Raw genomic sequence first — 144,179 nt, 5'->3', positions numbered from 1 at the left:
GACACAAATACCGATCTTTTACTCAGGCTACTTATTTCTTTGGACCCTTACATCACCAGCTTAAAGAAATTAAGAAGAGAAAATCAACGTCGATTTTAATAGTAGTGCTGCAGTTGTCTCCAAGCCTCCATTACTCAGTGCTGCCGAAGGAGAGACTGCAGCAAGGATACAGATTCTGATGGGGATACATCTGATGTCTGAACGAATAAGAAATGTAGCAATATTCCTTCGTCTTACGCTTTCAATTTTAAACGCATTCCATATTATGAATATTAATTTATTTTTTCACTCAAATCGAATTTTTTTTACAATATTACTAATTTTATTTTCAGTAAAAATAGTTGCTATTTTCATTTTCATTATTAAAAACTTATCCACTTCAATAATTGAAGGTACATACCAAATTTTATGAAAATTGAACGATTAGTTTTCGAGAAATGATTTTTGGCGGCTAGACTCGCTAAATTACACACTATGCGCCCGCTTGCTGCAACTGATATTTTCTGTCCTTATCTGTTGTCTCTGTCTTCCATGTCTCATGCACCATGCACCCTTGTGACAATGTCATATTGCTGCTAGCACTCAATTGGCTTAGGCCATATGCCTTCTTATTCTGAAACTGCTATAAATTATTATGTTTGTGCTATTCAAACAACAGAAAAAGATGACAGCCCACTTGAGTGCACGGTCATCAAAAAAGTAAGATCTAATTACAAGCTACTCTGAACAAATTTTCAACAAATAATTCTGCAGGAAATGAGAAAGCTGACCAGTTATCTATTAAATATATATATATATGCTCTGCTGGCATCCAAACAAAACAGACACAGCACACCCAACGAAAAATTGAATAGGTATCATTCAAGTTAATACAGAACAGAAATATTGGGATACTCTCAACAAAGAAATACAAAACAAAAGCTACTTCAACATAGGAAAACAAAGGAATACAATAAAATATAAAAAAGGAAGAAATGGCTCACTTTAAACTAGCTACAAGACATGACTAATTGGGGGAACATCTGCAAAGATTCGGATTTATAGAAGACAATTTATGCAAATTCTGTTCCACTAGCAGAGTACAGTATTAAATGGCCAATATGTGGAATGCTTGGAGCTGAACAAGTGTGTTCCTGAGAAGATGCATAACCTATTATTGGCTGGCTAGAGAAAAATTTATGTAATCAAAATCCCTCACATTAGATCAACAACAATTACATTTCAGCACTAACAAAATTAATTGCACTGGACCTAAACAGTAAAGACTTCCAAATGTAAAGGTGTGGAAAAAATTTGGGAGATTCAATTGTTAATATTGTCTGTACATAAAAAAATAATGTAGTATGCACCAAAAATGTTAAGTCAATTACTTTATTTCACATAGTTCTAGTCTGTATTTATGTACAGTGATTAATAGTGCACCCTGAAATATTTTCAAACACTAATATCTACAGCAATTAATTGAATACTGATACACACCGAATATATACAAATGAATCATGTACAAACAAATATTACAATTATGTGCACATTAAATACTTAAGCTAAAATCGTCCATTTATATGTGTAAGGTATAATTAAAATTTCTCTTATAAAACATATGAGCACAATTCTTAGCATGAATTGTTCACTCTGGTCTTGGCATTTAAATTTCTGTGAGCTTGGGTGTTGTTCTTTTAGCAATATTAAAATTAAAGAGGTAGACATATACGTTGAGGATGTTAGAACCACAGTGATGTAACAAATTTACGTTCGTGAAGTACACTAGTGTGTACCTAAATGTTGTATCTACAGAGTGATATACTATACATGAGCTCCATCACTTACTTGCATTATGTTGGACAAAAAGTTTACTACATGAACTGAAGGTATGCTATCTCCTAACTTTCGAAGTTACATATCTCAGAACATCTCCTATGCTACTGTCCATCCAATGGTTATGTTGCAGCGCCATCGAAATGTGGGAATTCACGTGACAATTACTTAGTTAATGGAATTCTTTTCTTTAAATTGTTTTAAACAGTTGTATAATATTACATAGACTTCCAATTCTGTGCAGCAAATGTTTTCAAGAAAAGATTAAAAGCCCAACCACTAGCCTTTACAGAGGGGCCAGCAGAAATGGATGGGAAAAACCGAGATGTGACACAACCACTCGGACAGTATTTAAATCACTAGGGTTCTGATGGCCACAATGTATTCTTTCCAAGCAGCCTTGAACCTGTTACCTATACTGTTACATTCATAAACACAGGAATTACAGGATTCTTCACATTAATTTCGAGCTGATGCTACAAACATTCAACCACAGTAAGAAATATTGAAATGAAGTACAATAGAATAGAGTGAACTTAGTACATATATAAACACCTGTTTGTATAGCCTACAATATTTACTTCTAAATGTATTATTGGTATTAACCATATATATCTCTATATGCAACACGTTTTGCCCACAACTCCCAAATTTTACAAAAGGTAAAACTAAGTGGCAGGATAATCTGACACTACTACAGAAACATAATTTAAGAAGGAATATTACGAAACTAAAGATCCGTATCACATCTATTTCGTCCACAGGTATGTATGCTTAATACTGTCTATGACATTTAACATCTGGACATTGGAAAATTAACACAAATAAAACATAATATAATGATAAAATTAACCAAATTAGTATTAATAAACACAACATAAAATAATTCAATGGTAAATACAGCATTTTTATTGTCTTTAAATCCATCTGGTAAATGTTCGTTCACTCTCTTCATGTGCAGAAATACTTGAAATATGACGTATAAAGATGTGCACTTCGAAATCATTACATATAATGCCAATAAAAAGTAAGCAATAAAATGACATAACACATTCCATATACTTATATTTGGAAGTCTTGTGCATATTTCTTTTTTATTATAAGACTGCGTGCTTTCAGTGAAAAAAGTAGTTACTTAAAAAAAAAAACAAACAAACAAATTTCACAGTCTAACAATGAAGCTATTTAAATGATGCACAACTATGTTTACAGAGGACCTTCTTTTTGTTAAAATCAAAAATGAAGATCGTACAGTTGTGCTACTATTTGGTGAACTTAAAATTTGGAAGCTATGATCAGAGTGCAACTCGTCCTTGCTATGGAATGTCACACCAGACTAATGTTTAACATTAAATTACGCAGGAACAAGTTCATAGAGTTCACCTATTGAAATCTAGACCATAACCACCTCTGAATAAACTAAAGAAATATGTTAGTAAAGTCCGATTTTCTTCTCATACCTCTCAATATCTTAGACATGTACAACTATGAAAGTACACCACTGTTTAACATGAAAGCAGATTAATTGTCCTTCTTCATACGTGTACTTGTCATACGATAGATGATTGAATCCCGTCCTGGATCCATATCAGCAATAAACACTAAAACAAACAAAATATCAAGTCTCACTATCATAAAACTTAACTTTCATTAACAAAATATAATTTCCACAGTGAAATCAAAATAATATTTTTCTACACAGTTCAATAATTGATTAATTATTATCATTACTCTGTAATGCACATATTGACTTTCACTACTATCTTGCATTGAAAATGGCACATAAAGTATTATGTCTGATTCCATCCTCATATGCAATTATCAATTTGAATCTCTCTACAGTTTAGAATATTCTATATTATTATATGTGAACACTGATTAGAAACAGTGAGCTGATATACTTACGTGAAATTGCAAGAAGAGAAAACACAAATGCAATTCCGAACCAGAGAATAATATTGAAGATGACGGGATAGTCTGGACTGTATTCTGGGGCCAGGTTCAAGTCAGGTTGCCCATCCTGGAAATATATTAATTTATTTGTAAAAGGCAAAAATTGTGCAAAACAATTATTACATCTTTCTCAATAACTCAACTGAAAATAACCTTCGGGAGTATGCATATTCAAGTAATAGATGTGGTTATAGCAGTAGGATGTGTGTATCTTTGCTGGCAAAAAGTAGGTTTTCAACGTTACATCAAAAAATTCTCTACATACGAAATTAATCAATTTTTACTCCCTTACATCATTGAAGATCATTTCAACAGGGTATTATAGATTGTCAGAAGCCTAACAAAACAATGCTTCCTTTGGACAGAAAGAAAAGAAAACTTTTGCTAATACATTTTTCATACAACTTAGTTTGTGGAGGTCGCAGCTTCTTAGCCACCCAGAACAACATAAGCCATTCGTGCTTAAGTAGTCTTACCTAATTGTAATGTTAAGACTCAGTCACTGTTAGTTATGGTACATTAAATATTACATGCACCAGACAAAATATTGTAGCCATGAAGAAGACGAGACATATGAACTAAGTTGCATGTAAAGCATTAAAATAATTGTTATAGATGTGAAAATTACACTTGTAGAGATGAACTATAACTATATTCATACTTGAGAATTTTAAAGATACTGAAAGTTATTTTTCATTTCAGATATCATACTTTACAATACTTTGAATTGTAACAATTATTTACCATGAATGACATCGTTGGAGTGGTGGTTATTATAAAATAATTTGGATACTTGAATCCAATGTCTCAAAAGTACAAATATATATATATATATATATATATATATATATATATATCTGTGTGTGTGTGTGTGTGTATGTGTGTGTACTGACAATCAATCTCAGGTATGGAATGCATTTCCTCCAAATACAAAACTTGAAATTTTGTTTTTGTTGTTGCACAACAGTAAAAAGGCCTGTCATATGCCAATTTCTTACTTCCCAGGAGGCCTATAATACAGAATTTCAGTTTGTGGATGTTTCTTTGTATCCAGTTCTTGTAAGATGTTAGGAGATATACTTCGTTGAATGTTCATATTTGCTGCATATTATAAATCTTCAGTTCTCTAGCATCCCATTCTGTTGAGATAAAGTGTTAAACATGATCTGTTTATAATTGAAAATTTTTGTATAAATTTTGCCTTCAGTAGTTGTTGAAATTTCAATTTTTAACTAAACATTTTCTTATTACGGTACATAAAAAAATGATAGAATACAGAAGTAAACAGAAAGAACATTTACATAAACAGCCCGAGACAGTAATAATGCTGGAAAAAGCATTGTAATATTTAGCAAAGGGACGGGGAAGCCTGGAATACTCAAAATCAAAATGTTGCAACAATCCTATGAAGCCAAAGCATGCACAAGTGTAAAATTTCTTTAAGAAGACGATTTATTCTTAATTTTTTTTATCCTCTTAGATTGCTAATATGCTATCATCAATACGTGTTATGTCATTCAGACTACTTTACAAATGCTCGATATTTTTAACAAGCTGCTATTAAACTTATGTTTTCTGCCCCATATAGACTGAGTACATACTGCCTCTGCCATCAAACTGCGTGTCCTCCTTGTATGGCTAACATCACTGCACACTGCTGCTACAATAACCTGCACAAGAAAACACACCCAATTAGTTATGCTCATCAACTCCAATTGCATCCATGGAAATCATATACAACTTCACTCCACTTACCCGACCTTTGTAGGCTTGAATGAAGGCCTTCTTTTGTGCGTGTATCACATTTTGAAGGATTTTATTTGCCTCTTTAGCAGCCTCGGAGTCACGACCATGCAGATCCATAACAGCGTGCAGTGAGCGCACAACTATCCAGTAGACATCAGGCACACCATCACAGGACACCAAGCCAGAATCCACCTGTCAAGTATCATATTACATTCATCTCATCACAATGAAATTCCAGTATAAAAAAATAGTAATTGTTTGCCAAGAATTTTCGTTAAACTGAAATGCAAAGTTGTTGCAATGGTTAGGCCATACAGAAAAAGAATAAGATGGCGTCCAAAAACAGTACAGTTCAGAAGTGAAGAAACGGATTGGTGAAATATTTTACAATAACACGAGTGATAAATTAGAGCAGAGGAAATCTAATTTGACCCGAAGTCCTTAAGGACTGTGAAGCAGTAGTAGAAACAAAGTTGCATAAGAAATGTGTTTCGAGAGTATAATATATATTGTAGTTGTAACTTTAGGTACTTGTAAAACAGAGATGATGTGAGACACCACATATTATTCTACGCCAACTACCAAAAGTACCCAATACAACAAATTTCTAAAAAGAAAATTCTTGTCGCACTACCAAACAGAATAAAAATGAATAGTTACACAGCATGAAAAATAAAAATAATTATTAAATGTAAATATTTATACCAATTTTGCTATTGTCCGAAGTACTGCCATTTCATCAAGGAACTGCTTATCCTCGGCAACACTTGGGTTCAAGTATTTGACAGTCCAATTGGTGGGAGTGTCCTCATAGTCACCAAAGAAATGACTGTAAGGTTTATCCTGCAACAAAACAAAGAAACGTACTTTTAAATTTAATTGGCTCACAACAGTAACTTGTAAAGAATGCAAATGTGAAAAATCAGAGAGAAATTCCTTTCGAGCAACAGAAACCATGAAACGAAAAGAAAATGTGTAAAAGGCAAAATAGTAAAGATCACATACATAATTCATTTTACAAAATGATGCTGATATTGAACTATGCCAGTTGCCATTTACATTCAATAACAGGATTAAATTATTGCAATCTGAACGAACATGAGATTTTCAGATTTTTCTTCTCTATAACTTTAAAAACAGCTAGAATTCACTCACTTCCTAAAGAAACAATTTCTTTCCTGGACAAAAGTATGATGCTAAACACTTACCTCCACTTTGGACAGTTTTAAAGATAATATGAAAATAATATCTTTCTGTTCCTAATGTCATCATGTAGACATGGAAGAATTGGTGAAAAGTAACACTCTGCTAACAAAATCTGAGACAAGTTGAGTGCTTTCGTGCAGATTCTAAAAGTATTAAACAAACGTACTGTATCAGCCTCTTCTGTAAGATCCATGCGCAACAGAGTGGCATTCTGTCCTGGATAGCGTATATCCACATTATTGTGCAGTGCCTGATAAGTGTAAAACTCATCCTCGTCAGTGTTCAAAGGGTAACTGTGCCCCTCCTTTAAGTCCAGACTAGCAATTCCATCCACCATAACTACGACGACTGCTTCGGGAAAGTTGAATGGATGTGACACAGAGAGTCCTGACCAATCACTCCCCTGAAATAGAAATGCTCATTGTCTTGGATCATGCATTACATCAGAGATGACAAGTTCGATCATAGGTGAATTCAATCACTTTGACTGGAACTTATATTTAAGAATAAAATTACTGGAAAACTAATACTCAAAAATAACTACTTATAGGTATACTAATCTAATTTAATACATACAAACTCCAAAAAGTAACAAATACATGGTGCTGCTGAACGGTCATGGCCAGTTAGCATTCGAAATTTTGCTACCCTGTCATGTCAAGGAGAATCAGATATATAAACTTTTTCAGTAAGCAATACTGACCAAGATTTATTATTAACTTAAGTTACTGTTTTCTTGAAATTTCTTTAGAATTTTTATTTGAAATTGTGTTTGTATAAACAATATGGCACTGTGATAAGATATCATTTTTATGGGTACTTGTAATATTTTAGTTCCTTTCTTTGTCAAACAATCTGCAATCTTATTGCTCATAATACCACAATGGACAGGAATCTATTGGAAATTATTATTATGTTCATTAACCTCCCTTTCTAAATGCTGTGAAACGAAAAAAAAATATGCAAATCTAGTCTTTCAGGTAAAGCTCCCTGTAAAGCAGATTTGAATAATTTCAAGGGAAAAATTGTTCCGGGGCCAGGTATCGATCCCGGGACCTCTGGGTGAACCCGGGTAACTCAGTTGGTAGAGCGCTGGTACGTTCACCCAGAGGTCCCGGGATCGATACCCGGCCCCGGAACAATTTTTCCCTTGAAATTATTCGAAAAAAAATAACTCAGTTGCCTGGATTAGCCTCGCATAGTGAGGCCAACAGAGTAGGCAACCCCTCTGATCTTATCTATCTGCCGTAATGATAGAACTTTTATGTAGTTCCGAAACATTGGAAATATCAAGTTTCAAGACAATGGAATACCCAAAAGCCTAATTCTGATCACAGTCACAGTGAAAGCCTAAAAGCGCAATGTCACAAGCACTGTCTGCTCGAACCCATCCAGACATCTGATTGCTGCCTTATATTGCCTGCTCATTCAATGGTCAAACATGTAACATGACCTATATGATATGTCTATATCCAGAAGCGACTTCACTGACCATTAGGAGCTGTCATCTAGTGACAATTCTTTTCTATTCAATGAGTTGAGCAGTTAACAAAAGCTGCTATGAGACAGGATTAAAGACAGTTTTCAAGTTAAAAATGCAAAGTAACTACTAGTAGGACATTTATTTTTGTTCTTAAAAAACGAAGACCGTAGTATATTTGGTGCTGCCACCTACCATTGCTGCGAAAGCATTATTAGGATGGTCTTATGAGCAGTCATCACAAGAAACAACGACATCATAGTGCAGTCAGGGATCCATAAAGTCCGATACTGTATCAACATGCAAGAAGAATTAAAAAAAAAAGCAGGCAGATAAGCAGCCATCGAGTGTGTTCAAGCAGGCAATGGCCACAAGTCATCTAGATTCTATAGTTTTATGGAAATGGCAAACCTGTGACCCAAAGCTAACATGGTAACCGTTAAATTACTGCGGACGACTTCATTTCTAGTGTATTTCCAGTTCTGTATGTAAAAGTGTCGAATTTCAAGAAATATGACAAATAGAGAAGTGAAAGAAAGAGGTGGGAAAGAAAAGTAAAGAGAGAGAGACAAATGAAAAAGTGTGAATGTTAACTATCTTCCTCGTGGCTAATTAGCCACGTATCTTCCTGAATAGCGACAGTTCGGCCAATGCACAGGTCAATAACGAAATGTATCAAATGCAGTAGCCTATCTTTTTGTGAATTACATATTTGATTCAACTCTCCATAAACTCACATAGGCCTACTACTAATGCTAATGATGGGGAGAAGCTCGGAAATTAAAAAGGCACTACCGGTACGCTCACCTTTTTTATTGTGAATCCTAGACATGCTGCAAAAATCTCCTTCAACAAGCTTTCATCCACTTGTTCACGGCCAGTGAATTTTGGTGAACCTGATGAGTGGAGAATTGTTAACTCTCCAGCACCATATACTGCAAAGCAAAATGCAAGGTTATCGAGTTCAACTAGCAGTGAAAGAAAATAGTTACAAACACGGCACTTGCAGGTAAGTTGTGTAAACTGAATCACAATACGGTACCTATTCTTAAACTCTGAAAATTAATTTTAAAAAATAGTGGCCTACTTTAAGAACAATAAAATATTGATTATTCGTGGGTATCGTTGGAAGTCTGAAAATACACAAAATAAAAAAACCGTTCACAAGTTAACTTCATACCACAATTTATAATAAAACGAGCAAATTATGAAAATAACTTCAAGAAGCTGAGAAATGTTCATTTGTCCAACAATTCACAGAATTACTAACAAATTGAATTTTGTGTAGTCTAATAAAAATGTCAGTAGAATTTGATATTCAACTCACCTGTCACAATCACGGCTGTTAAAAAAATAATAATTTTCAACATATTTTACTAAAATTCTGCACCAACAAACAAGAACCTATCTTCTGCACTCTTCACCGAATGATCATATGATCCACAGCAACTCGATTAAAGAATATTCGATAGCATTAATCGATAACATTATGTTTCATTTTCTCTTGCTGGTCGCTAGATTGCGCTAGTACGAACCAGTGATACTTGCGTCTAGAGCGTTGCTTACGGTCTAGAGCCTAACCTATCAAAAGCTTCCACTTGAGTAAGTAGTTAGAATTTCATTCGCCAGGTGACGCGACATAGTTGCCTAGCAACAAACAAACAAACAAACATGGCATATGAAGAGTCAGACCTGGAGTCCTTTCACAACATGTTTGAAGATAACAGTGATGCTGACAAAGATTATCAACCCAATTATGGTGATCTGACTTCATCAAGTAAGTTATTTTTGTAATAAGTATATTTTAATGAATGATTTCTTATTTTTAATTGTATTTTTTGCAAAGTTTATATAATGTGACGCTTTGGCAAGTTTGTCTCTTACATTTTTTCAAAACCCATAAGAAATGCAGAGGGTTAGGCACTATTTTTGATGGATATTTTCGTTTATATTTTCAATTAATGTTTAATAATGTAAGTAAGTTTAGTTCTATTTGCATGCGCATGAAACATAATTAAAGGTAGTATTTTACGAAATCAAACCTATTAAAATCCCTTGATGAGGTTGGTTAGGCAAGTTTAGTGCTAAGTACGAATAATTGTTGTTGTTTGGCTAAAATTCACAGCTTATGTCACCACATGTACCATTTTATTTTGTCATCTTTGATGATTATGGAGTTCGGAATGGCATGCCTTCTCAATCATATCAACAATTTCCTCCCACAGACAACCAAAGTTCTTACACTCTATAGTGACAGCTGTGGAGGGCAGAATCGTAATATTAAAACAGCTCTCTTCTTATCTTACGCATTGTAAAACCATCCAACCCTTGAAGTGATCAATAAAAAATGTTTCATTCCTGGCCACAGTTTTGATATCTGTGACATAGACTTTGGAGTCATCGAGAGGTCTAAACACTATCACGAAGAAGTATATGTTCCTGAAAAGTTGGGAAAGAGTAATAGCTGATGTGAAGAAAAGAAATCCAAAATTTCAGGTCCATCGTATGACTAGTGAACTATTCTATAGTTGAGATACTTTAGAAAATGAAATAACAAACAGAACAGAAAATAAACAAAAAGTGGAATGGCTCAAGATTCGATGGTTACAGTTTCGGAAAGATGAACCCAAGAAACTTTTCTACAAAACATACAGTGTGTCTGACTGCATAGATTTTGATGTGGTCGATTTAGCACGGAAAGGGATCTGAGGGCGCCCATCGCTATCACACTTATTTGGGTTTCAAATTTTTTTTATGAGGGCCAAACTTGCCTATCATTCGTTTTACAGTTAACACATTTCTGGGTTAATGATATTTTTCAACTTACTTTTTTACATGGACTAGATTCATACTAGATTACAGTAAAAGAGAAATAATTTTCTTTTGACATGTGATTATTTAAAAAAATGACGTCCAAATTTAGACTTGAATACCGGTAACTCTTTCAGTGTAATTGTGGTTTAGGCAAGTCTGGCACTGAGCCACTCAATTATTGTTAAATTTAACTTGTGTTAGGTGATTAGCATAAGTATTAAATGTTGTCTATCTGTATGATATATTGTATCGTTATATTACAGAACAACTATTTTAATTACTTGTTAACATATTTATTATGAGGCTTATAATTTATTGTGTCAATTTCTCCGAGAATTTTTGAGACAAACATAAATAACAAAAAATATGAAGACTCACCTAGTTAATACTGCTTCATCCATGATTTTAAACATGTGAATGCATTCACATGCTCCGAATTAAGTGCCGCTCTATGTTTAGTAACAATGTTTCCTGCATCACTAAACACGAAAAAACTTTTTTCTGTCAAGCACTTCTCCACGATCGTTTACTTTAAATTCTAACATTTCACCAAGTTTACCTCTCAAATTCTCATATGACATAATGGAGTTTACACTTTTCACAAACCACAGAAAACTGATTTTTTTTTTTTTCTTTATCAAACTAAACACACAACCTTCATATACCAACTCAGTACAGAAACTGCAACTGCAAAAGTACAGCGGTCGAAACAGAAGACTGGCCCCTGTTGTAATGTTGTAATCGAATTACTGGATTTTAAAAAGAGAAGAAGGTAGTTATGCTCTCACTTGCACACAGTGTAGACATGGCTATTTTGAAATGGATGAGGGAGACGAAGCCCAGAAAAGTATGTATTTCATATGCTAGGAAGATGAGCTGACAACAAGTTGGAAGTTTTCTTGGAAAACCATAAAACTTAATAAGGGTTTCACATTGTGTTTCAACTTTCAATAGAGGTAGACTAGGTCACTGTCCTCATATTTCCATCTCTTTCTGAAGTGTTTGTGCAAAGATTTTCCCTACGCTACCTGCTTTGCAATAAAAAAATGACAGTACCATTGTGCTTTTTAAGTAAGCAATTTCTGAGAGAGAAATATCGATTAAATATTTTTGATCGATTAATCTTACAACAGAAATTTATCAATTAATCGATTAGATTAATCGATTAAATCCCACAACACTAATTTTATACCCATATAAGTAGTGACCAAACAATGAACAAATGCATTTGCTGACTAAATTCGGAACATGTGGACCAGTCATTTGGTTTGCTTTGTATGTGATCCATTGCTTGTCAGTACATCAAAGGAAATTGGTATTCGCTGTGGATGGGATTTGTCACTTTTTCGTAGTTTGTTGTAGCAGCAGACCACAGTGGTTAATATACCTAATTTCACCAACCAGTACTAGTATATCAAAACTGGAATGGATTGAAGATGATGTCATCAACAAAGGGCCGTATTTGCGCATGGATCAACATGAGCCATGGCTCTGGATGGCAAATTTTTGGGATTAGTACCATACTCAAGCTGTGAAAATTTGAGAAATTTTATACACATGTGCATTTATGACAAAAATTTTACATTAATTTTTATATATCCGAACAATAGGTAGTTTTATACTATATGCGAACAGGATGTAATTAATTAACTAATTAATAAAAGGTAGTAAGGTTATCTGATTATAGTATACCAGTCAAGGCTTTATTTCACATGTGCGTCACATAATTAAAGCTTGTAAGTCACTTAATTTTACATGGCAGCTCATAACATCTCAAAGCAAAATAATGCCTGCTCTATGCAAAAATTGGTAACTTATTGGTTAAATACCTGAAATTTTATTATTATTATTATTATTATTATTATTATCATTATTATTATCAGTTGAAATGAACTTGTACACAAGTTATATGTTTAAAATGACTGTCTGCAGTTGTTAAATTATGAAGTTTTAAGTTATTAGTATTATTAAGTTCGGATATGAAAAGAATTGAGGCTGAATATAGAAAACAGTGAAAACTTAAAACAATTAGAAAAGAAACAAAAAGTGCTTATGTAGTAAGACACACAAAATCGAGTTGTTCAAAATGAAACTGAGGTATTCTTTCAAAAACTGATGTGAGTACATCGTCACTGTTATGTGATACATCTTCTAAACTAACAATATGTACGATAATGAAAGTGAAATGAATGGCAGTATTGATCAGCACCCATGTAATTAAAATAATGACTGATGAGTATGGAAATGAAATAAGTAAAATTAGATCCAGCATTCTGAGCAATAAATGAAGTAACTAGAGACTATTTCACTAGTCAAGGAGTGAAACAATAGGCCCATCTAGAAGATTTCAGATCCAACAAAAAGCAGGGTGGCGATCACTGAATGTACTGTAATACATTACTGACATTTAAAGTTATATTCAATTTTATTTCTTTTGTATTATTTTCCCTTTTTTACTAATTAATTTCATTTGAATATTGATTATTCGATTCTCTGTCTTCATTTTGACTAATTCTCATATATTGTTACCGGTATTTATGTAGAGGGGGCAACATTTCTTTAGTTGCCTGAGGTGGCAAAAATTATAAATACAGTCCCACATCAACCTTATTGAATTATATCGTGACCAGGAAATTTTTGGAAAAATCATGGAACTCGGCTGTTTGGAAACTTCGAATAAATACATAAAACTTGTATACAAATCCTCTGTTGTCAGATATTGAAGTGTTAGTGCTAATCTTTCATGAGCAGGTATTGCTTCTCACTAGTCTGTCTTTCTTGCTTGCAAAAGTGTTAGCCCATTTTGCATAGTAACATTTCAAAGTCTGTTGCTGAAATTCGACAGAAGTTTTAAAACTATCCCACTGAATTTAACGTAAGTAATTAAACAAGTCAATGCTTCTATTCTATACCAATTGCGACTTTTGTATAGTGGAATCTGTCACAATCACCCTTTATTTTTCAACTTTATTTTTGTTAGACAGCCCATAATAACTGCTGCACTTACTATAATAAATCGTCTACCATTATTGCAAATAACCAGCAAACACGAATGGTCCCTGACCATTTGCTGATTATTTGTATCTTGCTCCAAACAGTGAAAGTTCGCTTCATCACTTGTTCATTGTTCGTTCCCTATGTGTGTACGCACCTTTATTGATGTCACTAATGAGGTTCAGACCTGTCTTCTGACAGTTGATAAACAAACAAATGTAAAGTAAAATATTGATGTTTGCGTTAAGGAATGCACTCGGGACAATTCTAAAGAGGCAGAAAGCTTCCATGAACAGTTCAATACTCGCAGTGCAGAATATGTGGAAGAAATCTTGTCACCTCACTTTGGTGGCGTATTGCAGTTTGTGAAGGAAGGTGAAGTGCTGGTTGACAAGGGACAAGCAGATGAACTGAAAAATCATGAAAGTGAGTATCTTTTTTGCATATCATTTAATTTTGTTACTGACACTATAGATATTAGATACTTCCAACATCTTGTTATGGCTGGTTCTACCGGTCATCAGTTTTGTTATGATTAGTTCTGACACCAAAATTATTGTGGCTCTACTTGGATAATCAGAAAAGTAATGGTTGAGCTATTATCTTAGATTATTACTGCGTTTACAAGACAGGATCTTATAATGTACCTGACAATGGCACTATCGTCAACTCTCTTGAAACTCATTCTCGGAAGTCTTATTGAATAACATGCAAAATTATGATAAACAATCATGCAGGTCATAAAAACGCTTCATAAATTGATCTGGAGCTGTCGAGATTTCCTAGCACGAATCTGTTGACCACTGATGACGGGTCCTTCAACAAATTCCAACTTTTCTTCCTTTCGATGGATAAAATTGCTAGATTACAAAGCCTTGCGCTTGACATGGCTGTCCTGGTGTAAGTTTTTATTCGTCATGATGCAGAAAAATTCCTTTCTGCGGATGCAGTCGTGATGGGACAGATCAGTAGGCATATAATTTGTAAAACTTGGAGTAGTTCCTGGAATGCCAAACCTATGCTTATGTTCTGTAGTTTAGAATATAGGTCACACACATGTTTTGATTTAATATTCACAGGGAACACTGTTTCTCTAGAAGGTCCTTGTTTATGTTCATGGTCTAAATAAACCAAATAAAATAAGGTGTCAATGAACGCATTTTTGATTTCTTATCTTAATTATTGCTCTGGATCCATGGTTTATTTTTGATGTTGAGTGTTTTCCATAAAAAAAAAAACTAAAAATTCACAAATTTTTTTGGGCCCAGGCCCATTTGTTGGCTGCGCCACTGACGACAATTTCATTACTTTTCCACTGTTGAGTAAGAATGCAATGATTATTTTTTGCACTAAAGTAAACAAGGTCTTATTTGCAGCTTGTTTCATGGACATTCTTTCAGGCTTGTTAAATAAGTATATAATAAATTTTCAATCTTAAGACATATCAACTTGCAAATGTTTATTTGCTATTTAATAAGATATATGAACGTTTTCGCCGTTTGGGGCATCATCAGATATAACGAAAACATATAATCTGAACCTATAATAATAAATTATGCAAATAACAAGAATAAAGAACAATGTATGTATGCAATGCATGAGATTCATGAGCTTTATGTAAAATGTGAAATGATACAGGAATAATTGTTGATATAATCTTTAGATTTGAAATTGAATTGGACGGTTGTTTTATACATATAGCTCATGTTACAAATAAAATATACAATTATGATTAAAATTTGTCAATAATGTTAAAATTTATGATGATGATTGATAAAATAGATATTTTAAGAATAATCATTAGTTGAGGATTGTCGTAGGGTATACGATAATTTGCGTAGCTGATGTTCATGTGTTATGTATGTATTTCATTGAAAAACGTTCGCTAATGAACTAAATGTTATTTTATGTCGGAGATTACTGTTTCAATTTATTATCTGACTTGTTGACATCTTATTGATTATAAATGATTGTTACGTGTAATCAGATTTGTTGAGATATTATTTGAAATGAATGCTCGTTGGTTATGGATGTCATAGAGTATACGATGATTTTCGTAGTAGATAAATCGTAAGTTAAGTATGAATTTCAATCATTCAAGAGATCGTTCGCTTATGAAATGTTGTTTGACGTTGGTGATTACTCTGATTTGATGACATCCTATTGATTATAGCTGTTGGTGTTGATGACGCGCAACAGCTATAATCAATAGGATGTCATCAAATCAGAGTAATCACCAACGTCAAACAACTTTTCATATGCGAACAATCTCTTGAATGATTGAAATTCATACTTAACTTACGATTTATCTACTACGAAAATCATTGTATACTCTACGACATCCATAACCAACGAGCATTCATTTCAAATAATATCTCAACAAATCTGATTACACGTAACAGTCATTTATAATCAATAAGATGTCAACAAGTCAGATAATAAATTGAAACAGTAATCTGCGACATAAAATAACATTTAGTTCATTAGCGAACGTTTTTCAATGAAATACATACATAACACATGAACATCAGCTACGCAAATTATCGTATACCCTACGACAATCCTCAACTAATGATTATTCTTAAAATATCTATTTTATCAATCATCATCATAAATTGTAACATTATTGACAAATTTTAATCATAATTGTATATTTTATTTGTAACATGAGCTATATGTATAAAACATCCGTCCAATTCAATTTCAAATCTAAAGATTATATCAACAATTATCCTGTATTATTTCACATTTTACATAAAGCTCATGAATCTCATGCATTGCATACATACATTGTTCTTTATTCTTGTTATTTGCATAATTTATTATTATAGGTTCAGATTATATGTTTTCGTTATATTTGATGATGCCCCAAACGGTGAAAACGTTCATATATCTTATTAAATAGCAAATAAACATTTGCAAGTTGATATGTCTTAAGATTGAAAATTTATTATATACTTATTTAATAATTCACTAGGCATATTGAAATATAAAAATGAATTGTAAATTTCAGGCTTGTGTTAGTTGTTCCAGATGTTGTCTTAAAATTAAGTCATAAGTGAAATGGAGATATCAGAAATAACAGAGAATATAGTTATGCAGAATGCTAGTACAAAGAAAATAAAATTTTTTGATGTACTTCTAACTCATTGAAAAGAATACAGATCATGAGTCAAATAAATTACAGAAGACGCTTGTTTAAGTGTTGAGGATTGAGATGTTCTCAGAATATTTTACTTATAGAAAGGAGTAGATTAATGAGTGAATGAAATCTAATGGCTACCTGTGCTACATAGAATGCTCACCTGACAGGACTTATCATTGTAAATACTATGAGGTCCTACAAGAAATATTAATTGATTTTTATGAATTAGTACAGCATAAGTTTTGGGTATTTCAGAAGTGACGCATATATGTGCGATAAATTTAGAACCAATATATCTCAACTTGAATTAGAAATAAACAATGATAAAGATGCAACTCAGATACACAATTTGAATAGGCAAAAACCACAGCGACTCAAAATGAACTACATAAGAGGAAAAGAGATACTTTGTATGAGGTAAAGTGTTCTGAATGTTTGGAAACCTTTCAAATCCAGAAAGTCTATGATTAAGGAAGCGTTCAATTGCGTTGATCACAACTTAATTTTATCAAAATTAGAATTTTATGGTATTCGAGGGAATACACTAAATATTTGTAGAACCTATCTTCATGGCAGAAGGCAATTAGTCTCAATAGGCGAAAATTGGTCAAGTCTCTCCAATATACATTATGATGTTCCACAAGGCTCAATAATTGGTCCACTGCTATTCTTGGTAGCAATAAATGATCTTCCTAAATTCATTAAAGCTATAATAATTATGTATGCTGATGACACTACATTCTTATGTTCTAGCTCTACTCTGAATGAATTACATGCTCTAACCAATGATATTCTATCACAGATGGCTTTATGGTTTGAATCTAATGGTTTTTTGCTTAATCAAGAAAATACTATCAACATAACTTTTACCCTAAATCATGTAATAAAAAAGGACAACATACAAAACTATACCAAATTTCTAGGACTTTTTATAGACTCCAGTTTAACATGGGAAAAACATATCGAATATATATGCACAAAATTATCAAGAGTTATATATTTATTAAAGAAATTAGTGACTTATGTTTCTCAAAATTATTTAAAATGTGCCTACTTTTTGTTCTTTCAGTCGATAATTAGGTATGCCTTAATTTTCTGGGGAAATGGTAGCAAAATTGGGAGTGTCTTGATTTTGCAAAAGAAAGCCATTAGAATTCTATGTCAGTCAAACTATCTTGAACATTGTTGACCTCTTTTCAAACAATCACAGATATTAACTGTCATAAATTTATATATATATATATACGACCTAGTCCTTTACATTCGACAAAATTTAGACAATTACTCATTAATAGCCAATATACATGATCATGAAATTAGAAATAGTGAACAAATTAATATTCCATACTGTAGATTACATAAAACTAGTACAAATTTTTCTGTCATGGGGATGAAATTATATAATAAGCTTCCCAGTCAATATTAAAGTTACCAACCAATAGTTTCAAAGCTAGATTTTATAATTGGCTTTTAATTAATCCGGGGTTTTCCCTCAACCCAATACAAGCAAATGCTGGGCCCTGGACTCATTTCACCGGCATTATCACCTTCATTTCATTCAGACACTACATAACCTGAGATGTTGATACAGCATCGTAAAATAACTCGAAAAAAAAAAAAGAAGTATTTTATGGATGGGGAGAATTTCTGAATAGCTACTGCAAAAAGAAAGCCCTTTCGCCTAGAGGTCCATTGCAATCTACAATGTAAAATAAGATACTGTACTAAAAATATGATCCTGATTATCATCAAGCGGACGATATGAAAGCTATATAGGGAGTTTCTATTTTATTTGTCAAATTTATTTTATCTTTAATTTTATTTATCGCATTTTAATTTCAAATGCTATTAAACATCCAAATTAGTCTATAATAGTCATTTTCTAACATTATTTTAATTATATTTCAAGCCACTGAAAAGAAATCAGAAGAAGAACAATGCGAAAGAGTTGAAAATCTTCAACCGCTTTATATGATGACATTATATTTCAAGTCCCGTGCTGTGACGTCGTGGTCTCAGACGTCTTGCCTAAGACTCGCGCTACGGAATGCGTGCTGGTTCGAGTCCTCATGGGGGAAGAAATTTTCTCATGAAATTTCAGCCAGTGTATGGGACCTACCCAGCATCGTGATGCACTCAGGGAGCTACAATAGGTAGCGAAATCCAGTTGTGAAAGCCAGCTAGATGGTGCTAACCACACAGTACCTCCATTCTGGTTGGTTGATCGTCCACCTCTACTTCGACATGTGGACGTGAGGCCAGCAGCCGGCTGGTCGGTCTGGGCCCTTCATGGGCTGTAGCGCCAAGGATTATTATATTTCAAAACGCAACATTCAATTACTTTCAAATAAAGAAGCAGTTCTGCAGTCCTGGAGTACAAGACCAATGAAAGGAAAACGAGAATTATATTTTGGAATTATATATAAAATGGTCAAAAGCAAATTAAATATCTGAGGTAGAAGTGATGTTTCACTATAATGCACGCTGTATCCCATGTATCTCGAAGTTTTCTGTTTGGACCTTGATCGTTCTTATTTTGGAAGTTTACACATTGTTTATATTGCATTTTCAGTTGTTGCCAAGCAAATTTAGAACAAAATGGCATTGTATAATTAATAAGAAATTATCGTTTTTTACATTCCACTACGTCAATTTCTATTAAATACACACATAACTAAGTACTAAGTGCTTAAACTTTAAAATTCGTTTTTCTCGAAACATTCTAAAATGGACCTTGATCGTTATTCCTGTGTACCCTTCAAATGTTAACAGAAAATGAGAGAATTTAAATTCTGATGATAAGATTTGGTGACAGAAAGCATAGACCTATACAACAAGAGGTATGCCACCTATTTCTGAATTCTCTCATTTTTCCTGATGAGTGATGACTGGAACTTGAGAGCTCAAAATTTAGTAAACATAGCCAGTCCTAATGACTGTATATTTTGCAAAATGTTCTAAAAGGTTAAAAGTTTATACCTTCTTTCCAGAAAAAGCATTGTCACTTGTTCAGTCTTTCTCTGCGGGATGGAAACGATCTTTGGAGGAGTTGAATCGAGAGATCCTGTCTTCATTTCCCAATTTGGTGACTGGTTCCTCACTTCTGCAGTTGGCTCTCACCCAGTTGGTACAGTACTATCACCTTTTCCAAAAATTATTAACACCAAATGCTCGTGCGCAGCTGACGAATATTCATCACATCAAGGTGGAGCTAAAGAAATACAAGACAAATTTCTAAAGATATATTGTGGGCTGCTGTGATAGGTAAATAAGGGAATAGTTTGATGAAGAGCTTAATATATTTAAGTTAGGAATATTTGACTTTTTTAAATTAATATATTTAAATATTTGTTAGATCTGAATGGTAGGAGAATTGTGTATATATAGTCACTGTTTAATTAATCATATAGAACAATTAATGTGTTGATATAATTTTTGTTTTAGTGTTTAAATGCTAGATACTCATTCGCAGTAATGTGGTTCGGGTGTTATTTATGAATTATTTACAAAAATGTGAACAAGATTTAAAATTGGAATCATATCATAGTTGAGCATTGTTCTCAAATCACGTGCGACAATCATACTGCTTTTGTGGTGCTTCAGTTTGTGGAAGTTGTACCAGTTAGTGTCTGCAATGTTTGAACATAAGAGAGACAATAAGACATTAAAAATTTCGCCTTATTTCATATGAAAAACTAATCACAAGATCTGTGCTAAAATGCGTAAGCTGTTAAAACATGAATGGGTGGAATGGGAGAACAGAGAATATTTTTTTAACAAGATGGAACAAACACGACAGCCTCCTCCTGCAGAGCAAACATTGGCAAATATCGAACTTCGTTGTAATTGACAAACTTGAACCAAACATAGCGCCTGTAATGCACAATGCTAATACCAACTGTATTAAATGAATGTAATGTAGCAAGTTTATAACAACATATACAGGATGTAAAAAAAAAGTTACAAACCTCGGTGGTAGGTAGATGAGTACCATGTGATCATATTTTGTTAAATAAACCCATGTCCAGAAACACTTTGTTTACATGCTAACATCTCTGAAATGTGGAGGAAGACATAGGCAGTACAGATGACAAAAACTAGGAAAGAAGTTGAAAAGACAATTGAAATACTGTAAGTAAACATTATTTACAGTGCTCCAAATGGCTGCCACCAACTTCGATACATTTTGTGCATCGCCTGGTTATGTCATGTCGAACTCTTGGAAATATTCTTAGCATATCTCGGATGACTCCAGCTGCTACCTGAATTCGTGCCACAAGATCTTGTTTTGTCTCCATGGGAGTCTTGTACACCAGGGTTTTCATGTACAAAGAAATCCAATGGTGTCAGGTCAGGTGAGCGAGGGGGCCAGACTATTGGGCATGGGTCTCTGGACATGGGTGCAATTTCAGTTTCAATTGTCTTTTTTACTGTACTTCTTTCCTAGTTTTTGTGATCCGTACTGCCTATATTCTCTTCCACATTTCAGAGACGCTAGCATGTAAACAAAGTGTTTCCAGACATGAATTTATTAACAAAATATGATCACGTAGTACCCCCTACCTACCACCGAGCCTTGTAGCATATATTTTTTTACACCCAGTATAGTGGATGGGTATATGTTCATATATCCTAGTCCGTAAAATTTTAAATGAAGGAATAGCATGACTACTGAGCATGTACAGCTTATGAGTGAGAGGTGTTTTGTCTAAATCTGTGGCAGAGAGCCTGTGTGAAGTCGCCATTTCAAGATGTAAGACGTAACAGACACTTATCTCTTTTTTTCTCTGTAACTTGTCTCAGGTCGGTTCTACAACAATTGTCCTAATAAACTTTTTTGTTCCTAATAAGATAAAGAATAAAAAAGAGTAAGGGTATATTTTTTATACCTTTCATAATTTCTGCGATATTGCTGAATGTGTGGAAACTAATTTAATTATAATCATCCTCGTCATTCAGGGATTAAGCCTTGCAAGGCCAGTTCCAAATTTCATCTCTTCTTCAGTCTGCCAACATATCTTATGTCCTTATAATTTAATGTTAATTTTATAATGCGGTGTTCCTGTATCTGACCTCCATATTCCTTCCGGCATTTCTGTATTGGTGTATATATATATATTTTTTTTTTGTTGATTTGCAGATATTGAGTTCTCTCCTGATATTCTTGTTCCTGTTCTTGTCTAGTAGAGTATATCCAGCAACATTTCTTAAAAATCTAATTTCTTCGCCCTCAGTTTTTCTTTCCTTATTCTTGCTTAATTCCATAATGCTGAACTTCACTTTGACTGCCATTAGTTCATACAGTTTTAGTTTAGTTTCCTTTCCAGTATACTTAAGTTATCTTTTTATTGTGCCGCACACATAATTAAATGTAATTTCTCGAATAACCCACACACTTTTCTTTCCGAAATATACAAGTAAAAAATACGGGTACATGGCTTATTCTAAGTAAAGTTGGCAACATTGCCCAATTTTCCTCTGCGCAACTCCTAAGGTGATAGTACATACCACTAACTTTCCACGTGAGTATGTCAATATTGTTAAAATTGTTAATTGGCATTTGAATTAGCAGTACATGTGTCAGAATCAAGTTCAAGTGTGATAAATGTATAATTTGTGCGTCTTATATTTTCATTTCTCAAAATCAGTACCATCTTAACCAAACTCTTCAATCAGATCATAGAGGGTAATACTATTCCACAAAAATGGACCTTATCATATATAAGTACAATATACAAAGAGGAACCCAATGAATTATCGAGGTATCAATGTCTTGGCATCAGTGAGTAGGATACTCAGTAAAATAATCAAGATACGATTGGAGTCTTTAATACAAAATAAGATATCCGAAGAGCAAGCTGGATTTACTTAGTTACTGGCTTTTAAGGAACCCGGAGGTTCATTGCCGCCCTCACATAAGCCCGCCATTGGTCCCTATCCTGAGCAAGATTAATCCATTCTCTATCATCATATCCCACCTCCCTCAAATCCATTCTAATATTATCTTCCCATCTACTTCTCGGCCTCCCCAAAGGTCTTTTTCCCTCCGACCTCCCAACTAACACTCTATATGCATTTCTCGATTCGCTGGATTTACAACAGACAAATCCTGTGTAGACCATATATTTACAATTAGACAGATGATGGAAAGAATGTTAACGAAAGCAAAAGAGATACATTTTATCTTCAATGATCTAGAAAAGGCATATGACACAGTACCAGTTAATCGACTTTGGACTGCCCTACAAAAAACTGGAGTCCCAAATCCTCTCATAGACCTCATAAGGAGAATGTATAAGTGTATAGCATGTGTCAAAATGGAGGAAAATCTATCAGCAGAATTTTGTACTACAAAAGGCTTGAGGCAAAGGCGTGGAATGTTACCAACTTTATTTAAAAATCTTCCTAGAGAATGCCTCAAAGAAATGGAATGACTCATGCAGAGGTATGGGCATAAAATTAATAACCATATGTTGCATACCTTGCTATTTGCTGACGACCAGGTAATAGTAGGATAAGATCAGTAAGATATTGAGTATATGTTCCGCAAGCTTGTAAGTGAGTATAGACTACACGGATTGAAAGTGAGTTTTATGAAGACAGAATATATGGTTGTTGGAGGGAAAGGAGAGGACTTGGTTGTAAATGGTGTAACAATTAAGAATGTCAGCCAGTTTAAATATTCAGGATCAATTATAGATAGTTCTGGTACTTGTGAAAAGGACAATAACTAGAAAAGAGAAAAATAACTAGATCCTTGAATGGTATCCTTTGGAACAGAGAAATGACAAAAGCAACTAAAAAATGTATCTTGAAAACAGCGGTAGAGAGTGTCCTTATATATGGGTCAGAGTGTTGGACTTGGAATGACAGATGGAGGAAAAAGTTAGAGATCACTGAGATGGATGGGTTACGTCGAAGTATGAGAGTGTCTCGGTTGCAGCATGTAAGAAATGATTTTATTAGAGCAGAGATGGAAGCAGAAGAAATTGTAGTAAACAGGAATGAAAAATGGATACTGCAGTGGTATGGACATGTACAAAGAATGGAGGAGGAGAGATGGCCCAGATGGATAATTCATTGGTCCCCCACAAGGACAGAAGGAAAAGAGGAAGGACTCGTTTAATTTGGTGTGGTAGTGTGGAAAAAGTTATGATTAAATTCGACTTAGAAGATGGACAGTGGAATGATAGATCCTTATGGTGGACAGGAATTAGAAGCAACTGCTGAAAAGTGGATAGCTGAATTAAGAAGAAAATCAGTACCACTAAAGTATGAGATTGTGATCCTTTACTTACAGCAAAAATCTTAAAATGATCAAAAATGCGGAGGAACATGGAAATCGTAATGCATGCTAATAATGTTTTAGGATATCATGTAAAAGGTCAATTAAGACGACAGCTGACATGTGTACAGTGTGTGTGCATAAGATGGGTTTGAAATGCGTCTTATTCCAGTATAAAATGTACTTATTTATTTATTAACTGAACTGTATTTGTGTTTTAATTTGTCGTGAATACATTTTTTCCGAAGTTTCATTTTTGTAATTTTGTTTGTTTTATTTATATTTTTTGCCTTTCAAAAGTGGGGTGTGCAGCTTATGCGAGGACTTGAAGTATTCGAGAAAATACGATAAATGTATTTATAATGTCTTCCTTGTATGGTTCTTATGGTGGTGAAAATGACACCTTTATCTTACAGTACAATTATTTAGTCCTGACAGTCACCAGCAGTGTGTGCCTGGGTCAGGCGAGTCCATTTAGTTATGCCAAGGGGTGTTTGGGTTAGTCACTTGCGGTATAGTTGTATGTTTCTACTACAGTTAAGCTGTACTGCATTCCTTTACTGACCGCTTACTCTTATCTCTACTCCAGAGCTCTCCCCACTACTCATATTACTTCCCCTCTTTCCTGTCGTCGAGCTGTCAGGACTAAATAATCGGTCTGTACATATTTTCTTCTTTCTCACTCTTTTCAATCTGTCGTCAATTAAATTTTTACAAATTTATTATTATTATTATTATTATTATTATTATTATTATTATTATTATTATTATTATTATCACTACTATTAAATGTTGCGTTATACCATTTTGTTTTATTATAATCCATATTGTGGTTTTATTAAAATTATCAAAAGCTTTTTTAAAATTCATAAAAACCGTACATGTTATGTTAAACTCTGATTTTAATTACTTGATTGTGAATATGCATTCTGCATAAACTCTGCATTTTCAGAATTCGTCTTGAACTTCTAAAGTGGTATATTAATATCTATTATTATTTCGAACTAGTTTATTTTATTATTGTCACATATGTTTTATAATACAACATATTATATACAAAATGCTGATTCCTCTGTAGTTGTTACATTTATTTCTGTGCCTTTTTTTCAGTTAGGTATATGACCGAATTTTAAGATATATTTAATAGATTTAACGTGCGGTAGGCCTACTTTAATTAATTGCAAGCATATTTAATTAGATCATTATTAATATTATCGGCACCAGAGAAGTCTTATAAAGTATAAACTATTTGACGGATTTTGTTCATATTCAGTATTCACAAATCAGTTTATCTTAGAATGATGCACGTGAATTACAATCATTTTAGCAAAGAAATTAATAGATATTTAATTGAAATAAGTAATGGAAACAAAAGGCAGTCAACACGAATTGACTCCATTTTTATTTTCTTCTTGAATGAGATGAAATAAATTAAATAGTTGCCATATTTGCCCCCAGACATTTTTTAAATGAAATATTGGCTTTGAATAGACTAGTTTTACACACAACAGCACTCATGGGCATTCTCATTGACAGCAGTAGGAGATGACTTGCATTATCAAAGGAAAGGGATCTATACCCCATTTCTAGTAGTCAACAAGTCACAGGTATTGATATGCATTTCAAAATTATGCACTTCTCAGAGGTTACAATCAAAGTTCAATGATGTGGTGTCCACTTCAGTTATGGAGTCCATGTAGTTTCCTATAACATGGTCGAAATTCTCCTATCTGAGGAGATTGTAACCCTCCAAGTCTGTGAAGATGCCTGATAATGAGCGAAAAAGGTGTTGGTACTTCTACAATTGTCTGAGCAGACTTCTGGACATATCTTTTAGTTTGCTGTTCTCCTACAGTACAGTCTCAGCTGTGTTTCCAGTTGCTCACCTTGTATCCGCAAATCATGACGATTCTTCCCAGTTCTTTTTATTTTTGTTGAAGTTATTGCATCCTTAGCTTTGGCCTTCACTTTCACGCCTTCTGTCGAAAATTATTAGTCATTTTTAAGACCAGTAAAATATATTTAGTAACAATTTGTATCTCCATGGTAGATGCCCTTGATTTGGGACAATGCTCAGCTATTATCTGTGTGTGTGTGTGTGTGTGTGTGCGTGCGTGCGTGCGTATCAAAATTTTAACAGAGCTGTTGCTGTTTCAACAAAGCTAAAATGCAGTACTTAAGGAGTTAGGTACAGCTTACAGGAGTAAAAATGTTTGGAAATATTAATTTTTTTTCCTCCATTACTGTATCTTGTACAATAATGAAAATTGGTATATGTAAAACACTGTCCTTCTGCTATATGAAAAAAATATATATATTTTTACGATTTAAAAAAATTATTATTTTTTTTTTTTCAAAATTCAAAATGGTGGCAGTTCACTGTACAGTGATGAAGCATTTTCCTCATAACTCATAAACTTGTTAACTTTTTCATGTTCTCTCCCTTTTATTTTATTGCTGAAACTCATGTTTACAATATCATCCTCTTTCAACTACATTCCTTAATAAATAATATTTTTTTTATTTTGTGTTAGAAGAAAATACTGATATTTGATCATATTTTAAATGAATTTATTTTTTATCACACAATCTATCAAAGGTAGAGAAGTGATTCTGCATCATATTGTAGATATGACATGCATAAATACATACAAAACATTTCATCACAGAATGTTGGATAGTTTTTGAGTTATGAGGGAAACGCTTCATCATTGCACATTTTGAATTTTGAAGAAAAAAAAAGTAAATATTTTTTTTTAATTGTAAAAGTATTTTTTTCATATAGCAGAAGGACAGTGCTTTACATATACTAATTTTCATTATTGTACAAGATACAGTAATGGAGGAAAAACATGTTAAATATTTCCGAAATTTTATTGCTGTAAGCTGTACCTAACCCCTTAACCAAAGAAGTGAGCTGGAAGTATCCCTCAGTGCACAGATGCATAATATTAATAAAGAATGATTGGTAGAATGCTAGTGTAATTAGGTAAACATTCCAGTTTAAATAATTTTACATGCAGTGTAAAAATGAAATATGAACATGAACAAACAAATAAAGAAACCTCAATAAAAAGTACTTTACATTTTCTTCTAAGTTTTCATGTAAAATTTCACCCTCAGGTCTAGGAGAGATGGTGGTGCGTAATTTCTAATCACTAAATTGTGCACCAATATACCTGAGTTAAATCCCAAATCTCTCCGCAGTGCATATGTCACTATTGATAGTAATTCGTCCGTAGGATGGGGATGTTAAGACTGGCAGTCCCCTTGATGCTATTCGATAGGAGTGGGGTATGTGCTGGCACCGGGTTTCCCCTTCTCCTTTCCTCACCATCATCGTCATCATCATCATCACCCATACCATACACTACACTTACACATACGCTCACCCTAGTACACAACATATCTCTTCACAGATACACATCATGCACAACATGGCCCGCCTAAGTGGTGTTCAATTTGAAAATGGGTCACAGTCCTGCCATCTATCCGCAATATGCGGAACGCGAATCACGCAAGTGAAGTGGGTAGGCATTAGATACACATACATTTTCTGAAAATGTTGTATACATTGTGTATACGTGTGTGTCTAATGCCTACCCTATTCACTTAACGTGATTTGGGTTCCAGATACTGCGGATAGATGGCAGGACTGTGACCCATTTTTTTTCAAGTTGCACACCACTTCAGCAGACCATGTTATGCATGATGTGTATCTGTGAAAAGTTATGTCGTGTTTTTAGGTGAGTGTGTGTGTAAGTGTTCGTGTAAGTGTGTTGTAGAGAATGGGTGAGGAAGGGAGAAGGGGAAACCTTGTGCTGGCTTGTAGCCTACTTCTGTCGAATAAGACCAAGGGAGCTGCCAGGCTTAACGTCCCAATCCAATGGATGAATCACTATCAACAGTGACATATGCCATCTCTTCATATGCATTGTAGAGAGATTTGGGATTTAACCCAGGCATATTGGTGCTCAATGTAGTGATTAGTACACAGTATATTTTATTGTAACAAAGGGTTGGTTTTGTGTAGAATAAAAAATCATTTCAGTGCGGAAAAACGAATATAATGTCTAGTAGTTCAGTTGGGAATGGCTACAGACTCAATTGGGTCGTGAGTGGTGATGGGATTTTGCTCGTTGCCAAAACTTTCAGAATGGCCCCAAAGTGTACTCTACCTCCTATCAAACTGAGTAACAGATCCTTCCTGGGGATAAAAGGCGGTTGGAGCATGGTGCCAACCACACAACTTCGTTATAGTGCCGAGGTCATAAAGGCATGGAGCTTTAGCTCTATGCCCCCTCTAAGCTATTATCTTTTATATAAAGAAATGAATTGTTTATTTGAATATTCTGGTACACTAACTATTCACATGGAAGTAATAACTTGGACAAATTTTAATTGATTTTATCCATTACTCATATCTAACCTGGTCTTTATTTCACCGTCCTTAGCAACCTAAACAATTACTTCATTCACAGCAGTGAATTAAAAGTTTTTAAATCACTCTGTCCTTGACAACATTAGCACAGCAATAAAATCCATACATTCATGCATTTATAGACATCTCTGTAATTTTAAAATGGAGCTTTAACAAATTTTCAAGTTGGTACGTTCACAGATTCTCCCTACAACAAATAAATGCACTACAAGTGATAAACAAGTGCTAGGACGTTAATATCAGTTGTGTGCAGACTCGCAGGATGTGGATAAATAAACTGGAGTGAAGTTAACTTCTTCACAAACAACACATTACAAAGAAAAGGGCTACAATTTAAAATTAAACTTAGACACTAGTAATGGATAAAACCTGTGGTCTTCAGGTAAAGGGGAATATGTCAAAATTTGGCCAAAATGAGTTATATATACTGTTATAATCCTGAAAGTGCGTTCTTTAGTTGGGTAAAGGGAAACAAGAGATATCTCTATTAGAAATTGTTAAATCCACGTATGTAAAAGGACACAGAACTTTAGTGTAATAATTTGATTTGGGTAAAAGGAAATATGTAAACTTATATCACAGCACTCTGTTCTATGCGTCTTGCCAATTCTTCATCAAGAGGTAAGTGATAGTATACCTATTGTAAGCAATATTGAACTGAAATAAATGAAAAAATATAGATTTTAAAATCAGGTCAAGCTCGGACAGAAAAAAGGAAGAAAATAAGTGAAATGTCCATCAATCATCCACATGATTGGATGCAACTTGTCAGAGGAACAGGGAGAAAGAAACCAATTAAAGTGATAAAAATGAAGCAAATTTTTACCAGTGTTCTGATTTCTTCAAAGATGCCTTGCAAATGAAGAAGAAGGAGAATGGTAACAGCGAAAAGTTTATGTGGAAAAATGTGAAATGGCTTCGATTTATTCCAGAAAATGGGATTATGATGTATAGAGAGTCTATGAACGCAGCAGCACCTTTCAAAATCATGACTCTTGGACAAAGAGGGCAGGCAAGAAATTTATTTACTTCAATTGTATTCAGAACCATTAGCTGTTTTTTGCAGCTAGAATGACAAGTTGTTTCAAAGCCAATTATCAGAGAAGATGATAGGGAATCCCAACCTGAGGCACTGTAAGATAAGCTGTCTAAGCACTCTAGTGCTGCTTCGCCGTGAGAAGCTGCATGTATGCACACGTATTTCCACTGAGTGTTAATGTACGTTGTACGAATCTATTTGGCTAAAGTAAAGACACATTAACATTACATCATCGCATGATCAAGTCTTGTCCTTTCAAAGTGTCCATTTGCACACTATTGTCAGAAAGATTTCTGAGACCTTTTATTAGAGCAAGACTGGCTTAACGTCATCTTTGCTGGTTTCGTAACACTGTCATCAATTTGTGTGTGTTCGTTCACAGCTAAGTGTTGCGTCACCCCGAGTTAGGTAGTCAGTCAGTAGTTGAACCATTGCTAGCAAGACATCATGAAGTCGACAAGAAGGCTTTATCCTTCTGCGAGGAAGAAATTTAGACTTTGTGTCTGATGTCACCACTGCATCAGAAGAGGAAGACCCATCACCAATACGTAGAGGCAACAAGCCAACAATATTGTATCTGTTTGTATCCTTTAAAGTTCTTCCAACTTACAGTCTTAATAAACCTTGTTTTGTTGTGAACTAGACTTCAGTTACTAGAAGTGCAAATTTCTAATAATTTAATTTAACCACAAGTTATTTCCAAGTAGGAATCCTGTATGAAGTTCCTTCTAGTCCTACTGTTCTACAATAGTGGTGTGAGAATGCTGATATTGTAACATAGTAGAATAATAAGGAGGTGAAGAACGTAAATAATTCTCAACTCGAACCCATCTGCCATCCTTGTGGAATAATAGACAAGGAGAGCACGACAAATTTGGTTTTCAGAAGTGGAATATAACCTGCTTTTTTCTTGGAGATAAATACATGATTTTTCCGAGGTCCTCACAAGCACAAGAGTTATTCGTAAGTTATAAAGATTCTATACATTTAAAGTAAGGTAATGAAAATATTTTTAATTTAATAAGGAATAGGAAGAGTTGGATGTCTCTCAACGAAAAGTTTAGTTTTCTAGACATGTGGGGTTTCTCAATATTTCGGTTCAATTTATCCATGCTAGTATACTATATCACGCATTTGGTTTAAACTCAGACAAACGATAGATCTTAACGTACATGTTGGAGCAACAATAAATTATAAAAGAAGCAGTGATGCTATATCAGAGAGAATTGAACCATGTCATTGAGGTCTTTGCCACATCAAAAATTTTAATTGTTAAAAGTACCACATTCCCCCATAAGGATATACATAAATATACTTGGACTTCTCCAGATGGATTGACACATAACCAGATAGATCACATCTTGATAGATAAAAGAAGACATACTAGTATAGTAGACATTCGAACCTTCAGGGGGGGGGGGGGGGCCGACTGTAATTCTGACCATTATTTGGTAATTGGAGAACTAAAAGAAAGAGTATCAGTAGCCAAGCAAGTAGAGCAACAAGTTAATATTAAAAGATTCAATATTCCGAAATTAAAGGACGAGGAAACTAAGCAACATTATCAGGTCGAAATTTCAAATAGGTTTGCTGTATTAGCAAGTTCCGACGAAGTTGAGGAAGAGTTAGATGTTAATAGCATGTGGGAAAATATCCGAGATAATATCAAAATTGCAGCTGAACAGAGCATAGGTTATTATGAAACTAAGAAAAAGAAACTATGGTTTGATGAAGATTGTTGCATGGTAGTAGAAAGAAGGAAACAGGCAAAATTGAAATTCTTACAGGATTCAGTTGAGGTGAATAGAGATAATTATTTCAATAAAAGAGGGGAAGCAAATCGTATGTTTGGGAATAAAAAGAGAGATTACTTGAAGGAAAAACTGAATAAGGTAGAAACAAATAGTAAAAATAAAAACATTAGAGATTTATATAAGGGCATAAAGGAATTCAAGAATGGATATCAGGCAAGGGTAAACGTGATCAAGAATGAGAATAGTGACTTGCTTGCAGACGCTCATTCAATCCTGAACAGATGGAAAAACTATTTTGGACAACTACTAAATATACATAGGCCAAATAGCAATGATCGGGACGAAATTGAAATACAAACTGCTGAGTCATTTATACCCGAACCCACACTTTCTGAAGTCGAAATTGCGATAGAAAATCTGAAAAATTATAAGTATCCAGGTATCGATCAAATTCCAGCAGAATTAATACAAGAGGGTGGAAGAGCATTATCTAACGAAATTTATAAACTTGTACTTGCTATTTGGGAAAAGGAAATTGTACCAGAACAATGGAAGGAGTCCATAATCGTACCTATCTTTAAGAAGGGGGACAAGACTAACTGTAGTAACTTTCAAGGAATATCACTTTTGTTGATGTACAAAATTTTGTCCAATATTCTTTTGAGAAGATTAACTCCATATGTAGATGAAATTATTGGGGATCATCAGTGTGGTTTTAGGCATAATAGATCAACTATTGACCAGATATTTTTTATTCGACAGATAATGGAGAAAAAATGGGAGTATAAGGGTACAGTGCATCAGTTATTCATAGATTTCAAAAATACATATGACTCGGTTAAGAGAGAAGTTTTATATGATATTCTTATTGAATTTGGCATTCCCAAGAAACTAGTTCGATTAATTAAAATGTGTCTCAGTGAAATGTACAGCAGAGTTCGTATAGGTCAGTTTCTGTCAGATGCGATTCCAATTCACTGTGGGCTAAAGCAAGGAGATGCACTATCACCTTTACTTTTTAACTTTGCTCTAGAGTGTGCCATTAGGAAAGTCCAGGATAACAGAGAGGGTTTGGAATTGAACAGGTTACATCAGCTGCTTGTCTATGCGGATGACGTGAATATGTTAGGAGAAAATCCACAAATGATTATGAAAAACACGGAAATTTTACTGGAAGCAACTAAAGAGATAGGTTTGGGAGTAAATCCCGAAAAGACAAGTATATGATTATGTCTCGTGACGAGAATATTGTACGAAATGGAAATATAAAAATTGGAAATTTATCTTTTGAAGAGGTGGAGAAGTTCAAATATCTGGGAGCAACAGGAGGAAATTAAACACAGAATAAATATGGGAAATGCCTGTTATTATTCGGTTGAGAAACTTTTATCATCCAGTCTGCTGTCGAAAAATCTGAAAGTTAGAATTTATGAAACAGTTATATTACCAGTTGTTCTGTATGGTTGTGAAACTTGGACTCTCACTTTGAGAGAGGAACAGAGATTAAGGGTGTTTGAGAATAAGGTGCTTAGGAAAATATTTGGGGCTAAGAGGGATGAAGTTACAGGAGAATGGAGAATGTTACACAACACAGAACTGCACTCATTGTATCTTCACCTGACATAATTAGGAACATTAAATCCAGACATTTAAGATGGGCAGGGCATGTAGCACGTATGGGCGAATCCAGAAATGCATATACGAGTAGAGTGTTATCTGGGAGGCCGGAGGGAAAAAGCCCTTTAGGGAGGCCGAGATGTAGATGGGAAGATATTAAAATGGATTTGAGGGAGGTGGGATATGATGATAAAGAATAGATTAATCTTGCTCAGGATATGGACCAATGGCGGGCTAATGTGAAGGCGGCAATGAATCTCCGGGTTCCTTAAAAGGCAGTAAGTAAGTATTGTCATTGAGGTGTGCATACTGGAGTAATGATAAAAGCAAAGATAGGATGATAAAAGCGACGAAAAAGAAAAATTCCATTTTCTTCGCTCTTATCATTCATAATAGGATCTCTGACGCGCGCGCGCACACACACACACACACACACACACACACACACACACTCACTCACACATACCGAGATTCTATATATAAACAAGCAAACTTCCGGAAGTTGGAGAGGGTACAAAGGCTTATAATTAATATAAAGATGGCTAAGGCCTATAGAACTATCTCTTTGAAGCCTCCTGTTTGATGGTCGGTGTGCCACTGATAGGAGTGAATGGTAATAGAAGAAAAAGTGCAGCTCTACAAAGAAAAACACCACATAGAGAGAAGATCTGATTATGATCTCCCACTACCTGTTGACTGGCCACACCCAGCACAACGGACGAAAATATATGAAATAAATGGCTCAACATCATACCAGGTAGATATCTTCAGGGACAGCAGCAAAATTGAAGACAAAGTTGTGCAGAAGTAACAATATGTGTAAATAGAACTCTGACAAAGAAATTTAAGTACAGACTATATCAAAATTGCTCAAACAATCAAGCCGAGGCTATAGCCATTTTGAAGTCCCTGGAACAACTACAATCTCTCCTCAACTGTACTAACAACAAAAGAGCAGCCATTCATACTGATAGCAAAGTGACGCTTGCCTCACTGAAAAACATTGTTGTACATAGCCCAATAATAGAAGTAATTCGAAAAAAGATTCGCCAACTTAAGGATCTCAACTGGACAATTCACTTTGGATGGGTAAAGGCACATATTGGTATAGAAGGCAATGAATTGGCAGACAGACTTGCCAAAGAAGCAGCCAAAAATAGTGAACTAGTGAATTTCTATAACAGGAAACCTGTAACATCAGTTGTCAATGAGCTGGGGAAAGAATGTCTTGAAAAGTGGCAGAGTCAATGGAAAAACACACAATAGAACAACGATTAACTCAAAATCTCCATATCACCAGAGTTCACAGCACTTGTTACAGAGCACGGGAAAACAAGCTTACCTTCATAGGTTTAAACTAGATTAGAAGTTTTGTAAAAACCATAATTGATTTTTATCGTCTATTTATTATGGAAATTTAAAGTTACATTATATATATGGTGTGACTGTTAAACATTTGATGGTACCACTGATAGCAGATTCAGATTTTTAAATACTGTTCAGTTTGTACCTCCGTGTATTTCTAAAAACAAAATTCAAAGTGGAGTTGTTTGCTCTAGCCTGCCCTCACAATTATACATAACTACAGATGTGGACAAATTATTAGACTAAATATAATTATTTGCACACTTTGGTCTATTTATTTTTAAAATGGAATACATAATTCATGATCTGTGATAAAAAAATATTAATATTTTATATGGATTTCTGTTGCCTTTGTGAGAATTTCAAGTCTCTTTCGAATAGTGTGTATAATATTTCTGCAAGACTTCTGAATGTATCTCAGTGGCAAATGGGTACCATATTATTATTCTATGAGCCCAACTTGAGTGGTAATATTGAATTTCTTTAATCTCTTCTTGACACAAGTTGGACATTATCTAGTGAGATTACTGTTGATGAAAATCAAGTAGCCTAACAGTAATGTAATACATAACTGCTTCATAAAATGTATGTTATATCAATTTCTTCAGAAAAATTAAAATTACGTTTTAAATATAAAATATGAAAACGACAATATTTAAATTTCCTTGCGGTCGGTTGACTACATTTTAAAATAAGATTGAAAGTTCTCAACCAAAGTACTATCAATTTTCTTATCTACAGTGACTGTGCTACAGCACAATCTGGTATAGCTTCGTGACTGTATATACTAGACTGTGGCTACAGCTTCTACTCACTAACGCTTGATCCATTTTTTTCATTCTCTATGGAATTCGCATTCATTGCTCAACACATAACAATGCAGTCTTCAACAATGCAGATGACTAATTGAACCGCCATCATGATTTTTTATTTCAATTAAAGCAAGCAAAGATAGCGTTTTATGGAGAGTATGTATATTGAGGAGCTTGGTTCGATACCCATGGGACAACCAGGATGAACTTCTTCCCACTGAGGTGAGCTTTTTAAGTTATTTTATGATTCTTGCTTGAAAACTGCAACAATAAGTAGGGAATAAAAAAAATTTACGTTTTGTAGCATCAATGGCGATTCTAGGGATAAATGTGTATATTGAGGGCTGATAATTACACCTCGATTGGACAGGCACATTTAAAAACACTACCGAATGTGCAAAGCAATTAAAAAATTACTGTGGACAATGAAGTTTTGTGGTTTTGATACATTACATTTTTTATGACCATCCTTCCTTACCAATAAATACAACAGAAATAGTATAATGCAGCGCTTCTGAAAGTTTGGAATTCTGTGAATCATAAATTGTATTTAAATGGTATTTTAAATTTGGAGAATACTGAAAAATGTGTACAAAGTCACGAAACTACGAATCAATAAAAATATGAAACATCGCCAATAATAATTAGTATGATATAATCGTAATATTGCAAAATAGATATCAATTATTATATGTCATTATTATTAATACTATTAAAGATCTAAAAAGAAATATAACATTTGAGGCACTCAGAAGCAAAGTGATACAGTGACATTGAGTAAGTTTTGAGATAAGTTACTTTGAAGTTGAAACGGAAATTAAAAAATCTGTTACAGGACTATGTTGCTGTAAATTTACAGTTGTATATGTTGGTACCTATATTTTTTAACTTCTAAATAGAAATTATCTATCTTAAAACAATTTAGGTAAAATAGGGTCCTAAAGTCACTTGTATTATTTTGCCACGAAAAAATTTTTGTGGAAAAGTAATATAAGTGCAAGGTTTTTCAGTATTTTTATATTATTTAAAACAAGAACAAGGACATTGCTTACAACATTGAACCATTTCTATCTTAACAGCACTTGAGCTTTCTTATTATCATATTATAACAAAAAATGTGTCTGTATAACCGAAAGAATCAGTCAATCTCCTTAATTTATGCAGTTGTTTGCAGACAACATAAAGTCAACTGTACTATTTTCAGTTCTTCTTTTTCATAGTAAATTAGGGGTATTTTGATCGGTGTTCATTATAGATGCCTGTTGCTAGTAGCCAGAGTTGGGGTGTAGTCAATATATACTGCAGAGATGTGTCTTCTGCAACTGGTACTGATGATTTTAATTTACTTCTTTTGTGGTTTATGGATGGACAGTATAGAAGAATTTGTTCCAGATCTTCATCATGATTATTACATCACATACAAGTAGGATTATTAGAAAGGTGAAATCGGTGTAGGTACAATTATGTGACAATGTGATCTGTTCTGGCTCATGTTAAAAATGTTTGAACATGTCTGGGCAAGTTTTTGTAAATTTCCAGGTCATTCGGTTTCTTTTTAACGGACTGTAAAATTTTTCCTTTGTCAGAAGAGAGCCAATTGTTGATCCATAAGTTTATAAAATGAAACTTTACTGAAGTAAAAGCATTGGATAGAGATATCACTTGAAGAGGTCTTGGTTGCAAATATGTTGCCTGTTTCGCAACGTTATCGACTTTCTCGTTTCCAGATAGACCACAATGACTAGGTATCCATTGAAATTTTATTTTCTTTTGGAGTTTTTAGTTCACTTAGTTGTTTCTGAATTGGAATAATTCTTTGTGCGTATAGGTGTGGTACATATTTGATTATATTAAATATAGCCCCCTTGGAGTCAGTAAGTATGCAAATAGATTTTTCAGAAATTTGAATAACACACTAAAGAGCAGCATCAATAGCTAGCAGTTCAGTGTCAAGACTGGAGGAGGCTGAACATGGTATGAAGTAATTTTCTTGATATTTTGGAATATAATACCCTGCTCCTGATGTTCCATCATCAGGGTTTAGAGATTCATCTGTATTAGTTCCATGGCATCCAACTTAAGAATGTATGGAGGATCATTTTTAAAATGATTTCGTGGAATTTGTAGGCTATGTTCTGGAGTTATCCATTTTCATGGAGGAATTTCATTTACAACTGGAGTTTTAGCAATGAGTGTGTCTGTGATATAGACTGGTATTTATTTTTTGTTTATTTTGTAGAAATTACATGGGATATTATCTGATAGTTTGAAGAACATCTGAGATCTGGATGAGGCTTGCAATTTTAAATATATTTTTAGATCCTTTTTTAATACATAGTGTCTGAATGGTTGAATATTATTTTCAATTTCTAGGGCAACAGTTGATGTGGTTTTTGGTACTCCGAAAGAAGAGGGCTAAGAAAATTTCAAATTTTAAATGAAATTCAGCCTTAGTCGCTATTCATTACGTCACTAGCCTCATCTAATGAAGTCACATCTCTCTCTGCTGAAACATCTATGTTTCTGTCAAGAAGGGCATCTGTAGTGTTCCTACTGCGAATATTCCTTCAACTTCCTCTTCCACGCACTTTTCCGCGTCCTACAGTCCTTATTATAGGCCCATCCTAATGCTTCAGGTCATCAAGGAAAGAGTGGGATGAATTTCATTGGCTATTGCAAGTTGCTCCACTTAGCAAAAGTTATCCTTATTGGATCACTGTATAGTTGGTCCAGCTCAATGTGTGCAGGCCTTCCACGAAGATGTTTCGAATATGTAATCTATTACCTATCTCCATTATGGCAAATCAATTAGTCATACACAGAAGAAACGCAACAACAATATGTAAACAACGCACTTGTATTAGTTTGCCTCTCAGTCAAAACTCTGTATGCATTGTAGTACAAGTGTAAGGCCAACATGGAGCAGCACTGACTGGAACTGCACTTATATTACTTTTTCTCTGAACAGAAGTGACGTTAAAGATTTAGAATATATACTGGTACTTATCTCACTTTAAAAAAAAAATGTCACTTATATTACTTTGCTTCTGAATGCCTCATTTATCAGTTTCATATCTGGATTCTGTGCGTATTTATCTATGAAAACAAATTACATTATTACTACTACTGCTGCTACACATTTATTGAAGTGGGTTTAACTGTAGAATTGAAACTATGTTAATAATGCATATATATTGTCAAAAACTTGCATTTTCAATTTTGTGTATGTGTATATCTTAATATTTACATAAAATACATAAAATAATAATTCTAACAATAATGAAACTTGAAAATCCTCTCATACCACACATGAGACTCTTATCAGATTTGCGTTGCATTAATTCATGATCAAATGAAAGTGAGAAATGTATTAATATTACAAATGAATAGCAGACTTTAGAAAGGAACTAAGTCAAAATTTGCTAGTTTTCAGGAGAGCAAAGAAACTTATTCTCATGAATAGGCTAAATACGAGTGTACCAGTCCTGTACTATAGGCCTAAATATCAACTCGATGTTAGAGATACAGAGAAAGGTTCTAAGTTCCTTTCTTTGCAAATCAATATTTGGACCATGCTAGAACAAACTTTATAAAATAATTACATAATAAAAATATGATCATTTGGTCCAGGCAGCATCCGTTTTTGCACAAGAATAAATCCTTCAACATGTTTTGTGAATTGAACTTGTATCTAAATAATAAAATACGATAATTTTAGTCAATGGAGCATATTCCTTTAACATGTTTCTAAATCAAACTTGGATACTATCCTTAATAAATCACTCCAAACCAATTTCAGTAGCGTGGATTGTGTAACCTATTAAGATAATTTTTTGTGTTGAACCAATTATGCATAATAATAATAATAATAATAATAATAATAATAATAATAATAATAATAATAATAATAATAATAATAATAATAACAATAATAATAATAAAGTAGACCTGGGTAGTGCAGTCTGTATAGCGCTGGCCTTCTGTGCTCGAGGTTGCGAATTCGATCCCGGTCCAGGTCGATGGCATTTAAGTGTGCTTAAATGCGATATGCTCATGTCCAGGGAAAGGATTTATATGTAAATACATATTTACTTATAAAGCTAATATAATTTATATTTTGCATTATCTTTATGTTTCACAATGTGTAGGGTTGAAAAATCCTACTTTTATTTTCCATATTTTTCCATATTTTAGAGTTTAGTACATATTTTCGTTAATTTCCATATATTTTCCATATTTCATATAAAACAGTCCATATTATATTAGGTTTAACAATAAAACAAAACAAAATTCCATTAACTTTTAAAAATACATTTCAACAATAGAGATTTAAACACATGTTCAGTAATCCCTTTAACATCAGAGTTATTTGAAAATTAGCAGTCCTATCAACAATGGGAAAGTAAGTTACAAAACTGTATTAATTTAATTTAAAATTTTTAACAGACTTCAGTTGTGCAGCTCAACAGTTAAATGCCAGTCAGAGTACACATAGGTTCAGTTTTGTAAATCATACTATAAAGACGGTAAATATGCCAAAAGTACGTCATTCAGTCAATTTAAAATCAAAACTAACAAGTTACATTTCAGAATTTAAAGAAGATGGTTTATCAACTGACAATAAAATATTATTTTGTAATTTGTGTCAGTGTGCAGTATCATCTACACAAAAGTTCCTGGTGCAACAACACATTACAACTAGTAAACATCAGGCCAACAAACAACTAAATTCCAAGCAGAGACAATTGTTTTTAACACAACCAACAACATCGAATGTAAGATCTGAGTTTAAGATCGACCTGTGCCGTTCTCTCATCTCTGCTGATATTCCTCTCTACAAACTAAAGAATAAGGTCTTCAGGGAATTCCTTGAAAAATATACTCAACATACAATCCCGGATGAGTCAACACTTAGGAAGACGTATGCTCCATCCATCTACGATGAGACAATACAGAAGATAAGAGATGAAATTAAAGATAGTTCAATTTGGGTTTCCATTGATGAGACTCCCGACAAAGAAGGTAGACTTGTTGGTAATGTAGTTATCGGTTTGTTAAGTGAACAATATTCTGAACGAATTCTTTTACATTGTGATGTTCTAGAAAAGTGCAATAACAAAACTATAGTTAAACTGTTCAACGAAGCTATGGGTATCCTGTGGCCAAAGGGTATTATGTACGATAATGTGTTATTCTTTATTAGCGATGCTGCCCCTTATATGGTCAAAGCTGGACAAGCATTATCTGTTGTATATCCTAAATTGACTCATTTTACTTGTGTGGCGCATGCATTTCATCGTGTGGCAGAAGTGGTCAGAGACAATTTCCCTAAAGTAGATTTGTTGATTTCATCAGTGAAAAAAGTATTTCTCAAAGCTCCCAGTAGAGTTAACGTGTTGAAAGAAATGTACCCTGAAATTCCATTGCCACCAAAGCCAATTTTAACTAGATGGGGTACATGGCTAGAAGCAGTTGAATATTATGCCGAACATATAGACTCTATTAACAATGTTCTCCTTGCATTGGACTCTGAAGATGCAGTCTCAATTGATACTGCGAAAACAGTTACCTGTGACATAAGTGTGAAGAATGACTTAGCTCACATTCAGCATACATTTTCATGCATCATAAAAACGCTCAAAAGTCTCCAAAATAGGCACCTTTCACTATCTGAAAGTTTTGGAATTATAAATAGTACTGTGGAACAACTGAATCGTGGTAGAGGTAAAGTTGCAGATGCAGTAAGAGCTAAGGTGGACACTGTACTTTCAAAAAACCCTGGATATGAAGAACTACAAAAGGTTGTTGCTGTGATGAGTGGTGAATCAACAGTGAAGATTAACTTGGACTTATCCCCAGCAGACATTGTGAAATTGAATTATGTACCAGTTACTTCTTGTGACGTCGAACGCTCTTTTAGTCAGTATAAATCTATCCTCAGAGACAATAGAAGAAGATTCACTTTTCAGCACTTGAAAGAAATGTTTGTAACCTATTGTTATGGTAACAGACAATAAAAATTGTGTTTTGTTGAAACTACATTGGAAGATAAGGTACGTCCATTATATTTTTTGTTTAGTTTGATTAAAATGTACCAATATTTAACGTACATAGTCATTTTTTTATAATTTTAAGTCCATATTTAATTCCATATTTTGGTAAAAATCCATATTTAATTCCATATTTTGGTAAAAATAACTACATATATATTTACATATTTCATATATTTTTAGTCCATATAAATCCGTTCCCTGCTCATGTCAGTAGATTTACTGGCATGTAAAAGAACTCCTGCGGGACAAAATTCCGGCACACCAGCGACGCTGATATAACCTCAGCATTTGCGAGTGTCGTTAAATAAACCATAATTTAATAATAATAATAATAATAATAATAATAATAATAATAATAATAATAATAATAATATAATAATAATAATAATAATATAATAATAATAATAATAATAATAATAATAATAATAATAATAATAATAATAATAATAATAATAATAATACTAGTAATAAAAAGCAAAATAAAAAGGACTAAGTCTTAAGAATTCCAAGTTTGTAGAACTGTAATGGAAAAAGTTTGAGAAACACTAGCATAATGTATTACATTAGGTTTATAGTTATTATTAAGGCACTCCGGTACACTATATAACGTCATTGCTCCGGACAGCTGAAAATGGTGAAATTTATAATTTTTTTTTTTTATTTTATGGATTCATGTTCTTTAAACTCCTCTTTTGAATGATATATGCTGTATGTGTGTTTTCCCATTTTAAATAGTTTTAATAATCGTTTAAACAAAACGTTACATGGATGTGCCTGTCTGGGTTTTGACATTTCACAGATTTGAACTGTTACATATTTGAATAGCCCGCTTATGCAGGGATTTCTTTAGAATATTTATAGTAATAACGAGAAATGCGCACAAATGTGCAGATTGTATAGTTATTTTGCGGTTATTCTTTGCTGTAGTCTTTCAGAGACCTTGTACTGTTGGGACATACAGTGAAATGGTAGCGGTTACAATGTTTCTCGCACAGACTGCACACACACTGTTCTGTTGGCTCTTGGAAACCTGGCTTTGTGCATAGCTTGTGGTGGAATCCATGGACTGCTAGTCTTATCAGGACACTGCGCAGCTCGCAGTTTGGTCCTGTCCAATTTCTATCTATCATGGCATCCTTGCGAAGAACTCCTGCGAGATCTCTTCTCTTTTCTTTCTTCGTTCGAATAGGAGCAGGCAGGAGCAGTTGTGTTCGAACATCCATGATGAAGAAGGTTTCCTGGGCAAGGTCGTAAGCTAGTTGTGATGGTGTATATATTGATATTTCCAGAGCTGTCTTTAGAAATCTGGCTTTAACTGCTTCCAAGTTTTCCAGAGAATTTTTGGATGAATATGGCCAAATTAGATTTATGCTGTATTGAGAATCGGGGATATTTTTGCTCTGAAAAGAGTCATTGCAGTATCCAGCGACAGTTTCTGTAGCTGTCGTATCTCGTAAAAAGCTTTCGTTACTGTTGTTGCCCTTTCCTTTGGATGTATGTTGAAGCATGTTCCGCTTGTCTGGAAAGTTACCCCAAAGTATTTGAAGGTGTTCACAAACTGCAATTATTTCCCATTGAGTATAATAGATTCACTTCCTGCTATTTGCCCCCTTTTCTGAACACCATCTGCATGGTCTTTGTTTCGTTGACTTCCAGGCTGTTGATGTGTGCCCATTCACTCAGGGTGTCCAGTTCCGCTTGTAGTTCGTTTTTATCTCTTGATCCTAGTATCATGTTGTCGGTGTAGGTACATGTACAGTGAGGCTGGCGTGTCTTGCAGTGCTTTGGCGATATCAGATGTGAGTATGTTGAACAGGAGAGGGCTGAGGGGTCCCCTTGTAGAACACTGTTCATCTGAGTTATTTCTCTTGATGTTGTTATAGAATCACTTATATGAACTTTGTTTTCTGTCAGAATATTTCTGATTAGGATCATACTGGGTTCGTCATTTCCTGTGAATTTTTCGAGTTTCCTTACAAGGATTTTCCTGTCGACAAAATCGAATGCCTTCTTGTAAGCTATGAATACAGCGTATAGTTTTCGTTTTGGTCTCCTTATGGCACTTGTTATGTCGTCTATAAGGTTCCCGATTGCGTGTAAAGTTGACCTGCCTTTGTGGAAGCCGAGTTGCTGGTCTGGAATTTGATGGTCGATTTGTTCGGTCAGTCTTTCCGTTAGAATCTTTGTGAAGACCTTGAAGATGGTGTTCTCTAGGGCGATGCCTTGATATGAGTCGACACTATCGGTGGGTCCTTTTCCCTTGTACAACAACTTTATTTGCGAGATCTTCCACTGGTCGGGGATGTCTCCCATTTCTAGGTTGAAGATTTTTGACCATAGTTCGTCATTAACATGCTGGTGTCCTGTATGTGCTCATTGAATAATTTGTCAAGGCTGGCAGCCTTGCATTTCTTTAAGGCTGTTATCGTTTTTGTTACTTCCTCTTCTGAGATTCTATTATACTCTTTGCTCGACTTTTAAGGCTCTTGTTAAGGGTGGAATTCGTCCAGTTTTGTTGATGCTTTCAAAGTGCTCTTCCCATTTCTCCATTGGTATCGTATTCAGTTTCTTTTCTTTTGTTTCAATGGGGTCCACCTTTGCCTCCTCGGCTTCTTTTCTTCCTTCTCTTTCTAAGTATTCATTTTTTCTCGGCTTGATCATATTCTTGTATTCCTTTCGAACCTTGGAATATTCTTTCATGTGTTCAGATGTTTGACTTGTCTTCATGGCGTGGAGAAATTCTAGTACTCTCTTGCGCTTCTGGTAGCAGTTGTAGTCGAACCACATCTTCCCCTGTTTGATGTGTGCTGGCACAATTACTTCTTTGTTGACGTTTATTAATATTTCTACTGCCTCGTTTATGTTACCATCTTGTATTAGAGTTTCGGCTGTTTCCATCCTTTCGGTAGTAAGCTTCTGCGGGTCTATTTTTCTCGAGTTGGTGGTCTTTTGCTCGTCTTTCCTGTTTTATCCCCTGTCTTCATTGAAGGGGAATTCCGTGGTAATGGGTAGATGTTTTGTGAGTGGGGTTGTTCCAGATTTCCACTTCCCTGTCTGCTTTCCATGACTGATGTTTCCTTGGTAGAAAACGAGGTCGATTGTGCTACATCCACTTGGTGCAAAGTAGATTTTCGTTTTTGCCTCGTTTATAAGTATTAAACCTTCTTCTTCTAGGCATTTCAAGACTTCTTTTGTTTTGAGTTTCGGTTGGTCAAGTCTGCAGTTTAAATCACCCACTATCAGCGCAGGCTTGTCATGGCACATTTTTTGATATTGCGCTTAGTAATTTTGCTGTGATGTCTGCTGGGTCTTCTTGGGGCCTGCAGTACATTCCTGCTATGTATAAACTCGTTGTCTCTAGGAAGATCAGGTTTTTTTGTGTATGTAACTTATGTGTGTATTTACTATTCTACCAATGATTAGTTTATAATAACGTGATACATCACCTGAGGATCTTCCTGTTTCTTGTGTAGCCAAGGCATGTATACTATAGTAACCTGGTATTTCGGCAGGTTCTGTGGTGAAGGTTTCTGTGAGTATGTTTATGTCAGAGTGCTGCATTGGAGTTAAATCGCTCACTTGCACTCGGTCGAATGTCGCACCCTCGAGTGAGATAAGATCGGTCGTGATATGCTCGTAATACATAGAAGCACAGTACAAGGTCATCTCACCGACATGTCTTATCTTGTATGGAAGGCGACATATAAGATATGCATATGTTTTGCTCACACGGTAAAAATAAGGCTTTATTTTCTGCGTTTATGACAAACGTTTAATGGAATGGTCTAATGGAACGTACCAAAACAGTAACACAAAGTTATAAATAAAATAGTATGAAAAACTTTGATATACAGTTATTATTGCTAATTAAGAATTATTCACTATATGATTTACCACATATATAATATGATAGGTCCATACATAGTGTTCCGCCTATATACTGCGACAATGTAGAAACGTTTTACAAAATATTATTGATATAGCAGTAGATTAATAACAATATTAGTACAGAGATAACGTCACAGAAAATATAATAAAACGAATAATCATGCTGCACAACTGTTACAGACGCAAAGATTGATACACTAATTATTAGAGATTATTATTATTACTAGAAAACTTGATACAGTTCTTGCATTATCGTGATTGTGTTCTCCGTTTATAATAATTACATTTACATTCAATAACATCTATCTGATGTGACAAAAGTAAAATCACTCCTGTGTAGAAAAAAGAAAAAAACGTTTACCTACAACATTTATATTACATTTTAAAGCAAGTTTTGTAGTTGTACTATGGAGAGGTCAGTGAAACACTGCAAAGTTTTGAAATGATAACATCACAGTCTAGTATATACAGTCGCGAAGCTCAATACATAGCAAATATGCAAACATTAGATAGTTGCTTACCACTAGGATCGCTAATATCGCCTCATTACAGGCAATGCAAAATAGTACCATCACAGTCTATTGTTTCTAGCACCCTCAAAACCCAAGCTTCGTGACTGTATATAGTAGACTGTGATAACATCATAACATCTATGATGTTACTACACAGTTCATCACTGTAACAAGAACGAATGTCTAATGCTCGGCTTATACCGTTCGAGGATTTATCGCTCGCGACAATTTTACCCATCATGCATGTGCACTACCTATCGGATTATGCTATGAACTACTTGGCGCTCGAGCAAAACATCCGATGCAGTCCTCTGGTTTATGTCGTGTGTCTCCAGCAGGTTATCCAGTTCAGTATGCTTTTTAACCCTTCCACATTTCATAAGAGCATAGTCCAGAAGTCCTTTCCTGTTGTTTCTGTGAGGGTCTGTCCGATCGTTTTCTTTCTTTCTTTCTTTCTTTCTTCTTCTTCTTCTTCTTCTTCTTCCAGTTTCATGACTGCTGATGCAGTCTTCCAGAAACCAAATGCCATCCTCCCTATCCATCCACTGATCTGGAAATCGCACTGCTCTATCGAAATCGAAATGGTTTCACCATGCAGAAGGATCGAATATAGTGTGTCTCTCTTCGAGGTGTACGCCCACTTTGAATGCTTTACTGGTGCCTCTTGTCTCAAATACAAAATTACTATGGTTTTGGCTATAAGGCAGAACACCCATAGTGTTGAGGCAATGAAAACTGCAGTGTGGTGTATTTTATTTCACATGTCTTCGAGTGACAAAAGTCCAAATCATGAACTATGCCCTAAAGGTGGTGACTCTTGGTGTAAATACCAAAAAGCCAAAGAATCTGGCCAACCTTTCAGTTACAAAAACAGTTTACCTTGTGCAATAGTAGAAGAAATCAAGTCAATATCCTGTGAAGTGCCACCCCACCGAAAGGTGTATTGCTTGAAGACAAATATGTACATACATATACATTGAGCCGTGCCCACGACCACGGCCGTTCACCTAGTACGTCACTTCATCCGTCAGAGCGCTCTCAGACGTCACAGTATAGATAGCGCTATCAATTCCTTCATTTGTTCTTTCCAAATAACCCTATTGGCCGGTTCATTAAGTCTCACGAGTATAGAGGGGGACAGAGTTTACCTGTTTTAAGGGAGATACACGGAACGTCACTCGGGTTCCAGTACGCAGCAGATACACTTAACAAGACTTAAGCTCTCGTACGTGGGAGATACACGGAAACAGTTGGCTCAGATTCAAGCTCTCGTACGCGGCAGAAACATTTAACAAGACTTAGCATTTTGGTACGCGGCAGATATAGACAACGTGACTCGGGCTTTGTACGTGTTGGAGATAGATCAGTGGAGCAGTTAAATTGCGTCGTGTGTGTTTGGGATTTTAGTGGATCGTAGTTTGAATCATCGCTTGCTAGTGATACATCTTGGGGGCAAGTTTTAGTATTTGCATCGAGTAACATATTTGTGAGATATATATATGTGTTTGAGGTAAATTGTATTGGGAATTATGTTATGAGATTTGATTTGAAACGTGAGTTCATGTTCCGAGACGGTTAGAGTGATAGAGCAGCGGTTACGGTCTCACATATTGTTTTAGTGTAATCCCTGCTCCATTTGATTATTGGTTTCCTTCGCCGCTGTTTTGTTATCATATCCGTCGAGTTTGTTGCTATTTAAATGATTGTTGAGATTGGAATTATCGTCCGTTTACTTATTACGTGTATCTGTCTCCATCCTTCTCTCTCTCCGTTGGGTGTTCATTTTGTAAAGTGCAGAGATTTGTGTTAGTGCAATTTGCACAGTTTATGTCAGCAATATGTGCAATGGGTAATGTATAGTGATCAGTCATGTAATGCCTTATGCTGGGTAGAGTTTCTGTCTTATTGAGTGTACGTGTATTTATAGTTTGGTTAGTCAGACTGAGTGGTATCTATGGTCGAATGGATTATGTATTAAGTTAATGTGCTGGCTGGGTGTTGTGTTCAGATTCATACTCAGATAGTTAATATATATATATATATATATATATATATATATATATATATATTTAAAGAGTGGTTCATGAGCATATGGTTAATAGGTTAGTCACTGATTGTCGAGAGACGGCCATATTAGATGGTTTAATCACTTATAAGTGTGTTGGCCTGAGCCTTGTGATACATGATTTACATATCCTGGGGATATCATTTCAGATTAGTTTGTCCTATTTTCACTCACCTATTTCATATTTATTGTTATTTCATTTTCCATTTATGTACATTGTTATTTATTATTGTTAATTATATTTGTTTTACAAATTCACACTATTCATTTCTAAAAGTCTTCCACTGCACAGATCCAATCCTTCCAATGTGCCGTCCACCTGGCGAATATAAGAAAGATAAAGAGGAGGAGTGGATGATCGTACCACCACCGCCCTCAACAACATACATATACAAGTCAATATTCAAAGATCTTACAAATACTGAGCTTTTGAAAAAATGCCTCCACGATCAGATACAGAATCCAAATGAGTGCGTCAACACTATCATATGGGCACAACTACCAAAGAGACAGTGTTTGTTTCAATCAGTGCACTTCACTTTCGAGTGTATGATACTGTGATTACATTCAATGATGGCAACATGTGTAGATGTAAAGTATTACAGAGCTTGTTGAAAACCATCGGACTCTGTACAGTGAAAGCCATGTACTAGATGGACAAAGAAAGACTTGGAGCTGGTGATTAGTATGCAAGGGACATTGAAATGAAGACTAGACAGCACAGAAGATCTGCATAAAGAAAACTAGTGGATGATTTGGAAGAGGAAGCTGACAATCCATCATATGGACCAGGAATGTATTGAGAAACTTCAGTGGTCATTTCCCGTAAGTTGTGTTTTTTTTTTCTATAAATTGTACTTTTTTCAGGTTGTACTGGTAAAAATTATTTCAGATTTTGAGGGCTTATTAATCATGAACACATCAGTAATTTAACACGAGCTTTTTGTGATTTTCAATTTTTTTATATGAATTATAAATAAAAAATATGATGAAAAATGTTGTTGACAAGATGCCTGAAGAGAGAAAATAATTAATCATTATACTACAGGGTGATTCGTTTGGGTGTGGTTAAAATAAAACAACCGTAAAACATTTACTACTGAACTTTATTTGTTGAAACTTTGTGCACACAACACTGAAAGATGGGAGATTCCTCAGAGCTCAACATGACCCCCATTGCGCACCCTGCACAACTCATAACGGTGATGTAATTCAGCCCATGTCCGTTGTAACATAAGAGGGGTGATTTGTTGAAAAGCTTGAGTAATTTTCACTCTCAGATCATCAATGTTCCTGGGTTTCTGTGAATAGACAATGTCTTTAACAAAATCCCATACGAAGAAGTCAAGTGGGGTTAGATCTCGGGAGTTTGGAGACCAAGCCAAGAGATAGCTGGTTCTCTTATTGGGTTTCGCCTGCGATCTCTTGCATGTTTTTTAACACAATCTCTTTTTACAAATATTCAATACAACAACATTATGGAATCATATTTAGGTACATTATGCACACCATACTCACGTCGAAATTCCCTTTGACCTCTTTTAACACACTCAAATTTAGCATACCAAAGAACACATTGTGTCCCCTGTTGATTCTTAGTAGCCATTTTAATCATCTACGATTTTTCATTTGTCCTTTCAGATTATGCATTGTTGATTGTCATATATGGAAACTCTCATCTTTTAATCATAATATAACCACCAAGAAATTTTTCCTACCATCATAATATTTTTATAATGATAAATTAATATTATTCATATCCAAATGGATCAGACTGTATATGACATAATTTGAAAAGCCCATGTTAAATTGCTCACAAGTGTCTCAAGAACAAGTTCACAAAATTTCATAGTTCTACTCCAAGCAAATCCTGAGAAAACATACACTTCAAATCAGTAATTTAACATTGGTAGGTAAATAGGGCGTGCCAGAGTGCCTTAAATCTAATTCAAATTCAAGTAACTGTTACGAAAATCTTGATATATCTGTAATTTAACAGGAATATATTGTACGAATGAAAAATTGCTTCGAAATGTTTGTAATTTTTCAGTCACTTTACGAACTCACAATATCAGAGGTCTTACAGGTAGCCACGAACTGATGACAGGTTCCTCGAATAACGGCCAAATTAACATGAACTCATCTTTCTTTTTTGCTGCTCCTATTATCGAAGCGGTCTCAGTGTTGACAGAAATTGAAATATATTGAATCCCATAATTGCTTGTATCTGACTTGATCTGATCACTTGTTTGGGTCCCGTAGCTCATCATCGATTAATTTTGCCTTAATATCATCTCCAGTTCGCCATTTCATTTGACGCTGAGTGATCTCATTAAATAACAGACTTACAAGTTGCCAGAAAGGAAAAAAAAGTGCATACATTTTATCTTTCCACGTTCGAATGTGGAAAGCTGCAATATGTGTACTGCATTGTCGACATTGTCTCCAAGAGCATGGAGAGAAAAGATACATCACATATAATGTATCAACTTGAGTGTAATCAAACTCACATTTCCAGCACACGAGTCCCTTTCCCTACTCCATCTACACTGTTTATCACTAAGGAGGAGATTCCTATGTAGCCTAATTATTATTATTTTTTTTTTTGCATGTGATAAAACACAATTAACAAAGTTAAAAATCCCGAATGTGAAGTTTCAAGTTTAAAACCCGAATTTTATTTCACATAAAAACACATATTTTCACAAAAAAAATTATGTAAATACATATTTTCAGGAAATCTATTATAAACACATTAATCTTGGAGTTTTTTTTTACTTAAATAATTTTTTTACAAGAACTTTCAAATATTTTAAAACTAAATCAATTATATCGCTCAAAAGTACGTTATCTTTTTAAGAATTCTTGGTTCTTCTTAAGAATTCTTGCTTCGAGTTTCTATACTCTGTGTGGCATATCCTTGATTCATTTTTGTAATACTATTGCCTCAAGTTTTAGAACTGCTAGGCAGCATATCAATATTATTATTATTAGAGAATAAATTAACATGGACAAGAAGGAGAGATCTTGCAACATATAATTAGGAATGTTTATTGTTGCTGAAGATGACTTCATTCCCCGCTTTGTTTGTGAAACACAAACACAACAGATAAGAGCTGGCATTGTGAAACACAAACAGATAAAAGCTCGGATATCAACATTATTTTATTTAAACAAATCTCTCGCCTGTCACCCATGCCTATCAAGTGAGGCAATACATCTTGTTGTGATTCCCTTTTATTGGACCATAAGCATAAGCTGTGTAGTGTAGGTGTAGTGGCTTCACTATAGGAAGCTTTTCTCCGACATTGTCAGTCAGTAGCTAGAAACATTTACGTTAAGACATGTGTCTATTAGTCCCTTAAGATGGCTAAAATCAAATCGAGTTTAAGATCGCGTCTTCAGCAATACGTAAATGAATTTAAAAACATTTTTACTACTGACAGAAAAGTGTTATTTTGCCAACCATATGATAAATCAGCAAGTGAAGGTCAGCGTTCTCAGGTAACCCAACATTTGCCTGGAAACAAGCACATTGCCGCTGCTTCACGTGTGCATTCACGACAAGTGCTAATAGGTGGACCAGCTTCTTCCAACGTAGGACCTTCAGAGTGTTCCCAATATTATTTAGGTTTATGCTGAGCATTTGTCGCAGCCGATATTCCACTCCATAAATTAAATAATGTGGAACTTAAAAATATCCTGACTAAATACATCAACATCGAACCTTCTGAGGAATCGACATTAAGGGAACATTAACTCCCAAAATGTTACAAGGAAACTTCACAGAAAATTTGGTCAGTGTGTGAAAGTGAAAAACTGGGGGTGAGCATTGACGAAACAACCAATTCAAGTGGTAGAAAAGTAGGAAACGTTGTTGTTGTTGTTGTTGTTGTTGTTGTTGTGTTAAAGAATGACAAAACTGCTTGTGAACATTCGTTTTTGTTAGCGTGTAAAGAAATGCCTACAGCAAACCATGTCACAGTAGCTAGATTATTTAACGAAGCTATGCATTTACTATGCCCAAATGGGGTGAAGTGTATGACAATGTGTTACTCCTACTTACAGATGGTCCAGCATATATGAAAAAAACAGCTGAAGGCTTTATAGTGAGCTTTCCAAAAATGATAAATGTAACGTGTGTGGTCCATGCTCTACACTACATGAAACTATGTGTCTCTGTACCCCAAAGTAGATAAGTTAGTGTCATATGGAAAAAAAGGTATTTGTTAAATCAACCTTAAAAATTGATGTGTTCAAACAGAAATATCCAGATCTTACACTTCTTCCTTTGCCTGTGTCACATGCTGGGGTACATGGCTAAATGCCGTTGTATATTATGCAAACAATTTGAAAGTTTTGCATCTGTTGTGATTGGGCTGGACAAAAACGATGCTTCGTCAATTGATATCCTTCAAGATTTACTGAAAAATGGTTGTTTAAAAAACTATTTGACTTTCCTAACAGCAAATTTAAGCTTTTTGTGTGACACCATAAAAAACTTGAAACATCCATGGATTAAACTAGACTCGCTACCAGGTTCAGAAGTACAAGTAAGCCTACTAAGTGACAAATTCCAGAATGTGTTTGGGAAAAAACAGTGGATATAAAAAAATGTGTGAAGTTACTCAAGTATTGGAGGGTGTGCCTGTAGGTGAAATTGATAGTGTACTGTATGTGTTTGTGACATTCCTCCCTTTAAATATTCATGTCTGACATCCTGTGTTGTGGAAAGATCGTTTTCACAGTATAAGTCGTTGTTCAGAGATAATCAGCATGCATTTATGATGGAGAATTTGGAGATGACCTTTGTTGTCCACTGCAATTCTCGGCCAGCTACTAGCAACTGATACTCAAGTGTGATTGGTGAGTACCTAGTAACAATTTTTTCAAGCTAAGTAAGATATTTTTGTCATATTAAAAGAAATATATTTTTTTAGCAAATATTTTCGTATTTTTTTTTGCACATAACAAATAAATATATTAAAAATGTTTAGCAGATAAAAATGTGCTCCCTACTTATCACTAGCTGTGTTAAGAAATTTTAGGCGGTTTTTACAAGTCTTTCAGAACTTTCAAAACAATTCCAGGAATCTACATGTAATTCACTGATTCGATTATCGAAGTTTCTTGCAGTATTGTAGGTTTATAGAGAAATCTACCTGCGACAGAGAAAATTAAAAAAAAAAAGTGAATTCTAAATGTTTCATAGAATCCACTCATTCAGGAATAACACTAATTTAATTGCGTCGATCTACATCATGGGACGCCCACTTTATTTTTGTTCTATAGTGAGCATTGTGGACCTTAAAACTTCATCATTGTCGATTAAAATTTTAACATTTATTATTCCACATTTCTGAATTTTTTCTAAAAATAAAGGAGCCCATGCAGTGGGAAAGGCATCAATGCCGAGAATGACATGGAGCCCATGGAGTGGGACCCTTTAACTAACCCAGTCAAACATCTGGCTACATCAGGATACCAGATAATGAAGTGGATACCCAATAGAATTAATGATGGTGGACTAAACGTTTCGCCAACAAGGTAAGACATTGCAGCTTTCATCTTCTTTATTAGGTCAAATAATAATTATTGAATTAGCATGGACTAATACTCTAGCAATAGTCCAGGTCTGCAGGAAACTAAGGGATTAAGATTATTTACCTCTAGAAATATAAGGCTTTTGCTTTGAGAAATATTCACGGTTAAATTATTGCATTTTCATAATATCTTGAATGGGCAATTCTCCGTAATTCTTTAAATTAGTTTGTAGAGATTTTTTGATAGCTTGCATGTTTGAATGTGTGGAAATATGTAGCTTTTAACGACGACAAAATAGTATGTTCTTCCATATAGAGTTTTCTGTCTTTTGGGGTTTAGGCAACACCAGCTGTTACAAACCACGTACAAAAGTATCAACTACAGATCTACGAGTATGTACACTCTTAAAGGTAAAGGTATCCCCGTAACTTGCCATGAAGGTGCTTGGGGGGCATGGAGGTAGAGCCCCATGCTTTCCATGACCTCGGCACTAGAATGAGGTGGTGTGGTCGGCACCATGCTCTGACCGCCTTTTACCCCCGGGAAAGACCCGGTACTCAATTTTATAGGAGGTTGAGTGAACCTCGGGGCCGTTCTGAAAGTTTGGCAACGAGAAAAAATCCTGTCACCACCTGGGATCGAACCCCGGACCTTCCAGTCCGTAGCCAGCTGCTCTACCAACTGAGCTACCTGGCCGCAGACAAAAAAAAATGACCGGACTATTGAAGCGTAAATTTGTCTAAGTTCCGTTCGGCTGTGCGCCTGATACACAAGACTAAAATCAGAGTAGCAAAGACGAAACCAGCGAGATCCAAGAACATACTCTTATATCGGCAAACAACGGTAAATCTATATATATATATATATATATATATATATATATATTTCTTTCGTTTTATTTTTTCTCTAGCTAGAAACAAATGATACATTTATTAACGTGCACAGGAGTTAGGGATTAGTTGAAAAATTAAACAAAAACATTCAGTAATATTTGAGACTTCTTCCTAATTACCCTTGAATTAAAATAAATGCTCAGTTCTTGGATCTTCTCTCTTCTCCATAAGGAGTATTGTTCAGTTACTAAAATTAGTATTAGTAGTAATAGTAGAAACAATAATAATAATAATAATAATAATAATAATAATAATAATAATAATAATAATAATAATAATAATAATCATATTAATAGTATTGCAAAAACGAGATGAATAATGTTAAAGACAAAACCAATGCGTTCCAGATATTGGCTATACTCATAAATAGTGCCGTTACATATCTGCTTTGTAATAGCTCCGTGGTAACAGCCTTACTTCTTGAGTAGGCGATTCAAGGTCCTGTACTCCGTAAGGACGTTAGATGTTTATTTCTATATTGATGTGTAATTTATTCAGAGACATCTGGAACTTCTGAAAACATAGTTCTGCGCACATGTAACTGCGCATATTAAACGTGAAACAACCATTCTCTCTTGTCATTATCAGGGGTAACATGGCTGACAGAAGACAGAGGCCAGATATATGTAGGCAAGCTCTTCTTTCTCTTGGGAGGGAGGCCGGATTTTCAGCTACTGAGGCAGGTAGGCGACTAGGAGTGCACGATTCCACAGCTAGAAGATGGGTGAGATTATCCAGAGAAGGAATTTAACATCGTCAACCAGGTTCTGGTAGAAGGCGTGTTTCAACTCGTCCACAGGATGCTGCTTTAGTTGCAGAAGTAGAAGCGAACCCGCATCAATCTGCTTCTTCAATTAAAGTAAATGTCCATTTCCCTTGATCTTCTCGCACTGTCATAAGACGTCTACAGGACGTAGGACGTTATCCAAGAGTGGCAGCAACGAAAGGTGCATTACTGATGATCACAGAATATTCCGCCTTGCATTTGCAGAGGTAAATGTTAATTTCGATTGGAATAAGGTGATATTTTCAGACGAAGTTACTTTTTCCTCTGACAATTACAGGCGGCAAATAGTCTACCGTTCACGGGGATCCCGATACGATCCTACGCATGTGGCAACTCGCTTTCGCAGTGGCCATGTATTTGTTCCATGGTGGGGCTGGATGTCCAATGATGTTCTGGGTGTTCTATGGCGGCTCGATGGAAATCTTAATGCCCAACAATACAAGGTCTTAATGGAAAATGTTATGCTTCCCTCTGTACGGATGATATATCCTGATGATGATGAGATCATATTTCAACAGTATAATCATCGTGTTCACACATGTGCCGAGGTCATGAGATGGTTTCAGAGAGGCCATATATCAGACTGATAGAATGGCCTCCCTGTTCACCAGATCTGAATGTCCTAGAAAATGTTTGGTCAGAGGTGAAGAAAACTGTGAACGCGATGATAATACAATGCCATGTCGGCCGACCACAAAAGATGCACTCTGGAACATTATCGAGGACGCTTGGGTTCGTGTATCTTCACGTCGACAGTACCTGAGACACCTGATCGCATCCATACCTCGTAGGATGCAGGCAGTTATAGATGCGGAGGGATTACATACCCGGTATTGAATTTTTTGTCTATTTTGATTTTTGTTTATTGGTCTCCGAGATGTATTTCTTTATTTTGTTTAATACAAAGAAAAGGATTATGTGTGTTTATTCCTATCCGAGAAGGATTTCTTTTACTTAAGGTTTATTTTTGTTTATTTCTATCCGAGAAGATTTCGTTTGGTCTCTTTAAATACAAGATACAAGGGAAAGGATTCCTATTATGTATCTAACTTGCCCTTTGTAAATATTTAACTTTCTGTTAAATATTTCACAATACTGGTTATTATCAGAATACAAGAAGTAAAAAATGAGAATGAAAAAAACAAAGTATAGACTGAGATTCGAACTCCAAACCTTTCGAATACAAGACCACAATGCTACCGACTACGCTATGCGAGAGAGACGGTAACTCTCTTCTTTAAGAAGCTTGTTATAAAATCATCATATAGTGGGGGCAGTGTAGTGTTGGAAACAGAAGAAATTCGTCCATGTGTATATCATGCTCTGACGAATGCACCCGAAGTTTTCCGAATCGGACATAGAATCTGGAGCCCGGTCATTTTTTTTTGTCTAAGAGTGTACAGATACGGAAAAAAATTTGGAGCTCCCTTATTGTATGTTTCACTTACAACACATTGCACATGTGCAGTAAATAAGAGTCCCTGTATATATGCTACTTGTAGACAGTCGTGCGAAATTGTTGCCTACATACAGGTAGATTCCCATCAAGACTCGCTCCATGAAAGAATTTCGATAAGAGTAAGTACTCGGTGCATATGAGAATGCATAACATTTCTTTTTTTATTACGATTTTGTTGATATGAGCTCTTTGCTCTTTGTAGTGCATTTTCGTGTAACTTTAATGGATCAGTCCTGGAAATGAAAACTGCTGTAACTTTAACTACGCTTTTTCTTGTGTGTACAACAAATACAAAAAGGCGAGAGTAAGATTTTTCCAACATTCTGTTAAATAGTGTAAGATACACTAATTTACAATATTAATAATAATGAATACTAACACTGGGCAATTCTGCAAACCATAGCCTGTGGAAAGTGTTGTTTGAGCAGTAGTTGTGTGCTGTGCTGACCATCATGCAGACTTGCAATATGTAGGCCTACTTGTCTTTAGTATCAGTCCAAAGATAAGTGCATAGCGCATGAAATCTTCACACGCAATTTTTCGTTCAAGTCAAATGTGAAATCTGGTAGACATATTTTCACTCAGAGACACCAAGACTCAAGGTGCTTTAGTAGCACAATGAAAATTACCTCATGCATACCTGTGTGCCCTCCACTCCACAAAAATATAAAGATTGAAGTTAAAACTTTTTTTTTTTTTTTTTTTTTTTTTCCCAGAATTCTATCAATCATACAATTATTACTTTTATAAATTTTATTCAGTTCACGATTTTTCCTTTGTATTTGTTTTACAACTTCTCTTATCACTGCATAAATTAATAATATTGAAGTGTTAGTTTGTTTAATCTTCATAGAAGTTTAACTTCATCTTGTTCCTGTTTTGCATCTAGATATTGCACAAACTAAAAATTAATGATCAGTATTTGTGAATTTAAAAATGATATCGTTCTAATAATCTTATTATTAATGTAGACAGAACTTCATGTTTATTTCTTAGTAATAATGTTAATTTTACATATCTATATTTCAATGATATAACTTTAATTTTAAATCATCCTGGAAGATCAACTTTCTTGGTGTCATGTTCGATAAGTATCTTAGTTATCTTTTCACATTGACAACCTTTGTAATGCTTTAGACTCAATAAGGGGGGCAAAGACTAATTGGGATTTCCCAGTCTCTGGTTGGGTCAAAAACCCTGATGGAACTGATATTTAACCCTTGTGGTAAATTTCGGTGAAGTCCGGAGGGCCTAATTAGTCAAATCCACTCTCCTCACCTCCACGCTGGGGCCCCCTGGGATCTTTCAAGATGCGAAAGAGAGAGTGGTGTGCGGATAGCAATGGGAAGCTACCGCATTTATATATCCCAATAATTTGCATTCATATCATGATGAGTTCGTCCCTGGTAAAAAATTCCGGACGTAAACTATCTCCCCAATCGGATGTCCGGGTGGGGGATACTGGGGAAGGGCACATCATGAGGCAATACAATGAAGAGAAGAAAAGAGATTGAAGAGTACAGCGCAGGATGTGAAGACTCCACAGTTACCAGGTAAGTTAGAAAACATGAAGGAAGCAATGAGAAGAAACAGAGTGGATGTGATGGGAATGTCAGAAGTGAGGTGGGAAAAAGTGATGAGTTGATGAAATATCATATTTTTTCTTATACATCAGAGATAGTGCAGGATACAATATAAACTCTTTACACTTCAATGTGAACCAATACAATCTACTTTTATTTTACATTTATTTGCATTATTTGGTCTTTTACTGTTTTTAGGAAATGTTCTACTTTTTGTTGCATTATTGCCCTATTCTTTTGAATGGACCTTTTTTACAGTGTAATCATAGTCTACATTTCAGAACCTACTGCAGATTGCGTCATGCAGAAATTTGCCTTATGGTTGCAACAACCTTAACTTCTGATCATGTGTGTGACGTGATTGTCCCCCATTCAATGCAACAGAACAAATACTGCAGCCTCAGTGCTCGCAGCTAGCATATTGTATTGTACAAGTAAAGACAGTATTGATAGAGAAAGTGCTGCTTCTATAGCAGTTTCTGAAGGCTTGCTGTCTGATCCTCAAATTAAGGGATGTCAATGTTGAGGTTTTCTCCACTGTTTTCCCTCAACCCATATAGAGCAAATGTTGTGTCTTTATTGTGCTTGTTCTTGCACTTATTTATTTTATTCAGATGCCAGATAATAATAGCATTTGATAAAGAGTAGTAAATTAATGCATGAGAAAAGATTACTAGCATACGGGTTCAAAAAAGTAAAAAAATTACTTCATTATTATTGATTTACTGCATTTGTTAGAAGATTTCAGTATTCTATTAGCGTATAAAATGGACAGTTTCTAATAACATTGTAGGAGGAAGATGACTGTTTGTACAACAAAGATGCACTTATAATACATCACATAAGTATTTTGGCGTTATATTTAATGTGTTTGAAATTTGTTCCAATAAACATAACAAGCATCTTTCGAATACTTCCTCCAATAAAGCATTATAATTAAGTAAACATACAAACGTGGCCAACATGCTGTCAGTGTTAACACTAAACATCATTACACCGTAATAATTATTATAATTTACATACTTCAGAAGAATGCTCTCCAATTGAGACCACATTTCTAATTTCATGTGTGCACTTACCAACTCTGTGATGCAATGAATATCATTTTGATTATTTACACACAATTGCACTGATAAATTTTCATATATTTTAATACATCAATATATTTGTGACACACCCTCCAAATTAACCAACAAAAAGTACAGAAACACTGCATTGAGATTAATGAGCCACCTGCTATCTTTTTTTAAAGTATCTGTGTTACACAGTTCATCAAACGAATTAATTTTGTCCATTTGCAACCACTTAATTTGTTGCTGCTCAAATCTCTGAATGTACTTCTGCCACTTGTTAGCAGGGTCATTCTTGTTGAGGATTAAGATTATCTAATTGTTCCCATAAACCTGAAAATAGTTATAAGAGACATCTGTTTTAGGACTATTCTTGCACATTTCCTTCTCTGTCTCTAGAAACATGTACTAGATACAAATCGTTTACTTCAAAGTGTTTAATACACACAACTGAATGCTTTGTTGGCGTGAAAATATTTTATAGTTTATGAGTAGCTTCCAGCCATATAACTTATCTTTTCAGTTGGAAATTTGAGAACTGTAATGTAACACACTCACTTAAAGCACTCTAGTAATTGTCAGTACTCACAGAAACATAACATTTAGGAGCCATCTGTAAATAAGAGAATATGGATGATTTAATTTCATTTTTTAATAAAAGTCTAAACTTCTTTATTTCAGTTCTCTGAATTTATTTTTCTTAGAGATTATGCCTATATTAGAAGTAGCCATTACTACGTGCTTCATCTTTTGATTCCTTTTCAGATTTTACTTTTATGATTCACTTATTGTTAATAGTTTAATTTGGTGACGTACATGTTGTCATGCTACTGTCCATCCAAGTGGTTATGTCACACGGTCGTCAAAACAGGGGAAATCATATGACAGTTACTTACTTAACGGGGCCCTTTTCTTTAAATTATTTTAAACAGTTGTATAATATTACGTAAACTTCCAATTCCGTACAGCAAATATTTGCAGAGAAGAACTTAACAGCTCAGCCACTAGCCCTTACAGAGAGGACAGGAGAAACGAGTGGGACAAACAGGGATGAAACATAACCATTCAGCTGGACAGTACCTATTTATTCTCTTCATAGTTAGCAATCAGTGTATTACGAAGACTTCAGTTCAGAATTACACTGCCTTTTAGGTCGACATGATACAACTGGCAAGCTGGCAAAGCCAATGATGCTAGACGCTGCCACCCAGATCTCGAGCAGCGACCACTTCAAGGAATCCAGCAGACGGTATGCCGAGTGGGAGGAGGAAGTCAGGCTGGAGGAGCTGCGGCACCTGCAGAGAGTGGCGATTCGTCTTTTCGATTTCTCTTTGTACTTAGGTACAGTAACTGTTTACATCCTGAAGTAGATGCTCTTTCGGCTATGCACAAGAAGAATCCTAGAGTAGTGCAATCAACTAGTTGGCCACTATTGTTATTCCATTTCAACATGCTTGGGATAGGAACATTTAAAGTAAACTCAATTTAGGCCATGGCCCTTAAAATTAAAAATATTTGATTCTGATTTGGGCTACATTCATTCCCTTTACAAATGTGTATTGCAAATAGCAAGCGCTATAATAAAAATGGCTGATTTGTCGGCATTTCCAGCGCAAAGGATTGCGGTACTCTGGATATTCACATACTCTGTGAACAAGTTCAGGAGACTTGGATTCTTACTGGTAGGGAATAGGGCATTTATCCAGTGGATTCACTTGTTCAATTTGCCTTAGTTCATAGAACCTGTTCTTAAATGTTTGTAGTTAAAACAAATTAGGTTCTTGACATAAAAGGAAGAATATTAATTTAACATTTTAACACGAAATTATCTAGTTTTTTAATTTGACATTAAATATAATCATATCATATTATTAAATTATTGTTTCTTATCCAAGTGTGCAGGCAGTCAAAACAGAAATACAAAATCGAGGCCCAGCTTGAAAGGGAAACAACTCAAAATTCAAAGTTTAAAGAAACCTGCATTTTGAAGCTTTATGTTGCTGTGAAGAATCAAAAGATCGTTTAACTTAAAATTCAATTAATCATGTTTTATGTATGGTTGAAGCTTTAACCTTCATTTTTCTCACAACTTTAAATTTTTAGTTGTTTCTCTTTAGAACTGGCCTGTCGATATTACTATGTTTGCAGGCTTGAAAATGATCTGCAATTACTTTGGCAGTCGTGTACCAATATCCCTTTCTCTTTGAGTGCTAATATCACATACACAATTATGAACCATAATTCATTATTCAAAAACATAATTTAAATAAATAAATAGATTTTCAACTACAAAATACATTATTAAGCACATTAATAAGATAGGGTAAAGGTTGGTAATATCGTGATATGAGTAATATCGTGATAGTTGGTATGAGAATTTATTACAATTTTACTTATCGAGACAAAAATCTGTTTTTTGTGACAATGTATTAAGGACAAGTTCATGGACAAGTTTCTGCATAAAATCGGTCCTTCTCTCGCTCTGTAAAACTGTGATAAGGTATCAAACACAGTATCACGTTATTACTCTTATCACAATATTAACAAGATTTACCCTACTTCGTTTTCCTCTCTCCTACAATTTGTTATTCCATTTGAATGAAATATATTATTTTCTTCTTTTAAAGTATTGACAATTCATAGGGAATGGAATATTTCTCGAATTTTGGAAAAAAATATTTCTCAACATCTAATTACAGTAAATATACATTTTTCAATTCATTTATGCCTGATTTGAACTTGTGAAACATCGCGAAATCCGTATCAAGTCGGGAATGCGATTTTTTAAGCAATTAGTGAATTATGTGTGCGAATTTTCAATATTTTATTTTTTTTACTACAATCGATAATCGATAGCTGTCGCAAAGATAAGGTCGATATTTATGGTCGCTAGTATTGCACATTCGATACTGAATCTGTTTTAGTCAATGGTCAACGAGCTAGAAGGTTTTAATTCAAATACCTGGTCTAAACACACTCCTGACATCATATCTGATATATGTAGCGATGTGCGAGAATCGTATTGTAAGCATGGTAAGCGTTGTGAGCCTGCTGAATGCATCTTTAGTTCATATTATTTTGGAGAGTGTTGAGTGTGTTTGTTTTATTTGTTTATAGTGTCACACATAGGCGAAATAACATTATTGTGTTCCCGTGCAAGTGAGGCTACAAGAATGCTTAATAATAAAATAGCTCCAAGGGTCAGAGCTTTCCAGTACAGAAGGCATGGGTTTTATTGCACAGACAAAAGTACAGTCATGTGTAAATTTTGTAATTGTGAGGTCTCGTGGGAAAGAAGAGATACTGTTGAGAAAGATTTGAAGTCGGTAAAACATGCATCGGCAATTAATTTTCGCAAGGAAGACGAACAATCTCTTGTGCTGACTTCTATTGCCATTTGTTTTTGCAGTGTGCAAAACAAAAAGAAAACTTGCGAATATCTGGGAAAAAGTGTTGTAAAGACTTTATAAAAACGAATATACCAATTTCCAAGCTCGAAAACGAACAATGTGAAAATACTGAAAAATTCAATTGAAAGCACCGATTTTCCCATTTGAAAATCCCACATTTTGCACTTTGAACTCAACAAAAAATTCCAGTCTCTAACGATTCAGAATGCTTTATGGTTGCTGGGTCGTTAGTAGTCAATATCATTTAAGCTGTGCTCATGTTTGAATCTAAATCCACACAGCAATCAAGTCTTCAAAAGGCTTGTTTTTTAAGATCCGATGCATGCGAGGTGAGAGATCACACTACACGAGCAATAGTGAGTGGTTTGTAAAGCTAAGAGGTGCGCGGTCAGAAGTGCATTCCACCTTGATTGTCTCAAATTCGGCAATCCTGAGTATGAGGCTTTTACATGAGGTGGGTCCTTCATCTTTCCATGCAAGAAATGTTTATCATCAGAAAGATTGTCAAGGGGTGACAGTACAAAAGTTCATGTCAGTTCACATCATGTTTCAACCAAGCTATCACTGGTAAGAGAACAACAGGATGGAGTCTGCAATAGATCGCCTACCAAGAAAATTTTATCTTCTGAGAGAACACTAAGTCTGCCATGATACCGAATCTCTTACAGTCCAACTAGAAACAGTAGGATTAAACATGCAAAATACATTCGATAACCTCAGTCAAGTACTTAGTTATGTCAATATTCTAGAATCTGACATAAGAGATCTAAAAGAGAACTCTTCACTTAAAAATTACATGTGTTTGCTAGTAGCTAACAGAAATTCCTCCAGTGCCTTGACTTCGTAGTGTGGTCCAAAAAACCGAACTTTCAAAAATTCAAATTCCCACAAGGCTAATATCATGCATTAATGTGTAAAACAAGCACAACAAATTTCATTAAAATATTACCATTTACGAGTCGCTCCAGAGCTGAGAAGTTTATAATGTATAACATAGTAAAAGAAAAAAAGTCAGAGCAGCTTTTGAAGGAGTAGAAAACTCTTATCGGTGTTTGGATAAAAGTTATAGAAGAAACTGTTTCAATTCATCTTCGTCAATGTCTCATTCTACTTTTGGAACAGGTTGATAGTGGGTTCTGTCGTGTCATTTACTACTTTCGTCTAAGAGGAGCAATCACGAAGTTCCTTGAAAACCACTCTCTAGGAAGTCTGTGCAGGAAAGATTGAGATTTGACTCTTCCTATTTCAATCTTCAAATAAATAACTGGTTCTTAATGTTACAGGATTCTCCAATTTCAGGTTTTCCAATTTAGCCATGGTCTGTAGTCATTGAGGAGTATCAGGTTTCTGTGGAGGCTGCAAGTTTGTCACTATATTTTCCTTTTTTGCTGGTTAAACGAATTGAGTCCGCAACAGACCACATTATTTAAAGCCTGTTTAGTAAATGATGATGATGATTTTGATGATTTTTCTTTTTCTCTGTGGTCACTTGGTCATCAAAAAAGCAACCAGATGCACAGAGAGAAACCAAAGATGTTGGCAAAGTGCCATAATAGCCTATAATTGTGCTTTCTTATCTACAGTTTGGTTGGGATATTTCTTATGGAGAGTAAGAAGCTTGATATCATTATATGGACTTTGAATACCAATAGATGCTTTGTTCCACTCTTTAATGTTTTCTAGTGTCTCAGCAATGGCTCCAGCTACAAATACTGGTGCACAATCTGGAAGATTGACTCTATCCAAGACACTGACTACTTTAGGTAACTCGAATATGTTTTTAGGGACACTAGGTGGTGAGCAGGGAACAACTGAAGCAGGTAATAATGTTGAAAATGAAGATAATGATTCAGACAGTCGATATTCATTCTCGCTATCAGATTCACTAGGTGATTAACATGATGAAGAGGTAGAAGGAAGGTCGGTTGCTGTACCTTTCTTGGATATAAATGCACTTCTTCATGTCCACCGAGTTAGCTCTGTGGTAGTGCCTCCAGACTAGCTGGCGATTCCCGACAGGGTCAGAAATTTTCATGTAAAATTTCTACCTCGGGACTAGGAGAGACGGCGGTGCACAACTTCTAATCACTAAATTGTGCACCACTATACCTGAGTTAAATCCCAATCTCTCCAAAGTGCATATGAAAAGAAGGTATATGTCACTGTTGATAGTGATTTGTCTGTCGGATGGGGACGTTAAGCCTGGCAATCCCCTTGGTGCTATTCAACAGGAGTAGGCTACGTGCTGGCACCGGGTTTCCCCCTTCTTTCTTCCTCACCTTCATCATCGTCCTCATCATTTCCTACACTACACTTACACGGCCACTTACACATATACTCACCCTAAACACTTACACATACACTCACTCTAATACACGACATAACTCTTCACAGATACACATCATACATAACGTGGCCCGCTGAAGTGGTGTGCAACTTGAAAATGGGTCACAGTCCTGCCATCTATCTGCAGTATGCAGAACCCAAATCACGCAAGTGAAGTGGATAGGTATTAGACATACACACAATTCACTTCTTCGTACCGAGATCTCTTCATTCATTCTTGGTTTCTTTTGCAACTGTTTTTAGATCAGCACCTTCCATGCTACTTCAAAATACATCTTCTCTTTGCATTTCAAGAAATATCTGGTCCTCCTCATTTCTAATCTCTTTCATTGCATGTGTCATAGCAGTATCAAACAACTAGTCCAGATCTCTTTAATGTGTTTTGTTTTATTATATCACTTCCTCGGTGTCTAGCTCTTTTTTTTTTTTAGATCCAGGTATTTATCATATAGTTTGGGAAGTTTCTTAACATACACATCTATTCGGAGGCCAATCTGTAACTGTATAGGAGGGGCTTGTCTTTGTCCAAGAGATGAAACTGTACACATTGGAGCATGTCTAATCCACGTGGTAATCTTGCTGTCGACAATCTAGAGATTGGCTTCCCAAGGAACCAGTTTATAGAGGAAGATCTCAAACTATTAGAAATAGTCATTTACTCATACCTGATAAAATTAACATAAATTATTAGAGTGGAACGACCTCTAGATAGCACTTCATTAACTTAAAATTTAAAACAGCAGTGTGACTGTCAAGAGACAAAAACAAAGCATGTAGAGCTAAGATCAGAACAACTTTAGTTTTGCCATAGTATCATGGACCACTCCAGTCCATGCTTATTTTCTTCTTTCATATTGTTGGACAGGGAACCGTAAATGTCGTAAATGTGTAGAAAATAGTGTAAAAAACTCATTTGTAACTTTTTTTAGAATCACTGTACCTATTTTTGTCTCAGGCTGCCAAAAATTAATTATGTGGGAGGATTTTTTAAAGTTTTATATCAATAGTGATGTAAGTTGATAATTATGCGGATCCAAGGAACAAATCTGTGATAAAAATGAATAATAAGATAGGAAAATAAACCAATTAGATACTTGGAGTATTGACAGTCTACTGAAGATATCACTCTCTTCTCCACCAAAGTGTGCAGGATAATTTCCTCTTCATCCTTAACTTCCTTTCCCAAACAGGCAAAGAGATTCATTGAACACAACATGCGTTCAGCAACTGATCTACTAAATCCTCAGTGTGAGGAACCACAAGCCTCGCACATCATTGCAAAGATGGTACAAAGTGCCAGCTTGCACCTCACATGCATCGATTCTTAAAACCAAGCCTGTATTAGTGGTGGTAGAGGTATATGTGAGAAAAGTAAAATTGGTTCCATTGACTTATGTTTTGAAAGTAGTAAATGCTTAGTACATCACTCCTACTTCTTAGGAAAGCCATACTATATTTTTGGTCCACGAAAAGTACTCGTCATTTATGGAAAGACTCAATCCTGCCACTTTCTGCAATGACATATTGTATTTTCCCTGAACCAAAGATGCAATATGGCGTTGCTAGAAGTGGCAGTGATATGCTGAACATGTTAAATTAACTTGATGTAACAGATAGGTATACATTATTTTAATGTACCGAAATACATATGATATTTCCATGCAGATATTCTGCGTCATCATACGATGAAAGAGTAATGGAACGGAGAAAAATTCTGTCCGGTGCCGGGATTTGAACCCGGGTTTTCAGCTCTATGTGCTGATGGATAAGCAATAAAAAAAAAACCGAGCGACTTGACACAAATGGTAGTGTTTGAGCCTCGTATTTGGAAGATCCTGGGTTCAAACCCCTTGGTCAGACAATCTGATTGAGATTTTTTTCTGGTTTCCCTCAGTCACGAAGGCACATGCCGGATTGGAAATTTACATACCATGATTCATGATCTCCTTAATCACCAATATCATAAACATTAAAACAAAATCTAAATCAGTTACATGAACATAAGCCATCTATAACACACGACAATAAAAACAGATTCAGAACAAAAGTACACGACCTACTGATATAGCCAAAGATTCTACACATGTGATATGACCACAGATGTTAAAGTGCGTATAAATAAACTTCACAAAAAAAAAAAAATTGCCAACTGTGAATAAGTAAAACAGAGAAAAGGTGGTTACGGGATTTTTAGGTCAGGCTGGACAAATTTAATTTCAGTTAAAACTAATCACTAGTCAACAAAATTTAAACTTTTGTCTGCTAAAACAATGGGTGATTCTAAGTGATTTTTTAATGCTGATTTCGAATCTTTTTACAGACCTTTTCCATCACCCAGGGTTTTAGAGTAATCACATGAAAAACATTTTTCGTATCTATACATTATAGCAGACGGGTAGAAGAGAAAGTGACGTTACTTCCTCTAGTTCAGTGGTTGGTCGCCGAGTGGTGCTAGCTCTGTTTTCTGTTACCAGTTTCAGGATCGCTATTTGAGCGAATGCAAAAGGTTTTTAAAAATAACCCATTAGGTAAGAATGTATTGTAGAATACTTTGTTACAATATTTTACTGTTTAAAAATGTAATATTACTACATTAATAAATTGTGAGTTATATAACACAACCCTGAATAGTAAATATAATAATTAACCGAAAAATGGAATATTGTGCTGGCTTCAGCCAGAAATACGCAAAAAAAGTACAGCTTCGCAAAACTGAACATTTTTGTGGCATTATAAAGTACGCATTGACATGAAATTATAGTTATTTTATACATAAGAAAGATTGTAATAAAATAAAGGAGACACTTTATTTTAACCAAAAGTTTTTATCTACTATTTAGTCATTAGTTGCAGTTGTATCTGGTTTATACATAATTCAGAGAAACAAGAAATATTACGTGCAATTTAGACTCATAAATTAAGCTTCGATATTATATCTATACTAATGTAAGCTTTGATCTTTTGAAATACCTAGGTTATTTTGTGTTTTGTAAAATTAAAACAATTTAGTAGCACTATATTAACTAGTTGTATGCTACTTATTGGAGAATATTAAATTAATGACTTTTCCATGAGATCTGTTACTTTCTCATATGCTCGATTAGAAACCTTTTATGATATGGAAACCTAATAAACAAATGTAATAAAATTGTAAACCAGATTATGTTCTGTTCATAGCAATGTAGTAATTTTGTATCATACTGGTTGAGTGGAAGAGAAGGCCGAATGGCCTTAACCCTGCCAGTTAAAATAAGCCATTATTATTATTATTATTATTATTATTATTATTATTATTATTATTATTATTATTTTTTTTTTTTTTTTTTAGCCTAGATGCAAAGTAGAATAATTATACTGTACTTTTGTTACCGAAATAACTTTTACGCTAATTATGACTAAAGTGCTATTATTAAAAATAAAATAATTAATAATTAAACATGTATATTTAATGAAGTAGAAGCTAGGTGCTTGAATTCAATTAGGTGTTCATAATTAGCACTTGAATACAGCACATTTTTTAACCGGCACATAGATTGAAAAATGTTCAGATGTAGAAAGTCTATGGTGAACATCACAAGATAATCATTTTCTAATTCCAAAATGTCGCTCAAGAGAATCCTTGTTAAATTTTTTCTGTCAATATATTTAAATCTGCAATCCCACAAGTGCTCTGAATTGTCACTCTAAATAATTCAAGGGTTCTTTCTTAGGCAAACGTGTTCTTTGTATTGACAATTACATGTAATATATTTTCTAAAATCGTGTAATGCTAGGAACCTTTGTACAGGGCAGAAGGGGGAGTCCTTGAGTTCAGCGTAACTGCAAGGTCGTTCATTCACCTTCTGAATTCTTTTGTATTTTCACTTCCCTCGAAACCATCACAGTTTATGACTCTAAAAAAGTATCGATTTTGAAAAACTCACACTAAACAGCTGAAATGCTGGTCTGGGGTTCATTTGCTGGAAGGAATTACGGTCAATGTACCTAGACATAATTTTGGGCATTCAGGTATGGAGTAATGGCACATAAATGCACACAAGCACAAGATTAGCTAAAGTGTTCTTCTGATTTTCGAGTGTCACATCCAATTACTTTTTTACTCGGATATTTAACGATGTTGTGTCAACTACTGGATTATTTAGCGTCAATGGAATTGGTCATAGCCAAATGGTATTTGGTAAGGGTACATTGTTATGAGAAAGAATTGATGTCCTCTTTGTTGGATATTTTCTCTTCTTTTCTTTTTTTAAGATATCGAGACAAGTTTGGGAAAATATGTGTTATGGCATACAGGGGCGGTTATTCAGGTGAAGTAGGTGAAGTGCAAATTCACCTATTTACGTGTAAAACACAATTTTATCTCGTACTAATAATTAATTCTAGTTATTACCGGTACCATATTTCTAAAATAAAAAAAGTTTTATTTTCAGTCGTTATGAATAGTGTTTAGTTGTATAAATAGTACCTGTAACCGTCCACTGAATAGAATAATGTCAACTGTTACTAGTGCCGAGCGGTGTCTATTGGAACTTACAATACTGTAAAGGTGAAATTATTTGGGCTCCCATTCTCATACAGCACTTGGTTTCCATGGTAACGTGACATCACGCACTAAAGAAAGATTATATGAGTGAAGAGCATTTCTGAGGCTTTCAGTTACGAAGAACTGTCAAGACTTGTTGTAGGTGTAGTAACCAGTTTGCAGATCTAATGTAGAGAAGGGTTGCAGCTGGTCTCCAAGGCCGGGGGCTATTGTTTAAGGGCTGCGAAATTTTAGAGTATGTACTACCTGACTCGAGAATACTATCCTCATTCCTTGTGTCGAAGCAGCCACCCCTGCTGTGGTAAATTAGCTAGCTCTATGTTATCAGAAATACACCCAACATACATTCGCAAAGTTTAAAAGTTGTTTTCCGCAGCGTGTATTATTTCTTACCATGAGCTTGCCAGTTTTGTTCCAGCTCTTGTATTTGAAAGTTTAATGCGTACGTAAATGTACACATGTAGTTTAATACTGTGTACATATATATTAACTTATTATTTAATGTATTTAGAGTATATTAGTGATAAGTGTATATAGTCTATTAATCCTACATCATAGTGCATATTATATGTTTAATCACTATAGTGCTATTATACAAATACTTAGATAACAGTACATAGAAAATATTGATAAATGAGTGCGAAATATGTATCCCGAAAATGACACGTTTTATTAGTTATTAGAAATGCCGTTTTGTAGACTTAAATATGAGGATAAGAAAGATGTTTTAAATTCTGGACGACCTACAGTTCCATTTGTTCTTTGTTTTAAAAAGTGCTAAGAAAATAGAGAAGTTGTATAAAATAACTTTAAAAAAATTTTTCGATGAAAGAATATTTTCTGTTTGAAGAGATTAAAAATTTCACTCAGAATGCTACATCACAGGAGAGATTTTCCTCATTAGCCCCATAGCTTTGCATAGAGATATACTGTCCACCCTCAGTTAAAGTCAGGCATTTTATGTAGACATCATCGACAGTTTGCTGCTTTAAAAGATAGGAGGATTGACTTGGTATGCAAGAAATTGAATGAGTCCTGAAATAAATTAATTTTCCTGTTTGCATGTGTTCTAGACCTATTAAAATTGCGCAGTTTACGAATAGTAGGCCTACTCATTATATTGGTAAAACTGTTTATGCATTTATGTATGTGAACAGCACTTCACCTATTTTTTTTACGGCGAGCCGCTACTGTTGGCATATGGTTTTGGTTGCCAGTTCTTGCATGAAAGTTCTACCTCTTTACCGGCAATAATAAATTTATTGGCTCTTACAATCAAAACCGCAGAAAAATGGGTATCACAGATATAAAAACGAGCATACAGTTTTCTGTCTTCGTGGAATTGCTCTACACCACTTCTGAAAAATAGTCTAGTCTTTGGATGGATAAAGGATTCATCTCTTCCTTACAGATTAATAATCGGATTTACATGGAGAACAAAACAATTAGGCTTATTACTACTTGCTCACATAAACGGCACAATTAAAATCACCCAAACACCACAAGAAATATCTCCTTAATTCCATAGCAGAACGAGTTCTACCTGCTCTGTCCACAGTACTAAGAAGAAAACTGCAATCTTAGAATGATCGCCACGCCAATGTTTCGCTCAGTTGCCGTGGCGACACTAGGGGGTTTAAAAGTCCCATTAGACCATTGTCGAGCTACCACACTTTCTATTCTAAATGCTCTGATTATAGTATTATGATATCTTAGCTGAATTTACATTTATTTGCTGACCTAAAATGTATGTGAAGTAGATTTTCGGCTGTACTTCGGTTGAGGAACATCTCTCTTCAGTGTCCAACTGTAGTCTGCCAACATATTTGGACACCATTTACCCTGGTAGCACCTTTCCATTTCTGCGATGTCCTGGTGGAAACGCTCCCCGTGTTCGTTGCTCACAGCCCCTAGGTTTTCAGGGAAGAAATCGAGATGGGAGTGGAGAAAGTGTATTTTTAAAGACATATTACATCCCATGATCTTGTAGTTCTCATTGATCTCACTGACAAGTTCTCTGTAGTTCTCAGACCTGAAGTTTCCTAGAAAGTTTGTGACAACTTTTTTGAAAGACACCCATGCACTGCTTCTTGTATATTTAACTGGTTTTCAAATTGCGTATCTTTCATCATTTCCCTTATTTGAGGGCCAACAAATATTCCTTCTTTTAATTTAGCTTCACTGATTCTTGGGAACTTATTTTTCAGAAAGATAAATGCACTGCCATCACAAGCCATTGCTTTCACAAAATTCTTAATTAAGTCTAGTTTGATATGCAGTGGAGACAATAAGATTTTTTCAGAACTTACAAGTGGTTGGTGAAGAACATTTTCTTGTTCTTGATAAAGTGACTCCCTGTTTGGACAGTTCTTTTTTATGTAATGATTATTTTTATCTCTGCTATTCCACTTGCACAAAAAGCAACAAAATTTAGTATAGCCAAGCTGTAACCCAAATAAGATAGCTATTACTTTCAAATCCCCAGATATCTGCCAAGAAAAATGGTCATACTTGATAGTAGACTGTAAGAGCTTCATATTCTCATCTATTTTGCTTCATACCAACTACATGGGCTAAAGGAATGGATGGATATTTGTTTCCATTATGTAGTAATACTCCTTTAAAACTTGCTTTCGAGGAGTTTATGAACAAATGTCAATCCTCAGGTTTATGCTCAACACCCAGTGACTCGAACAAATTCTCAACATCAATGCAGAAAACTAGGTCCTCTCTTTAGGAAACAAATGCTCAAATTCCTTTTGGCATTGGTGGAATAAATTTACTTTGGTGTCACCTTGCAGCAGCTTCCAACCTTTCAATCTTGAGGTGAGTAATTCTGCCTTGCTTTTACTTAAATCAAGATCCCGAACCAAATCATTTAAATCCTTCTGTGTTAAAAAGAGAGGTTCATATAGTATCATCTTCCACAAAATCTGGATCTTTCTGTAATTCATTCTGAACATCAGGAACACTTTGAATTACTTCAGTCAATGTTATGTCATCTGTTGGAGTTAGTATGGGAAGTCCTGGCCCATGAAACACTAGTCGAATTGCTGAATCTAAAGATGGATATTTAACAGTGTGCCTGGACTTAGAATTTATTCCAGATATTTTTGTCAAGCAGAAGTAGCAGTCTGTCAAATGATCCTTAGGTTCGCGCCATATCATAGGGACTGCAAAAGGCATATGACGGCCAGTTAATAGTGTTACACATTTGACACAGCAGATTTCCGGGGCCCATGTCTTGTTCTGGTCTATTTTGTTGTTAAAATAACAGTCATAAGCTCTTCTAACTAAAGGAGTAAAATTTCACCTCTCCGCTTTTAAAATGAGCTCACCACACATGTAACAGAAATTGTTTCTATCATTAAGACATTTTCGAGACATGTTTCTTATACACTAAACACTTTATAATGCACTATTAGGTACGATATATACATTTCTATCACAATTCAATTGACAACGGAAGACAGCACAGGATTAACTTCTTTCTTTAAAGAAAGCGTCTATTCATCTGGGAACTTTACCTTATAATCACAGCTTTCTGAGGGAAATGCCATTGTTGTTATTCGTGAATTCACAGACAACAATCACCAACAATAAGTCAATTGTTGACACAATGGAATGAAATATAAATGTAAAATACTCCTTCTAATCAGCATGTCATATACCACAAATGCTAATAAATGGGAAAAAAATTATTTTCAAAATTTAAAAAAAATGGTGGGTGATGGAAAATTTCTGACTTCATTTTTGGAATCAGCAGATGGCAATATATAAGAAACACCCGAAATTTTTATTTAACAAAATCATTGACCAGTGGACCTCAGAATGGCTCGAAATTAACACAGGAGTAAAATGGGATTGCAGTCTCTCCCTCCTTCTGTTTATAATGCACATGAACGAAATAATCTTCAGGAATTGAGACAAATGCGACATGATCAGTTCCAGATAAACAATTTTAAAAATAGGTTCATTGATATTTACAGATAACCTACTTTTAATATCATCTGCAGAAAATTATTTACAATACTTTGTACATCATTTAAACATCATTGCAAAAAATATAACATGGAAATAAATACAGGAAAAAAAAAAACAAAGTTATGCCCTTCTGGTGAAAATACCCTGTCCCTAGTAAAATATGTTTGGATGGCAAAATTTTAGAATTAGTTAATGATTTTATATTATCTTGTCTACAAATTAATATTTGATAATGTTTTGGATAGTCTATAATAAGCAAAATTGTAAAATACACCAAAACTATGGAAATAATAAACAGGATAATGAAACCTTCCCTGATACAGAAAAGCACTAGAATACGTCTTTAACAAACCTTGTACTCTGTTATGGTAGTGAGGCATGGACATTAAGGTGGATGGATGAAAGCATGAGATTTATGTGAAGAAGAGCATAATATACAAAATGTGACCATAAACGCAAATACGACGTAATGGAAGAACTCGGTCTGGAATCATTCTATTTCATATAGAAATATCAACTGGATGAGCCATTTGCAATGTACGAGATCCCATATAATTCCAAAAGCTATGCTTCACTATCAACCCCAGGGGAAAAGATCTCTGGGACGTCCGAAAAAGAGTTGGGGAGAAAATTTCTCTTTATTATGAGATTGTAATAGTCCACATGGCCTAATACTTGTATAGATGATGATGATGAAGATGAAGATGAAGATGAAGTCAGGTAGGTAGAGGTGTTTAGGAATGCTTCTTGTTGAGCAGTAGCAAAATGGAACAAAAGTATGGTGTGGTTGTTTTGGTTTTCCCACACCCATACTGCATATGAAAGGAATTTCCCGCCATCGAGTACAGTTAAGGGAAAATTATTATGTGCTGACAAACAATAAATCCTGAATATTATTGTCTTTACAAAATATGCTAATTTGGGGCTTTATGCCACAAAATACTGAAAATATGCTACATTACATGCTAAGTAGTCCATTATATACGAGAAAGCCTGAAATATGCGAAAATATGTACAATTAATTTTGAATATTCGTTATTACATCCATTCAAAACATGTATAAAACAATTTTCTATAACTTGCAAATAGACAGTAAAAATATGCAGTTCCATACGAATCCTCGCCCTATTAATATGCCATTCACTGAAAGCCAGTGAATGCAATGACGCATGCTTGACCACCAAGTTTATTTTCTTTCTTGCAGATGAGATCCCACTTTGCATGCTAGCGCCAGATTTCCAGCTACAGCCCATGCCAGCTGCCATAGAAGCCAGGAACCAAAATCTCATGCCAGATTTCATGTTAGATCCTATGCCAGCTGCCATAGAAGCTGGCAGGCATGATCTCATGCCAGATCCCATCTTAGATCCTATGCTAGCTGCCATGGTAGCTGCCATAGAGGCTGGCAAGCAAAACCTCATGCCAGATCCCATGTTACAACCTATGCCAGCTGCCATAGAAACTGGCAAGCAAGATCTCATACCAGATCCCATGTTAGATCCTATGCCAGGTGCCATAGAAGCTGGCAAGCAAAATCTCATGCCAGCCCCCATGTTAAATGCCATGCCAGATCCCATGCTAGCTGCCATGCCAGTTCCCATGTTAGATGCCATGCCAGATCCCGTCCCTGCTGCCATGTCAGCTCCCATGTTAGCAGCCATGCCTGATCTCATGCGAGCCCCCATGGTAGGTCCCATGCTGGTACCTTCCTTGGAACATCTACCAGCAGAAGAAGATGAGAAAAGAAGAACGAAGGGTTGCTGTTGGCCCTTTATAAGATATGTATCTTGTAGGCTTCGTCGTCTAGCTGCCATAGAAGCTGGCAAGCAAGATCTCATGACAGATCTTACGTTAGATCCTATGCCAATTGCCATACTAGCTGCCATAAAAGCTGGCAAGCAAGATCTCATGCCAGATCGCATGTTATATCCTATGCCAGCTGCCATGATAGCTGCCATTGAAGCTGGTAAGCATAATCTCATGCCAGATCCCATGTTAGATCCTATGCCAGCTACCATGCTAGCTTTCATAGAAGCTGGCAAGCAAATTCTCATGGCAGATCCCATGTTAGATCCAATGCCATCTGGCATGCTAGCTACCATGGCAGATCCCGTCCCTGCTGCAATGCCAGATCCCGTACCAGCTGCCATGCTAGATCCCGTACCAGCTACCATGCTAACTGCCATGCCACCACCCATGTTATATCCCATGCTAGCTGCCATGCCGGCCCCATGTTAAATGCCATGCCAGGCCCCATGCTAGATGCCATGCGAGATCCCGTCCCTGCTGCCATGTCAGCTACCATGTTAGCAGCCATGCCAGATCTCATGCGAGCCCCCATGGTAGATCCCATGCCAGCACCTTCATTGGAACATCTACCAGCAGAAGAAGATGAGGAAAGAAGAACGAAGGGTTGCTGCTGGCCCTTTGTAAGATATGTATCTTGTAGGCTTCGTCGTCTAGCTGCCATAGAAGCTGGCAAGCAAGATGTCATGCCAGATCCCATGTTAGATCCTATGCCAGCTGCCATACTAACTGCCATAAAAGCTGGCAAGCAAGATCTCATGCCAGATCGCATGTTATATCCTATGCCAGCTGCCAATGAAGCTGGCAAGCAAGATCTCATCCCAGATCCCATGTTAGATCCTATGCCAGCTACAATGCTAGCTTTCATAGAAGCTGGCAAGCAAAATCTCATGCCAGATCCCATGTTAGATCCTATGCCAGCTGCCATCCTAGCTGCCGTGCCAGTTCCCATGCTAGGTACCATGGCAGATCCCGTCCCTGCTGCCATGCCAGATCCCGTACCAGCTGCCATGCTAGATCCTGTACCAGCTACCATGCTAGCTGCCATGCCACCACCCATGTTAGATCCCATGCCAGCTGCCATGCCAGCCCCCATGTTAAATGCCATGCCAGACCCCATGCTAGCTGCCATGCCAGTTCCCATGTTAGATGGCATGCCAGATCCCGTCCCTGCTGCCATATCAGTTCCCATGTTAGCAGCCATGCCTGATCTCATGCGAGCCCCCATGGTAGGTCCCATGCTGGTACCTTCCTTAGAACATCTACCAGCAGAAGAAGATGAGGAAAGAAGAACGAAGGGTTGCTGTTGGCCCTTTATAAGATATGTATCTTGTAGGCTTCGTCGTCTAGCTGTCATAGAAGCTGGCAAGCAAGATCTCATGACAGATCTTATGTTAGATCCTATGCCAGCTGCCATACTAGCTGCCATAAAAGCTGGCAAGCAAGATCTCATGCCAGATCGCATGTTATATCCTATGCCAGCTGCCATGCTAGCTGCCATTGAAGCTGGCAAGCATAATCTCATGCCAGATCCCATGTTAGATCCTATGCCAGCTGCCATGCTAGCTTTCATAGGAGCTGGTAAGCAAAATCTCATGGCAGATCCCATGTTAGATCCTATGCCAGCTGCCATGTCAGTTCCCATGCTAGCTACTATGGCAGATCCCGTCCCTGCTGCCATGCCAGATTCCGTACCAGCTACCATGCTAGCTGCCATGCCACCACCCATGTTAGATGCCTTGCAAGCTGCCATGCCAGCCCCCATGTTAAATGCCATGCCAGACCCCATGTTAAATGCCATGCCAGTTCCCATGTTAGATGCCATGCCAGATCCCGTCCCTGGTGCCATGTCAGCTCCCATGTTAGCAGCCATGCCAGATGTCATGCGAGCCCCAATGGTAGATCCCATGCCAGCACCTTCATTGGAACATCTACCAGCAGAAGAAGATGAGAAAAGAAGAACGAAGGGTTGCTGCTGGCCCTTTATAAGATATGTATTTTGTGGGCTTCGTCGTTTTTTCAGGGGTAAGTAGTTATAAATTTTATGTCTAAGAGCGATTTCCAGATAGATCACCCTTAGCATGTTCCTATGTTTCCCTGGCCACTTGTTCATAGTCAAGCAATCTGTTAGAATAATTTTAGATTATGTGCACTCCTTAATGTTACCAACTATAAAAATTTTCATTTTGTTTGGGGTCCTTTTTCTTTATGTGCTAAAAATATGTTTGATATCATGCTCCATCCCTTGCTTCCACCCAATGAACAGTGAAAAATAATATATTAACAATATATCAGGTCTATTTGCTTACCTTAGGACAGTGTTTCTCAACTGATGGCTTGTGTTCTCCTGGGTAGCCTATACTTGAACAGTGAAGTGGTAGGTCCAGTTTTCTTTGTCCATAATAAAGGCGCTTAATTTAACACTTTACATATTACTAATATTCATTGAGTTAATCTGTGCATTACGTGTTAGAAACATTGTATGATTATGTTCATGACTGTTTCGTAGTAACTTTTTAATGGTTATCACATGTTAAAGTAACTTCACTGTTTATTATATTTATTATGGGGACACTTAATAAATAATAAAATCTAAGTGAGCACATACACAATACAGTCTTAGAATGTACTTCTGCCACCTATTAGCAGGATCCATTCAGTTGAGGAATAGGATTATCTAATCATTTGCGTAAACCTGGAAATAGTTTTAAGAGACATCTATTGTGGGGCTATTCTCGCACATTTCCTTCTCTGTCTCTAGAAAAATGCACTAGATACAAATCGTTTACTTCAAAGTAAACACACAACTGAATGCCTTATTGGCGTGAAAATATTTCATCCTATATGAGTAGCTTCTAGCCAAATAACTCATCCTTTTCAGTTGGAAATTTAAGAACTGTAATGTAACACACTCACTTAAAGCACTCTAGTAATTGTCGGTACACACAGAAACATAACATTTAGGAGCCATCTGTAAATAAAATAATATGGATGAATTAATTTCATTTTTTAATAAAAGTCTAAACTTTATTTCAGTTCTCTGCATTTATTTTTTTTAAAGGTTATGCCTACATTAGAAGTAGCTGTTACTACGTGCTTCATCTTTTGATTCCTTTTCAGATTTCACTTCTATGATTCATTTATTATTAATAGTTTAATTTGGTGACGTACATGTTGTCATGCTACTGTCCATCCAAGTGGTTATGTCACACGGTCGTCAAAACAGGGGAAATCATATGACAGTTACTTACTTAACGGGGTCCTTTTCTTTAAATTATTTTAAACAGTTGTATAATATTACGTAAACTTCCAATTCCGTACAGCAAATATTTGCAGAGAAGAACTTAACAGCTCAGCCACTAGCCCTTACAAAGAGGACAGGAGAAACGAGTGGGACAAACAGGGAAGAGACATAACCATTCGGCTGGACAGTACCTATTTATTCTCTTCATAGTTAGCAATCAGTGTATTACGAAGACTTCAGTTCAGAATTACACTGCCTTTTAGGTCGACATGATACAACTGGCAAGCCGGCAAAGCCGATGATGCCAGATGCTGCCACCCAGACCTCGAGCACCAACCACTTCGAGGAATCCATCAGAAGGTACACCGAGTGGGAGGAGGAAGTCAAGCAGGAGGAGCTGCAGCATCTTGTCGAATCCTCTATGTTCATAGGTACAGTAACTGTTTACTCTTTCGGCTATGCACAAGCAGAATCCCAGAGTAGCGCAATCAACTAGTCGGCCACTGTTGTTATTCCATTTCAACATGCTTGGGATAGGAACATTTAAAGTATAACTCAATTTAAGCCGTGGCCCTTAAAATTAAAAATATTTGATTCTGATTTGGGCTACATTCATTCCCTTTACAAATATATATGGCAAATAGCAAGCGCTGTAATAAAAATGGCTGATTTGTCAGCATTTCCAGTGCAAAGGATTGCGGTACTCTGGATATCTACGGACTCGGTGAACAAGTTCAGGAGACTTGAACTCTTACTGGTAGCAAATAGGGCATTTATCCAGTGGATTCACTTGTTGAATTTGTCGCATTTCATAGAACCTGTTCTTAAATAATTGAAGCTAAATCAAATTAGATTCTTGACGGAAAGGAAGTACATTAATTTAACATTTTAACCCGAAATTCTCTAGTTTTTTAATATGACAGTAAACATAATCATATCATATTATTAAATTATTGTTTCTTATCCAAGTGTGCAGGCAGTCGAAACAAGAATACAAAATCGATGGCCCAGCTTGAAAGGGAAACAACTCAAAATTTAAAGTTTAGAGAAACCTGCATTTTGAAACTTTATGTTGCTGTGAAGAATCAAAGGATAATTTGTTGTTGTTGTTGTTTTCTAATGCCAGGCATTTGACAATAAAGTCATTTGACCTCTTGCACTCCAATATTTTTCAAAGATATTGTCATGGTTAGCCACTGACGCACAGATTTTCAGATGTTCTGAATCCATTTCTTGATTTGAGTTGCACAATGGACAGTTACGAGACTGATATATGCAGATGCTTGGCCAAACAGTCATGGCCTGTTGCCAATCTAAATGCAGCTACAGACGATTTGCGTGGTAAATCGGGAATCAACTGTGGATTATGATGCAGGGAGTTCCATTTTTTCCATTGATAATTTAACTTAATCCAAATTCAATTAATCTTGTTTTATATAATTATGCTTGAAGCTTTAAACTTCAGTTTTCCCAAAACTTCAAATTTTGAGTTGTTTTCCTTTTGATCTGGCCCATCGATATCACTATGTTTGCAGGCTTGAAACTGATCTGCAATTACTTTGGCAGTCGTCTACCAATATCCCTTTCCCTTTGAGTGCTAATACCGCATACACAATTATGAACCATAGTTTATTATTCAAAATCGTAATTTAAATAAATAAATAGATTTTCAACTAAAAAATACATTATTAAGCACATTAATAAGATAGGGTAAAGGTTGGTAATATCGTGATATGAGTAATATCGTGATATGAGTAATATCGTGATAGTTGGTATGAGAATTTATTACAATTTTACTTATCGAGACAAAAATCGGTTTTTTGTGACAACGTATTAAGGACAAGTTCGTGGACAAGTTGCTGCATAAAATTGGTCCTTCTCTCACTCTGTAAAACTGTGATAATCTATCAAACACAGTATCACGATATTACTCTTATCACAATATTAACAACCTTTACCCTATTTCGTTTTCCTCTTTTAAAATGCCTCCTACAATTTGTTATTCCATTTGAATGAAATATATTATTTTTTTTTTCATTGAAAGTATTAACAGTTCACAGGGAATGGAATATTTTGCAACCACGAATTTCACGAATTTTGGAAAAAAAATTTCTCAACATCTAATTACAGTAAATATATATCCTTCAATTCATTTACGCCTGATTTGAACTCATGAAACATCGCGAAATCCTTATCAAGTCGCTAATGCGATTTTTTAAGCAATTAGCGAATTATGTGTGCGAATTTTTAATTTTAAATTTTCTTTTACTACAATCGATAATCAATAACTGTAGCATAGATAAGGTCGATGTTTATGGTCGCTAGTATTGCACATTCGGTAGTACTGAATCAGTTTTAGTTCAAATACCTGGTCTAAACACACTCGTGACGTCATATCTGACATATGTAGCGCAGTGGCATAGCATGGAATTTTAAACAGGGGACGCTAACTCAAGTTGTCTTTCATGTCTGAGGAAATGTATTGCAAAAATATAGTCTTAAAATAAATAGTAGTCAATGTCAAGTCAGCAGTCCAAAGATTGGTTGGAACCTCATAAGTAACACCAATAAGGCATCACCTCAAATGGTATTGTAATGCCATGTTTAGTAGCTACTTCCGAGAGCAGAGAAGTGGGGCTAGGGGAAGCTAACTTCGCGACTTATGCTTGCGATATGACGACCTGAGATAACATTCTGTATCATCCGTTCAAAAACATTACCGTTCCATAGTCTGTATAGATCTTTTATTAAATCTCTGCCTCTGTGCAATGTCACAGTTTGTATTTAGAGGGAAGAGAAATAGCAAAATGTTGTAATGTTTTTTAATATTATGCTAAAAAGCATGAGGTTTCTATGGAAGATATTACAGGATCGAAGACTCATTCGAGAACGACCGAACATTATAGATTGGCGTTACAGGAATATCATAAAAGTTAAATGCTTTAGAGCAGAACAGAGACAAATTATCTCTATGAGACTTCGATAGACACTGATTTGACTTTCCAAAATTGGTAGCAGAAAAGAAAAGATGTTAGAAGGAAACAAGTCCAAAGGCTTCTAATAGTAGATGTAGGTTTCGAAACTAAATTTATTGATGGTGGTCTTTTCATTTGTAAAGATGGGTCAACTACTGGTGACTACCACCAAGAAATGAACTCCACCAGCTTCGAGAAATGGTTGAGGGAGCGAGTAACTCCAAACTTGCCACCTGCCTCTGTAACAGTGCGACTCTACTATGGACAAAATAATTCGAGTAGGTGGAGATGATGGAAGTGGTAATGAAAGTGGAATGAAAGTGCTAGTGCTAGTGGTAACTCTGTCTTAGCTATGCCTTTGGAGAGAAAAGCACATTGTTTTATGTGAGCACAATAACATTTATATACAAGTTAGACTGTGCACATACACACGCACGCACGCACACGCACTTACCCCCTTCTCTCCCTCTCTCTCTCTCTCTCTCTCTCTCTCTCTCCTTTTTTTTTGTATATAAATATACTTGGATGTAAAGGGTATTTCAAAAGTCAGTTCAAATATTAAATCACTATAAATATTATAATATTTGAGATATGGAAAAAACAAAAACACCAAAGTGTTGGGCAAACAACGGGATTTACAAAACATTGGGAAGATGTCTGCCGTTTTCTTGTTCAACGTACAGCATTCTGTCTGCGACACCATGCACAGCATTTTGCAGATAATGTCTTGGAATATTGGCAATTTCTTGCGAGATGGCATCTTTCAGTTGCAGTAGGGTTGTTGGATGTGTCAGGAAAACTCGTTCTTTAAGGTAATCCCACAACCAAAAGTCGGCCAGATTGAAATCTGGAGATCGCGGAGGCCACATTGTTGGAAAGTGCCTACTGATGACACGATCGCCAAACATCTGCGTAATTGATTGTTTTGCAGGGATAAAGATGTGGGGTGGAGCACCATCTTGCATGAAGATTATGTTTTCCATATCGTGATTCCTCAGTCTAGGGATGACGAAGTTCTGTAACATGCTGTAGTAGTGCTCCCCATTTACTGTAACAGTCTGTCTTATTCCATTATTGTCCACATCTCTGGAATAATGGTTAGCGCATCAGCCGATTTCCGGTCGGGGCAAGTTACCTGGTTGAGGTTTTTTCCAGGGTTTTCCACCCCAAACTCATTTCACCGGCATTATCACCTCATCTCATTCAGAAGCTAAATAATCTAAGATGTTGATAAAACGTCGTAAAATAACCTACTAAAAAATTGATGGTGGAGTTAACACGCATAATTGTGGTTCGTTTTCCGACCAAAGTCATCAGTAGGCACTTTCCAACAATGCGGCCTCTGCAATCTCCAGATTTCAATGCGGCCGGCTTTTGGTTGTGGGGTTACCTTATAGAACGAGTTTTCCTGACACATCCAACAACCCTACTGCAACTGAAAGATGCCATCTCGCAAGAAATTGCCAATATTCCAAGACATTATCTACAAAAACTGTGCATAGTGTCGCAGACAGAATGCTGTACGTTGAACAAGAGAACAGCAGACATTTTCTCAGTGTTTTGTAAACCCCGTTGTTTGCCCAACACTGTGATGATTTTGTTTTTTCCCTATCTTAAATATTATAATATTTATAGCAGTTTAATGTTTGAACTGACTTTTGAAATAATATAAGAAGTAATATGACCTGTTGTCAGGAAGTCAAGAGGAGGATAGCAATGGCAAAAAAAAAAAAAAAAAAGCTTTTAATAGAAAAATGAGTATCTTCTGCGAATCTCTGGAAAAAGTACTAGAAGAGACTACTGAAGTGCTTTGTGTGGAGTGTGGCATTGTATGAGGCAAAAACGTGGACATTGCGACGAAGTGAAGAGAAGAGACTAGAAGCATTTGAAATACAGATATGGAGAACAATGGAGCGTGTGAACTGACATACAGAATAATAAATAAATGAAGCTGTGCTGGAAAGACTGGGTGAAGAAAGAATAATGCTGAAACTGATCAGGAAGAGAAAAAGGAATTAGCTAGGTCTCTGACTAAGAAGAAGTCCACACCTGTGGAGTAACGGTTAGCGCGTCTGGCCGCGAAACCAGGTGGCCCAGGTTCGATTCCCTGTCAGGGCAAGTTATCTGGTTGAGGTTTTTTCCGGGGTTTTCCCTCAACCCAATATGAGCAAATGCTGTATAACTTTCGGTGCTGATCCCCTGACTCATTTCACTGGCATTATCACCTTCATCTCATTCAGATGCTAAATAACCTAAGATGTTGATAAAGCGTCGTAAAATAACCTACTAAAATAAAAAAAAAACTAAGAAGAAACTGCGTATTATAGGATGCACTGGAAGGAATAGTGAACGGAAGAAAAATTCCAGGCAGAATAAGATATCAGATGATGGCATTAAGATACATGGATCATATGCGGAGGCTAAGAGGAAGGCAGAAAGTAGTGAAGATTTGTGATTGCTGGGTTTGCATTGAAAGACCTGGCCTTGAGCAGAAATATATATATAATTTAAAAATGGTATTTAACTGCTAATTCACACAATATTCAACTTGGATAGTCTATGTCTACATTTGTATTTTACATTGCCTAAAGTTCAATAACGTCGTAAGGAAGTGTGCACAACACTTGGGAATGAGCTTATAATCATAAATAAAGACTTGCCACTATATCCATAAAGCGTAGTCTTGTTCTCCTTGTCGGAATTCTAATATAATTATGCTGCAGATATAGAGCAAATGCTTTTTGTACACTAGAGTCGACGGCAATTCGGAAGGTGGTAATCTGCTAGCGTTTGCGTCGAGAGAGACAGATAGAGAGAGAAAGACAGCGTACAACATTGCCACATCGTACTTCACGCGCACGTGTAATACAAATAGTGTAAGAGAAAATTTAAATTATTCAAAGACAATAATTACCTTAGCTGTTGATTACTGCAAACATGATATCAAACATAAACTCTTTCCTTCACTAACAAAATTCTTTGCACAGTTCTCAATGCCACACCACATGCTTCTGCAGTCGTTTCTTGCACGTTGGCAACGTTGCAGCCAGCATCAAGTTGGCCAGCAGCATTCTGCTTCGTCAACATTTTTAAAATAATTATACACCTTAAACAATATTTTCCACGCCTGCCTGTGCAATACTTGTCTTTTTACAGTTTCTCCTTCCATTTATTTATTTTACATACACACAGTAAACGTTAGTTTTACTTGTTCAATGTATTGAAACACTCATACGTAAACAAACGAACTCGGACAGTACTTGTTATTGACTGATTCTGATTGGTTCTACTGTACAAGCTTGTGACGTCACATACTAGAAATTCTACGGCGCATATAGCAGCCGACCGCCTTCCAAACTGCCATCTAGTCTAGTACCAACTATTTTAGAATGTTGCGAATACATCTCGCTTATCGCGATTGCGTCATAATCAATACTATGGAGTCCAGTTCACTGCTAAACGCGTTCCTACAATAGTAAAATATGATTTCATGGTTTACACATTTCTCAAACAGACATCTATGCGTATAATTTAACATTAGCTCACTCCCTGTCATATTTAGAGAAATCGCAATATTAACGGTCAATAGATACAGTATTAGTATAATTACGTCAATTAACGTTAAAATCTTCATCAGAAGATTATTTTTAACTACATAATTTTACAAAATCAGATGTCTTTTCTGTAAATGAGCTCCATTCTCCGCAGAATATAATTATGTTTCCCATCATAATACACATATAACAGTACATTTTGTTCTTCACTTCACACCCTGTAAGCCACTTGTATCTTGTGTACCGGTACCATAATGATTGAAAAGTATGCGTCTGTCTTTTGGTTGTGTCCTTTATTGACAGCAAGGGAGTCGGTCGTTTGTTTTTTAAATCACACTTTTGTTCGTAAGTCAGTTTTTATAATGGAATTGTCCTAAAAAATTGAAGTAAATTAGTGTCAGGAACTGTTATTTCACTCATAATTTATTATATCAGCCACAGTGCACACTAACACATCAACTGAACACAACTCACGAAATGGATAACTCGGAAACTAAATTCCTCTCAATGTCAAAGCTAGCTTCTTGTGAGCCTTGCGACTAGGGTTGTTTAGTTAAAAAGGGATGCAAATCTGGGGGTGGGGGGTTTACACAGAAGAATAGGTGAAAGAAACTGGTCTGCTTGTAGTGCAATGGAGGGGATGATTGGAAGCTGGTGTGTGCAGGCTTTATGTTTACTGCTGCATCACAAATCATCCTGAGCTGCTGCATCACAACATTTAATGTGTAAATATAAATTGTATCAAAATTAATACATAATTTTGTTCATAAACTGCAGGTTTATTATGAAATTATTATTAACTGGGGAAGCTGAGCTTAAAAAGCTTACGTTGACGCTATGTTATTGATGTAGCGACGTGCGAGAATCGTATCATAAGCGTGGTAAGCATTGTTAGCTTGCTGAATGCATCCTTAGTTCATATTATTTTGGAGCGTGTTGCGTGTGCGTGTTTTACTTGTTTATAGTGTCGCACATAGGTGAAAGAACATTATTGTGTCCCTGTAAAAGTAAGGCTACAGAATGCTTAATAATAAAATATCTGCAAGGGACAGAGCTTTCCATTATAAAAAGCATGAGTTTTATTGCACAGACAAAAGTACAGTCATGTGTAAATTTTGTAATTGTTAGGTCTCGTGGGAAAGAAGAGATACTGTTGGAAAAGATTTGAAGTCGGTAAAACATGTATTGACAATTAATTTTCGAAAGGAAAACAATCTCTTGTGCTGAAATCTATTGCCACTTGTTTTTGCAGTGTGCAAAACAAAAAGAAAACTTGCGAATAACTGGGAAAACATGTTGCAAAGACCTTTATAAAAGCAAACATACCAATTTGCAAGCTCGAAAAGAACAATGTGAAAATGCCGAAAAATTCAATTGAAAATACCGATTTTCTCATTTGAAAATCCCACATATTGCACTTTGAACTCAACAAAAAATTCCAATCTCTGTCAATTCAGAATGCTTTATGGTTGCTGAGTCGTTAGTAGTCAATATTATTTAAGCTGCTCTCATGTTTGAATCTAAATCCTACATAGCAATCAAGTCTTCAAACGGCTTGTTTTTTAAGATCCGATGCATGCGAGATGAGAGACCAGTTTCATACAAATCCACACTACACGAGCAATAGTGAGTAATTTGTAAAGCTAAGAGGTGCGCGGTCTGAAGTGCATTGGCCCCCTGTGGCTCACATTTCCACCTTAATTGTCTCAAATTCGCCAATCCTGAGTATGAGGCTTTTACATCAGGTGGATCCTTCATCTTTCCATGCAAGAAATGTTTATCATCAGAAAGACTATCAAGGGGTGACAGTACAAAAGTTCGTGACAGTTCACATCATGTTTCAACTGCGCTATCACTGGTGAGAGAACAACAGGATGCAGTCTGCAACAGATCGCCTACCAAGAAAATTTTATCTCCTGAAAGAACACCAAGTCTGCCAGAGATGCATGATACCGAATCTCTCACAGTCCAACTAGAAACAGTAAGATTAAACATGCAGAATACATTCGATACCCTCAATCAAGTACTTAGTTATGTCAAGATCCTAGACTCTGACATAAAAGATCTAAAAAAGATAACTCTTTACTTAAAAATCACATGTGTTTGCTAGTAGCTAAAAGATTCTTCCAATGCCTTGACATGGTAGTGTGGTCCAAAACACTGAACTTTCAAAAATTCAAATTCGCACAAGGCTAATATCATGCATTAATGCAGTGGTTCCCAACCTTTTTTGACTGACAACACGCTTTACTGAATGCCCATGATATCACGACACACTTATTTATTTTCAATAATAATAATAATAATAATAATAATAATAATAATAATAATAACCAGCACTTTTCTTTTGGAGAAAAAGGTGGTGAAACTCTGTGTAGAATATTTTATAGAGGACAGCGAGATGATTAATGTTCACTGCATGGGAATTTTGTAGTTTTTGACCTCCTTTACATAGACTTTCAAGGTATTAAAAACATAGTTATTCACACATATTTCGGTTCCGTGATGAAAAATGCAACAAAAGGATGCTGGAACGCCATCCCAGAAAAAAAAAAAGCACTGGTAACAATTTCTATGTAGTGTTGAATATTCAATGTTGTAGATAGGTTGGTGTTAACACGCAATCGAAAAAAAAACAAGCAGCAACTTGAGTGGCATTAGAAAGAAAACAAAGGTATATGTCAAAAATTCCAACCTGTCTATGCTGGATGTCCGATAAAAGATTTTTATTGTCGTTTTTGTAAACTCACCTATTTAAATAAATGTGAATTCTGGGCTTGGTGGGTTGCACCTCTATATATGGCCTTGTGGTTAACAGGCCAACACGTATATCATGTTCAAGATGCAGCAGTTTGTTCTTTAGTTTAGATTTCACTATTTTCATGGTAGAAAATGCTGATTCACAAAAATATGACATTGAGAACGGCAGTTCTAAATGTATTTTTAGTTTATTCGGCACCATCGACTGATTTGACAAAACATTTTCGCATATATGACACTCGGGATTTTGTTTATATTCATCTCCACGCCACGTGAAACTATATTGCAAGTGTTCATCACTATATTTACGAAATGCAGTACAATTTTGTGAACCCTGAAGGTAATTTTCGCTCACATTATTTGAATTTGCATTGCTGTAATCTAACCCAGAACTTGATTCAGATTGTCTTTCTCGAATTAAAAATTTGCCCATGATAAAATCTAAATCAAGCACTTTTGATAAAATAATCACACTATCACCCGCTCATACATAGGCTATATACTGAAACTGACCAATATGTTCTGACGATTCTAAACTCTGTTTCTTAGTAAGTGGAAGGAGTAAACGAATTACTAAGCATTGTTGCAGGTGTTCCACTTTCATTGAAATTATCGCCAGGCAGAAAAATTAAACAGCATTGTTGTAGGTGTTCACATTTCATTGGTAAAGTCTGTCTCAAAATAAAATCTACCATATCAAAGACTTAGTTATAAATAAAAAATGCGTTGTAAAGAAACTTTCTGTATGGCATAAAATTTATTTTTCAATTCCAAAATTTCGCGACACACTTCATGGGGCTTCGCGACACACAGGTTGTGAACCCCTACATTAATGTATAAAGCAAGCACAAAAAATTTCTTTAAAATATTACCATTTACAAGTCGCTCCAGAGCTGAGAGGTTTATAATGTGTAACATAGTAAAAGAAAAAAGTCAGAGCAGCTTTTGAAGGAGTGAAGAACTCCTATCGGTGTTTGGGTAATAGTTGTAGAAGAAACTGTTTCTATTCATCTTTGTCAGTCTCATTGTACTTTTGGAACAGATTGATAGGGCGTTCTGTCGTGTCATTTGCTACCTTTGTCTAAGAGGAGCGATCACGAAGTTCCTTGAAAATGACTCTGTAGGAGGTCTCTGCAGGGAAGATTGCGGTTTGACTCTTCCTCTTTCAATCTTCAAATAAATAACTGGTTCTTAATGTCACAGGATTCTCCAATTTCAGGTTTTCCGTTTCATCCATAATCTGTAGTCTTCGAGGACTATCAGATTTCTGTGGAGGCTGCAAGTTTGTCACTATAGTTTCTTTTTTTCACTTGTTAAATGATGAATTGAGTCTACAACAGATGACATTATCTAAAGTCTGTTTAGTAAATAATGATGATGATGATCGTGATGATTTTTCTTTTTCTCTGTGGTCACTTGGTCATCAAAAAGGCAACCAGATGCTCAGAGAGAAACCAAAGATGCTGGCAAAGTGCCATAATAGCCTACAATTGTGCTTTCTTATCTACAGTTTGGTTGGGAAAATTCTTATGGAGAGTAAGAAGCTTGATATTATATGGACTTTGAATACCTATAGATGCTTTGTTCCACTCTCTAATGTTATCTAGTGTCTCAGCAATGGCTCCAGCTACAAATACTGGTGCACAATCTGGAAGATTGACTCTATCCAAGGCTCTGACTACTTTAGGTAACTCGAATATGTTTTTAGGGACACTAGATGGTGAGGAGGGAACATCTGAAGTAGGCAATAATGTTGAAGATGTAGATAATTATTCGGACAGTCGATATTCATTCTCGCTACCAGATTCACTAAGTGATTAATATGATGAAGAAGTAGAAGGAAGATCAGTTGCTGTATCTTTCATGGATATAAATTCATTTCTTCGTGTCCACCGAGATAGCTCTGTGGTAGTGCGTCTGCCTCCAGACTAGCTGGCCTGGGTTCGATTCAGAAATTTTCATGTAAAATTTCTACCTTGGGACTAGGAGATATGGTGGTGCACAACTTCTAATCACTAAATTGTGCACCAATATGCCTGGGTTAAATCCCAAATCTCTCTGCAGTGCATATAAAAGAAGGCATATGTCACTGTTGATAGTGATTCGTCCGTCAGATGGGGACATTAAGCTGGCAGTCCCCTTGATACTATTCGACAGGAGTAGGCTAAGTGCTGACACCAGGTTTCTCCCTTCTCTCTTCCTCACCATCATAATCTTTACCCATTTCCTACACTACATTACACGAACACTTACACATACACTGACCCTAATACACGACATAACTCTTCACAGATACACGTCATGCATAACGTGGTGTGCTGAAGTGATGTGCAACTTGAAAATGGGTCACAGTCCTGCCATCTATCTGCATTATGCGGAACTTGAATCACGCAAGTGAAGTGGGTAGGCATTAGATATACACACAATTCACTTCTTCGTACCAAGCTCTCTTCATTCAGTCTTGGTTTCTTTTGCAGCTGTTTTTAGATCAGCACCTTTCATGCTTCTTCAAAATATCTCTTCTCTTTGCTTTTCAAGAAATATTTGATCCTCCTCATTTCTAATCTCTTTCGCTGCATGTGTCATAGCAGCATCAGAGAACTTTCTCAGATCTCTTTAATGTGTTTTGTTTCATTATATCACTTTCTCGCTGTCTAGCTCTTTTTTAGATCCAAATATTTATCATATAGTTTGGGAAGTTTAACACACAGGGTTGGAATCCTTGTATGCTCCCTTAGGCCAATCTGTAACTATGTAGGTGGGGCTTGTCTTTGTCCAAGAGATGAAACTCTACACATTGGAGCACGTCTAATCCACGTGGTAATCTTGCTGTCGATAATTTAGAGATTGGCTTCCCAAGGAGCCAGTTCATCTCAAACTATTACACATATTCATTTACTTGTACCTGATAAAATTGACATAAATTATTAGAATGGGGTGACCTCTAGATATCACTTCATTAACTTAAAATTTAAAACAGCAGTTTGACTGTCAAGAGACAAAAACAAAGCATGTGGAGTTAAGATCAGAACAACTTCAGTTTTTGCCATAGTATCATGGACCACCCAAGTCCATCTTCTTTCAAATTGTTGGACAGGGAACTGTAAATGTGTAGAAAATAGTGTAAAAAAAACTGGCATTGTAACTTGTTTTAGAATCACTCTACCTATTTTTGTCTCAAACTGTCAAAAATGAATTATGTGGGAGGATTTTTTAATGTTTTATATCGATAGTGATGTGAGTTCATAATTATGCAGGTCCAAGGAATAAATGTGTGATAAAAATTAATAATAAAATAGGAAAATAGAACAATTAGATACTTGGAGTATTGACAGTCTACTGAAGATATCACTTTCTTTCCCACGAAAGTGTGCAGGATGATTTCCTCTTCATTCTTAACTTCCTTTCCCCTGAAGTGGCAAACAGGCAAAACGATTCATTGGACACAACATGCGTTCAGCAACTGATCCACTAAATCCTCAGTGTGAGGAACCACTGTAATTTAAATTTTAGTTCCTATTTTATTTTATTTTTATTTTTTTCTATATTTCTCTTATATTAATATTGTGTTATATAATTTCTGTAACTGTAATTTTAATTTTATTTCCTATTTTATTTTATTTTATATTCTCTTATAGGCCTATTAATATTGTATCTGAACTGCGATCGAACACAAGCGCTGCTCATTCGGTCTCAAATTTTGTTAATACCGTACTACTGTATCTCCTTTTTATATTGATTGTATTATTTTATTTCTGTTTCTCTTGTTTGTAATTATATTCTTTATTCTGTATATTTAAATAAATAAATAAATAAACAAGCCTCGTATGTAATTGCAAAATGGTATATAGTGCTGGCCTGCACCTCACATGCATCAGTTCTTAAAACCAAGCCTGTAGTAGTGGTGGTAGAGGTATGTCTGAGGAAAGTAAAATTGGTTCCATTGGCTGATGTTTCGAAAACGTCAAATTGGTAAATGCTTAGTACATCACCCCTACTTCTTAGGAAAGCCATACTGTATTTTTGATCCATGGAAAATACTCGTCATTTATGGAAAGACTGACACCTGCCACTTTTTGCAACGACGTATTGTATTTTTCCTGGACCAAAGATACATTTGAAACATCCGTTTGCACAGGTAGGAGCACATATGTTGTTAGAATTAGGAATTTTAGCATAGCCTTGATGGTACTTCGCTAGTGACGCCATTGGATGCGGACATATTTCGTGATCAACTCTGCTGTATGCTGCTATGCACAACATAACCTAGCTTTATGGCAAGTCTTTGGAGTAGCTGTGCAAAATTAACAAATAATATAAAGTTTATAGATGACTGTAATATAAAGTGTTGTGACAATGTGTGTGAAAATGGTAACAAAGTTGAAGACGAAGCATTCTTTATGCAATGTGTAATTTAGCAGATTCTACTGGTAAAATAGATGTTCATATATCAAAGTATATAATTAAACAAAAAGATCTTATAATTGAACAGAAAGATCATGTTATTGAAGAACTGAAAGAGAGAATAAAACTTCTCACGAAACAACTTGATATACAGAAGAAGATACCGGTAAATAGTGATAGTGTAACGGAATCAACATCTGGACTTGTGAAATGTGTAAATAAGTCTACTGCAGTTAAATCAAGTGCTTGTGTTGTGCAAAACTCTATTGATTCCAACTTTGATACAGGCAGTGTAAAAGTGTTACAAAGTGTAAATAATTCTTCATTAGACAGAGTGAATACAGAGCCTCAAACTAGGAAGGTGCCTGAAGAGGGGAAGTAGTACAGCTAACGAAGGGGGCCCACGTACGCTCTGATACCCATGTATAGTCATATTATCTGAAAAGTTGACCTCTTGATAGTGTATTCAAGATGCACCCTCCCTATAATATATTGATCTGTATTTTAATACATAATAATTCGTGTAATGTTATTGGTGTTTATGATTTATTTTCTAATTGCAAAGATACGAGGTCTGTCTAAAAAGTATCCGACCTTTAGCCAGAAAAAATATTTCAAATACCTGACGGGGTTGGGACCCTAATCCCCTTCAAAGTAGGCCCCTTGTGCTTGCACACACTTAGCCCACCGATCCTTCCACTGCCGGAAACACCTCTGGAAGTCTTCTTTTGGAATGGTGTTCAGCTCCGTCGTCGCATTCCGCATTATCTCTTCTCTACTCTCAAAATGGGATCCTTTCAGTGGTGTCTTCAATTTTGGAAACAACCAGAAGTCGCAAGGAGCCAGGTCTGGAGAGTAGGGAGGTTGGTGAATGGTTGTAATTCCATGTTTGGCCAAGAAAGTGTGTATCAATTGGGATGAATGTGCGGGGGCGTTGTCGTGATGCAAGTGCCAGTTGTTCGCCGTCCACATGTCTGGTCTTTTGCGCCGAACTGCATCACGGAGTCGCCGGAGAACATCGTGATAGTACTCCTTTGTCACCATTTGTCCTTCCGGTGCGTATTCGTGATGCACAATTCCACGGACATCAAAGAAAACAGTCAGCATCACCTTGATTTTGCTTCGCACCTGCCGCGCTTTCTTCGGCCTTGGAGACTCGGGATGCTTCCATTGCGACGACTGTCTTTTTGTTCCTGGGTCATACCCGTACACCCATGACTCATCTCCAGTTATCACGGTGTTCAGAAACCCAGGATCAGTGTTGGCGGTGTCCAGAAGGTCCTGTGCAACGTCACGACGGAGGTCCTTTTGTTCCGGGGACAACAACTTGGGCAAGAATTTCGCAGCCACTCGGTTCATGTTCAAATCATCACGCAAAATTGCATGTGCAGAATCTTTACTCACTCCAACCTCTTCGGCAATCTCCCGCACGGTCAAACGACGATCTGCCATCACCAAATTTCGCACCCTCTCAACAACAGCTGCACTCCGAGCAGTTTGGGGCCTGCCACAACGCTGCTCACTCTCCGCTGATGTGCGGCCATCTTTGAATCGGTTGAACCACTCCTTAATTTGTGTTACACCCATCGCATCTTCCCCAAACACCTGCTGAATCTTACGAATTGTTTGACTTTGAGAATCACCAAGCTTTTGACAAAATTTGATGCAGTATCTTTGCTCAATTCGTTCAGTCATCTTGCGAGAAAACTAAATCCGACAAACACCTAGAACAGCACCTTACTTGGCGACCACCAGCCAGTGACTGGCACAAGCGAATGCGGTGAAAAAATTCAAGCATGCGCATTACAGTTCCTCCTTCCACCATGCACAGTGGCGCCGCCTTAGAATCACAACTTTACGCGGGAAAAATTAAGGTCGGATACTTTTTAGACAGGCCTCGTATATTCATTAGTATAATACAGTAGGCCTATATGATTGACTTAAATGTTCCATCATTCTTTTAGTTATATGTACCCAAATTGTAGATTATAGCGTTGTCATTAAACTTCAATTTTTCACTTTAAATCAAGGAAAACAGATCACTTATCTGCACAATATGAACAAATCAATAAAAGGAAGACACAATTGAGTTTCTCTTTAGCCATTCGAAAGGGATTTCCTTTACTCCCGATAAATCTCCATCTGAATCGCTGCTCACTTCTTTTATTTATTTATTTATTTATTTTGTTTTTATTTATTTATTTTGTTTTTATTTATTTATTTAGTTATTTATTTACTTATTTAGTTATTTATTTGTTTAGTTACTTATTGCTAGTAAGTTTCAAATGAATACAAGTTAATACAATATAATATAAACTAGCCCAGTCCTGAATGAGTAAGACTCGTGCTCAGGAGGGGATTCCAATACAAATAAAAATAAAATTGAGAATGAATAAATTAGATTGAAAAGTGTTAAATATCTAAACCCAACTATAAATCCAATACAATTTTTTTAAACTTCTTCTTCTTCTTCTTCTTCTTCTTCTTCTCTAGATTCCCCACAAAAATGATTAATGCAACTATCCACGGCTTGTTTTATTAGAGGAATCTGCTTCACATATTCCTCTCCATATTTCATTATTTTTTTTTCCTTGTCAGTGCTGTGACATCATCCATTTTGAATGTAGTGTTGTTTGCAACAATCCTAGTTAACGTCATCTTAGACATTCCTATTGCTGCTGCCACTCTTTCCCGCATCTTCTTAACATCCATGAGAAATATCCTGGCTTCGCTTCCTTTTTTCTTGAATTCCGTCACATTATAAATCATCTCGCGAGTTTGACTATGTAGAACTTTGCCCGATAATATACTACTCATCATAATAGAAGAAATATTTTATCACAAACGACAGTCACACATAGCCACGTTCTTATACAGAATACAGCCTTCTCAACTGTTATTAGAACTGAGCTGTACCATTCTAGTCCACAGTGCACAGTAGTAGGCGGACAGTGGTAGGGGAGAAGTGCTCTATGCGCCTGCGCAAATGAGGCCGCTTGCTAGTTTGAGGCATCTGTACTTCTAATCATATAGATAAGCCTAAATCAGATTGGGTTGAAATAGTTAAGAGAAGGAAACAAAAGTTGACTGAATAGCCTGTACAATGTGGAACTAGTTCGACTGGCATAATCAAAATAGTTAAAAAAGAACCTAGAAATAAGGCTATTTTTGTAAGCAGGCTAGCTCCCGATGTAACAGTTTCTCATATGACAGATTAATTACTTAGGTAAACAAAATTTGAAACCAGTTAAAATCACTAAGTTAAAAACTAAATACGACTCATATGCTTCTTTTCATATTGAAGTTGAAGAACAAAAATTTGAAGAATTTTTCAATGCCAAATATTGGCCAGAAAGTTGTTTTGTTTCTTCGTTTTATGGTAAACTAAGAAATGAAGAGGAGGTTATTAAAATGGACAATAAAACGACAGAACAGTCTGTGTGACTAAATTCTGGTGCTGAAGCAAGTAAAAACTTTGAACTATTTCATTTAAATGTGCAAAGTGTGCGTAATAAAATAAATGAAATTGAACTTTTCCTCGATTAACATAAATTTCTAGTGCTTTCTATTTGTGAACATTGGTTACGTGAGGAAGATATATTAATGTACAATATGAGTAATTACTATGTTGGAAGTTACTTTTGTCATAAGGTCCATAATGGAGGTGGTGTTATGATCTTAATCTCTATGCTTTTAAATGCTATTGTCCTAACTAAGGTTAACAACCTGTCAGTTGAACTTCATGCTGAGTTTACTCAGAGGGGTCTCTTCCCGCATCACACTCGTTTGTTTTTCTGTCTGACTGATTGCTGCATGACGTCATGTGGTATGAAGAGCAGCACGGAATGAATATCTACCTATGCTAGCTTAGCTTTCCTTTCTCTTCCTAATCCTCTGTTTTCTTATCTCCCATCTGTTGACATCTTTCTCCATTCCTTTAGAATATAAACAATGGACATTATTACATTTTGGTTCCAGATGAATTACAGCTTAAATTTTCTGTGATTTTCTCAAATGTTAAGATGTCTTACTGGTTGAGAATGAGTTAAAAGCCGTATTTATTGTGCTGTAGCACAGCGCCGTAATTATGGGTTTAAAAGTGCCAATGTTATGTATCACAGGTTTCCAGAAGGATTTCTCGTTGTAAGCGCACTGATAGGTTTAATCCAGACAATTCTCGCGTATGTTCCGAGCATTTCCTTTCTGGGGATTATGGAAGGGATTTGAAAAAGTTAACTTTTAGGTTTGCCTAGCAAGAAAACACTGCACCAGAATCCTGTGTCTTCGCAGGATATTAAGAACTGGCACGGATAAACGTTTACTGAGGGTCCTAGTACAAGCACAAGTGAAACCACACCATATGTATTCATCCCTTACTTTCACATCAATTCCCCAATAAATTATAAATAACGCTTTAAGTACTTAATATTCTCTAGAGTTCAAGTAGGACCTAAAAGTATTTTAATATATTACAAAACTATTAACGTTCTGGCTCGTTTTACAGGTCTCTACTTAACTAGATATACCTAAGACATGCAGCCAGAAACATGAGAAAATAAGCAGTATCTACTCTGACTAGATTATCACCCAAGAAAAGAAAACTGTTTCAGCAAAATAAAAATGCAGTTACTTTGGCAGCAGTAAAAGAAAAAATGCAGCTCTTAAAGCATTAGGGGTCCACGGTATATCGTGTCTATAAAAAGATGATCGTCACTGCTGAAGGTAAAAAGGAAGACAGCTGATAAAGTCCTTTCGAAATGTTTCATGTCGGGGCAGATTCGTTGTCATTTCAATGAAAATTAAAGATTCAAATGTCCTCAGAAGACATTGCAAATGCCCTTGCATTAAGAGCGCTTTCTAAGAGGGCTTATGAATGTCTTAGAAACAGAAACTCCCCTTTGCTATTCATTTCCGCGGGAAGAGATCAGTGACTGGATCTCAATTATTACCAAAGGCAGTCATACATGTCCCAGCGAAGAGTGGTTGGAAAAGTGTGTGCAATTGGAATTAGTGGTTGGTGTGTTTCATGTAGCGACCTTTTCAAAAAGAAAAATGTTTATCTATTAAAAGTCTATTCATTAATTAAATCAAAGTTCTCAGAAGTTCATAACAAAATAATTTCCTTGTATGTAAGAATCAAACCAGGACATTTATTACAATAAGAAATCTGAGTGCAAAGAGTAAGCAGCAAATAATCAAAAAATATGCATCTAAGAGAAATAAGCTTTGGATTGCTTCATCTTCAAAGACATCGTAATCAAGTCACTAGACACATAATTATCATGCCGCACTCTTGATATAAATCCATAAGCATGTCAATTTAACATCATTTCTTATATTTCCCTTAGATTAAATACTAATATTCTATTACTTGATTAGTGTTAGTCCAGATGACCACCCCTTTAAGACAACCACCTCTATTCCCTATCACTATTATCTGGCACAGAATATTATTCTCATAAGACCAATATATTTTGTCCCTCTTTAAGATGACCACCCCTTTCCCCGACCAACGACCGTGGATTTTGACTGCGAAACAAATGGTTTTCATGGTTTTCCCCTTTTAAGATGACCAGAATTTAAAATAAAATTGGAAATACTGTAGTATTATTCCTATATAGTATTCTTAGAATTGAAAAACAGATGCTTCACTCTCGCCCTGCCCGCAGGCCACTTCCAGTCATTCTATCAGTCGTCTCATGTAGTTGTATTGAGTTATCTTTAGAATTTTAAGAATAACGAAATTTCAGCGCCAGTGAGGAACAATAAAGCCAGGTTCACTGTTCAAGGCTACTGCTAAGTTATTTTTCTAATTGCATGTCAAAAGATACAGTAAGTTTGACCATTTACAATATCACTTCTAACAAAAGGTTTAGGAAAGCTGGGTTTATATGAGTTTTGACAATACAGTACCCTAACAAGTTCTTGGCCTACTTGACAAACTGGATTTAAAAGGACAATAAAAAGTGTTAAGAATAATAATACTGTATTGTAACAAGTGGTGTACTTCAAGGTTTCATTCTCGGACCTTTTCTTTTTATTGTAGCTGTAAATGATTTACCCATATGAATGCCCAATCATATGATTATGTATGCTGATGATGCTACGGTTTTTCAAACCGTAAATTTGGATAGTACTACTATTATGAATAATCTAATGTATTAGTTCAGTGCAAATAGATTAAGTTTAAATTTAAGTAAGACCCAGACTATATGTTTTAGTTTAAAAAAATATTTTGAAACTTCTACTGTAGTGAAATTACTGGGTTTTCATATTGACAGTAAGTTGAATTGGGTTAATCATACTAATCAAATTTCTAAAAAGTTAAGTAAAATCATTTTTATATTAAAAAAAACTTAAACATTGTACCACAATGAAAACTGTCCTGAGTGCATATAATGCTTTTTCTTCCACAATATTATACATTATGGGATTATGTTATGGGAAAACAGTAGTGGTGCAAAAGATATTTTTATTCTACAAAAAAGGGCTATTCGCATTATTCTTGGATGTTCTCCATGGGAGTCTTGTAAACCCTTATTTAAACAATTATCCATATTAACTCTTCCTAGTTTATATATATTTGAATGTGTAAAATAAGTACATTTGAATAATTTTACGTACCGGTACCAAAGAACTGAAGATACACATAATGACTATAACACAAAAATTAGAATTAACTTGGCAATTCCTGCTTGCTGATTAACTAAAATACTTGATAGTTTTGTTTTCTTGGGTGTTAAATTTTATAGCAAATTACCAAAACACTTAAGAGAAGCTATTAATTTTACTAATTCTCTTAGAACTTTTCTAATTGAAATTAGTTTTTATAGCATAGATGAGTTTCATAATACTTAATGATCAATAATGACAAGCCTATTATAATTGTATTGTTTAATGGCCAATAAAGACTATTATTATTATTATTATTATTATTATTATTATTATTATTATTACTACTACTACTACTACTACTACTACTACTACTACTACTACTACTACTACTACTACTACTACAATACGATGTTGCTAGAGGTGGCAGTGATATGCTGAATATGTTAAGTGAAAATTATTATGTGCTGACAAACAATAAATTCTGAATATCATTGTTTTTACAAAATATACTAATTTGGGACTTTTTGCCACAAAATACCGAAAATATCCTACATTACATGCTCAATAGTCCATTATATACAAGAACGTCTGAAATTTGCAAAATTATGTGTAAAATTATTTTCTATGACTTGCAAATGGACAATAAAAATATGCAGTTCCATACGAATCCACGTCCTATTAATATGCCATTCACTGAAAGCCAGTGAATGCAGTGACACATGCTTAACCACCAAGTTTATTTTGTTTCTTCCAGATGAAATCTTTGAAGACGACATGCTACCTTATGAGTTATTTCACATTCCATCTTACATGCAAGTGCCAGATATCATGCTAGAGCCCATGCCAGCTTACATGAAAGATCACATTGAAAGCGTTGACGACATGTCATCTCACGAGTCAGATGACGAGTCATTTCACATCCCATCTTACATGCAAGTGCCAGATATCATGCTAGAGCCCATGCCAGCTTACATGAAAGATCACATTGAAAGCTTTGACGACATGTCAACTCACGAGTCAGATGACGAGTCATTTCACATTCCATCTTACATGCTAGTGCCAGATATCATGCTAGAGCCCATGCCAGCTTCCATGAAAGATCACATTGAAACCTTTGACGACGTGTCACCTCACGAGTCAGATGACGAGTCATTTCACATTCCATCTTACATGCAAGTGCCAGATATCATGCTAGAGCCCATGCCAGCTTACATGAAAGATCACATTGAAAGCTTTGACGACGTGTCACCTCACGAGTCAGATGACGAGTCATTTCACATTCCATCTTACATGCAAGTGCCAGATATCATGCTAGAGCCCATGCCAGCTTACATGAAAGATCACATTGAAAGCTTTGACGACGTGTCAGCTCACGAGTCAGATGACGAGTCATTTCACATTCCATCTTACATGCAAGTGCCAGATATCATGCTAGAGCCCATGCCAGCTTACATGAAAGATCACATTGAAAGCTTTGACAACGTGTCACCTCACGAGTCGGATGACGAGTCATTTCACATTCCATCTTACATGCAAGAGCCAAATATCATGCTGGAGCCCATGCCAGCTTACATGAAAGATCACATTGGAAGCTTTGACGACGTGTCACCTCACGAGTCAGATGACGAGTCATTTCACATTCCATCTTACATGCAAGTGCCAGATATCATGCTAGAGCCCATGCCAGCTTACATGAAAGACCACATTGAAAGCTTTGACGACGTGTCATCTCACGAGTCAGGTGACGAGTCATTTCACATTCCATCTTACATGGAAGTGCCAGATATCATGCTAGAGCCCATGCCAGCTTACATGAAAGATCACATTGAAAGCTTTGACGACGTGTCACCTCACGAGTCGGATGACGAGTCATTTCACATTCCATCTTACATGCAAGAGCCAAATATCATGCTGGAGCCCATGCCAGCTTACATGAAAGATCACATTGAAAGCTTTGACGACTTGTCAGCTCACGAGTCAGATGACGAGTCATTTCACATTCCATCTCACATGCAAGCGCCAGATATCATGCTAGAGCCCATGCCATCTTACATGAAAGACCACATTGAAAGCTTTGACGACGTGTCATCTCACGAGTCAGGTGACGAGTCATTTCACATTCCATCTTACATGCAAGTGCCAGATATCATGCTAGAGCCCATGCCAGCTTACATGAAAGATCACATTGAAAGCGTTGACGACATGTCATCTCACAAGTCAGATGACGAGTCATTTCACATCCCATCTTACATGCAAGTGCCAGATATCATGCTAGAGCCCATGCCAGCTTACATGAAAGATCACATTGAAAGCTTCGACGACGTGTCAGCTGACGAGTCAGATGACGAGTCACTTCACATTCCATCTTACATGCAAATGCCAGATATCATGCTAGAGCCCATGCCAGCTTACATGAAAGATCACATTGAAAGCTTTGACGACGTGTCAGCTCACGAGTCAGATGACGAGTCATTTCACATTCCATCTTACATGGAAGTGCCAGATATCATGCTAGAGCCCATGCCAGCTTACATGAAAGATCACATTGAAAGCTTTGACGACGCGTCACCTCACGAGTCAGATGACGAGTCATTTCACATTCCATCTTACATGCAAGAGCCAGATATCATGCTAGAGCCTATGCCAGCTTACATGAAAGATCACATTGAAAGCTTTGACGACGTGTCATCTCACGAGTCAGATGACGAGTCATTTCACATTCCATCTTACATGCAAGTGCCAGATATCATGCTAGAGCCCATGCCAGCTTACATGAAAGATCACAATGAAAGCTTTGACGACGTGTCACCTCACGAGTCAGATGACGAGTCATTTTACATTCCATCTTATATGCAAGTGCCAGATATCATGCTAGAGCCCATGCCAGCTTACATGAAAGCTCACATTGAAAGCTTTGACGACATGTCACCTCACGAGTCAGATGACGAGTCATTTCACATTCCATCTTACATGGAAGTGCCAGATATCATGCTAGAGCCCATGCCAGCTTACATGAAAGATCACATTGAAAGCTTTGACGACGTGTCACCTCACGAGTCAGATGACGAGTCATTTCACATTCCATCTTACATGCAAGTGCCAGATATCATGCTAGAGCCCATGCCAGCTTACATGAAAGATCACATTGAAAGCTTTGAGGACGTGTCACCTCACGAGTCAGATGACGAGTCATTTCACATTCCATATTACATGCACATGCCAGATATCATGCTAGAGCCCATACCAGCTTACATGAAAGATCACATTGAAAGCTTTGACGACTTGTCACCTCACGAGTCAGATGACGAGTCATTTCACATTCCATCTTACATGGAAGTGCCAGATATCATGCTAGAGCCCATGCCAGCTTATATGAATGGTCACATTGAAAGCTTTGATGACGTGTCACCTCACGAATTAGATGAGTCTTTTCACATTCCATCTTACATGCAAGTGCCAGGCATCATGCTAGAGCCCATGCCAGATCCTATGGTAGCTGCAATGCCAGGTCCCATGCAAGCACCTTCATTGGAACATCTGCCAGCAGCAGAAGAAGGAGAAGAAGAAGAGGAAAGGAGAACGAAGGGTTCCTGCTGGCGCTGTTTAAGATATATATTTTGTGGGATTCGTCGTCTTTTTAGGTGTAAGTAGTTACAAATTTTATGTTTAAGAGCCATTTTCAGATAGATCACCGTCAGCATGTTCCTATGTTTCCCTCACCACTTGTTCATAGTCAAGCAATTCTGTTAGAATAATTTTAGATTATGTGCACTCCTTAATGTTACCAACTATTAAAATTTTCATTTTATTTGACGGCCTTTTACTTTATGTGCTAAAAATGTCTGATATCATGCTCCACCATTCCAGTTCCCATGTTAGATGCCATGCCAGATCCCGTCCCTGCTGCCATGTCAGCTTCCATGTTAGCAGCCATGCCAGATCTCATGTGAGCCCCCATGGTAGTTCCCATGCCGGTACCTTCATTAGAACATCTACCAGCAGAAGAAGATGAGGAAAGAAGAACAAAGGGTTGCTGCTGGCCCTTTTCAAGATATGTATTTTGTGGGCTTCATCGTCTTTTTTGGGGTAAGTAGTTATAAATTTTATGTCTAAGAGCCATTTCCAGATAGATCGCCCTTAGCGTGTTCCTATGTTTCCCTGTCCATTTGTTCATAGTCAAGCAATTCTGTTAGAATAATTTTAGATTATGTGCATTCCTTTCTGTTACCAACTATTAAAACTTTCATTTTGTTTGGGGTCCTTTTTCTTTATGTCCTAAAAATATGTCTGATATCATGCTCTGTCCCTTGCTTCCACCCAATGAACAGTGAAAAGTAATATCATATTAACAATATATAAGGTCTATTTGCTTACCTTAGGACAGTGTTTCTCAACTGATGGCTTGTGTTCTCCTGGGTAGCCTCTACTTGAACAGTGAAGTGGTAGGTCCAGTTTTCTTTGTCCATAATAAAGGCACTTAATTTAACACTTTACATATTACTAATATTCATTGAGTTAATCTGTGCATTACATGTTAGAAACATTGTATGATTATGTTCATGACTGTTTAATAGTAACTTTTTAATGGTTGTCACATGTTAAAGTAACTTCACTGTTTATTATATTTATTATGGGGGCACTTAATAAATAATAAAATCTAAGTGAGCACATACACAATACAGTCTTAGAAATACTTTAATAGGGTAAAGAATGTTCATTGATTACTGTCACTAATATTGGTATTGTCCTCCCCTTCGAAAGTTGTGAGTGCGCTTGCAGTAGGCTTACTTATAAGCCATCCCTTGTTTGTTTCAGGACTCTACAGGTTTATGACTTCCACAGGTAGGAACCTTTTTGTCTTTTGTTTGGTACTCTTGGTGGGGGGATGTTATAAAAGGATCAGAGGTGGCAAGGAGTTGATTGAATATTGCTTCTTGGGATTCTTCTGGCATTTGTCCATTGGAAGTAATGCCTTGGAAATAATAGCAGAACCATGAATGAGTATTTTATGTACAGTCACAGGCATGGGATATCAAGAGTACAGTAGCGTGCAAATTAATGCGAACAATGTAATTACTTATGCAAAAACACTCAAACGGGATAAAAAAAAAGGATCTAAGACATACCTCAGTAATCTGTGTGGCCTCCCTTGTTCCTAATAACAGCTCTGAGACGATTTGGCATGGATTCCACTAATTTCCCACAAATATTCTTCATTTCTTCATCGCGAAACCATACACCAATGAGGGCAGAAATCATCTTCTCCTTTATAGAACAATCCATTTTTTGCATTCTTCTTTTGCGAATTGACCAGAAGTTCTCAATAGGGTTGATGTCGGGTGAGTTGCCTGGCCAGGGGTGTACCTGAATATTCTTCTTGTTGAAGAATTCTGTAGTTTTTCGAGACGTATGGCATGGTGCCAGGTCTTGTTGGAACACACCTCTGCCATCCGGAAATGATTTTTGCAGCTGGGGTATGATTCTGGTTTCCAATAAGTGAATATATTTGTCAGAATTCATCATTCCCTTGATAGGTATTAATGCTCCAGGCCCTTTATGTGTAAAACAACCCCAAAACAATACTTTAGGGGGATATTTGGGTGCTTGTTGGAGATGAGCTGCTGTTACTTTTTCGGATCCTTTCCGTACGTAAGAAACATGGTGACCGTGGACCTCGAAATGAGACTCAACGGAAAAAAGTACATTCTTCCAATCATTCACTGTCCAGTGTTGATGTAATTTTGCCCACATTAAGCGTTTTTTGCACATAACAGGGGTTAGCACTTGCTTCTTAATAGGCTTACAAGCCCTTCGTCCAGCTTCCAAAAGCCTACACCGCACTGTTGTGACGTGAATATTCGCCCCAGTGGTAGCCATTAACTCGCGGGTTAAGTCGACAGCAGTTAGTCTAGGATTTAATTTACTTTTCCTGACAATTAAACGATCATCTGCAGGTGAAGTCTTCCTTTTCTGGCCACAGTTTCCTTTTTTCTGGGGTGTGATGGATCCAGTCTCCCTGTATCGTTTTATGATCGAATTAACAGTAGCCAAACTGATGTGACATTCTGCAGCAATTTGCCTCTGTGTCATAGAAGAATGCTCTGCTAATGTTATAATTTTAGACCGTTTTCGTGGAGTTGTATCCATTTGTGAAGACGACAGAATGTACACAGGATTGCAGTATTAAGTCTTCAACACAACTGAAATGCTTATAAGTACAAAACGACAGGCAAAATGTCACATATTATTAAAAAATAATGACAGACCTTCAACAATGGAATTACACGTACTACAGATGTCAATTAAAGCAGCATGAGCAGCTGTGAGGCCAACAATGACAGAAAATGTAAAAATATGTCGTGTTCGGATTAATTTGCACGCTACTGTACAGTGAGACAAATAATCTGGCAGTCTTGGTTGCATATATTTCAAATTCATTTGTGTTTATTTCAAATCCACAGGATGTGGTCTTAAGTATAATTCCACATCTGTGGACGAGATTCCTGTCAATGCCAGTTATTTCTGGACTTACTTCTTCATTATCAAAAAATTGTCTGGCAGTGTTGCCATTGTTTGTGTTTCCGCTTCCACCTGTCTTGGTTTGGTCTACCAAGAGCCCTAATTCAGAACGGAATTTACTTTGGATTTCTTTCTTGCGAGTGGCCACATCTTCTTTCAATTTCTTGCTTCTCACTTGCCAAACTTAAAATGCTAAATGGTAGGAAAGATAGAGGAAATACTCGAAGAAGCAAATCCAGCCTTTCAAAGTTGACAAGCCAAATTTAAAAGTAGATGTGTCAACTTTCTTCTTGCCTATCCATCTAACTGGTTCATTTCTTTCGGTGTTGCCCCACATATGTAACACCTTTGGGTTGATAAATTTGACGTCACAGCATTACAAATTTTGCCATCTATCATGATTAGTACCATTTCATGGTTGATTTCTAGCTCTTTCCAAACAAACTAATGTGAGTGGAACTTAGGGCACATATCTGTTCTTCAATATAAGCTACTTCTTCCTTAGAAGGTTTAGCAGTCTCTTTTGGAAATTGTACCCTTATGGGCCGACAGTACAATGTTGAAGATGATCGAGGATTTTGACAATTAATAATTTTTTCTCCATTTTCGTTTGAAGAATAAAGCTGCAAAGCAACCATAGACATGAAGAAAATATCATAGTCAGAAAACCCCTCCGCCCTTTGTTTGTAGAGTGAATGTCCACTACTGCCATCACAGTCCCACTTTGAAAGTAATGCCGTAGATAGTTTTTCGTCTTCCATATTCTCAATTACTGGTTATTGTGAGCTCAGAATTCGGCTAGCTGTATGATTCAGTAAATCTTGAAGTTTTATTTTTGCAAGGAATTTTGTGACCATTACAGATTCAGGATAACAGCTTTTCTTTGCATTTAAAATCCTTTTATATGATGGATATATATATCTGCATTTTGATCTTTGGCACCTCATCGCATTATATTGTACTGGTGTGTTGTAAAATCTGCCTCCAGGAAAAGCGCCAACGCTTCTTCTTCATCATAGCATCTTGCAACAGAGCTGCTAGTTGATGCCAACGTCCAGGTTTTACTAATTTTGAAAGCTCTAGTAGATGTTTTATTCATCTCCTCTAAAAACTTAGCATGGTCTTCACTGCCAGACTCGTGACACTTCATTTTTGCACTGAATGTTAAACTTTCCGCACTCTCTGCAGATTTTCTTACATTGTCAGTTTTTCTATGCTTAGACCTACTACTGCTCCCCCCAAACTCTGCTTGTGGTCTTCCTCTTTTCTGTAGAGTAGGTTTCACAGCATTTAAACCACATACAAACTCTTCATCTAACCACTGCTCATTGTTTTTAAAAAACCTATCACTCATTTTGTTCAATTTATTGAGTCTGTGAAACAATTTACTGCAAAAACGGAAAACATGTCTTTCTAACAATTTAATTTGATCATAGGAGTCTTCTATACCGATTTTTGTAATAAGAAACTGCAATACTACATCTTTCTGTTTCTCAAGATTGCTTTATTCCTTCTGTAAAATATCAAACAATTCCTTCCTTTTGCAATGGTACTCCATTTTGAAACCAAAATAAATGACGAAAAATTTGTTATTTTTAACTTTTATAACTATTTGATAGCCAAATTGATCATAGTTTTTCTTTAGAGAAGAAATTAACTAATACTGAGAATATTCGTATTTTACACTTTAATTTGAAATACGCCAATAAATATATTTATCTAAATCTTATCACAAGGGGCAAGTATGGGCAGTTTTACCTTTCGACATCATTAAGGAAACATGTCAGACTACCCATTAGTCAAGGAAGTAATATGGGGCAACGTGAGTCAATTTTTGTTGGTTTGCATAAAGACTGAACTTAAGGAATCACAAAATAAAATTGTACGTAATATGGTTACATGTCCTCAACCAAGCATAATATACTTAATCATTATAATAATAACAACGTACTCTTAATTCAAAAACATAACTCTAACAATCTATAATAGGCTAACACTTACCTGAAAATCAACCATAGAAGCACAAAAAATAATAATTGAAATTCTGATTGAAAAAACACAACCACAACACAGCAAAAACGACACTTCATGCACTTGCTTGAAAGGTTCGAATACAACTGCGTAGAATTAGACCTGCTACGAGGGTGACTGTTTTATGACCACCAGACCTTGGAGATAGTTGGGGTATATTGTAAACACCATAAAACTAAAAATGGAAAAATCATTTTTGGTCAGCGTTTGAGTCTCTTGGAAACACTGTGCAATGTGGCGACAATTAATCATTGTAGTCACATTTTACGTTTATTTTATTTCTTTTTAGTAGGTTATTTTGCAATGCTGTATCAACATCTTAGGTTATTTAGCATCTAAATGAGATGAAGGTGATAACGCCGATAAAATGAGTCTGGGGTCTGGCACCGATAGTTATCCAGCATTTGCTCATTTTCCCTCTAGTTACTTCATGAAGTCATTAAATTACGACATAAATATGGAATTTATTATTGGTGAAGCTACAAGAGAAGAACATTTTCGCCATGAAATGGCATCTTCAGGTCTCGTGCAATTAGTTAATACAAAATGAACACTTTCAGGAATATCTGGTTTTCTAAAAAAATACTCTTTTAAATATACATATAAGCATGAATCAATAAGACAACAACAATGACAAAAAAAAACTACTAGATTGTTAAAATGTGTGTTACAAATGTAACATCAATAGGTTATAGAGAATAACCAAAGTCCATGAGGATCTCCGGAACTCTAAATAGAATTACATTGTCTCTGTGTGTTTACTGTTGCAGATCACTCACTTTCCATTTGAGATGGTCATTTTCTTGCACTAGCCTCTTCATCTCCTCCTGCGTGGAGTTGAGTTCATGTCTTGTGTGCGCCAATTCCTCTCTAAGACGTCGAACTTGGAAGATATGAATTCAACTGATTATCTTAATTCATTCACCTCCATCTGCACTGAAGATTTAAGATCCTCAGACATAAGTTAGTTTGAGGGTGAAAATAATCTGATTGTCCTGATCCTTCCCACTTCCTCCTTCACAGTTTGCACCTTTGTTTCTTCCCATTGTTAAGACTAGTAACTCGCACCTATATTCTACAATGAAGACGCAGATACATGTTTCGATGAATTTTATAAAATACTTCGTAACCTTATTTGCAAATATTCTAATCATGTCCCTCTCAAATTCTCAAGTAAGTACAAAAATATTAAATCTTGGATTACCACAGGTATTGTTAAATCAATATGATCTAGAGATAAATTTGCTAAGCAAGTTAAATGTGACCCATAAAACATTGTTTTATTAAATTATTACAAAAATATAAAAATATTCTCACTAATGTAATAAGAAATCGGACAATCAAATATTATTCTGAAAAATTTTGCAAAAATAAAAATAATCCAAAGCAATTTTGACAGACCATAAACGAAGCTACTGACACCCAATGTAATAAAAATACTAATTTAAAGACAATTACAAGTCGAAATGGAATAAAATTGAAAATAAGAAAACTATTGCAAACGAATTTAACGATCATTTTACTAATGTAAGTCATGACATCACATCTAATATAAAAAAAGAAAGTATTTAATACTCATCACTATAAGCTTATTTATAACAAAAGTATATCATCTATGTTTATGTTTCCTGTAAACGAATGTGAAATCGTTAATATTATACATAGTTTAAAAAATAATGTTGCTCCTGGTATTGGTAGTATTACAACAAATACCCTGAAACTTATTATCGAAGCTATTTCTAAACCACTTGCCTTTATATTTAATTTGTGCATATGTCAAGATGTATTTCCCTCAGCCCTAAAACATGATGTGGTGATATCAATTCACAAGTCTGGTGACAAATATAATCTTAATAATTACAGACCCATTTCACTATTACCCAGTCTCTCTAAAGTATTTGAAAAATGTATAAAAACACGGTTAATACAATTTTTAGAGAAAAAAAAACTACTAAATGATGATCAATTTGGTTTCAGAAAAAATTTGTGCACTGATGATGCTATTATGACAGTTATTTAAAAAATAATTCAACAATTAGATGTAGGAAATAAATGTCTAGGAATTTTTCTAGACTTACAAAAAGTTTTCAATGCAGTCAATCATAATATACTTTTGAATAAAATAGATAGATTAGGAATTAATGGATTGGCTTTAAAATTATTTAAATCTTACTTAAGTAACAGAACTCAATCAATGATCACCTTAGTGAATCACGTAACATTTGTATAGGTGTATCTCAGAGGACGATTTTAGATCCTGTTTTGTTTTTAATATATATCAACGATTTACTTAAAATTGACATTTAGAAGTTTCTGGTACTCTGTAATCTTATGCTGATGAGACTGTGGTTATATTTAGCAGTTCGAGTTGGAATGAAACTTATCAAAACTCTAACAGTGGTATTAACATTATTAAAGAATGGCTGGATGCTCACTTACTTTCTTTGAACGTTTCTTAAACAAAATTAATAATATTTTCATTAACATCACATGCCCTTGAACAACTAAAAATAAATAATAATAGAAGTATAACAATACACGATTGTAACCTACCTACTTGCTCATGTAACGATTTGAATATATCCTCACAAGTTAAATATTTAGGCATCATTATTGACCAACATTTAAAATGGGACAAGCATATCTCATTCCTGTGTAACAGATTGCGTAAAACAATCCACAAATTTTCCATTCTATGTTCTTATTTGCCTATTTATGTTCTGTGTACTGTGTACTCAGCTCTGTTTCAGTCAATAATTCAGTATGTATGGTAGGCCTATATTAGGTTGGGGAGGAATGGAAAAATCGACTATTCACCCTTTAAATTTGCTCCAAAAAAGTGAATTATCAAAATTTGTCTATATAAACCTTTTGATTACCCAACGAAATTAATTTTTCAGAAATTTGGTGCATCAAATCTAGAACAAATTTATAAACAAATATTGCTGATTTACTTCCATAAAAATAACAATAAATTTAAATTTGATCCTCATGAATACCGTACGAGACAAAAATACAGTTTCTTTCTAAACAGCCCCAAATGTCACACAACTGCTGGATTAAAACACAGCAGAAATTTGTACCCAGAATATATAATGCATTAATTAGAGCTTACCCTGTACTAAGTACATTAAACACACATAGATTTAGGAAACAAATTAGATTAATTATTTAATTGTTTTGTCTTTCCTTAAGCCATATGAGTTTAAAATTGTAATCTAATACTCGTATACTTTGTATTTTGTATATTTGTATATGTCATTACATGGTCTGTATTTTAGTAGATATTGTGACAACGACGTGAGATTCGAACTCACGACCAGCGTCCCGCGAGAGAGCATATCGCGCGGGCTTCGCGGACGCTGTGGGGCGGCGCGCGGCGGAGGGAGGAGAGGGGAAAGGGCCCACGCGACGAGGGGAGAGTGCACGCGCAACTGCCGCATGCGGAGTAAGGGGGAATGGACCTTCCCGACTCTTCCAGAAGCCCGTCGAAGTGGAAAAATCGCGAATTCGAAGACTCTCGGTTACGTTGCTGTGGTTATAAATTACGGACGCGAAGGAGTGTGTGTGTCATTCATAATTAGTTCAGTGAGTAAGCCAGTGAACAGAGCAAGCTAGCCAGTCTTGTGTACCGGAGTTCGACTTGAGTGTGCGTCTGCAACTGCGCCAGCATCCGAAGGCCTGAGTTCGAGTGCAGTGGACCGCAGTTGGAGGGACCTGAGTTCGAGTACAGTGAACTGTCTCTGAAGGTCTGTGGTTCGAGATACTGTGAACTCGAGTGACTGAGCTAGAAGAACTGTGAACTGAGAACTGATAGTTCTGATTTGTAAATAGTTCTTTGTAAATATTAGTTAAGATTAACAGTTCATTGTTGTTCGTAATAGTCCAAGTAAATTGTCATTGTCGTCGGTGGAGTGCTATAACGAATACTGTGTTGAGTGAAAGTCCAATTGTTGACGAGAGCGGTTAAGGTGAATTGTAGAATGGAATTATTGTTGGAAGAATAAATCCTATTGTTGAGTTGAAATAAAATTCACACTGGTGTCAGAATCGGGACATTATCGACGATGGAGAACCTACAGCTGATCCTCCAAGCCTTCGCGGAACTGAAAAACGACTTAAGTGCAGTAAAAGCAGAAATGAAGAACGATATCAGTGAGGTTAAGAACGACATAAGTGAAGTGAAAACGGAGATGAAAAGTGACATAAGCGGAGTGAAAGATGACGTCACTACTCAAATTGAAAGCGTTTCAGCCCACGTAGATGGAATTGTCGCCGTCGTGAAAGACGAACTCAAAGCCGATCTTGACAACCTAAACAAGAATTTTACAACTATAAACGAGACAGTAACCGAATTGAGACAGGAGGTAGACCATTTCGACGGCAAAATCCGCGATCTCGAGCGTCGTCAAGAGCAGACGAGCGAGTTGCTGGACAAGACGAGTGAGGTGATGGACAAACACGCCGAGGAAAACAAGCACATCCTCGCGTTGGTGGATCGCCAGGCTAGAGAACAGAAACAGATAATTGCCGAGGAAGTTCAACGGGCCGTGGAAAGATCGGCGACAGAATGGAGGACCTCATATAGTGGCCCTGGGGAACCATCGCCTTCAGCCAGACATTACAACGTCAAGACGCCGAAGTTCGACGGAACGACGTCTTGGGCGATATTCCGTCGCCAGTTCGAGGCCACCGCGGCACATAATGGGTGGACGCCAGCGGAGAGGACTACCCAGCTGTTGACCGCGCTTCAGGGACAGGCTTCAGAGATTCTTCACAGCGTTCCAGAAGATGGGACAGCCGCTGAGATAATGGCGGCCTTGGAGGGACGTTATGGTGACCATCAACTTGCGGCAGCATTTAGGACCCAACTAAAAACGAGGGTCCAACAGTCAGGCGAGTCCCTACAAGAATTCGCGATGGCGGTGGAACAACTGGCCCATAAGGCCCTCAGGGGCCTACCTAATGATTTCATCGCTGGAGAGACGGCCTACACCTTCGGCAGCAGTGTTCGAGACCTGGAAATAAGACAACAGCTACTCTTAGCAGAGCATCGCACCATCAACGCAGCTCTGGCGGCGGCCCTCAGGATGGAGGCAGCCAAGTTGACTGCAAACGTCTCGGCATCGCACCGGATTAGGAGCGTCGCGGCGGCCGACGTCGAGGAGCGTCAACCGAAATCACCCGAGCGACGAAGACGAGGATTGCCTACCTGCTGGTCCTGCGGCGAGTCTGGACACCTGAGGAGGGAATGTGACCGATCTGGTCACAAACAGGAAAACTAAAATGGGCCGATGCGATGAGGGGCACGTCGGCGCCGTCATCACCATCCCCTCGGCTGATCTTGAAGACGGTTAACAGAAGATGCGACGATGGGCTGATTGCTGACGGATGGATAAGAGGCCGCCCATGTAGAGTACTGGTAGACACCGGGGCGTCGCTCACTATCGCCAGACCGGAAGTCGTGCGTGGCCTACCTGGGAGGACGCCGCTGCGCCGATATGAGCTACGTACTGCCTCAGGCGAGAGCCTGCCCATCCAGAAAGAGGTTTTCTTGGATTTGACCTTGGGAAAGAGGAGACTGGAGATGTGGGTGTTCGTCGCCAACATCACTGAAGACGTCATCCTGGGACTCGACGCCATGCGGATCTTCGATGCAACGGTGGACGTCCGGCGCCGTATCCTCCGTTTTGGTCAGGATGAAGTGTTCCTGAGGGACGTCGAAGACCAACCCATGGCCAGCAGACTCACCTTGGAGAATCATGTGGCAATCCCAGCAGGCTGCGAGATGGTGGTGACGGCAAGACTGGACGGACAACCTAAGAGAAACCTGCTCCTCGATTCGCAAACAACTCCGATAGATGGGGTTTATGTGGCCAGATCCCTACTCCCGAATCAGAAGGTGGTACCGGTGAGGATCCTGAATGTCACCAATCGGGACAAGGAGGTGCCTAGTGGATCTGTACTAGGTAGCATCGAGCCGTCTGTGACGTCTCTGGCAGATAACGAGGAGTGTCACCGACCACGTCCAGATCTAGACCCATCACTGAAAGAGCTGGCTCGAGAATTGGCGGAGAATTTAAGCAAAGGAGAAAGAAGACAAGTCCACGATCTACTGACAGAATTTCAAGACGTGTTCAGTCTGTCTGAAAACGACTACGGGAGAATGGAGAAAGTTCAGCACCGCATCGATACCGGAAATGCTCGCCCAATCAGACAACCTCCTCGACGCGTCCCTCTAGCTAAACAGAGGGAGATTGACAGCCAACTGGAGGGCATGAAAGCAAGAGGAGTCATCGAGGAATCCGACAGCCCTTGGTCATCACCTGTGGTGCTGGTGAAGAAGAAGAATGGGGACCTGCGTTTCTGCGTGGACTACAGAAGACTGAATGACGTCACCAGGAAAGACTGCTTTCCCCTTCCACGAATTGACGACACCTTGGACACCCTGGCCGGAGCAGAGTGGTTCTCGACGTTGGATCTCAAGTCAGGATACTGGCAGGTGGCGCTACATCCTGAGGACAAGGAGAAAACGGCATTCTCTACAGGCCAGGGACTATGGCAGTTCACCGTTATGCCGTTCGGCCTCTGCAACGCCCCGGCTACATTCCAGAGACTAATGGAGTCCGTAATGAGAGGCCTGACATACGACACCTGTTTGCTGTACCTTGATGACGTCATCGTGGTCGGCAAGACATTCGGCGAACAGCTGTTGAACCTGAGGAAAGTGTTCGAGAGACTGCGACAAGCCAGACTGAAGTTGAACCCGAAGAAATGTCATCTATTCCAGAAGGTCAGCTACCTGGGGTACGTAGTAGGGACCAACGGAGTGGCCACGGACCCGGAGAAGCTACAAGCCGTAAGAGGATGGCCGAGACCGAGGGACAAGCAGGAGTTGCGCCGCTTTCTGGGCCTCTGCACTTATTACAGAAGGTTCGTAGCTGGGTATGCCAACATCGCTAAGCCTCTAACCCAGCTGACCGAGGAGAAACGACAATTCCAGTGGACGGACGAGGCGGAGTCATCCTTCCAGTCACTGAAAGAGGCGCTATGCACTGCTCCTGTACTGGGATATCCCATCCCAGGAAGGAAGTTCACGCTCGACACGGACGCTAGCAATGTAGGCATTGGTGGAGTACTCTCTCAGGAACAGGACGGGCAAGAGAGGGTGATTGCCTACTTCAGCCGAACACTATCCAAGGCTGAGAGAAACTACTGTGTGACGCGTAGAGAACTTCTTGCCATTGTGGAAGCCCTGAAGCACTTCCATAAATATTTGTATGGCCAGGAATTCCATCTGAGGACAGACCATTCTGCACTCACCTGGCTATTGGGCTTCATGAATCTGGAGGGGCAGACCGCCCGTTGGGTTCAACGTCTGCAGGAGTACAACTTCGCCTCTGAACACCGACAAGGGAAGAAACATTCCAACGCTGATGCCCTATCACGACGTCCGTGCCCGGATGGCTGCAAACACTGCCTGAAAGTAGAAGAGCGGGATGGCGCCCACGCAGTCCGAGCAATTGCCGCCCAGCCGAGCCCAGGATGGGATAACGCCACCATAAGGAGGGAGCAGCTGGCGGACCCAAACATTGGACAGCTACTACGTGATGTGGAGTCCGGCCAGAGACCAGTATGGGCCGATATCGCCAACCGTAGCACCACTTACAAGAGCTACTGGGCCCAGTGGGAATCCTTCACTGTCAAGGACGGTATCCTGAAGAGGATTTGGGAGTCGGCCGATGGAAAGACCCGCATAGAACAACTTGTCCTGCCCAGGAGCAAGGTGAAGGAAGTGCTGGAGGAGACTCATGCCGGAGTGACTGGAGGCCACCTGGGAGCCAACAAGACGCTGGACAAGTTAAGGCAGAGGTTCTATTGGTTGCATCAGAGAACCGACACGGAACAATGGTGCCGAAGATGCGACACCTGTGCAGCCAGTCGCGGACCAAGGACACGCAGCAGGGGAGCCATGCAGCAGTACAAGGTGGGAGCTCCTTTTGAGAGGATCGCCATCTACGTTGCTGGACTGTTCCCGGTCACGGATCGAGGGTACCGCTACCTGCTAGTCGCCATGGATTACTTCACAAAATGGCCAGAGGTGTACGCGATTCCCAACCAAGAGGCTTCGACGGTGGCCGACGCGCTGCTTGACAACTTCATCTGCCGATTCGGGGTGCCCCAGGAATTGCATAGCGATCAGGGGCGCAACTTCGAATCCAACCTGATGGGAGAATTGCTCGAGCGTCTGGGGGTGCATAAAACCAGGACCACTCCTCTCCATCCACAGTCCGACGGCATGGTGGAACGATACATCAAAACCGTGGAGGAGCACCTGCGGAAGGTGGTGTCCAACCATCAGCGAGACTGGGATGCCAGAGTCCCACTGTTCCTCTTGGCCTACAGAGCTTCGGTCCACGATACAACAGGGATGACACCGGCAAACATGGTCTTCGGGAGAGAGCTGCGCCTGCCCTGTGATCTGCTGTTTGGCACGCCACCCAGCGCCGACCAGCCAGCGACTGACTATGTGGTAGAACTCACCGAGAAGTTGAATGGAGTTCACCAACTGGCCAGAGAGCACCTCAAGATGGCCAGCGACAGGATGAAAGTGCGCTACGACAGATTAGCCAACTCTGCAGGATTCCAGGAGGGCGACCTGGTGTGGCTGTATCGACCTACGAGGACCAAAGGGAAATCACCAAAGCTGCAGCGTGCCTGGGATGGACCATACCGTGTGGTGACCCGGATCAACGACGTGGTGTACCGCAACCAGCGACAACCTCGAGGGAAGATGATGGTTGTGCATCTGGACCGATTAGCAGCCTACCAAGGGACTGCCCAGGACGAGCAGCCCTAAGGAGGGAGCAATGTGACAACGACGTGAGATTCGAACTCACGACCAGCGTCCCGCGAGAGAGCATATCGCGCGGGCTTCGCGGACGCTGTGGGGCGGCGCGCGGCGGAGGGAGGAGAGAGGAAAGGGCCCACGCGACGAGGGGAGAGTGCACGCGCAACTGCTGCATGCGGAGTAAGGGGGAATGGACCTTCCCGACTCTTCCAGAAGCCCGTCGAAGTGGAAAAATCGCGAATTCGAAGACTCTCGGTTACGTTGCTGTGGTTATAAATTACGGATGCGAAGGAGTGTGTGTGTCATTCATAATTAGTTCAGTGAGTAAGCCAGTGAACAGAGCAAGCTAGCCAGTCTTGTGTACCGGAGTTCGACTTGAGTGTGCGTCCGCAACTGTACCAGCATCCGAAGGCCTGAGTTCGAGTGCAGTGGACCGCAGTTAGAGGGACCTGAGTTCTAGTGCAGTGGACCGCAGTTGGAGGGACCTGAGTTCGAGTACAGTGAACTGTCTCTGAAGGTCTGTGGTTCGAGATACTGTGAACTCGAGTGACTGAGCTAGAAGAACTGTGAACTGAGAACTGATAGTTCTGATTTGTAAATAGTTCTTTCTAAATATTAGTTAAGATTAACAGTTCATTGTTGTTCGTAATAGTCCAATTAAATTGTCATTGTCGTCGGTGTAGTGCTATAACGAATACTGTGTTGAGTGAAAATCCAATTGTTGACGAGAGCGGTTAAGGTGAATTGTAGAAAGGAATTATTGTTGGAAGAATAAATCCTATTGTTGAGTTGAAATAAATTCACAATATTAATATTATTGTGCTGAATTAACACTCTTCAGTTTTATATAAGTAGACTGAACTGTGCCCAAGCACGATCTTCTGCTCTTTCGGGATGCAATGCCTAATGTAGTGTAAACCTTGTGTATTAAATAAATAAATTTGAATAAAAATCCATATTCCCACAACATTTGTAAATTCAGGTTTTTAGTCGATCATTTAATAAACACACCTCTTAATAAACAAGCCTACTCAACAGAATACAAATACATAATACAATTAGTTATTGAGAATGGTTTTAATAAGAAAAGATTCAGAACTTTATCCACAACAGAATTACAACTTTACAACCTATAGAATCCAATAAAGTCAAAACCTGGAACTCTATAACCTATATAGGGAAAATTAATAATCAAATATCTGCCTTTTCAAAAAAGAAAATATAAACATTAGGCCTACTTATAAAATCAACAATACATTAAACAGTATAATCCCCAATAAAATCAGGAACACTAACAAACATTTACATAATGGAGTTTATCACTTAAATAACTGCAATATGAAATACATCGGCCAAACAAAAAAGGAATTTTCATACTAGATACAAGGAACATGAATCCAATTTCATTAACAATAGAAATAAATCAAAATTTGCCACTCAATTAACACAGGTCATGGACTTAATGGTATTCACAACATTGCAAATCTTAAAAACAGTAAATGATCATATTTAATTAATACAGCTGAGGAATATTTCATAGTCAGAAATTATCCCCTATATCGCATAGCAGTTTTGTCTGGCTTCTCGATAAAACTCCCCTCTCCCTTCCTACTCACATTCCACACAGCATACACGATATATATATATTCTTCCATTTCACCTATGTTCAATTTGTCAAATTATGTCTCTCCATATGAATATGATTTTTTAAAAATCGAAAATATTTGTGATAAGTTGTGATGTGAAATAACGGAAGGTTGTTTTCTGTATCAATAAATAAGTTGTTGACTAAAATTATAAAACAATTCACTATTATATGATATGATATGATATATATTTCTCAATATACTCTGTCCTGCTGACCCTTCACATTTCTGTATTCGGGCCAGCATTTCCTTACTTACACTATTTACAATTTTAACACTGCCGTGATGTGACCCTTGAAGCCTGTTCTTCATGTCCTTTTCACTTTCACTTACCAAATTCATTTCTTGTCCTATTTCTACATTCACTTCATTCCCCTTTTCATAACTAAACTAAATACTGCTGTCTTGTAAATAACATAATACATTTAACCTTATTTAATATACAACACCTAACCCTCATAGACTATTTCCCTAAAAATTTACCCTATTATAAACTACACTAACTATGCACTTCTTATACTACACATTCGCGCTCGTAGCCTAGCACATTTGTTTCACTTTATTTATAACAATATTTGAACAAAACTATTATTCAATAACCCTGAAAAAGTGTCGCTGTTCGTATTTCAATTATCCATTACATAACTTACACCTGCTATTGTTTGAACCCACTAATACACCATTTTCTGAGATTGTAAACAGTTTTTTCTTCTCTATTGACCCCTCATTTCGCACTCGTAGTATGATTTGCACTCTCAGTATTTCCCCTGCTATTCCCCACACTTATTTCATTATTATATATACTTTAAACTTGTCTGAAATCTTAACCTCAATATAACTTTCAAAAAACTATTGTTAACGGGATCCGCAAATGGAAAAATAAGTTTAAAACTAAAACCAACATAGGTATCAGAGTAACCCAAATTGAACAGAAAAACAAAGAGAAAAACTGTAAACCAATGCCCTTTATCGGTAATATCTTACACAAGCTACGTAATTTCTTTGAAAAAGAAAAAAATCAATATTGCTTTCAGGACAAATAATAAACTCAACAATATTATTCCTAATAAAATACTAAGTCAAAACAATCTAGACAATAGCGGAATATATTTAATAAATAATTTGTAAAAATTGTTGTAGTAAATACATAGATCAAACCAAAAGGAATTTCAGAACCTGTTACAGTGAGCATAAAGCAAATTTCAAACATAACAGGAATAAATCCAAGTTTGCAATACATTAATGAATAACAATCACGAATTCACGAACACAACAAATATCTTACAATTAATAATAGCAAATACATAAGCATAGCAGAAGAGAACTACTTTACAAAACACTTAAATAAATAATAATAATAAACATTTAATTAACGAACAGTTATCCAACTTAAATACTCCTCTACAGAAAATCGTAATAAAATAAATTCTCAGATTGATCCAGTACTTCTGCCAGATAAATAGTTTTCTACGTGCCAACCACTTTTTGTAAACCTCAGTCGTATTATGCGATCTTACTTCAAGGTTGTGGACCCTCCCCCCAACAACTTCCATGTAAGTATTACATCGAACAGCATTCTTCATACATCATCACCTTTCAGGTTTATCTATTCATACTCACATTTTTCTAAAAAACTTCTCTTATTGTGGTCGCAGAATTTCTCCTCAAATTTATCGTCCAAAATGCTATAATACGATCAAGTTACGTAACACAGCATGTACAACCAGATTGAATATTGATGAAGATACTCAAGATATTTATATTATACACTGTGTACCTTACTTTTAAATTATGTAACTGTTTTGGAGCAACCTTTAAGACCATTCTACGCACTTATAACATATACTCTGTTACTATCAAGAAAATCCTTTATTAGTTTTTGCATTTAACCATGGCATCACATTTTATAATATGGAGTTTGGTTATTCTCTATAACCTATTGATGTTACATTTGTAACACACATTTTAACAATCTAGTAGTTATTTTGTCATTGTTGTTGTTATTTAAAAGAGTATTTTTTTAGAAAACTAGATATTCCTGAAAGTGTTCATTTTGTGTTAACTAATTGCACAAGACCTGAAGATGCCATTTCATGGTGAAAACGTTCTTCTCTTGTAGCTTCACCAATAATAAATTCCATATTTATGTCGTAATTTAATGACTTCATGAAGTAACTAGAGGGAAAATGAGCAAATGCTGGATAACTATCGGTGCCAGACCCCAGACTCATTTTATCGGCGTTATCACCTTCATCTCATTTAGATGCTAAATAACCTAAGATGTTGATACAGCATTGCAAAATAACCTACTAAAAAGAAATAAAATAAACGTAAAATGTGACTACAATGCTTAATTGTCGCCACATTGCACAGTGTTTCCAAGAGACTCAAACGCTGACCAAAAATGATTTTTCCATTTTTAGTTTTATGGTGTTTACAATATACCCCAACTATCTCCAAGGTCTGGTGGTCATAAAACAGCCACCCTCGTAGCAGGTCTAATTCTACGCAGTTGTATTCGAACCTTTCAAGCAAGTGCATGAAGTGTCGTTTTTGCTGTGTTGTGGTTGTGTTTTTTCAATCAGAATTTCAATTATTATTTTTTGTGCTTCTATGGTTGATTTTCAGGTAAGTGTTATTATAGATTGTTAGAATTACGCTTTTGAATTAAGAGTACGTTGTTATTATTATAATGATTAAGTATATTATGCTTGGTTGAGGACACGTAACCATATTACGTACAATTTTATTTTGTGATTCCTTAAGTTCGGTCTTTATGCAGACCAACAAAAATTGACTCACGTTTCCCCATATTATTTCCTTGACTAATGGGTAATTTGACATGTTTCCTTAATGATGTCGAAAGGTAAAACTGCCCATACTTGCCCCTTTACTTGTCGTTTCATTGTAAAAACCAATAGAAAGCAGCAACAATTTATAGTAGTGCTAGCAGCAGCAGTAACAGTAACAGTAATAGCAGCAGTAGCAGTAACAGTAGTAGCAGCAGTAGCAGTAAGTAGCAGTGGTAGTGGTCCTGTTTAGTCTTCCCTCTATCCTATTCCTAATAACTAGGAACCGGATTTTTAGATTTTCAAAAAGACCATTTTAGGTTTCTGGAATAAGTGAAATAGGTTTTTTAGGTTTTATATCCAACCTGTGAAAGTGGTCGCAAATACTGCCTGATTATTAAAAATGTATCCTTACAATTATTCATAAAAAGATATATATTTATTAAGGCAACATGGACCACAAAATTGAACTTTTCAAGAACCAAACCATTTATCAAAATTTATAAGATTCGAAATTTTTGCTCCTCCCCCTTTAACATTATTTGTAGTTTGAATAAGTGATTGTAAGAATTAACATTTTATCTAATATAATTTGCCTTGATATAACTACATGAATTTCATGTTTTCAATAGATAAAAGGTACAGTACATACAACTTTTCAATTAAATTTGTTGAAACTTGACCAAGAATTGTTTTGAAAAGTAACAAACAAACAGACAACATTATTTAATGATACTGTTCCTGGTTGCAATCTATCGTACCGTTTTATTGGTCAAAAGTAGTATGACGTAGTAAGTGTGTAATAGTCAACAGTAATCTCACTAGACGTTTTGATTTTATCAATTCCACAGATAGTAACAATATATTTCTATTACAAAAAAGAGTAATTAGAATAATAGTAGGTGCCAAATCTAGGGAATCATGTAGGACTATTTTCAAAAAACTACAAATAATGCCCATGGCTTGTCAGTATATCTTTTCATTAATAGTCTTCCTCGTATGTAATCGTGAAAACTTTGTAACTAATTCAACAGTTCATAAAATAAATACACGTCAAAAAAATGACTTTCATACTCCATCGGCAAGTCTATCGTGCTATCAAAAAGGAGTGCGTTATATGGCAGTAAAAATTTTTAATAGCCTCCCTATCGATATAAAAAATGAAACTCAGAACATAAAATTATTTAGGGCCAAATTAAAGAAGTACCTAATTTCTCACGCCTTCTATTCTGTAGGTGAATTCATGACATTCAATAACACTTCATGAAATTGATACTAAAACTATGTGTTGTACTAGTAGACTATATTGTAAATCTCGTCTGTATATATTTCATCTAGACTGTGACTATAAATTAAGATTTTATAATAGTATTACGTTTTTTGACTTGTTCCATATTCTAGCTGTAAGCATGTATGAATACCATGGAATGTTAATAAATACAATACAATACAATGACCAAATACTTTTCAAGATTCTCAATTGAGAAGTTTTACATTTGAAGGAGAAAAGGTTCTGTTGATGCACATGACATTATAGGCACAAATTTCATTGCTGCCACTGTAGCAGGTACCCATGGTAACTGACAATTGAAGTTTTCCCCCCTGGAGAATGGAGCACACATTTTTCATTTTTTCAAACCCTGGATTCATCTCCAATACTTTCTTCAGTTTTAATGTAATGGCTTCACCCACAGGTCTTGGTACCGGTAGGCTACTTGTTTCTGTAGAAGCATGTTAATGACACCAATTGATCTTTTAGTTGTAGCGACAAAGGTTCCAAGTACTCAATATATTTTGTAAGGTCACTGAAATGTGTCTTGAGGAAAGCAAGGGAGCCATAGATGTTATCACTGCTATGTACAGATTTTTCCTTAGAGAAATGTATTGATATTTCCCTCAAAACAAAAAAAGTCAATATATAATGCAGTAAATATAGGATAAAGCTTACCAACAATGATTTAGGTTTTTTTTAGTTACTAAGGTCCACTTTAGGTTTTTTAGGTTCGACAGATTTCACATATATGACTCCTACGATCATAATTCTGAAAAGTATTGAAGAAATTAGGAGTTCAGAAGCAAGGAAAAGAATAGGTAAAAAAAAACCTACAAATCTGGTCCCTACTAATCACTATGCAATAGTTGTCTACATTACTCTTGTTTAGAAACACTCTCGGCTACAGTCTAACTAATCCTCCTCTGCTATCGTTGCTACCTTTCATTTCTATTATCTCTAATTTTCTGTTTATCTTCAATTATATCTGACTAATATTCACTAATTATCTACATTACAATATTACATTATTTGCCCTATTTTTCACTGACCTTTTCTCAAAATTTTACTCTTTACTCTTGCATTCATTCAGTGTTCCAATATTCGAATAGCCTATTTGTAGTATTTCCTTACTACCACTTCTTCAATTCACTTCTCACTTTTTCTCTTTCATTGGTATAGATTTTACGGTTCACTCTCTCTACTTGTACTCACTTTCATTTTTTCTCTACTGCACTTCCCAGATTCTTCCACTCTTTCATACATAAAACACTCAATATTCTTTACTTACCATTTCTAACTTTCTTTAACTCTCTTTACTACTTTTCGTTTTACTGGTTCATTCTATCCGTCTTCCCCTTAATACTTGACTAATTATTCCTCGATCTTTTCCTCAGTTCCACTACTTTAGTTACATTAACGATCGAATCCTCACATTTTTATGTTTAGATTAGGTTGCTCAAATTACACAATTGAAGTTAAATGCACAGTTAACTTCAGATAATGGTCTACAATTCCGCTCTTTAAGTTATTTCACCAAATAGTAGAACATCTGTCACTGCAATTTTATAACATAAAACATTCATTCTCTAAATTCTGAGGAATGACTTGAAGAAATCTCATTACATATAATACAAATGTAATAATAATCTTGTATTCGAGAGCATTTATTTCACTGACAAAATATATATTGACGTAATAACGGAAATTAGAATAGGAAACAGAATTGAAATTGTACCCAACAGAGACATACACTTCACAATATATACAACATTGAAATATTAAACAGTTGATAATTTATTGACCAACATCGCAATGGAAACTTTAAACGTTGATATTGCAACACCACAATGAAGGATAAAATCGTAATTTCTAAAATAACAATAAATTTTACTATTATCTGCAATATTCAATAACCTTTTATGCTGGGTACAACAGTGTAGAAATTTTAGATACAAAAATAGACTTAAGAATTTTTTTTTTTAATTTGCATCATTCGTGTTATTGAAGAAAGATCATCCAGCAGTGAAGAATTGTTCGAATTTTTATGCTTGCAATAGAAAATTACAATTCTTCTGCTGTAACAGAAAGGTCACAAGAATTAATTAAACGTGTAACAAAATCGCAATAACTGCAATAATGTGCAACGAAAATGTGACTTAACATAGAGGGCAAGTGACCTCTGAATGGAAGATAGCCATAAAAAAAGAAGAGAAGCAGTCGTCTTATTCATATTGGCAAATAATGAGAACTGCGTGGAAAGACATCTTCATTGTCTGAATATAACAGATTCTGAAAATAACTCTTGATATTATTATGGATGAGGACCATCTAGTACAGTATGAAGACTTGGATCAGTAATAAGAACAACAGTGGTGTGAAAAGGAATAATAGAATGTACTAAGACAATGTCAGAGAACATTAAATAACGTAAAGCTTACTTTGAAGGAAACGAAAATATCATGTTTGAAATGTAACAGAAATGATTAGTAAAAATGCATATCTCTAGTGCAAACGGAAAAATCTGTAAGGTGATTTATTATATAAATGTAATAACTGTCAGCATATTAAAGGAAAAATATATTTTGGAAAATCTTAAGAATTCATATGGTCAAGACACATACCAAGGAAGAAATTGGCTAAAAAACTAGCAGACGATATGAAATTGGAAATGGTTTGCGCAATAACTGAACGAAATATAATGTTCTTCTTCTAAATTAAAGGTGTAGATTACTGCTGTAACACTTGGGCACAAATGGCTCCTTGTGCACCCCAAAAACTGGAGAAACCAGAAAATAGAGAAAAAAGAAATAAACGTTTCTAAATTCGTGTCAAAGAATATTATCCATCGTACTGAAAGTTTTTTTACATATTAGCTATCGTACATACATTTATATGCACGATCCTACAAAAAGAAAAAAGAAAATGACAGACAAAAAGAATGACATCAAGCATTTATTCATATTTTTCGTTGCATTGACATACAGTGATTGATTACATTGTACTGGAGTATCATATAAATTTATATTATTTATTTATAAATTGAGACAAAAAAGATATGAAATAAAAACTTAAATATTGATTCAAGTCGGAGAGTATGAACATTAATAAATGACAGAGAAAGAACAATGAAAAACACTTGCCCACATGGTAGGGAGGTTGGGATGGGATGGGCAGGGCGGAACTCAACATGCAGCCACCTCCACGTGGTGAGTTCTGGGTTGTTTCATTTCACAGAGAATGAAACAAGCGAAGAGCTGCATCTCTTCTTTTAATGGTGGTACGAAAATTCATACAAGGTGGAAGGTGTTCAATAGCAGTGACTTCACATACTAAATCCTTAAGATGAAAGGAATAGAATCTTCCTTCGCCATTATGCGTCTAGATTTTGTTTCTAGAAAAAATTGCTATATAGCACTGAATTCAGTAGCACTTGCCAATGGACAGAAACACTCTTCCCTGCAGCGCTGATGGCAGTCATGAGGAGGCTGCCATTGCACCTTGCCCCCATGGTGCTCAGGCTTAGGGTGAAGTACGTCTCTTGTAACAGCGTTGCAAAATATCCATTACTTAAACTGATCTATTATTAATTAAAGTATTAAAATACTTATTCTTGAACCATAATTTTAACAAAAACATTATGCAAAATTATTTGTTGCAGCTGAAGAGTGTAATGTAGGCATGTTTACGAAATGTGTATTTGTAAATGTGTTTAAAAGATAAAGGGATAAAAAAATAATCATAATTATAATAGCTATTTATGCAACAAGTTGCGAAATGATAGTATTTTAAACATGAGAAGTGAAGATTGTCCACTGGCCCGAAGGGATGCTCAACCTTATGAATACTGCAGCCAATATTTTAGAAAATGTTCTTTTGGAGGGTTGCAGGGATCCTCCAATAATAAATAATTTACATAACTGTCTTACTAATTAGTGATTACTGTAATTTATAGTACCGGTAATTAATAATACAAGTCTGTTCAAATATTTTTGTAAATTTTAAGTTTGAAACTTCACTCTCGGGCCACAGTGAACATAGTAGTCGGCTGCATGAGGCCCGCAGGTTGTGCACCAGTTTTAGACAGTCCTTCGAGAATGCTAAATGTATTTATATTTTAAAGACAATGAAATTGTTGATTCATTCTCTCGCAGTGGCCAACTTCTGATGTTGAAGACGAAAGAGTATTACATTTATATAGAAAGAGATAGATTTCATGGCCTTTGGATATGTAGTAGGCTATGTGATTGTTTTGCTGGTTGTTATGAAGTTAAGTGGAGTTCTGCTTGTTATGTAATTTGGAATATACAATTATTACAACGAAAGTGATTAATATAATTGAATCGGTTATTGTTGAAAGGAACCAAGTCCACTTTTTAAAGTTTTGAGATAATCGAAAAAAACTGTTTTGTGAGTAATCTATCGAAGATTAAACCAAAATATATTGTGCACATAAAATATAGGCATACAGAATTAGTTTAAACTCTTCAAAATATTCGCACAGTCATTAGAATCTTTCTAATCTAGAAAACACGTCATTGAACTTAGTTCCTTTCAACATGGAAATGCTCTAATTATAAAAATGTAAACACATTTTGGCTTATAAAACAAATTGGGAATTTATTAAATCACCTGTAATGGAAGTTTTAAGAAAAAAATCAACTATGAAACATGTTACTTGCATGGTGCAGTATAACATACATTATTTTCACAAAATACAAAGAATGTTTACAGTAGTCATACAACTTTGTAATGAGAATAACTCAGAAAACAAAACAAAGTTTTTAAAATATCCATATTATTTGATTGAATTAACCAATATATTATTATTCTTGGGTAAATACAGAACAACAGTACAAATAATTACTGTTTTCAATAAAGTAGGTTTTCGTTTCATTCCATTGGCCATTGCAATATTTATCATAGAAATCTTTGCTATCTGCTGATGTAGTAACATAACGATAAACTTTCCCCACATCTCCTAGTTTGCTTGTTTTGATTGGAACTCGTCCTTTAGGATAGACTTTCTATAATAGGCTAATAAGGTTACAATTTCTCGTGTATTCCGTCTTCCATTATCTGATACTGTTATCAAGTATAGAATAATCAAATCTGAACATTTAATGCGGATCCCGGGCCAGGTCGATGGCATTTAAGTGTGCTTAAATGCGACAGGCTCATGTCAGTAGATTTACTGGCATGTAAAAGAACTCCTGCGGGACAAAATTCCGGCACATCCGGCGACGCGGATATAACCTCTGCAGTTGCGAGCGTCGTTAAATAAAACATAACATTAACATTTAATGCGAGAAACAACTATTAGTAATCAACAATCAGTCTCAGCACTCATAAAACCCGCGAAATATTGGAGGCAGAATATGGAATCTTCGTTGTTCCGTGTTGAAAAGCACTATCTACAGCAGTTAGTTCCTTTCAACACCGAATGACAAGATTGACCACCTCAAATAAAGCACAAGGAATAAAAAAATGAAACTGACAAAAAATGGACTTAGTTCCTTTCAACAACGAACAATTCAATTAGAAAAGTGACTGATTCGGAAGTGAATAATTTATGTATGAAATTTCCAAATGAATTTCAATTTTAAATAATTGTGTTGTGAATATTTATAATAAATGAATAATTGGAATTTACGTTTTCAGTATTTCTAAGTAGCGTGCTTAAAAGTACTTCAGGCATGGAAATTTACTTTTTATTCTTAGTAGGTTATTTTATGATGCTTTGTCAACATCTCAGGTTATTTAGCGTCTGAATGAGATGAAGGTGATAATACCGGTGAAAAATTTACTTTTTAAGCATGCTAATTTATGAATGCAGAATTCAATGAGTTTTTGATGCTAAAATGAGAATCGAAAAGTCGTCATCATGAAACGAATGTCTAAAAAATAATTATTTCTGAGAAATGTAAGCCCAAAGGAATGATAGAGTAGAGAACTTTTTCCAGTTACACTATGCTCAGGATTCGTCTCTCAAAGAACTATCACCGAAATTCTTCCACTCTGTATAAATTTTACTCATTTTTACATTCAGATATCATCTCAGTAATAGTTTTCAATTTAGTGTTTAAACTTCACAAAATGTAACAAGGATAAAAGAAGCAGAAACACACACTATTAGCAGACTCCATTAAAGCCAGGGAATAACAATATTTCAGTTTCTTCAGAAAAAATTACATTGAAGTATGATTAGGGTAACTCAACAAGATAAAGAAAACCTTCAGAATTGCTCCTTGGCTCCTCAGGATAACAAGTCAGCATATATACTTTACATATTCAAAAAAAAAAAATTTCGGGCTTCCAATCATGTAATCAGAATTAATTTATTAATCGTTTAAGAATTAATTGCTATTGTATTTTCCATTCTTAAAATCACGTTCTTGTAAATTGAAGGGTTCTCTACTGTACTAAGTCTTTCGTGTCTTGCTAGCTAGTGTCCAATTGTTTGAATAGCCAAATGACCTGGGAGATTAAGCAGTCTTCAGTTTTTGGGAGCATGGTCCTTTTGATAGTACCAGAAAGTATGCCCTAATTCTGAATCATCAGAAATGTTAAGTGTCTGCGTACTGTCGAAAGCCAAGCTGAGGAAACCTAGAATAACATCAAATGCATTAAAATTTATATTTGAGTTTTGGCTACCGGCTAATACTAGTGGATGGTACTAATTTAATAAGCCATACAAGTGTTAAATCTATTATGGTAGTCCTAAATTAAGGATAGGAGGAATGGAAAAACGACGAAAAGAAGATGAAGAAAGAATTACTGTGGAACTGAATTGTTCATAGAAATCAAAGCCACACTTGCTTTGTTCAACACAGCGCTCATAGAATTTGCTGCAGATTGATTGCTGACTCTTCAGGTGAGTAACTACTAGCTTATTTTACTGTACTGTACTTGCACGTGTAAGACAAGATGTGTTAAAGCTGTTAAGGAGAACACAACACAAAAATCAAACTTGAGTTTATTACTGATTCGAATAGAGAAATGTATTATAAGACATTCTATGAAATTTCCGTGTTTCTATTTCTGACAGCAATGCTGCTACCCAGTTCAACAGCTGTGAACTGTGACATTACATAGCTCAGAGTTGTGCCGAGCAGTAAGCCATATTAGCGCCTTGTCTGCATGTTTTTAGAGATAAAAACAATCAAACAATTAATGGCTTCGGGTGATATTCTACCTTACCAGTTAGAACCCCAGAACGACTCATTTTGTGATTGTGAGGACGAGAGTGATCATAGCGAGTCTGATGTAGTGGTGACAATAGGAAGATCTCACACTAAAGTGTGGTGTATTTGTTCTAAATGTAATGAAATGCCACAGGACGAATAGTGTGTCTGCTGCTGTGAAATTAATAATGTAAAGGTGATAAAAATTGACAATGAAGCGATGTAGAAGAGACATAAACCAGTGTTGTAAATGTTCAAAGCAACTTCATTTCTTGTATTATAGATTTATTAATTTGTCCTACAGAATAATATATAATATTGACAATTAATATTTGAGGAGAAAAATTCGCTTTGGCACTAGGGATCGAACCCGGGTCCTTGGTTCTACATACCAAGCGCTCTGACCACTGAACTACGCCAAATTCAATCCACAGCACCGGACCGAACCCTCCTTCAATGTTTCCCTTTATGGCCTGACTCCAAGTTAGGTATGTATGTTGACGTATATGTCCAATGTCAACTGCCATTATATTAGGAGTGCACTCAGTTGAGTGACTTGTTTGGCCGGGATTCTGCAGTTAAGTGGACAGTAATCTGTACAGACATATGCACTGCAGCTATGAGAATATTATAGATTTATTAATTTGTCCTACAGAATAATATCTGTAATATTGACAATTAATATTTGAGGAGAAAAATTCACTCCGGTGCCGGTCAGAGCGCTTGGTACGTAGAATCAACGACCTGGGTTCGATCTCTGGCGCCGGAGCGAATTTTTCTCCTCAAATATTAATTGTTCATTTTTTGTGTTGTGTACTCCTTTAAGTAAACAATAAATTCATTCTGCACCTACACTAATGTTTTAACACTTCACATCAGTGACTGAAGACTGAAAACAAAATGAAACTCAGAGATTATGAAAGTAGGTTTAAGATTAAAACATTGGCCTAGAGTTCCAATTTCTTAACTTCAAATTAACTTGAATCAAATGAAATTTGATATTTGTGATTATGTAGTCTACAGTTGGCAACACTTACTATTATCTTTGCCATCTATTTGTAGAAGTAATAACTAAAGAAACCACACTTACACCAACAAATTATCAGACACTATCAATTAGTAGGGTCAGATGAAGACCGTCTTCAATACTCAGATCATAATACAGAAATAAATATGGCCACCACAGCGGTCCAACCATTCTGATATATTATAGACTGTTTCGCCATATCCTTGTGTCAGAAGAGTTATATTTTTCTTTTTTAATATGTTGAATTACTAAATTGTGCTGATAAATATAATCCAAATGAGTCCGGTCGGGGTGGGTTCCTCCAAGTGGTGACCGGGGGGTGCAATGGTGGCTCTCGTGCTCTTCTTTTCGGCCATTTTTCGTCCTATCACCATCCACTCCTCTTCGTTCTCTCTTCTTTTTCATCACTATTTCTCTCTGCCGGCCGCCATTGCATGCGGAACGCCCACCACATCATCACAGCCATTTTCACCTCTCCATCCCCGCTGTTTTTGTTCTTGCCACGTCCGCCACCATGACGGGATTTGTTAACAATGCCTGATGAGGCTTTATTCTTCTTCCCCTTCTAATTCTTATATCTATTATTAGGTTAAGTTTCTTAGGTTTATAACTCCCGTCTCACCAGCGGGGATCTTTCCTATCTCCGTGGTCCTGTCCCACGGTTTCGAGCGCGACTTCCAACTTGTGTGGCCCGACAGGGCTCCCAGCAACGAAGCAATAGTGGACCCTTCATACTGCCCCTATATGCAAGTCTAGGTGCGGAGCCCGGACCAGTAGTCATGTACACTCACGTAGAACCCCAATGGGGGTCCGGAGCGACTTAAACGTCCCGGTGACCGACTCTGCTCGCCGGGGCGGATATATCGCTCCGACGTGTTACCGCTGACGTATGGGTGTCGCAGTGTAATCAACCACAAGTCCCCTAAAGCTGCGTGCGGTCTCGGATTGCTCCGGCTTTGGGAGGGTCTGTCGGAGTTAGCCGCAGTAGTCTGGCACTTGTATTCGGTGTAGAGTGGGGAGCCACGGGCGGTTATTCCCGTGTTAGGGGCATAAAACTGCGACACGCCTCTGGTGTAAGACTTGCCATTAGGTGTGTAATGACCAGTTTGAAGGGTAACTTGCGTGAAGTGGGTTGCTTGGGATCGGGCTGTGGGGGGGGTCCCCACGGCCCGGTCGAGGTGGGTTCCTCCAAGTGGTGACCGGGGGGTGCAATGGTGGCTCTCGTGCTCTTCTTTTCGGCCATTTTTCGTCCTATCACCATCCACTCCTCTTCTTTCTCTCTTCTTTTTCATCACTATTTCTCTCTGCCGGCCGCCATTGCATGCGGAACGCCCACCACATCATCACAGCCATTTTCACCTCTCCATCCCCGCTGTTTTTGTTCTTGCCACGTCCGCCACCATGACGGGATTTGTTAACAATGCCTGATGAGGCATTATTCTTCTTCCCCTTCTAATTCTTATATCTATTATTAGGTTAAGTTTCTTAGGTTTATAACTCCCGTCTCACCAGCGGGGATCTTTCCTATCTCCGTGGTCCTGTCCCACGGTTTCGAGCGCGACTTCCAACTTGTGTGGCCCGACAGGGCGCCCAGCAACGAAGCAATAGTGGACCCTTCATACTGCCCCTATATGCAAGTCTAGGTGCGGAGCCCGGACCAGTAGTCATGTACACTCACGTAGAACCCCAATGGGGGTCCGGAGCGACTTAAACGTCCCGGTGACCGACTCTGCTCGCCGGGGCGGATATATCGCTCCGACGTGTTACCGCTGACGTATGGGTGTCGCAGTGTAATCAACCACAAGTCCCCTGAAGCTGCGTGCGGTCTCGGATTGCTCCGGCTTTGGGAGGGTCGGTCGGAGTTAGCCGCAGTAGTCTGGCACTTGTATTCGGTGTAGAGTGGGGAGCCACGGGCGGTTATTCCCGTGGTAGGGGCATAAAACTGCGACACGCCTCTGGTGTAAGACTTGCCATTAGGTGTGTAATGACCAGTTTGAAGGGTAACTTGCGTGAAGTGGGTTGCTTGGGATCGGGCTGTGGGGGGGTCCCCACGGCCGGCACAGACCGCGAAGAATTTTTAGGTGTCTTTTTCTTTCGCCCCCCCGGTGGCAGGCTGACGCCGACAGTTCCGTAGGGGGGGCCAGTTCAAAATGGCCTCTTCGCGCTCCTCTTCTCCTCCCTCAGAGAAAAATAATAAAAAACAGAAGACAGGAATTGATACGACTGGTGGTCAAATTTTGACGAAAATTGCTATGGACTTGGACCCTGAGAAAGTAACTGTCAAAGTGCCGCCTCCGAAGTTTATCAGTATCACCTTGGACGGAACAGAAAAGACAATGAAAAACATTAGTCCATTTTACGTGAGACGCGCACTCGACGGACTCGTTGGGAAGGTCAAAAATGCAACTCGCCTACGCAACGGTAGTCTCCTTGTCGAGACGGTATCTCCAAAACAGAGTGAGACGCTGTTGAAAGCGAAGTTGCTAGGGTCTTACCCTATTAAAGTCGAACGGCACTCCTCGCTGAACACCACGCGGGGAGTAGTGCATACGGATTCTCTGGACGGTATGTCTGATGAAGAGATCCAACTAGAACTGGCGGAACAGTCTGTGTCCAAGGCTTACCGTTTATTACGTAAGCGGGACGGACAGACTATTCCGCTGAGCACTGTCTTTTTGACCTTCGAAAAGCCTGTCCTACCAGAGTACATCCTTGTCGGGTACGAGCGTGTCCCAGTTCGTGCGTATGTGCCGAACCCAATGCGGTGCTTTAGGTGCCAACGGTTCGGACATACGCAAAAACGTTGCACAAACAACATCGTATGTGCAAGGTGCGGCGGTTCTGACCATGGGGAATCCCCGTGTGCCAGCGCCGAGCACTGTGTGAATTGTGCTGGGGACCACGCCTCCAATTCTAAAAATTGCCCGAAGTATATGGTAGAGAAGGATATCCAAGAACTGAAAGTCCGAGAAAATATTACGTTTTTCGAGGCGCGTAAGCGTATTTTAGATCAACAGAAAAAGGCGACGGAAAAGTCCTATGCAGCAGTTTTGCAAAAGGCAACACAAGCAATAGATGTATTTACGCAAACGCCACCTCTTGTTAGTATACCTGGGAAGCGTATTGAAAGCGCAACCCAGACGTATGTAGACGTTGCCACTCAGACTGCTGAGTCAGACGACTCGTGTGGCCTTGACATAAGGCCTTATATTCCAAAAAAGATTATTACCGTGGCGACAGAGAAAGACTCTACGCCTGGTAGATCGCCGCGACGTCGCGCTCCCTGTTCTGGTGACGGGTCGAGATCACGGTCTCGATCAAGATCACGATCGGGCGTGCGGCGATCTGCGAGCGAATCCCCACGGTCGAAGACCAAGCAGTCTCAGTCAACGGCACGAAATCCTAGAAAAGATAAGAAGAGAAAATCACCCGTCAAGCCACCATGATAATTTAGATCCACATAATGACTGATATCATACAATGGAATGTGAACGGTGTACGCAGCAGATATGCAGAGCTACAGCAATTGATCTATCGTGAAAACCCTGCTATTTTATGTCTACAGGAGACACACCTCCGACCTGAACATTCCCTGAAAATCTCAGGATACAATGTTTACCGGTATGACCATCTTGCCGGTATTCGTGCTAACGGAGGTTGTGCCCTCCTTCTCCGCCAGAATATCTTTTCCTCTGTTCTAAACATTAACAGTCCTCATCAATGCATAGCTGCCAGAGTAACCTTACCTACCATACAGTTTTCAATAGTCTCCGTTTATATGCCCCCAGATACACCCTTTACAGTACTTGAAATTCAACATATTCTTTCACAGGTACCTGCACCATATCTCTTGGTGGGGGATTTCAATGCATCCCACCACTCTTGGGGCTCAAATTCCGATGACGACAGAGGAAATAAAATAGCAGAGGTATGTACCCGTCTAAATCTTGTTACCCTGAATTCAGGGGAAGCAACACACCTTTCCTTGGCTTATGGTACATACTCCATGATAGATATCTCCATTTGTAGCCCAGTTTTGTCCACGCATTTCGAATGGTCTGTGATTCACGACCTACATGGTAGTGACCACTACCCCATCCGAATGCGTATGTCCGCTTTACGTCCTGCAGAATCTCGATCTCCAAACTGGGTTATTAAAAAGGCGGACTGGGTCGGATTTTCGGAGTCCATATCATTCGAAGATAACGGACATGAAAGTGTGGACTCCGTAGTAGACCATTTCTCAAATATGGTTATCAAGTCAGCGGAATTATCTATCCCCCGGTCGTCCTGCAGGCCAAAACGCTTCTCTGTCCCCTGGTGGTCGGATGCCTGCAGAGATGCAATCCGAGACCGCCGATGTGCCTTACGCCAATTTGAGCGCCATCCGACCCAAGAAAATTTTGTCCAGTTTAAACGTCTTCGAGCAAAAGCTCGTCGCACTGTATGCGATGCTAAGAAGACGTCCTGGACAAACTACGTCAATTCAATGAAAAGGAATGTCCCATCTAACATCGTATGGGACAAAGTCCGCCGAATAATGGGGAAACGTAGTTCTGTAATTCCGGGAATAATAAGCAATGGATTAACGACCACCAGTCCAATAGAAATTGCAGAAATATTCGCTACCTCTTTCGCACAGATTAGCAGCTCAAATAATTATGACCCGGAATTTCTGAAAATCAAAGATGCTGCGGAAAAACGAAACCTCAATTTTATATCAGATAATACAGAGTACTACAATACACCGTTCACATCCGAGGAGCTGGAGGCGGCACTAGGCACATCCCCTGACACCTCCCCTGGTCCTGATAACATCCATAACCAAATGCTTCGCCATCTTCCGCCTGCTGGAAAATCCTTTCTTCTGGGAATGTATAACAGAATCTGGACTGAGGGAGTGTTCCCATCTGCTTGGCGTTCCGCCATTGTAATCCCCGTCCAGAAACCAGGAAAGGATCCTTCTTTGTCTGGAAGTTACAGACCAATTTCTCTCACCAGCTGCGTATGCAAGGTTATGGAAAGAATGATAAGCAAACGCCTGATGTGGGTACTCGAATCGGAAAACCGATTATCTAACATCCAATGTGGTTTTCGTAAGCACAGATCCGCCGTAGACCATCTTGTTCGGCTAGAGACCGCCATTAGAGATGCTTTCCTCAAGAAGGAACATCTTGTGGCGGTCTTCTTTGATCTAGAAAAGGCTTACGATACCACATGGCGGTATGGCATTCTGCAAACTCTGCATGACTGGGGACTTCGTGGTAATCTACCAACGTTTATTGCGAAGTTCATGGCAGAGCGGTATTTCCGAGTTCGAGTAGGCACCACACTTTCTAACGAACACCTCCAAGAAAACGGCGTTCCGCAGGGTTCTGTATTAAGCGTTCTTCTTTTCTGCATTGCGATCAATGGAATTGCCCACTGTGTGGGTAACCGAGTATCTTCTCTGTTGTACGTTGATGACTTCAGTTTATATTACAGCTCCCGATATCTTCCGTCCATCGGTCGACATTTGCAGCTGGTCATCAACGTACTATCAGAATGGGCTGTTCGCAATGGCTTTAAATTCTCCACTCAGAAGACGCAGTGTGTCCACTTTTACAACCAACGTGGACTACATCCACATCCCGAATTGCGTCTGAATGGAGTGGAATTGCAATATGCAGACACTGCGAGATTCTTGGGCCTTATCTTTGATTATAAGTTAACGTGGGAGGCGCATATACGTGATTTGAGAAGGCGTTGCGAGAAATCCTTAAACATCTTACGCCTTTTGTCAGGGGTCCGATGGGGTGCAGACCGTACAGTGCTTTTACGCCTTTACCGAGCTCTTATTCGATCAAAGCTGGATTATGGGTGTTTTATTTATGGCTCAGCAAATAACTCTAAATTACGTCTTTTAGATACTGTACATCACCATGGGATACGACTCGCTACAGGGGCCTTCCGAACCAGTCGGATAGCGAGCCTGTATTGTGAAGCAGGAGAACCATCACTGTATCGGCGACGTCATATTTTGTTGTGCTCATATGCTGTTAAGCTCCGCTCGCAGCCTGAGCACATCTCTTACGACTCTTTCCATCATTCGTCTCTTTACGGCCGATACAGTGAAAATCCACGGAGAACTCGTCCAGCAGGTGTGCGGTTTCGTGAACTGCTCTCTGAGCTGGATATACATCTACCATCAGTCCGCACACTGGAGTATACCACCACTCCACCGTGGATTATGCGACGTCCCATGTTTGATATAAGTCTGAGCCGCTGTTTTAAGAATTTTACACCAGCTTTTGTTTATAGACTTCGTTTTAGTGAACTTTTATCCCGCTATCCAAATTATTCATTAATTTTTACTGACGGATCCCGGATAAATGATTGTGTTGGTTGTTCCTTCGTTACAAATGGAGAGATATTTAAATACAGACTAAGCCAATATACTAGTGTTTTTACTGCTGAACTCTATGCTTTTTACAGAGTTTTATTGTTTTTAATTAGGCAACCTCGGGGCAGATTCCTTATCTGTTCCGACTCTTTAAGTGCCATCCAGTCCTTGCAGTCTTTTAATTGTGATGATCCGCTTGTCTTAAGAACTCAGCAGCTGCTCCATACTCTCCTTTGCTCTGATTATGAGATTGGAGTAGTGTGGATTCCTGGCCATGTAGGGATTGCAGGAAATGAGGCCGCGGATGCTGCAGCCAGGGCTGGCGCACAGGATGGCTCTCTGGTATATTGGCGCGAGAGGTGGCAGGACATTCGAAACTACTTGAAATCTAAAATTTGGTGGCAATGGGAAGGAGAATGGTCTGCACAAGAGGGAAACAGATTACGAAATATAAAGAATACTGTTAGAGTTTGGGATTCGTCTACAAGAGCGTCGCGACACGAGGAGGTTTTACTCACCCGGTTGAGGATTGGCCATTGTCATCTGACACACGGCCATCTCCTACGTGGCGAACCTCAGCCGGAGTGCGATATGTGCCATGTTCCACTTACGGTGGAACACTTTTTATTGCGTTGCAGGAAATATGACCATGCACGGAGGCAATATGGAATTCGGCCGACATTACGTGACGCTCTTGGAAATGATTTTAATTGTGCAAATGCAGTTCTGAGATTTTTATCAAATACAGGTTTGGATAAGGTGATTTAGTTTTTTATTGATCCGTTTTACTCATCCTCCGGACCCTTTACATCCGGAGGTTACATTTGTTGTTTTATATTTGATTTTACATTGTTGACATTTCGGACTTTATACATCCGAATATTTTATAAAATTTTATGGTTTTAAAATATGATTGACAAGTTATCCTCGGTGGCCTTAGTTTTATTGTTTTATTTGTTCGTCTTGAATACCACCTAGTGCGGTAGAATTGCTCACTTTTATGATTCTGTAGAAATCACCTTATGTATACTGCATTTGTGTGCCTCGTTTTATCGTGACAACGCTTTTTAGTTCTTTTAACACTCTGATTATTATATTATTTATGTATTTGTTACATTAAGAATTTTAGATAAGGGCGCAAATAGCCATAGTAGCTGACGCGCCCTTCTTAAACCCTACTACTACTACTCCCCACGGCCGGCACAGACCGCGAAGAATATTTAGGTGTCTTTTTCTTTCGCCCCCCCCGGTGGCAGGCTGACGCCAACAGTTCCGTAGGGGGGGCCAGTTCAAAATGGCCTCTTCGCGCTCCTCTTCTCCTCCCTCAGAAAAAAATAATAAAAAACAGAAGACAGGAATTGATACGACTGGTGGTCAAATTTTGACGAAAATTGCTATGGACTTGGACCCTGAGAAAGTAACTGTCAAAGTGCCGCCTCCGAAGTTTATCAGTATCACCTTGGACGGAACAGAAGAGACAATGAAAAACATTAGTCCATTTTACGTGAGACGCGCACTCGACGGACTCGTTGGGAAGGTCAAAAATGCAACTCGCCTACGCAACGGTAGTCTCCTTGTCGAGACGGTATCTCCAAAACAGAGTGAGACGCTGTTGAAAGCGAAGTTGCTAGGGTCTTACCCTATTAAAGTCGAACGGCACTCCTCGCTGAACACCACGCGGGGAGTAGTGCATACGGATTCTCTGGACGGTATGTCTGATGAAGAGATCCAACTAGAACTGGCGGAACAGTCTGTGTCCAAGGCTTACCGTTTATTACGTAAGCGGGACGGACAGACTATTCCGCTGAGCACTGTCTTTTTGACCTTCGAAAAGCCTGTCCTACCAGAGTACATCCTTGTCGGGTACGAGTGTGTCCCAGTTCGTGCGTATGTGCCGAACCCAATGTGGTGCTTTAGGTGCCAACGGTTCGGACATACGCAAAAACGTTGCACAAACAACATCGTATGTGCAAAGTGCGGCGGTTCTGACCATGGGGAATCCCCGTGTGCCAGCGCCGAGCACTGTGTGAATTGTGCTGGGGACCACGCCTCCAATTCTAAAAATTGCCCGAAGTATATGGTAGAGAAGGATATCCAAGAACTGAAAGTCCGAGAAAATATTACGTTTTTCGAGGCGCGTAAGCGTATTTTAGATCAACAGAAAAAGGCGACGGAAAAGTCCTATGCAGCAGTTTTGCAAAAGGCAACACAAGCAATAGATGTATTTACGCAAACGCCACCTCTTGTTAGTATACCTGGGAAGCGTATTGAAAGCGCAACCCAGACTATGTAGACGTTGCCATTTAGACTGCTGAGTCAGACGACTCGTGTGGCCTTGACATAAGGCCTTATATTCCAAAAAAGATTATTACCGTGGCGACAGAGAAAGACTCTACGCCTGGTAGATCGCCGCGACGTCGCGCTCCCTGTTCTGGTGACGGGTCGAGATCACGGTCTCGATCAAGATCACGATCGGGCGTGCGGCGATCTGCGAGCGAATCCCCACGGTCGAAGACCAAGCAGTCTCAGTCAACGGCACGAAATCCTAGAAAAGATAAGAAGAGAAAATCACCCGTCAAGCCACCATGATAATTTAGATCCACATAATGACTGATATCATACAATGGAATGTGAACGGTGTACGCAGCAGATATGCAGAACTACAGCAATTGATCTATCGTGAGAACCCTGCTATTTTATGTCTACAGGAGACACACCTCCGACCTGAACATTCCCTGAAAATCTCGGGATACAATGTTTACCGGTATGACCATCTTGCCGGTATTCGTGCTAACGGAGGTTGTGCCCTCCTTCTCCACCAGAATATCTTTTCCTCTGTTCTAAACATTAACAGTCCTCATCAATGCATAGCTGCCAGAGTAACCTTACCTACCATACAGTTTTCAATAGTCTCCGTTTATATGCCCCCAGATACATCCTTTACAGTACTTGAAATTCAACATATTCTTTCACAGGTACCTGCACCATATCTCTTGGTGGGGGATTTCAATGCATCCCACCACTCTTGGGGCTCAAATTCCGATGACGACAGAGGAAATAAAATAGCAGAGGTATGTACCCGTCTAAATCTTATTACCCTGAATTCAGGGGAAGCAACACACCTTTCCACCTTTCCTTGGCTTATGGTACATACTGCATGATAGATATCTCCATTTGTAGCCCAGTTTTGTCCACGCATTTCGAATGGTCTGTGATTCACGACCTACATGGTAGTGACCACTACCCCATCCGAATGCGTATGTCCGCTTTACGTCCTGCGGAATCTCGATCTCCAAACTGGGTTATTAAAAAGGCGGACTGGGTCGGATTTTCGGAGTCCATATCATTCGAAGATAACGGACATGAGAGTGTGGACTCCGTAGTAGACCATTTCTCAAATATGGTTATCAAGTCAGCGGAATTATCTATCCCCCGGTCGTCCCTCAGGCCAAAACGCTTCTCTGTCCCCTGGTGGTCGGATGCCTGCAGAGATGCAATCCGAGACCGCCGATGTGCCTTACGTCAATTTGAGCGCCATCCGACCCAAGAAAATTTTGTCCAGTTTAAACGTCTTCGAGCAAAAGCTCGCACTGTATGCGATGCTAAGAAGACGTCCTGGACAAACTACGTCAATTCAATGAAAAGGAATGTCCCATCTAACATCGTATGGGACAAAGTCCGTCGAATAATGGGGAAACGTAGTTCTGTAATTCCGGGAATAATAAGCAATGGATTAACGACCACCAGTCCAATAGAAATTGCAGAAATATTCGCTACCTCGTTCGCACAGATTAGCAGCTCAAATAATTATGACCCGGAATTTCTGAAAATCAAAGATGCTGCGGAAGAACGAAACCTCAATTTTATATCAGATAATACAGAGTACTACAATACACCGTTCACATCCGAGGAGCTGGAGGCGGCACTAGGCACATCCCCTGACACCTCCCCTGGTCCTGATAACATCCATAACCAAATGCTTCGCCATCTTCCGCCTGCTGGAAAATCCTTTCTTCTGGCAATGTATAACAGAATCTGGACTGAGGGAGTGTTCCCATCTGCTTGGCGTTCCGCCATTGTAATCCCCGTCCAGAAATCAGGAAAGGATCCTTCTTTGTCTGGAAGCTACAGACCAATTTCTCTCATCAGCTGGATATGCAAGGTTATGGAAAGAATGATAAGCAAACACCTGATGTGGGTACTCAAATCGGAAAACCGATTATCTAACATCCAATGTGGTTTTCGTAAGCACAGATCCGCCGTAGACCATCTTGTTCGGCTAGAGACCGCCATTAGAGATGCTTTCCTCAAGAAGGAACATCTTGTGGCGGTCTTCTTTGATCTAGAAAAGGCTTATGATACCACATGGCGGTATGGCATTCTGCAAACTCTGCATGACTGGGGACTTCGTGGTAGTCTACCAACGTTTATTGCGAAGTTCATGGCAGAGCAGTATTTCCGAGTTCGAGTAGGCACCACACTTTCTAACGAACACCTCCAAGAAAACGGCGTTCCGCAGGGTTCTGTATTAAGCGTTCTTCTTTTCTGCATTGCGATCAATGGAATTGCCCACTGTGTGGGTAACCGAGTATCTTCTCTGTTGTACGTTGATGACTTCAGTTTATATTACAGCTCCCGATATCTTCCGTCCATCGGTCGACATTTGCAGCTGGTCATCAACGTACTATCAGAATGGGCTGTTCGCAATGGCTTTAAATTCTCCACTCAGAAGACGCAGTGTGTCCACTTTTACAACCAACGTGGACTACATCCACATCCCGAATTGCGTCTGAATGGAGTGGAATTGCAATATACAGACACTGCGAGATTCTTGGGCCTTATCTTTGATTATAAGTTAACGTGGGAGGCGCATATACGTGATTTGAGAAGGCGTTGCGAGAAATCCTTAAACATCTTACGCCTTTTGTCAGGGGTCCGATGGGGTGCAGACCGTACAGTGCTTTTACGCCTTTACCGAGCTCTTATTCGATCAAAGCTGGATTATGGGTGTTTTATTTATGGCTCAGCAAATAACTCTAAATTACGTCTTTTAGATACTGTACATCACCATGGGATACGACTCGCTACAGGGGCCTTCCGAACCAGTCGGATAGTGAGCCTGTATTGTGAAGCAGGAGAACCATCACTGTATCGGCGACGTCATATTTTGTTGTGCTCATATGCTGTTAAGCTCCGCTCGCAGCCTGAGCACATCTCTTATGACTCTTTCCATCATTCGTCTCTTTACGGCCGATACAGTGAAAATCCACGGAGAACTCGTCCAGCAGGTGTGCGGTTTCGTGAACTGCTCTCTGAGCTGGATATACATCTACCATCAATCCGCACACTGGAGTATACCACCACTCCACCGTGGATTATGCGACGTCCCATGTTTGATATAAGTCTGAGCCGCTGTTTTAAGAATTTTACACCAGCTTTTGTTTATAGACTTCGTTTTAGTGAACTTTTATCCCGATATCCAAATTATTCATTAGTTTTTACTGACGGATCCCGGATAAATGATTGTGTTGGTTGTTCCTTCGTTACAAATGGAGAGATATTTAAATACAGACTAAGCCAATATACTAGTGTTTTTACTGCTGAACTCTATGCTTTTTACAGAGTTTTATTGTTTTTAATTAGGCAACCTCGGGGCAGATTCCTTATCTGTTCCGACTCTTTAAGTGCCATCCAGTCCTTGCAGTCTTTTAATTGTGATGATCCGCTTGTCTTAAGAACTCAGCAGCTGCTCCATACTCTCCTTTGCTCTGATTATGAGATTGGAGTAGTGTGGATTCCTGGCCATGTAGGGATTGCAGGAAATGAGGCCGCGGATGCTGCAGCCAGGGCTGGCGCACAGGATGGCTCTCTGGTATATTGGCGCGAGAGGTGGTAGGACATTCGAAACTACTTGAAATATAAAATTTGGTGGCAATGGGAAGGAGAATGGTCTGCACAAGAGGGAAACAGATTACGAAATATAAAGAATACTGTTAGAGTTTGGGATTCGTCTACAAGAGCGTCGCGACACGAGGAGGTTTTACTCACCCGGTTGAGGATTGGCCATTGTCATCTGACACACGGCCATCTCCTACGTGGCGAACCTCAGCCGGAGTGCGATATGTGCCATGTTCCACTTACGGTGGAACACTTTTTATTGCGTTGCAGGAAATATGACCATGCACGGAGGCAATATGGAATCCGGCCGACATTACGTGACGCTCTTGGAAATTATTTTAATTGTGCAAATGCAGTTCTGAGATTTTTATCAAATACAGGTTTGGATAAGGTGATTTAGTTTTTTATTGATCCGTTTTACTCATCCTCCGGACCCTTTACATCCGGAGGTTACATTTGTTGTTTTATATTTGATTTTACATTGTTGACATTTCGGACTTTATACATCCGAATATTTTATAAAATTTTATGGTTTTAAAATATGATTGACAAGTTATCCTCGGTGGCCTTAGTTTTATTGTTTTATTTGTTCGTCTTGAATACCACCTAGTGTGGTAGAACTGCTCACTTTTATGATTCTGTAGAAATCACCTTATGTATACTGCATTTGTGTGCCTCGTTTTATCGTGACAACGCTTTTTAGTTCTTTTAGCACTCTCATTATTATATTATTTATGTATTTGTTACATTAAGAATTTTAGATAAGGGCGCAAATAGCCATAGTAGCTGACTCGCCCTTCTTAAACCCTACTACTACTACTCCAAATGAGTGGAGGTTATTTATTGATTCCAGTAAAAGAAGTTTGAAGGGCGTGCTGCTACATAATCAATCAATCAATATTCCCATCGTTCCTAGGTGGAACATAGGGCTCTCAGAAAGCTTCTCCATCTGACTCTATTCCTGGCCAACGCCTTAACCTCACTCCATGTCTTCCCCATCGTTTTTGCTTCTGTGAGAACAGTTCATTTCCATGTTATCTTCGGTCTGCCAATTCCTCTGCTGCCCTGCGGATTCCAATCCAATGCCTTCCTGGCAGGGTCATCTGGAGGTCGGCGAAGTGTATGTGCCAGCCATCCCCACTTCCTATGCCGAATTTCAAGTTCAACTGGTTTTTGTTTAGTTTTTAACCATAGGTTTTCATTGGATATCTGGACTGGCCAGAATATTTTTAATATGTTTCTCAAACATCTATTAATAAAAACTTGTAGTTGATTGATAATAGTTTTAGTTATTTTCCAGGTTTCACAGCCATATAAAAGCAAGGATTTGACATTTGTGTTAAAAATTCTCAGTTTAGTATTTATTGTATATGCAGCACTCTTCCATATAGGCTTTAGCAGCTCAAAGGCATATCTTGCCTTCTTTATTTTTACTCTCACATCGCTATCTGTACCACCATTCTGGGAGACTATACTGCCTAGATATGAGAATTCCTTCACATTTTCAATTATGCCGCTGCTTAGAGTTAGAAGAGTAGATTGGTTGGTACCTATGCGCAATTCTTTGGTTTTATTAATATTGATTTGAAGACCCACCTTTTGTGCTTCCTTTTCCAATTGT

The 144,179-nt window shown here is 37.1% G+C and overlaps 4 protein-coding genes across 4 annotated transcripts; 3 read left to right on the top strand and 1 right to left on the bottom strand.

Moving 5' to 3' along the window:
* Positions 1-2,652: 2,652 nt before the first annotated feature.
* On the bottom strand, positions 2,653-9,778 carry ATP6AP2 (ATPase H(+)-transporting accessory protein 2). The gene is made up of 8 exons (XM_069828602.1): positions 9,528-9,778; positions 9,008-9,135; positions 6,887-7,123; positions 6,220-6,357; positions 5,524-5,706; positions 5,370-5,438; positions 3,721-3,835; positions 2,653-3,416 (listed from the first exon to the last, which is right to left on the bottom strand). The coding sequence occupies exons 1-8, from the start codon at positions 9,568-9,570 to the stop codon at positions 3,337-3,339; spliced, it is 993 nt and encodes a 330-aa protein (XP_069684703.1). The 5' UTR covers positions 9,571-9,778; the 3' UTR covers positions 2,653-3,336.
* Positions 9,779-57,834: 48,056 nt separating this feature from the next.
* Positions 57,835-75,841, top strand: LOC138701573 (BCL-6 corepressor-like protein 1). Its single transcript, XM_069828601.1, has 3 exons — positions 57,835-58,220; positions 60,473-60,661; positions 74,808-75,841. Exons 2-3 carry the CDS (start codon positions 60,508-60,510, stop codon positions 75,839-75,841), a joined length of 1,188 nt encoding a protein of 395 aa, XP_069684702.1. The 5' UTR covers positions 57,835-58,220; positions 60,473-60,507.
* LOC138702259 (uncharacterized) lies at positions 75,837-101,236 on the top strand. Its single transcript, XM_069829843.1, has 4 exons — positions 75,837-77,434; positions 78,917-79,084; positions 99,716-101,154; positions 101,219-101,236. Exons 1-4 carry the CDS (start codon positions 75,847-75,849, stop codon positions 101,234-101,236), a joined length of 3,213 nt encoding a protein of 1,070 aa, XP_069685944.1. The 5' UTR covers positions 75,837-75,846.
* Positions 101,237-101,249: 13 nt separating this feature from the next.
* On the top strand, positions 101,250-104,029 carry LOC138701572 (uncharacterized). Its single transcript, XM_069828600.1, has 3 exons — positions 101,250-102,604; positions 102,829-103,047; positions 103,777-104,029. The coding sequence occupies exons 1-2, from the start codon at positions 101,254-101,256 to the stop codon at positions 102,909-102,911; spliced, it is 1,434 nt and encodes a 477-aa protein (XP_069684701.1). The 5' UTR covers positions 101,250-101,253; the 3' UTR covers positions 102,912-103,047; positions 103,777-104,029.
* The last annotated feature ends 40,150 nt before the right edge of the window (positions 104,030-144,179 follow it).

The sequence above is a fragment of the Periplaneta americana genome, chromosome 6 (genome assembly GCF_040183065.1).
Source record: "Periplaneta americana isolate PAMFEO1 chromosome 6, P.americana_PAMFEO1_priV1, whole genome shotgun sequence".
Lineage (NCBI taxonomy): Eukaryota > Metazoa > Arthropoda > Insecta > Blattodea > Blattidae > Periplaneta > Periplaneta americana.
Note: the sequence above shows the minus strand (reverse complement) of the source record. Positions and strands in the feature narration are given on the sequence as shown.

Excerpts from the sequence above, each read along its gene's own strand:
- LOC138701573 (XM_069828601.1), top strand. The coding sequence starts at position 60,508 with ATGATGCTAGACGCTGCCACCCAGATCTCGAGCAGCGACCACTTCAAG. Across the intron at positions 60,662-74,807 it reads CGATTTCTCTTTGTACTTAG|ATGAGATCCCACTTTGCATG; the intron begins GTACAGTAACTG and ends TCTTTCTTGCAG.
- LOC138701572 (XM_069828600.1), top strand. The coding sequence starts at position 101,254 with ATGAAAGATCACATTGAAAGCTTCGACGACGTGTCAGCTGACGAGTCA. Across the intron at positions 102,605-102,828 it reads GATTCGTCGTCTTTTTAGGT|TTCCCATGTTAGATGCCATG; the intron begins GTAAGTAGTTAC and ends CCACCATTCCAG.
- LOC138702259 (XM_069829843.1), top strand. The coding sequence starts at position 75,847 with ATGCCAGGCCCCATGCTAGATGCCATGCGAGATCCCGTCCCTGCTGCC. Across the intron at positions 77,435-78,916 it reads GCTTCGTCGTTTTTTCAGGG|GTCGACATGATACAACTGGC; the intron begins GTAAGTAGTTAT and ends ACTGCCTTTTAG. Across the intron at positions 79,085-99,715 it reads CGAATCCTCTATGTTCATAG|ATGAAATCTTTGAAGACGAC; the intron begins GTACAGTAACTG and ends TGTTTCTTCCAG.
- ATP6AP2 (XM_069828602.1), bottom strand. The coding sequence starts at position 9,570 with ATGTTGAAAATTATTATTTTTTTAACAGCCGTGATTGTGACAG. Across the intron at positions 6,358-6,886 it reads TTACAGAAGAGGCTGATACA|GATAAACCTTACAGTCATTT; the intron begins GTACGTTTGTTT and ends GTTTTGTTGCAG. Across the intron at positions 5,439-5,523 it reads TTCAAGCCTACAAAGGTCGG|GTTATTGTAGCAGCAGTGTG; the intron begins GTAAGTGGAGTG and ends TTTCTTGTGCAG.